General features: G+C 39.3%; 2 protein-coding genes across 4 annotated transcripts; one reads left to right on the forward strand and one right to left on the reverse strand.

Moving 5' to 3' along the window:
- Window positions 1-9,347: 9,347 nt before the first annotated feature.
- CCDC149 (coiled-coil domain containing 149) lies at window positions 9,348-61,167 on the forward strand. 3 transcript variants are annotated; one of them, XM_077177652.1, is made up of 14 exons: window positions 9,348-9,369; window positions 18,024-18,185; window positions 18,718-18,756; window positions 29,633-29,740; window positions 35,213-35,329; window positions 36,668-36,840; window positions 38,298-38,370; window positions 39,662-39,746; window positions 40,828-40,972; window positions 47,403-47,479; window positions 48,815-48,847; window positions 52,475-52,582; window positions 57,050-57,634; window positions 58,260-61,167. In XM_077177652.1, the coding sequence occupies exons 2-13, from the start codon at window positions 18,126-18,128 to the stop codon at window positions 57,631-57,633; spliced, it is 1,602 nt and encodes a 533-aa protein (XP_077033767.1). In that variant the 5' UTR covers window positions 9,348-9,369; window positions 18,024-18,125; the 3' UTR covers window position 57,634; window positions 58,260-61,167. The 3 variants fall into 3 exon arrangements, with proteins under 3 accessions (XP_077033767.1, XP_054489111.2, XP_077033766.1); XM_054633136.2 differs by lacking the exon at window positions 9,348-9,369 and adding an exon at window positions 9,526-9,813; XM_077177651.1 differs by lacking the exons at window positions 9,348-9,369; window positions 48,815-48,847 and adding an exon at window positions 9,526-9,813.
- Window positions 61,168-61,855: 688 nt separating this feature from the next.
- On the reverse strand, window positions 61,856-63,356 carry SOD3 (superoxide dismutase 3). The gene is made up of 2 exons (XM_054633537.2): window positions 63,207-63,356; window positions 61,856-62,772 (listed from the first exon to the last, which is right to left on the reverse strand). The coding sequence occupies exon 2, from the start codon at window positions 62,754-62,756 to the stop codon at window positions 62,031-62,033; it is 726 nt and encodes a 241-aa protein (XP_054489512.1). The 5' UTR covers window positions 62,757-62,772; window positions 63,207-63,356; the 3' UTR covers window positions 61,856-62,030.
- Between the last annotated feature and the right edge of the window lie 38,783 nt (window positions 63,357-102,139).

A 102,139-nucleotide genomic window follows, 5' to 3' on the forward strand; every position in this document is an offset into this window, starting at 1 on the left:
GGCAGGAGTTTCTCCCACTGCTCATAAAGCAGAGAGGCTGTTCCAGGGTTAGTAAAAAATAAGCTGCAATTCTTCTTACTTTGAAGAAGAATTTCTCAGTATAGTGTAGCAGGGTTAGGTTTCAAAAAGGTGATTAGAAAACAAGCATTTGTACACAGGACTTTCAATGAGGACGTTATCTCCTCTAATCCGAGAATTCTCTTTTTTCCTGGCTTGGGGGAGCAGCGCTTTACAGACAAACACAAAGGCAAAACAGCCATGTGCTCTGAATAACTTACATTCAAATTAGATTGACAACATAATGAGAGCTGAATAATGTTATATTTGGAAGTCATTGATAGAAATCATCCTCAGCTCATATCTGGAGAGGATAGTAGGATGAGTGGTTATCTATGCCTCTGCTACTCTGCTTCTTCTTTCACAGTCATTTTCTTTTCTCATCTTGCCTGGCACTCTTCAAAAATAGCCTCTTTAAGATATGCAATTTATCTTTATTCTTAAAAAAACCCCCAAACTTCCTAACTTTCTGGATGGACCCTTATAATGCCCTGATAATGTTTTAGAGTTGGTGTACTCAAATCCTCACTGATTTCCAGGATGGGTCTTAAATCACACATTATATACTCTTATCCACCAATACTCTGCTGAATTTACAGTTCCAGTTAAAGTTAGATCTGTGAAGGAAGATGACATCTCCTGCTCCCTATCTTTTTAAAATACCAAATCGATTTAAGGGTTTAACTTATTGTTATAGTTTATCCTGAACCTTCTGAATCAGTTCATTGAATTTTAGCTGTAGCTATATAAAATTCTATACACTGAAATTGTTTGGCCATACTGAGAATGTCTATGCCATGATCCATCACTGCCACTAACTGCCAGCAATAAAGAAATCCTCTTTTATTCTCCATTCATTTAAGTGAATCTCTAAAACTACTATTGAACACCAGGAGTACATCTTACTAGGTTTTAATTCTTTTCTTCTTCTTTTAAGGAGCACTTAATATTTACCTGAAAGGCATTTCATAGTTTAGTGTCTTCAGTAGCTGTCAAAAAGAGACACTGGGAAGACCCAATGAAATACAGACTTGTAAGACTGACTGTAGTAGTGAGCAAGATAATGGAAACATTTATAAGGCAGATTACAATTCATTTAGGAATGTGATTTAGTAAAGGGAAAGCTGCCTGGTTCTGCTAAAAGAGGATCATGTATGACAAATGTATTAGGGTCATTTCAAAGGACTGCTGAATTGATAAAGATGAAATCGTTGGCATAATTCATCCAGATTTCAGGAAAGTATTTGTTACAGACTGTACAGGAGATCAATTTACAAGGTCAGAAAGCAGAGCATAGGGGACAACTTTTGAAATGGAATACAAATTGGTTGAGGCTCAAGAAACAGATGGTGTCAGTAAAATGAAACAATTCAGGGTGCGATGAGGTCTGGATTTGCCTGAACACGAATGCCGAGTACCACACAATTCATGTCCCAAATCATTTGTTGTGCTACGAATGTGGGCATGGGCAGCTCTTCACTGCCTTGGAATGAAGAGACTTGCAAACCACTCTGGGGTGATTGATTGAAAACAGCCATGAAAATGCAAATCATGGTGGAGAAACCCATGCAGTAAACACACTTCTCAAGTCCTCTATGGACAGCAGAAAAATGCCTAAAATTCACAGGTGATTAACCACTTCTACCTGCTTTTTAACACCATCTGTGCACCTTGTTAAATACCAAATTGAAACAGATACATTTTCCTGGTGTGTCAGAATCTACCCAACCACTAAAGCTGAAAAAAATGACATTGTGCTGTTAGTGAAACCCATGCACAATGCAGAATTGAAAGTACAGAGCTCACTCTCCATAAGCAAAATATCCAAGCAGGTACCTTAACAACAGTCTTTGATTTCTTCTTACTGAGTGGATTTTTTTCTCCTTGTTTTAGGAATAGACTGAGGAACAGCCTAGAATTGAGTACAAATATGACTGAGAACAGCAAGCTCAAAGGTGGATCCTAAAATAGCAATATTCCAATAAAGACTCATTCTCTGTGTACAGAGATTGGCTCAAACATGAAATGAGGGACCATATAACTCAATACACTCTGTTAGATGCTATGTTATTGCTTCTTTTAAAGGAGAAAGGCTACACATCTTAAAGTTTTGATGGGAATTAGGCACCTCATAGCATTTAAAGTTCCACCATGGAACTTAGCTTCTAGCTTTGAAGTTGCTTGAACAGTTTGATGCTTTTGGACCACACCTCCAACAATCAAAGTGTTAATTAATTTTATTTATTCCACCCTTTAAATGTATTTCTAAAAACAAAGATACTTCTACTTAATGTGAATATTGATTTAAACCTTGAGGTCTGTGCCAAAACTTCACGCAGGAAACTCTTCATGCAGGAAATATTTTTGGCAAAAGCATGTAGAGTTTGACCTATTCAGCTGAGATCTCAGTGTCTTTTGTCTCATTTTTGGATACCACACCAAATTACTAGTACACACCCACAAAACTACTTCTTGTGCTCTGCTGGCAGGTTTCAGGAATCTCACTTTTAAAAGATAGTAGATGTAAACCAGTTGGCTAAAGAAAGTACCAGAGATATGCATGACACGTACAAATTGATTGAAATCCATTTTTTTCATTTACTTCAGTATGTTTGGCTTAAATTGTGATTCAGAAGATGTTTCATAATTTTTATTTGTCTCTACAAGTTGCCTCTGGAGAACAAGGCAAGGGCCAGGAGGAGACATTTCAGCCTGTGATTTCTGCCCACTGCTGAATACAAGTCAGAGCCACTACCTTATCCAGTTTTATGGAGTTCCTCTTGGTACCAACTGTTTGATGCCTCCACGATTTGTCAGAGTGAATAAGTAAACATAGCATCCACATAGGACCTCTCACTAGGAGCAGGAGATTATATTCTAAATTGATTCAGTTACCAACAAGCATGAGGAAAAAAAACCATTCTCAGTGAAAGTTAAGATAAACAGTAACAAACCAAGAACAAAAAGGAAAAAAAAGGTGTGGAGGAATAGAACGTAAGAAAATAAAGATAGTGCAGAAGGTAATCTTACACCTGAGGAGTTGCAGCTGTACCAATCACCAAAGATTAGGAACAGGCCTGCCCTTAATAGGCCACAGCTGTGTCCAATAAGATGAAGAGTGCTGCAAAAGAGTGGGTTAGGTGGGTGAAGAGAGAGTTGGAGTTTGTTGGCTGTACTGTGAAGAAGGTGTCAGTGTTGTGAGGAGCTGCTCGTGAGACATCACCAAGAAGGTATGGAACTTTGGCAATAAGATGTCAACAAAAAGCTGTGAAATTCCGAGGCAGATCAAGCAGTAATAAGCAAATTAAATTTATAGCTCTATTTTCACTGGAATAATAACTTAGTAAGCTCATAATCTAATCAGTTAAATGGATAAGTCAAGTGAAATTCTGGAGTAATGTTACCACTTTTATATATCTACATCTTGTCCAGAGCAGTTAAAGGGGAAGCATATACTTGCAAAATGCTCCTAAGCCACCTGGTAGTAGTAGGTAGAAGAGCACTTATCTGACATTGAATAATTAGAATTCATAAAGGAAAAGATGCAGAAAAGAGACTCTTCTCCCCATACAGGAGAGCAGCAGGGGCAAAGAAAAGAAGCAGTCATTTTAGAACAGTATCTACTCCAATGGTTCTTGTGGTAATTAGAAGGTTCTCTTTCTTTCTATTTGATTCAAAACTGGAGTATATAAACAGACCCCTTAATTACTTGTTAAATCTGTTGTACTTTTATAACTAAGTATTTATGTGAAGAGAGATAAGTTATGTCCTTTCTACTACAGGGTTTTCTGGGATGAGAAATAAGGCTTCAGCTTCTTGATTCAACTGCTTTTACTAACTGGACGAGTTTCTAGGGAGGTAAGAGAATGCTCAGCAAACTTCACTTAAGAAAGGTTGAGGCTGAAGTCCCAAAAGTCTGTGTAATTTGAACATAAACCAGGTGAACTTAGCTCAGTGCTCTTGTCACTCGAAAGCATCAAGTCAGGGTTTGATGGGAAATTTCTTCAGGAACCCAGAAAAATTTCACACCAAAGCTGAGAAATTTTGTTTTTTTTCAGACAGACATTTTCAAATGAAAAATGATTTTGCTATGATATTCTTAGTAAGTTCTGTTTCAATTCCATTTTTTGCTCTTTGCCAGTGGGCCTTCTTTCTTTATTTTCTCTAAATTGACTAGAAAGAACAGGATCAAGCTGGATGTACTTTATGTATCCCATCTTGTTCTTTGCTTACAGTCTGCTGAGTATTTACCACGTATGTAAAGTGATGGTCTTTGTGCTGAAGGGTGTGGTATGGTCAGCATACCACAGCAATAAACATCACTACAATGGTCTGACAGCTTTCAGGGATTTGTCACACCCCACCAGTTGAAAATTTAACCTACAGGTCTGAAAAATCACTCATATGTCAGATTTGATGGCAGTACTGGGTCACTCTCTAATTTCGTAGTAGCAGAAAGTAGCGTGAATTTACCACCTGGTTTTATAGTAAAGTGAACTATTTTTTATATTTTTGTAGTGCATTGAGAGGAAAATAAAATGCAGCACATGTTTGCTTAGTATCCATCAGTTGTGCCTGTCTGAGTCATTTGACAAAATATCTTCTCTGATCTTATACCCAATTTTTAGTTACATCAATAGCAAGAAAATTTTAAGGAAAATAATAATAATGCAGGAGGGCAGTGAGAGACTTTCAAGTCTCTCTTGAGAGACTGTCTTGACAGGAGGAATTTGATGCCTCTGGGAAAACAGAATTCATTTACACTAACTCTATTCAACTGTAATGACAAGCCTTAAAACAGGCTCTGAGATGTTGTATTTGTTTTCTTTACCACTATCTTTCAGTTCCTACTGACTTTTCCTTATTCTTATGGTGTGGCAAGAGCCACAAATTCTGCTGGTGAACATAACATGTTATTAAACCCTGTATTGGTTATTTGCTCTTATTAGGACAGACAACAGTGCCAAACTTTTCCAATACAGCCTGGATCAAACCTATTAATTGTATAGATGCTTTTAGAGAACTTAGAGCCTTCTTGCCCAAGTTGGGTTTGATGCAGAGCCTCATCCACAGCCTGGTGCTCCTGGGGGACTCCTCTGAAGACTTGGTGTCAGGCTAAGTATGTCCACAAAAAGAGAGTGTTTGAACTGAGCAGTTCCATGTAATGAGTGTTTGCTAGCAATTTTTAGGGGCTGGTTACCTGCTTTAACACCTGTGCCCACCATCCAACCCATTTTTTGAGCATTTCCACCCTAGGTAAGCTAGGAAGAACCTAATCAGATGTTTTCCAATGAAGACTTTGGTATTTGGAGGCCAGAGGTTTTAGACAGAAGTGTGCCTAGGAGTTAGACACTGCAATGTCACCGGGCTTTGGAGAAATCAGGCTTTAAAACAAAATTATTCAAAGCACTTGCATATGAACTTACATATAAAATATTACTACTAGAAAAATCTCTACAACAGAACACTCTTGACTTTAGATTTTCAATCATTCAGGAAATCTAAAAGTAAGGACAGTTCTTTTGTGTTTGTTCATTTCCAAAGTTTTGTTTCCAGATTTGCAGTCTCTCCTCTGCCCCACCCTTACAACTTCCCCTCAATTCTTTCCATGAGCATTCTGCCCACTACCTGCACTCCCTGCTCTTACCTACTGCTTTGCCTTGGTTTTCCTCACTTCTTTGGCCAGACCTCAACACCAAGTTTCATCCTAGAGTTGGTTTGTGCAGATCATTGTCTGTTCCTGTCTCTTCCCCAAAATTCTCTTTTCTCCACTCTCTCTAGAAGAGAGAGATACTCTACTCTGAATTCCTGTATTCAGTTACACCAACAGTCATAAGAAGCTTAAAATAAGCAAAAAATAATAAAGACTGCCTCCAATTTTAATGCTACAGGAAGCATTTAATTCACAAAAGAAAGCAATATATTGAACGTCTGAAACCATTGAAAAGGAAAAGAGAAACACCATCATTTTAGTGATCTTTGTTTGCCGAAGCTGTGTCCTTCACTGACTTGACTGGTCACAAAAGGATTCAAATTCAACACAAATTAATAACTGCTAAACTGCTTCTGATCTGCAGATCATATTGTCCTGCTGACAGATCATGCGTGGTGAAGTAGAAGAGCTGATGCAGGATAGTGAAACCAGCAATGAACCCAAGAAAATTGAGAGAGTGCAGCTGGAATATAAATGGACAAAAAGCAGCCTATAAAAAAAGGAAAGGCAAAAGTAAAGGAAAGAAAACAAATATGGGAACAGACAAAAGCTAAACTATAGTTTATATAACTATAATGGTAACCCAAACAAACACATTATATTTCCTCCAAAATGTGTGCATGAAGTTTTGAGCATGTGGTTATCAGATTAGCAAGAACATAAAAAAAAAAGCCAATATAAATAAGCAAGAGTACTAAAATGAATGTTTTATCTTTGATAGGTTATATGCTCATTTAGAGGTATTTAAACCCTGATTAAATGCAACCCTGAAACATCCATGGACAGTCAGATTGAATCATCCTTCAGGAGACAAGCACTACATGTTTTCATTGCGTTTCAATTATGTAGCCTGTCCAGATCAAAAGGATTTACACTGGTTTTTTACTCATATTTCCTTACAGTTGGACGTAGATATAATGATGGTGTTAGTGCAGCAGACAAACATTGACAAAAAGAGGCTGCAAAATTTGAAGCAATCCCTTCATTTGCTTACCCATGGATACAAACCCAGGCTATTCTCTTTCTTAATTTATAACAAAGATGCTGATTTCTGAAAGCTGTGTTTTAGAAATGTTGATTAAATCTCCTACAAATGAAAACTGTTGTTTAAATCTCCTACATATGTTTACCTGAGTATTTGCATCAATGAGATGTAGTAGCTTAGATCTGATTTTTGAATGTGTAATTTGTCCAGGCCAAAAAAAGTTTTTCAGGAAGTTTGGCGCTTTCTTAATGAAATGTAGAAGAAAATGCTTAGAGAAGTGGAGGGTAATCTGGTGAAAAGACAGATGAAATCAAGATACTAAGGGAAAGATTGATCACAAAGCAGAATTGCAGAGAAGGAAGATGAAACACTAGAAGCAGATAAACTTATCTAGTGAGTGTATAGAGGAAGAAAGCAGAGAAGATAACAGATCTAGAGACAAAGACAACGGGATGGTAGCTGAAGAGGAAGGTTGAGAGATGATTTTTTGTCTCGGGCGTTAACTGTGTTCTTCTAATACCAGCAAGGCAATGGTGCAAAAGCAGTTACTGCAGCAGGCAGGAAAAAAGCCAAGAGACCCTGTTAGTTTTGCAATTAAAGCAGCAGACTGGTACTCATGAAACCTGCAATTTTGCTTACTGGTTTTGTTTGAAACTTCAGTTTTCTTGGGCAAGGCAATACCTACTCTCTTCAGTTTCCTATTTATAAACTAGGGTGATAGTATTTATTTTCTGTCATCTTCTTAACTTGTTTGCCTGGATTACAACAGGACCCATATCTCAATCTGTTCCTGCCTAGAGGCTGCAGAAATAGCCAGCTTCCAACTGGGACCTACACTGGGGTTTTGCAGTAACCACGGCTAAGTAAGGCAGAGAGGAAAGAAACTGACAAAAGTTTTGATATCAGGAGCTGAAAGGGGCTACTAAAAAAATACATATTTGGGTTCTTTTATTTTCTTTCTGATCCTATCAAATGTACTCAAGGCACATTTCAGCTTATTTTTAATTTATTCCCTTGAATCTTGCTTTTACTTCAAAAGAAAGTGGTTATTCTCATACAAGAGCTTGGGCTCTTGTATGAGAATAACCACTCAAAACACCAGCTCTCATCAGCCTTTTGATAAAATCATGAGAGCTGAAAACATTGAGTTCCTTTTGTTTTAATAACCTTTCTTGAATATATACTTCTCATTTGAATACTTATCAATAAAAATTAAAACCTTATGTTTGCGAGGAGTGCGAGCATATTTGGGATTAAAATGAGTGACATACCTCAAAAATGAGGGCTTTTGAAGGGTTATCTTTCTTAAAGCAGAGCTCTTTCTGCAAGAGTATTGAGTCCAGCATGCTACACAACCAAGAAAACAAAGGAGAGAAATTCTGTAAATGAGAAGCAGAACTGGGGAAAAGATTCTGTTTGGTTCATCTGCACTAGCAGTTGTATGACTTTAACTATTAACAGCGCTAAGAAAATGTTTGAGTTTCTAATAAAATTAACAATTCTTTAAAGCAGTGGTTTAAATTATAGTTCTTGTTAATTTAATTTTCATTATTTGCCTGTGCAAATAAGGTGCTGTTTTCAGAAACAGTTTGCTGAGAAGCCTGCAAGGAGATCCAGGATTGGAATATATCACACATATGACAACGTAAACCGAAGAAAAATATGGACAAATAGCAAAGACAAATGTACCCTCTACAGCATTAAAGTTACCGGATGAGGAACCGCTAATAGAGGAGAAAATGGTTCATAATTTGAAGAAAATGACTAAGTTAACAATTTGCAGGTGAAATGTATGAACTTTGCAACTATCCAACTAAAGTTCCATACTAAAGCTAGCTGCTCTCCTGGATTTTTTTTCCTTTTTAAAACGGAGATAACCACAGGCATTTATTAAAATTGATAATCTTCCATTCAAAGTGATTTCCTATTGAGTTTCAATATGGCCTATATTTCTTGCTATATAAGCACCTGGAACAGAAATGTTCTCAGAGGCATCAAAAGGAGGGGAAGGGATGTGAAGTTGTCAAAGGGGTCTCTCCAAACCCTTTTAGAGAACAGAAGGACATTGTGCTTAGACACCAAACCCCAAACAAATCTTAACAATGGGTAAATTTTGGTAAGGAACAAGGCATCCATATTTTATTATGTTGTCTTGTGCTGCTTGTGGTGTTATTTAAAACAGAGTATTTGTGGGTTAAACTGCTCGAATGCTCCATGCAATTAGGCTTGGATTCTGCCTGGAAAATGTAAGTCCTGGGAGTACTCGCCGTGTTAGGAGCACAATGAACATCGCACAGGGTGTGCCTCACGGTAGCCCCGCTCTGTGGGGATGTTGTACCCGTGGGAGCTGCGGAGGGAGGGCACGGCTGGAGCAGAGGCACCGGGAAGGGTGAGCAGCGCTTTGTGTGTTGGGCTCCAGCGCTGATGGAGGAGCGGCTGTGCTAACCGGGAAATAAAGAAGCCAGATCACCCTGGGTCATGAGGTTATTTACACCTCCGTGAACTGAGCAACAACGGAGCTCTGTGCCCAAAGTGGGCAGTGTTCCACTATCATGCTTTGAGAAAGTGGTTGTCTTGTCCTCCTGCTGTGGTTTACAATACACACCCAACACAGGTGCGTACATAATTCTGTTACACACATATATAATACTAAAGCCTCCCTGATGCTGCTCCCCTCATGGACCAGTTCTCACGGAAGTCTGGCTGTCCAGGGCCTGCAGTGGCAGCAGCGCCGAGCTGTCATGCAGGAGGCGCACGTAAGGAGAGGAGGACCCTTCTCTGGGACACGCACCCCAGACGCTCCCGCAGAGCCCTCGGCAGGTGCCGCTCGGGCCCCGCCGCTCTGCCCCGCGGCCCGGCCCCGCCAGCAGCTCGGCCGTGCGGTCCCGGCGGCGCTGGGGGGGCAGGGCGGGCCGGCAGAGGTGGCCGCAGTCCCCGCCTCTCCCGCGGGTTGCTCGGCGAAGGCCGGGCCGGGAGGAGCCGCTCACCGCCGGCGCGGCCCGCCGGAGCCATGGGCTCCCACCGCAGCGAGAGCGACTGGCAGGGGCTGCTGAGCGAGGTGAGGCGGCGGGGGGCCGCGGGCCGGGGCGCCGGGCAGCGAGGCGGAGCGGCGGGCGGGCCCGGCTGCTCCCCGCGCCTCGAGGAAATGCCGGGGACAGGGGCACAGCCGCCGGCAGGGGACCCGGCTGAGCGGGCGGGGGGCGCCGAGCTGTGCCGGGCACGGCTGCGCCCTGTGGCCACGTCTGGCGCCGGCCCTGCCCTGCTCGGGCTGCCGCCGCGGCCCGGCGCTGCTGCGGAGCGCCGCAGGAAGGGCCTGTGAGGCGCTCCGTGTGTTAACCGCGCTGGGGCTGCGGAGAGCGGCTTCAGGGCACCGCTGCTGCTGTGGCTGCTTGGGAACCGCCGAGGATTCCCTGAACTGCGGGCACAGCCGAGGCCTCGGGCCCGGAGGAGCAGCCCAGCCCAGCTGCAGCACCGGCCTGGGTGACCGGGCTGTCCCTGTGCCTTGTGTGCTTACTTCAATCACATATGAAAGGGTTTTGAGACCCATGGTGACATTTATACTATGGGAGAAAAGAATGTAATAGCACCGTGACCATGAGCCTCAACAGGTGGAGGATTTTCCAGTTACATGATAGAAACTTGATTGTCCACTGCATCCCCATTAAAACATCCACAGCTTTTACAGGTACATATTTTCACCTAGGGTAAGTTAGCAAAGTCAAAGCAACTTGAGGTCAGTATAATTTAAAGGAGTATTATTGAAGACAAATCTGTTTATTAGCCAAACTCATGAAGCAGGCTGACATGTTGATTTCTACATTGCATTACTGTAAAACCAGTAATTTTATGCTTACAGCTAGTAGATAAAACTTCTGTGCAAATGGCATTGGCCTGGATAAACCTGACTGAGTACTGTCCTACAGTATGATCCACACAGGTGAATTCCCTTGTTTTCAGGAGGGCTTTGCCTCCATTATGTTAACTGAATGTAAGGCCTAAAGCCCTGACCTGTCAAAAAGATAAATATTTGAGTTTAGGGTGTTGAACCTGTCCCTGCTCTTAGTGCTTTCAGTGGGAGTTTGTATGGGCCCAGATCTGTGTAAGCACAGTACATCCAGAATTGGAGACTGTGAATGCAGGACTTCCAAGAACACAAAATGATCCAGGAGAAAGTGAAAAGTGCACTTTTTGGTAGTATTCTGGTTGTGCAGTGTTGAATCTGACATCTCATTTATCAAATGGAGTTTTATTTGGGATGGGGGTCATTTCAGATGGGAGGCAGATCACAAGGTGTGTTCAGAGGAAATGTTGCTGTTCCCTGCTTTAAAATGTCATTTAGAATTACTTTGGAACTTTTTTTACTTTTTATATAGTTAAACCTAAGAACTCTATCCTAAAATTGAACACCTACTTCAGTTTAGGGGCTTTTTGATTGTAATAAATTTTAATGACTGTGCTAAGCTGCATTCTTGTAGATACTTGAACATACATAAAATTTCTTTTTTTTTTTTCAGGAAAAATTAGAGGCATAGTGACTTATATTTCACCTTTCCTTACTTTCTGTTGCCACAGCAGGCTTACAGCCTGTTGTTCTGGGGTGCTGTCAAGATACAGGTTTTCTTCATTTGCCTTCTTCTTCCTTTGGCTGTTGTAATTTACTCCATGTGTTTTACCCATTAACTCCAAATCCTAATGGGTCTGTGAGAAAGTGGCTCAGACTTCTGAAGTAACTTGTAATAAGTTTTTGAATTCACCATATCCCTCAGTGGTACAGATTTTCTCAAGGCCTCCTAGCTTCAGTGTCTGCTGGGTAATTTTTTTCCCCTGGGCATTTCATAAAAATCTTGAAATGCTTTCAAAATACAAGGTAACACAGTCAAGAGAAGACATGGTAGCTCTAAACAAGCACTCTCCCATTGCAGGTGGTAGACAGTTAAAACATAAGATGGGGTTAAAAATCTTGGTGTAAAAGACCAGAAGCTGATGGGTTCAGACCTGTGGTCACATATGTTTTCATTTGCATAAGCCAAATCTTCTGCTTTGAAAGGTAGGAATAATTGAAATACTTGTCAAAGCAACTGTAACTTTTAAAACTGTGGTGCTACAGGTGTTAAGAAAAGTGGTGAGGATGCATATTTGGTCCTTATGCACCAACACTTGTACACACAGCATTTATTTTTGTAGGTTGCCTTTTCATTTTTTTATTAGAAAATAAGAAAAATTTCTGTCTGTTACAGTCTTTTTCTATATTTGCTCTTCTTTTTCCTTTTGACCATGGTTCTATTTCAGTGCCTTTTGCTCTCTTCCTTTTCACATATATTTCTCTGTTTTTATTGTGCTCACCACTAACTTCTTGCTTGTTCTTTTGCCCCAATATTTATGTATTTTTCCACTGACTTTACAGCCACATGTATTTCAGGCCTAGTGTGCACCTGGTACTCTGAACAATCTTTGCACCACATGTACCTTGAGCATTCTTTAAACTAACTGAATAGGGTGACGTGGGTAGGAATACTGGGACAAAGCCAAGTTAGCAAACACTGAAGGAACATAAAAGAGTTATTCTTTCCACTGGTAATCTCACAAACTGGATGCAGAAGAACTCACTTCAGGAGCGAGAATCCACATTTTACCTGTTCTCTAGCTTATTTCATGTATTGGTGATGGATGTATGGAGATATCTATACAAAAATATATACATATATGAAAGATTAATTACTCTGTTGAGTTACCATGTGATTTTTCTGCTTGGACTCTTGGTTTTCATCTAACATTTATGTCACTCAGTGACCCACATTTAGAGTATTTAAAAGTTGGTGTAAAGTTGTAGGGTGAAGACCTGATCAATAACTGCTGGTTTGACACAAGAGACTGAGCTGCAGCAAGAACTTTCTTGCTGGTGGCCCAAGTCCTCCACAAACCAGATCTTCATAAACATCAAAATACTATCCCAAGAGTACATTCCATTCATCATCCCCATCCCTGGAGTTGTTCAAGGCCAGTTTGGATGGGAGTCTGAGCAACCTGGACTAGCTGGAGGTATCCCTGCCCATGGCAGCAGACTTGGAACTAGATCATCAAGGTGCCTCAGATTTGCCAGCCTCTGGAATTAAATCCAGTGTCAAAATGCTTCTCTTTCATTTGTCACCTCCCACATGTTAGAGTGTTTGGTGTGTGCTGTTTACAGCTACTCATATGTGACTGTGCCTCCTACAGCTAGTTTGAAGAGATGTAATTTCTGTTTAATTTTTCATTCACAAGAAGCTATTTCTTGGTTATTGACTGTGTATGGTCTTCAGCAGCACAGAGGGAGGTGATATGCTTGTCTCTTGAGCTTCCTTGCCAAGTAATTTTGGATTTACCAAACTGTTGAGCAGTAGTTCTAGTTGAAATACCTAGAGTTCAACATGAGTTCTGAAGAGATACCTAGCCTGCTTGTAACTGGCAGAGCACACCTTTCCCATTGGTTCCACAACTTTTTATGTGGGCAAGAGAGAAGAGGAAGGAAAACTGGTGAGATTTTCATGTGTGCATTCTCTCTGTAACATTCTGTCATGTTTCCATCTCAAACAAAGCATGAAATGTAATTTGCCAAACCTCTATGAGGGGACCAACAGGCTTTGGAGCCACTAGTTTAACAGCTTTACTTAATGTGCCCAAACACAGGGGCTGTAGGGAAGAACAAAGTGGAGCAGATGATACTCTAAAGTCTCTGCTTGGTTGGGTTGGCATTGTAATGCCTTTGACATTTGGAAAATGAAATGAAAATGCTAAAAGAGCTGGCATTGTGATTTACTGTGCTCCAAAATTCTCTGGAGCTGTGGGTGGTGCTGTGAAGACCTGCATGATGGACTTTTGGGTAACAAAACAGGTGTTTGCTTTTCATGTGTCCACGTTTCAGGTTGGACTAAGAGACTCACAGGGATGTTGTGAAACAAACAGAGAAATTAATAATGTTGTCTGATGCACAGCATACAAAACTTCTGAGGGCTGGGCCACCTAGCACAGTAATGTTAACTACTAAATTGTGGTATTCCTAAATGGCTGGTGAAGATGGTGTGGGGTAGCATTGTCATCAAGACAAGACATGGTGTTCTGAGGAGCTGCTTGTATCACTTGTATCATCAGGGAATGAAACCAGCCTGCTTTGTGTTTCAGCTGCCGGGAGGCAGCCAGTCAAACAGGAGCTGGGCAGCAGAGTTGATACGGTGGGATAAAACCAAGGTCACTGCATTATTTCAGGTTTTATCAGAGATAAATCACATCAGGAAGTGAATGGCAAGCAAATAGCCAGTAATTTCTCTAGGTCTGAGTGCTTGACTCTTCCAGATAAGTTAACAGTTTTATCTGAAGTCAAAGGGAGCAACATTATAGAAACACAGTGACCAAACATCCCAAACAGTGAGATTGCAGTGCATTTTGGGACCCTTTGGTTTCTACAACAGAATTGTCTCCAAGACTGCAGTCAGGAGAAACTTGATAAAACTTAAGGCAGTTTGGTAGCAGTTGGATCTCTTGTTAAAGATGGTGAGTAGACTTCATGGTTTCTCAGAGAGCATGGTAGATTATAGGTTTCAAGGCCCAGTGTAATGTAGTAGCCCTTCAGTATTTGAGGACACAAGGCCCTCAAGTGACAAGAGAAGACAGAATATGATCCAAGGTGATTCCAAAGAACAGACTGGAGATAGTATCTCTGCTTCTACTCTCAGAAAATTAGATGTTTTCCATGACATTAATTGTCATTAAATACCAAAATATAGGCCAGTAATTTGTGCAATTTTTTAAAACAAACCCGATAGGAATTCAGTGTGTTTGTTGGTTTAAAAAAAGAAAGTCTAAAACCTTGACCGTGTTCCAGCTTCATCAGATTATTAGACCATGTCTACAGCGTCATTAATGAGATCTACCCAGATTTGTGACTAAAAATAGCGATGGACAAATAGTAAGTGTTCGATGTAGAGGGTCACCTTGGAGCAGTTACACTCTCCTGTAATGTCAGTCTCTTTTTACTCAATTTCACTAAAGTAGTCATCTGGCTGTAAAGCAGTTCAGGCAGTAATGTAGGATGTCATATATATTCCTTTAATTATTATGTTCTTCCTTGTAGCAATTATAATTTACTTTATTGCAGATAACGGCACATTGGTAGATAAAAGCCACTAGACAGATATAAAAAGTTGTACATTGTAACTTTTAGATTGAATGTATAGCAGCTGGTTCTCATTTAACTTTGTTTTTTGAATTCATGGATTATTTTGTACCAATAATTAAAAAGAAACAAAAGACAGTAAGAATATTTCATAGTAACTATAGTGCATAACAGAATTCACTTGTTTGTCTCACTGATAAACAACCCCTGAGATGTGGGCTTCCCTTCAGTTGCAGGGGAAGAAGTCTGTGCATGAGTGAATGCCAGAAGCATCTACTGAATATTTTTTTTTCAGACTGTTTGAGAAAATTTACCTTATTGCTTTCATTGCTCCACAACAACTTGTCACACTCCCGTGTTCTTTTTGACAGCATACCAATTTTGTTGCACTTATTTGTCTATATAAGGGAAATCACTGATGGGACTCAGTTATTTCCCTGACTAGAACCCATTTCTGGCATACAGCTGTTAGGTCATTTTATGGCCATTATTGCTACACTGTTTTTTAACATTCAGAAATAAACATATTGAATACCCTCTCTGAGGTCCGTCTTTGTGAAATTTGGTTTTCCTTCAGTAATGGTAATGGCAGCTGCAAACATAGCCCTGTTGAATAATCAGATTCTACAGAAATGCTCTGGCTTTGTTTCTTGTACCATAAGCCCATGGAAATAAATTATTATGTTATAACTGATTTTATTCTATTTATTTGGGAAAGTCAATATGTGTAAAAGGCAAAAATTACTTCAAAAAGTCTTTTATGTGGTCATTTTTGTAGTAAAATCCAAACAGTACATTGAGGAGAGATGCCAATATCATCAGTATATAGTTCATCTAGTTAAAACAGATTTTAAACAAGGAGGCCATCTTTATTCTTTTTCATTCAGACTTGAACATTACTGTCCCCACAATCTGTTTATGGTCCATTATCCTCAGGCTAATAGGTAGTGGAGAATTCCCCAGCTCCTGCCAGTGCTGCTGTAAAAGGTGAAGCCTTCTCATATGCTCTGAGTGTGTCCTTTGTAGAGGGCTGTGACTCATGGCAGAAGCAAGATTTGTTTGCTGCTAGGTCTGTATTTCCTGCTGGGTAAGCACTGGGTTTTACAGTGTAATCCACCTGCTCTGGTTCACTCCTGACTCTCAGACATGGTTTCATCCAGCAGCACTTGAGGCAAGGCTTGCAGGCACCTGTGTGTAAGGCATGTTTGGCTTCTTTCCACTCACATTGTGTGCATGGTGTAGGGTGCTCCACTCCACACAGGTGTTGGCTGGATGGGCCAGCTTCATTCTTCATGGGATTCTTCCTGGTAAAGGAACAGGACAGGCTTGGTTTAGGGATTTGGCTGTCAGGTTGGGTTTTTTAAGTGATTGCGATGTTTGCTTTTACTCATCTTTTACTCATTTTTATTTGCAACTACTCTATCAGATTGTTAATATTTAAAGACAATTTAGCAAAGGCTTGCTTTAGAATTACTTAGGGGATGAAACAGGGGAAAAAAAGAAGAGAGATTGACAAATATTTCACTGTAAGGCAAGGCATTATTTTATCAAGTTTGAAGCAGTTTACTATAATCACTTACTGACAATATTAAAGTTTAGCTTCTCATACCTTTCAGTCCTTTATCAGGGGATTTGACATTTGTGTAAGGTATCAGTAAGGACATAAGTACATAGGTACACTTGCCTTTGTTGATGCCAAGGCATCATAATCCAGCAAATTTATGGCAGGTTTTCAACTTCAGTATTGCCAGAAATAAAATTAATCCAAGGTGGAAGTGTCCTTTTTGAGAGTTCAAATCCTTCTTGGAACTGCTTTTCTCATTTCCTTCCCACTTTTTTGCAACTAAGCATTTACCATTTTTGGAAAAGGTTGTCTGAACTAGTATACCAAACTCACTTTTTCCTTTCTCGTTGACGTGAAATTGAGGTTAACAAAGTTAATTCCAAGCAAGGAATACATACAATACATACAAAGAATGATTTTTGTCCCAAAGAACAGCACTGACTTGAACAGTATGGAAGTGCTGATATTGTTGCTTTATGCAAGAGCCCATACTGATAAAGTATTCTTGATGGAGGATATAATGAAACTGTAAATTGTTTTCATGACTGCTATGGTATTTGGTCTCTTGCAGATCACATTCAGAAAGTAGAGCCAGGTCGTGTGTCAGTATCATCAGAAATGGAAATACATACTTTAGCATGGGCAGTGATAAGTGATGGGTAATAAGAATCTGCTGATCAAACATCATGTTAAGTGCAAAAAGTTACCTGAAAGTTCTGACAGGTAACATTGAGGATAACATCCATGTTACTCTTCTTTTCAATGTGGAAAGGCAATGAGGCAGATCAGACTAAAGCAGAACAGCTAAGATTTGTATGTTCTGCTTTGCTTAGTGCATGACCCCTTCACATGAGGAGTGATGGCTGCAGGGGAAGGCTCATCTCTGCCTTCCCTCCCCTTTTAGGTATTTTTGCATTCCTGCATTATTTCCCATTTTTTTTTGCCTCAAATGAGCATATGCCTGTAGTATCACAGCATAATTAAGTTTCTTTTATTTGTGGTGTTAGGGCATCACACTGTAATTGTTTCATAGTCAAGGCAAATTTTGGTTATCATTCCTGCTCCCCTTCTGCTATAACATAGCTCCATTTCAGTGTCCAGCTGGGAGGCTGAGTACACTGCTGGTAGTGGGGAGAAGGACAGCAGTGGAAGGTGAAGCAGGGATGAGTGGTTGCTGCCTGGGAGCTGGATATTGTGAACACATGTAGAAAAGGGATTTTTGCAAATGCTTCTTCCTTATAGCAGCCTTGCCAGGGCTGCTGGGCAAATGGCAAGGTTCCTCATGCTATTGCAGATACGAAAAAGAATGAGAAACTCAAATTGGTAAATATTTCTAAGTCACAGTGGTCTAACATGTAGCCTTACAGAGGGATTTCAAGCTTTCTATACGAGATATCTTCCCCATGATTGTCATTAATAAGTCAACACAACTTGTGGCAGACTTTGATGTTGTGCAATCTTCCAACTTTTCACAGAAGAACTTGAGCTTCTTGTATTCAGTACTGGCTTGGTTAGAAATGGCTTGTTACATGTATGGGTTTTTTCTCTTCTGCAGTATCTGGTGTGCAAAAGGAAACTTGAAAGTAAAAAGGAGGCATTGCTCATCCTTTCCAAAGAGCTGGACACCTGTCAGCAAGAAAGAGACCAGTACAAACTTATGGCCAACCAGCTGCGGGAGCGACACCAGTCTCTGAAAAAGAAGTATCGGGAGCTGATTGTAGGTTGTTCTTTATGAGGACTGTATAACTGGGGGACAAAGGTGAACCTCAAAAAAAATTGGAAAGAAGTCCATAATGGCTGCTGTAAAAATGTTTAGGTACTTGTTTGCAGTAGTCCTGCAGTTGCACAGCCCTGATCGTATTATTACTCATTTGTTCTGCAGAGATGAGGCAGTGCTTGTTATATAGGACACAGAAACACAGTGCATGCTCTGAGGAAATTCGTTTCAGTGATAATTCCATTTAAAAATTGACTGTGGTATTATTATTCCACAGCAACTTAATGTGCCAGTATGAAAATTAATGCAACACAAATTTGTAATGAACTGCTGTTCTAGAAATGTAAACAAATCTTCAACTTTAGAAATGTTTTTATGTTGAAGTTAGTATTGCTGGTATTAATCAGCAGTATTTAAAAAAAATTGATAACATTTTAGTTAAAATACATGTTCTACAATTAGATTTGCAGAATTAATAGAGTTTCTGATTTCAGAAATAACCTGGCAATAAAATATATCTGTTTATTTGTAGGATGGGGATCCATCGCTTCCACCTGAAAAGAGGAAACAGGTAGGAATTTTTTTTCAACTGATGTTATTTAGCTGCTACAAAAATATATTTGCAAAAGAATAAAAATATTAATTCAGAGATCTGGTTAAAAAGCAAGCATTTCTGAATATTGAAAAGCTCAGTCTTTAAATTGTGAAATTCTGCTTTGGTCTACACATTTCACTGTGAAATATCTGAACTATAGAATATATGGCTATTGCTTTTATGTGCACCTGAGACTGAAATTGGTCAGTGTACATAGACTTGAGGTTGTTCTCCTTTTTGTTTATTCCTCCATATTGAGTCCTAAAATGGATTTGTGACAGGACTTCTCATACTTAAAAGTAAGCTGGAAATGCATTGTCTGCTTTCCATAATTGTTAATTTATTGTTGTGAGGGCTGTTTTCCATTAAGTATTCTCCCAGGCCACTTGGCTCTATGAGTTAAAGTGGTAAAACAATGATAATTGCATTTTATGATTCCCCTGAAAACTTTTTGCCTGCTCGCATGCATTTTTTTTCCTGGATATCTACATAGTGTGTCCCTGTTGCAGAATGTTGGTTGTCATATCTTAAAATTATCTTAATTTTTAGAGAAAAATGGCACCCAAAACTCAATGTCTGGAGCAGGGAGATGAGGACAACCTAAAAGAGCGAAATTGTTGCTGTAATTGCTAGTTTTGGAAGTCTTTTAACTATGTTTAAAACATGGTTATTACATCCTGTTAATGGATCAGAAGTTTTACTCATAACCCTTTCCCTGAGAGTTTGCATATAGTTCTTGCTATTTGCTTAAAATTTTACGGCTTAGGGTTTTGGTTGCTTTAAACTAAACTTCCAGAGGCAATATAATTACTCCTTCAGGCACTTAAACAAATAGCTGCCAAGAAGTCAGTGGCTCAGTGTAGAATCATTTAACTTCCTCATTATTTAGCATAATTTATTTGCAATTCTGTTATTTCAACAGAATTCTAATAAAACTTTATGACCAGATACAAGTTTGTGTATTCTGAGTGTTGCTGAGAAATATCCAGTTAAAAGAAAAAAACCAAAGCAGTGTATGGATCATTACAGAAAGATAAGTAGGAAGGGAGATTTGCCGTCCCATAGCTCTTCTAATTCATCTTTCATCTTTCAAAACAAATAAAACTGACACTTGTTTCTAAAATACTAGCCAAATCCAGTCTAAATTCAGAAGCTGTGATTGTATTAAGTTTTGGCAATTTGTCTTACCAGGGTAAGTGCCTTGAAAACCTTTAATAATCTACCTAGGAGTAATTTTTTTTTTCATGGGGAAGTTAGGTATTCATGCTAGGTAGCAGTGAAAGAAAGAAAATGGGGTCATTGATAGATTCCCCCCAGAAGAATATATATGTTAGGTTGTGCAGTAGTAGACTGTTAGTGTATTTCTTGAGTTTTTATTTTCCTGAGAAATGTGTCTGTAGCATACAAGGTGGATAACCTAGAGTAGTTAGTGTAACCTTTCTGAAGAAGAGTATAGTTTTTGCTTTGAGAAATGCATCAGAGAATAATAAAAGAAAGTTATGAATATTTTTCCATTATCACCATACATACATTTCTTAGCATTTTCTCATCTAAGAAAGAGGGAAGTCCTCTCTTGCTTTTGTGCTTCTTCCATTCCCTTTTTTCCTGGAACCCTAGATGCCTGCTGGAAGAAGTTTGTGACCTCAGTCTCTTTATGAAAGGAAACACTGATCCTCCAATGAATTCTTGACAACACAAAAGTGCATACTGTTTTCATGGTCAGAAATAAGGTGAAAACACTATATGCTTAACAGTTTGCTATCTGTTGCATTGGTTTGCCACAACTGAGAAATTACTTCTTAGTATTGAAATTCCAGTCTAGAACCTTAAATGTAATAGGTGGGTTGGAATTGCTGCTGTCTTCTCCTTCTTGTCTTCATTTTTCCCCTTTATTATCAATTATGTTTGGTGACTGTTTAAAATGTTTTGTTTTCCACCATGCCTTCTCATCCTGTTTTCCAGCACAGAATTTTCATGGTTTTTATGGTAATATCATGTAACCAGGCATTTTCTGTCAGCAAGCAGCTAACTCAAAATCTGGTTTTGTGAAATTGTTATTTAAAGGTATCTTAACATGCAGAGCTCTGTAGTGTTTTCCTGCTCAAAGCTGTGTTTGCATCTCAGATCTATTCCAAACAAAACAATTCTATGATACTATGATGATTCTATCCAAAGATTGCTCTGTGTGTATCACATTATGCCAACCAGCAGAAGCAGAAAATGAGAAACAGTGCTAGGGAAATCTCTATTTCTACTGTAGATGTTTCACCATTAGTGTTGTTCACAGTTTGTGAGCTGTCAATATTTTCCTGGCCCCTCATGCCTATGTGGTTGAAGGTAGTTTTATAATGTCTTACGGTGTCAGGTGTAGAGTAATTTTTGGATAAGTAACAGAGGGGTGAAATGTTTCAGTACAATAGTAATTAGAAGAGTGTGTTTTATGTTAAAATTAGTTTAGACATGTTTGTAATGGTTTAATGCCCGCCAGCAGCCAAGGCCCACGCAGCCCCTCACTCACTGCCTCACCAGGGTGATCAAAAAGAGAATCAGAAGGGTAAAAGCTACAGAACTTGTGGGTCAAGATAAAGACAGTTTTATAGGAAAAGCTAAAAGCTGCTAACACAAGCAAAGCAAAACAAAACAAGGAATTCTTTCATGACTTCCATGGGCAGGCCTGGTATTCACCCATTCCTGGGAGAACAGGGCCCTTTCAAGCATAATGGTGACTTGGGAAGACAAATGCCATCACTCCAAACACCCCCCCCCCATCCCCTTTCCTCTTTCTTCCCCCCACTTTATACACTGAGCATGATGTTACATGGTCTGGTCATGGTCCCTTTGGTCAGTTTGGGTCACCTGTCCTGGCTGTGTCTCCTCCCAGCCTCCCATGTACCCCCAAATTCCTTGCCAGCACAGCAGTACAAAAAGCAGAAAAGGCCTTGGCTCTGTGTAAATCCTGCTCAGCAAGAACAAAAGCATCTCCATCTTATCAGCCTTATGTTCAGCTCAAATCTAAAGCATAGCCCCAAATCAGCCACTGTGAAGAAAATTAACTCTACTCCAGCTGAAGCCAGCACAATGGTAAACACTCCCTGTTTTGAAAGACATGTTAAAATATTTCTCTGTATACATAGTGTCTGCTGGGCATCCTATATAAATAGAAATTCTCTTCATTCTGCAGTTCTGCAGTGGTATGTATTTATATGCATTAACTGTGATACAGGACATTTTCATGGAAGTTTACTAGGTATCTGTTGGCCAGTGTTGCTGCACTCTTTTTACAACTTAAAGAAAAAAACATAGATTGGATTTATAGCTTAATATATACTGCTTCTTATTTTCAACTACATTGCTTAAATTTTCAGAATAGCTTCAGCTTGGGAGAAGCTTTGCCATTAAAATCACAAATCAGTGAATCCTTCAACCTTCTATATGAAATGGAAGTTCTTTTAATACAAATGATATCCTTTGAATAAACAAAGATAAAGTAAAATGCATGGTTAGGAAAAGAACTGTGTGGGGCCACAGTCCTAAATATGCTTTCCTTAATTTGGTCTCAGTGAGATCACTCCGTTGGATATAGTGGGTTTGCACTGGAGCTGTGTGTCAAGAGTAAAGTTGCAATGCGTATGTCACTGGGGAGGTCTTAGATTTGAATTTTAAGTGTATAAGGAATCAAATTCAATGGAACTGAACGCCACAAGAGCACAGAAGAGTTAAGGTGGGAAGACAGCTCTTGGGGGTCTACTAATCCAATCTTCTTGTTCAAACACAACCACCTAGAGCAGGTTGTCCGTTTTCAGTGTGGTTTTGATTCTCTGTGACTCCACAGCCTCTCTGGGCAACCTGTTCCAATGTTTGAGCCCTCTCACAGAAAATAGGGTGAGGGGGCAAGACCCTTCCTCACCTTCTTGCTGTCCTTTCTAAAGAGCCTGTATCCCTTCATCACAGCACTCCAGTTGTGTGAGCTATCCCACCGATTCTCCATGATCCCAGAGTTTGTAAGCCTGTAACTGCACACAGTCTTCAAACTCCTCTTCTTTATTCCCCCAGCTGCATGTGTTAGAGACCCTGGAGGGGCATCAGAGTGTCCTGGTTCTGTGGTACAGGCTTAGAGCTTTTCTACAAGGCTGTTCTATGGTAGTCTCCTTCTGTACATGCCTATGGTCAAAGGAATTACACTTCAGCTCAGTTGCTTTGTAAGTTGCTAAGTCCTTCCTCTTCCCATTATCCTAGTCTCTTGGCTTGCCCACCCTATCCTAAGCTTCCTTTTTCCCTCCCACATAATTTCAAGAGTAAAGCTCTCCTTTTGAAGTTCTCCAGCCTACTGGCAAAGGTACTTTTGCCTCCTGTGGATCAGGTGGATCCTGTGTCTCCCAAGCAGCTGCTGTGCCTTAGAGAGAATCCCATGGTCACAGAACCATATTTGAGGCTCCTAATACTGAGTCCCATAATGTAATGATGATGTATTCCTTGTACAGAACACAGCTTGATGGTTTATCTTCCTACCAGCCAAAAAGGCCCATCAGAGAACCTGAAGGTCATGGCCCTTAATGCTATTACAGTTATCCATGGATATCCCAAGGTGATTCATTCAAATCAGCATTCTGACTGCTTCAAGTGCTGTTGGTATCACAGCGGCATGGTACCCACTCACTGAGATGTTGGCCAGACAGCTTGTCTCCTGCTAATGACTGTCTGTGGGCATGACTTTTTTGGGCAGGCATAGCATCAGAAAGACCAGAGATTCCAGACAGGATTGTGCTGTGACATACCACAAATGGACCCATTTTAATCCATTTCATTTCCAGCTTCTAGCTCTAAATACATACCACTGCTATCACAATTCACTTCTGAAACAAACTTCAGGGATTACCTTATGACTGTTCATGACATGATCATGAATAATGACTAATGTGGCTATTTGTTTTAAATTAATGAATTCACTAAGTTTTGCTAGCCTTGTGTTAAGGTGCAAACGCTGCACTCAGAGTCCTATGAGATAAAATCTGTGGATAAAATACACTACAGGGTAAGGAATAATTTTGTATTTATCTCACAGTGGTGCTGTGAAGATTAATGTGATTTCTTCCTCTCTACAAGGTGTTTGAAGATGAAAAACATTATGCGTGTGCCGAATGCGGACCGGTGCACCTTGCTTTGGTTTGTAGGTGCATGTGTTTGACTCCCATAACATGAGGTAGCAGTTGGAAAATAATGACATTGTTTGTCTTTGCAACAAATAGAAAACAATATTCCCATGGATTTCAAAATGTGCCAGCTCCAAGAGCATAGCCAGTTGAGAGATTTTTGTTTCTGGACTCTGAGATCTTCATTCCATTGGTCAGAGCAGGTGGCAGTATGTAAAACCTAGAACTTGTTAGCTACACTAGGAGTCATGCTTTGTGAAGTGACAGTGTTGTTTCTTCAACAAATAAGTTTTGCACTAACACAGAATCATAGAATCATTTAGATTGCAAAAGATCTCTAAGATCATTGAGTCCAACCATTAACCCAATGTGCTGCCAAGGCCACCAGTGAAGTCTAGGAGAGAAGAAATGCTCATTCTAATAGATGTGGTAGTCCCTCAGGCCTGATGTGTACAACAACTTCTTCTCTGGTTGCTGTGTCTTACCTTAATGGAATAGAGAGACACTTCTGCACACCTCTGCACCTGAGTATTCTCAACTAAGATTCCGGCAATTAATTAAAACACCCAAATGTTTAAGGGATTTTGATTATTTTTGTGCATTATCTCAAAGTTTAAGATATCTTCAGAAGTTCAAAATATTTAGGAGAGGATTTTCTTCTCTTGTTCTGCTTGACAAAGCTTTGATTTTTGATGATGTTTTTCAGCATGAAAATATGACCCATATTAAGTGTATTCTGGTTTGTATACCCAGGATCTGTAATTTTAAAAGTCTTCTCTAGTTTTTCATCTTAAACAGAAAAATACGATAATTTTGGGATTTTATTGCAAGGAAGCTAGTGCTAAGGGCAGTCATCAGTTCCCATATCTTGGAGTGAATAGTGGTAGTTGTTAAGTAAAACAGGTTTTTCTGTATTAATTCAGCTATTGCAATCAGATTAATTCATTTGAGGAGAAACTGCACTTAAATTTGTGATCAGTCACACCCATCAAGTGTGCTGAATGTTTCATCAAACCTTTTTCTGTCAGACCTATAATTCAGTGTTCTTCTTTGTTTGAGGGTGTGGCTGGAACAAACATAAAAGACTGTAAATTGCAGTATAGGAATGCTTGTATTTAAATACTTCTAAACTGTAAAGGTATGTTGGAAGTTTCCCCCTCTTCCCCCTTCCCATATTACTTTTTCAGGGAGTACCCTAAAGGCAAAAAGTCAATTTTTTTTTTATTCCCTTTTTTAAGTGTTGGATAAGATTTATGTGCAAAAGAATTGAGAGCTGTATTAAAGACTGTTACTATCCATCATTTCTAAAGTGCAGTGAAGAAAACTAACTCTGTGTGTACGTGTAGCTAGATTTGCCAAATGATTAAAGGAGCCAAACTCCAGTGCAGTGCATAATGTCAGGGATGACTATTTGGAGTTACTGTTTTTTCTCATCAGGCCATTGGTCACTAGTGAGCAGAGATCAGTTGCTGCCTGACAGGTGTTTACTGGCTTATGTTAATAAGTGTTTGTAGATATTTTTGTCGGTATTTTTTGACGCTCATCTGTAGCTAAAGTTCTTTTCCACCTTGTGTCCCCAAAAAATCTTCTTGCAAATTTTAACAAAGCCTAAGTGGAAAATGAGGAGGTCTGTAATCCTATCCCACTGAAGCTTTGACATTCTGGTCGTTCTGATCTATCATGCTTTTTTTTTCCTTTATGTAATAAAGGTACACACTTCCCACTTGGCACTCAGAGCCATCTTATTCTCCTTTTTTTCTTAGCTTCTGATGGGATTGTTGACTGTGGTTGCATATGCATTTGGTCAGAGGGGTAAGGAATATGGGGACAGTGTAGCATGTCTAGCACTGCAGTGGGTGTTTAGACAGTGCTCACATCATGCTCCACTGAGAAGGTGGTTGGGCACTTGAACAGGCTTCCCTGGGAAGTGGCCACAGCACCAGCCTGTCAGAGTTCAGGCAGCATCTGGCTAACACTCAAAGGACGTGCCTTCCTTCTGGGGCAGTCCTGTGAGGTACAGGCAGTTGGACTTGGTGATCTTTATGAATATGAATCCCTTCCAGCTAGTCTTTGAGTCTATGATACATCCAAGCTTCCCATAACCAATGCATATGAAACAAATAGCTTGTTGTGCTGCAGAGGCTCCAGAGAACCTGCCAGAAATGGAATGTGGCTGGAGCCCTGGAAGCTTGTCTGATACTGGCCAGCTACAGAGAGGGGGCTGAAGCAATACTTGTTATTTTGTTATTAGAAACAGCTGCATTGCGAGTAGGGTAGGACAAACAGTTTCCACTCCTGCAGAGGGAAGACAAGATGAGGCAGCAGAAAGGTACCTCTGCATCTTTCCCTTCTTTATTCATGCCTCAGAAACCTCTCTTCATCAGTACTTTAGAGTTATTTTTGTGTAGTGTGAGTGAAAGAAGTAGTCTTTCACAGTTTCAGGAGTCTTTTAAAGATTTCACCTAAAATCAAAAGAAACTCTTGAAGAAATTGACTTTAGAGAAGCTGAATTTGGCTAATTTACAGGGAGTTGTTCTCTGTTACATGAGTAAATGATATGAACTTTATTGTCTGTTGAAGTAACTAATCTGGGATTTCTGAGCGAATTCTGTGTCTGTTCTATGAATATTGAAAAGAAGTTGCCAAATGGAAAAATGAATTGCCATTGCCTTTGCATAAATTTCTCTACTTTCCTCAAAAAATATGTGCTTGCAGGTACACTAAGGCAGTCCTCCATTGTTAGTTTTATCATCTTTCAAGCATATGGTATGTTTTTCTATTTATGCCAAAGAAATGGTACCAAGTCCAGGTATCCGTCAATATATCCTCTTGGCTGTCCTTAAGCCTAATAGAGCACTTTGAAAAATCAAATATTTCTCCATCTATCCATATTTAACCAAGAGCTTTAATAAGGTCTTGCCAAAACCTTTCAAAGTCGTAACAGTCTAAATTATACATTGTATGGAACCTCTAAGCCAGGGAAATGAGTAATTGCTGGAGACTACTTCTGTGACATAGCTTGGTTGTTTCAGTTTAATAGAAGTACAATACAAGGCTTGCAGGAAGGAGCAAATCTATAGTTAGCTCATTGTAATGCTCTTGGCATGGTCAAAAAAAGCTGGTTTATTTTGGTGTCTAAAAGTCTTTGTTTCAAGTTTCTTCCAAAACCTCTGTTGTGAGTATAAAGGTTTTTGTCACGTTAAGTCATTTATATGACTGACAAATAAAATTCAGCATAGAATTGCAACCCCAGAGAAATGGTTTTAAAGGAAATAAATCTGAGCAGGAAGATTTAGTATAGGCATGGTAATGCCTTTCCTGCCGTTACTGTGAGCCAGGTTTTAACTACAGACTGCTGAAATCCTGGTGTTGCGGTTGTAAACACTGATTAGTGAGATTGAGTTCTTTCCAGGTGTTGAAATTACATGTGCTATTGCAGTGTTAAGAGTTGTGCCAATTCATCATAAAAAGGAGCTTTATAAATAGAGGTGTTTCAGAGAGGTTTGTGCAAATCATATTCCTTTTAACTAACGCAGGCTTTATTGAAAGTCAACTTTGTTTAAAAAAATAAAAAATTGCATCTAAGCAGTAGCCATAGATACTTCAGTTTAAATACAATTTCCTGCAAACATGGGTTCTTTGTTTTCTTTCTTTTAAACGGCCATTAAGAAGTACTTTTCAAAGCCATTGATTGAATGTGTTCTGAAGCTCCTTGATTCATTCATCTTGTGAATGACTATTACACTGTTTAAGAGGTAGGAAAAAGATCAGTCCACCAAAGCATTCGTGAGGAATCTTTTGTATTGCTTGAATGGTTGTTGTCTTGAAAATAAAATTAGAAGCAGCTTAATTTTAGTCCTGTATTGGCTATAAATTGGCTATTTATAGGGATTCTTTTGCTATTACACTCTTTCCCCAAATTATTTATTGCAGTCCCGAGGTTTGTTAGTAGTTTAAAAATGCTTTCATCTCTTCCAAAATGGTGTGAAATTTTACTTTCTTCTGAACTTTTGGTCTCAAAGCATCAGAAGTACAGAAGCTGTAGCAGTGACTTAGGCTTCTTGTTCATCAGGTAGGATGTTGTCAGTTTCTTGAGTTATTTTTTCTGTTTAAAAGTTTGAAGCTATTACTAATTTAGACCAATTGGAATTTGGAGTTCTCTTCTTCAATAGTAATGTACAAAAGTTCTACTTGATGGTAGCTTAATAGTCTAATCCTGCAAATGGTCATATGCATGCACAGCTATGTCCATGTTACTATTCACATTCCTACATTCCTCTTAATATTTCTCTTAAATGTAAAGCAGGACATGTAGAAATAGCAGTTGTTAGTGAACAAGGAGCAAGATTGCAGTAATGGCTATCAGATACCTTGTTGATTTGACAGTGTATGAGTTGTAAAGATAAAATTCATGAAAACATCCTATGAGACTCAAGTGGTAGTAGAATCACTGGGTAAAAGAGTCAGATTGAAAAAAAGAGATGTCAGAATAGATAAATGGGGGAGTTGAAAGAAAAGCACAGCAGGTAGGGAATCTAAAACTAAACCTAAAATACCAAAAGAGAACTAGGAGCAGTCGCTGGATGAATTACAGTCAGTTAATGCATTGTCCTCAAATGCAGGGAGTATGTGTAAGGGTGGCTCAGAGATACTGACTGATACATGAGGCTTTACTAAGTCATACTTAGAAGATCCAAAAATTCTGTTTAAATTTCTTTTCATATTCTTGAGGTATATGGCAATGGATGACACACCTAGCTGTCCATAGTCAATGTCTTGAAATGTTGCACCTTAGCCACTATGATTCTAACTCTCTTAGAAAAGCTGTCATTGGTAGGCTTTTCCTGTGTCGAGTCAATGTTTGTGTATTTATGAGACGTTTTTAGGGTAAAAATGGAATAAATTTACCTGTACTATTTGCTCATTTTAAGGTAGCATATATAGGAAAAGAGCAGATTGCATTTATTTTTTGATTAGTGATCAAACTAATGTAATTGAATTGTAAGATCGTAAACCAGACAGCTTGCCCTGCTAACTTAGTAGGTTAATGTGAATGACTGCTTTTAACTTGGATTATTGGGTGGGGAGCAGTGGTTGGGTTTTAAACTCTAGCTTTCACTTCTCTTTTTCCAGAATCTAGGTGATACCTAACAACAAAAATCAGGTCATATTTGAAGTTTTGCAGTAGTAGGTATCCATGGTATAGCTCCATACAGGGTCAGGGACTTTGGCTGACAGCCTCTTTACTGGCTGGAAATCTGCTCTAGATGCTATTAAGGACTTTCATTGTATCATAATTCTTTCTCAGCTGTGCCTTTTGTCTAATTATATGCAAGTTTAAAACTATTATTTTGGCAGCTTTGTATAAATATTGTCAAAGTATTCTGAATTTAATTCTTCCCACCAGCCACGATACTGGAACCAGCATAGAGGTTTTCACTTTGTCTCATTTGGGGTTTGTGTGCTGTTCTGGGAGTCTGTATGCACTCATGTTGTATGTGTTTTCTGCTATATAGAAAGATAAAGGAACCCAGGTGACTTTTCTTGTTATCTCTCTAATGAAGCATGAAGTCTGGATACCACCAACAATAAAAGTAAAGATTGTTGGCGGATAAGGAGTAATTCAAGGGTTTATTTTCAAGCACTACTTACACTTCTCTCCACAGACACTGACTTTTGACTGATGTTTATTCCTTTTCTAGGCAAATCTTGTTCAACTACTGAGTGAGGCTCAAGATCGAAATAAACATCTTGGAGAAGAGATTGGAGAGCTTCAGCAGAGACTGGGAGAAGTACAAGGGGACAATAAGGTACTACAAACTGCCAGTGAATGGCATGGAATGTGTTAACTGGGCTAGAGTTTTGCATTTACTTCTTAGGAAAACAAATAAAATAATGGGTTACAGAACTTCTAGAATACTTTTATAATACAAGAGTGCTTAGATCAGTGTAACTACAGAAGCTGTAAAGGATACCAGTAAGTGCATCTTATTATGTATTTTTGTATGCTGATTTTGCTCTGTTGTCCTTAACACGATGTATTTTGTATTCAGCCTTGCTTTAATGCTTTCTATGTCTCTTTCTTTTTTGAAAAAAAAAAACCCACAAAACCTGTGTTTTATTATTGGTCTTTCCTCTTACAAATAAGTACAGATAAGCATGTGTTCTCCATGTGATGATTTCCAGGTTTTTGTACTGAACTGCAAAATTTTAGTAGATGCCAGAGAAGCATAATTTTTCCCTTAAAAAAATCTGGAGTAGTTGATCAGAAACACGTATAGTGAGCTTTCTATTAAGCCCTCATCCCATTACCCTTACATAACCAATTTATTTTGTTGCTAAATTTAGCAAGTTATATGGAACATTGCTCAAAATCTGCCATTTGGTATTAATCAAACTCCTGTTGTCTCCATTAATTGAAATATTTAAAGTCAAGCCAAATGCATGTAACATTCACAGCTGGAGCTTTATGCAAAAGTACATTCAGAGATCAAACTAGTGAGAGGTTGGATTGGAGAGTCGAGGTGGTTAACAAAGTAAAAAATTGAAACAAATAATCATAACTTCCCTCCCTTAACTACAGTTTTAAAATTATGGCATTTTAAAATTTGAATAAAAAAAGACATGGCTTTTAATTATTCAGATGGGATTTGTCTTTTTCCATTCAAGTTTATTTTATTTATTTTCTTTTAAACTTAAGTATACTGTAATAATGCAAGTTTTTTTCACTGTTTGTCACAAAGACTTCCCTTCAAGGTGTTCATAGAGCTGGGAAAGGTTCAAGTGAAACTTGAATTTGTAGTATGCATAGCATTCAGCATAACTTGCTCAACTCTTCAAAGACCAGATTTCTGACTGTTTATTTTCATTTGCATGTTACTGTTTGAACTGTATTACAGTGTAGAAGTTAGTGCCTTTCAGTTCTCCAGTACCAATATTATGCCACACAGCCTTTCCCAAGCTACTACTGAACAGATAGCAAGGGCTTGTAAGTACAAACAGAAAACAAAGGTAGGAAAACTGCAACACATTTAAATATCAAGGTTATGTACCTCTTGCAGTTCCTTATGACAATATATGATCTTGGTAACACAGAGCCTCCTTCTTTGTGTCTGAACTGGCACTGTTTAGATTCACCTTTGTGGGTTAACATGGTATTAGCTAGTTGTCTTCGTGACATCTGTATTCTCAGCTTGAATTTAAATTCATGATCCTCAAAATGAATGGAAAAGTACAAAAGGGGTTATTCTGCCTAGTGTGCCTTTCTCTGAAAGGTACAAAATAGTGCATCACTAAATACAGAGTGGGAGGAAAGAGCTGCATCAGACACAGATTAATTTAGACTAGGATTTTCATTTTTGGAACACATTCTTCGCTCTCCGAGTAAATGAGAAATAGAGCTTATTTTAGTGTCAGGTTGCTGGTTTTCAAAGTGCCTAAAAAAGCATTGCCATCTCTCTGAGGGATTTAACACTCTCCTCCTGTGTCAGATTTCTCTCCCTACAAGCTTCAGTGATAAAATTCTAGGCTTGTTCACAAAGCCATTCTCTTCTGCTCATCAGTTCTTCTGTACTGGCAGCTGGGCTACCTCAGGCACTGGAGTCCAGATAATGCATGGTATATACAAAAACAAAAAAACCATAATAATTTGCTTGTTCTTACATTTTTCCCCCTGCATTCTTCTCACTGCTTTTTCCAAAGTGAGGGAGGGCATCCTGCCCAGCTGGTCTACGTCAGCCTTACTTCTGGCAAGAGATGAACAAACAGCTGCTTTTGCAGCAAGTGAAGCTGCTTATGGATGAACAATTCTGCCTGTGTCTGAGCAGGGGTGACTCATGCAGGCTTTGTCACTGAGTGGCAAGAGCTTTGCAGGACCAAAAAAGAAAAAAAAACCTCTTTAAATATCACACATTAGTTCTATTGATAAAGAAATGTTTTGATGGCTTGGCTTTTTTTTCACCACTTTAATGTTTGCTACAAGTAGGATACAGTCACTTGGATTAGCAAGAAAACCTTGAACCGGAGGTATTTTACTTGTTGAAATCATGTTAAACACGTAATCAGGCAATAACAAATTACTTGCATTTGGTTTAACTGGAATAATTTTTTCCTCTCATTTCAAGTAGAATTTTGTTGGCACAAATAATAAAACTTACCCAGACAGTCTCTGGAAGGATTTGTTGCTGCAGTTTGAAAAATACAGCAATAGTTAGACTGCAGCATTCCAGTGAGAGTTATCTAAGGCTATTTATTTTTATGATTGATCACAATCTTGCAAGTTCTGACACATGAAAACTCTTCTATCTTTATGATAGTTATTTGTAAATATTTTTCCTTCCTAATGTTTTGGCAGCAATGCTTGGAAACAATTACTAAAACATAGAAGGAGATAGTTTAAAAATCTTATTCTCTCATGTGAAAGGTAAAAATGGAAAGCTAAGAGAAACTGGAGACTTCTGCAAGACAAGATGACTCAGTTGCCTTTACCTGAACACCTACCCACACAAAGAATTGCTTTTGTGAGCTGCCAGGAGCAGTGCTGAGCGAGAGGAAGGTGCATGGGAACAATGGCTGCGGTGTCAGTTCCTTATTGCCAGGCAGACAATCCTTCATGCAGCAACTGGGAGAAGTGTTAAATGGGGTGTGTGTGTTTGGGCACAACTGGGACTTCAGGTAGCACGTTTGCAAGTTCTGGTCCACATTTTAAGATTTTACAAGATAAGGTGGTGAAGACAATTGCTGTGACTGTGGCTGAACACGATGGTTTCTGCCTTCCATGAAGAATTGGTTGTGCTTGTTTCCCTTTTCTTTCTGCATGTTTTATTGATAATCAGGAGTGTCCAACTTTGGTGCAGGCATTGTCTATGGACTCCTACCCTGCACAGCACCTATCCCAGTTATTATATTTTTAGGCATTGTGGGGCTGATACAGTGTTGCTACTTTGTAAATAATTATCGTAGCTGAAAGTGATGTAAAGAGAAGCTGTGATATTAAAATAAAAAGACAGTGCTTGCAGCAGTGGATTGTTTTGGTTAACAATTTATAGGTTCTTGACAAACAGGAGTTTTCTCTGGGAAGGTGCCATTAATTTAAATCTGTTCAGCTGTGAATGCTTTTTGCTGAATCCTGAGGGTTAGTGTTAACCTAAATGAAGTTGAGTGGTCTTTTCCTCAGTGATTTCTGAATGACAGAAACAAAAATACTAGCAGCTAGAGGGCAGGTGTATAAAGTTTATAACAAAGCATTAATATATAAAATAAACCCTTAAACCTCTGGCATAACAGTGTCTCTTTGGGTCACAGCATTTTCAGGGAAGAATTTTATAGCAGGTGGTGCTGCCTCATGAGACATTCGCAATGCAGAATTAAACGACTTGGCCTGTTCTGCCCTGTCAACTCTCTGATTGGCCAACTGTCTGGAAGAAGCACTCTGTTGTTCTATGGATTTATATTTTACTGTATTTTGTGTATGTTAATAATGCTGCTTTTGGAATATTGGATCAGTTTGGAATTTTGAAGCATTCTTTTTATAAGACTTCATGGTTTTGGGTTTTTTTGCCTCAGAATTGCTAGTAAATAAAGAGTTCTCCTTTTATTGACAGAGTGTTTGACCTTGCAGGTTCTAATTGCTTGCAGTTTTATTTTATGCCTTACCCCCTCCTGGGCTGGAGGAGAGTTGGTCATAGTGCATGAGTGATAGCTTTGGTCCAGTTCCCAGCCTGGTGCCAAGTGTTAGGCAGAAGTTTTGCTCTGCTGCGGGCTTTAGACACATTAATAACGTGTGATTCCTCTTTTCATTTCCATTTTTTTTTGAACAAGATTGAAACCTCAAAATGTTATTACATTTGTTTTTTGTGGTCTTTATCACCAGAGAGAAATTCTAGAAATTAAATTAATTTATCTGAATTAAATTACATAACATGACCACACCTTTTGTGCATCAGCACTTCAGCTTTTAAAAAAATCCAATAGCTATGAAGCCATTCTAGGGTTTGCTAGTTGCCTTTTTGACTTGTTTTGATAAAGAAATTAATAGGAGTTATATCTCTTAGTATCCACTCAGCCTTACTATCTATGCAGTAGTTTGCACTTCACCTGTGGGGATAGTGAAATATAGTTTGCCAAAACCAGTTACTTTGCAGCCACAGCTTCCTCTGAACAAGTGAACTTCTTATCAGCACACATTGTACTAGCTTCAGTGACTTGCAGTGAACTGGAGCTGAAATAAGCAGGGAGGATGATTTTGGTAGTCTGTCTTGCATCAGCAGGATTTTAATTGGCACATTGTAGCTATGGTGACTGGCATCCCATAAATACCAAAGATAGATTTTAATGTACAATCTTCTACTTCAGAAGATTGATATTTTTTTCCTAACTCTGCAATATAATGGTGTGCATTAATTCCTTGGTGCAGTCAAAGATACAGGGAAAGTCAGACTGGTTATTGTGGTGGGTTTCCCTGGTCTCTGTGGAGCTCCTAAAGATGAGGCCTAGTTGTACTGAGTATAAACAACTGTAAATGCTGAATGCCTTATAGATTGGTATTTAATACCCCATGGTCCTTGAAAGGTCGTTGCTTTTTGCTTTGGATATTGAATGTAAATGTGTATTAATTCAAGTCAGATTCTTTTCAGCAGTCACAAGCTCAGAAGTTCATTAGCTGCTTGAGCATTTTGGCCAAGTCTCTTTGTTGTTGGCCCATTCTTTTGCTTTTGACATGAATTAGCTTTTGTGAGTAGACTAAAAAATAATGCATAAGCAAATGTATTAGCAGCTGTTAATACAAATTCTGCAGTGATGTAGCACAGGAGGGGTTTTAAGTAGTGTCTGTAAAATGAAGCTGGACAAGCCACTTTGTTCCTTTTTATTAACTAGAAAGACTTCTCTGCTGCAGAGAATTTTAATATGTACATATTTACTAAGAGGCTTTCTCAAAATTCTCTAGTTTTAGTCTGAGTGGAATCAGTTCCTGTCACTCCTAAAAAGCATTGACCCCATGTCTGTGTTTTCTTGGTGTTTCATAATTTGTATACTCTGATGACTGTTGTTGCAGGGTCCGATTGAATTCCTGTGGATGCTTTGATTGTTCAACTGGATTTTTTCATTAAAAACTGGATTTGACCCTCAGCTCAGAAGCCTCCCTCTGATTTAAATAATAGCAGCTCTTTGGCCTGGAAGAGCTGAAATCTAAAGCTGACAGCTTTACTCTTTCTAATAGAGATATATTCTGCTGCTACAGCCTATGTTTTCTTGCTTACCAGATTCTGTCTTTGTCCTGGCAGCTCCTTCGAATGACCATAGCAAAGCAAAGACTGGGAGATGATGAAGTTGGGGCTCGCCACTTTGCAGCACACGAACGGGAGGACCTCGTTCAGCAGCTGGAGAAGGCTCGAGAACAGGTAATAATTAAATGGGCATACAGTGTCATGTTCTACTTAGCTGTTGGAGGAGTACCTAAATCATTTCTGTTCTGTATGAAGGGCTGGTAGCTGATTGATGTTGGAAGTAGTGGTTAGAGTGAATTCCTAATCTCTGGAATTTTTTCTCCAGACTATTGATTCTCCTTTTTTTTTTTTTAAATGTCCAGCAACAATTTGTGACAATTGGATATTGTCAATGAATGTCAATAAAAGGTACCCTTTAGTGAAGGCTCTTACAAGTATTCAGCACAGTGTACAGTGGCTGATGTACCTCCTAAAGATACCCTCTGAATCAAATGTTCTGTAAAAGTGTTGTTAGTGAACTCTTCCTCCTGCCTCCAAGCTATTTCTTCTCCTCTTCTGAAGAAATCTCACATCAGATCCTCAGGTCTTTATGAATGCTCTTTAGCATGCAGCATCAGACTTTTTCCCTAACACTGATACATAAATTTCTGGATAGTTTTGCAGCTCTGCATTATCAGTTTTTTCCCACATTTATTCCTACCAGTGTCAGCTCCAACTTGAATTAGCCATTCTGTGATCCAGGAATTTCTAGTTTTTCAGTCTTCCCTCTATTGCAGCATGACTGTACCTTACTGGAAAGGCTGTTGATTTTCTTCCAGTGTGACCCTTCCTGCTAACTCTTTTATCAAGCTTGTGTTCTTTCTGTTCATCACCCAGCCTCTTTTAAATGGTGGTCTGTTGTCCTTCCTGGCTTATACATGTTTTCTAGGGTGTGGGTGGGAAACTTGTGTCCCTGCAGACTTTTCTCACACTCAGTTTTGTCTCCTTGTAAATTTGAAGCTCTTCGTCCATGAGTATCTTTCACACTGGACTTCTTCACTCTTTTGCTTAATAGCACAGCTCATCCTGTTGCTTCCATGATTGCTTATTTTTGTAATTTTTCAGTTCTTACTTTATGGAACCTCATTGCTCAAGTCCCATGATTAGTGCAAATTCCCATTTTCAGGCTTTTTGACAAGGCTTGTTGACTTAATTCCTGGAGTCCTAGAAATTATATGATAAGACCAGCTTAATATGTTTGTAGAGCAGAATTACAGTAGAGATTGAGATTTATTTTGGTGTTACATTTTAATTGTTTTATAGAATTTTTTTCAAACTAATCTTACTGGTAAGAGTTACTTAACTCAAAGTTAATAAAATTGAGTAAAAATGCCTGGGGTTATGAGCTTTGAAAAGACTTTCAACTGTCCAAAATCAATACTGTTCAAACATGTGCTCGTTGCTGTTTTCAAGCTGGGTCCTATGTTAGCTGTTGTTTAAACTCATACTGATACAGCTCTCCTTTCTTCTCAGATTGAGACCCTGAGATATGATCTTCAGGCTGCACTGGATGAGCTACAGGATGTGAAAGAGGAACGCTCTGTTTACCAAGACAAGTCTGACAGACTGAACCAAGAGTTGAATCATGTCTTAGGAGGGCATGAAAACCGGATCATTGACATAGATGCTCTCTGCATGGAGAACAGGTGAGTGCATTACTGTTTCCCTGGAAAAACAGTGTGCTGTTGTAATAGGAGTATCAGGAAGTCAGTCACAACAAAACTTTAAAGAAAATATATCCAAGTATCAAAGTTAAGAGATTTTGGAAATTTGTTTTGCCCGTTTTGTTTATACTGTAGCTAAGCATTAAATAATATTGAGAAATCTAGGCTACAGGAAATTACCAATGTTGTATTTGGCTACAGAGATGCTAGTGATGTTCCCAAATAAAGCTAAACAAAGAAAAAGAAGAGAAGACCTTTTTATTCCCATCACTGTATGGCACCAAAACCAAGAATATTAAAATTTGTGTATTCAGAACTCCCAGTGAGCTGTAGTGGACTAATCTTGAATTGGAAACAGGGACTTTGAGTACCCTCAATTACAGCTGCAGATATAATTTTGTCCACAGGGAGAGGTTGTCAGCATGAATGATTTGCCAACAAAAGTTGCTGGTGAAATCACCCATGTAGATATTCTTGCTGGTTTCTTGGAAAAAGAATGTTTTATGGTCTCTGTTAGGGATGACAGGGAGGAGTCACTGACAGAGCAATAGCAGGTATCTCCCTTAATGTCAACAATTACCTTAAAGTGAAATAGAACATGTAAGACAGCTTCCATTTACAAAACCTATGCTTCAGGCAAGAAAGTGTACTACCAAAGGCATTATTTCTTCCCTGCAACTTCAGGGGTTTTTTTTCTGTTTTGTGTGGCCTACAGAGTTCTGTATCAATTTAAGCCCCCAGCTCCCCTGACAGTGATGTGAGTTTTTTCCTGTGAAATAATTAAATTGTCATAAACCCTAATACAGCTGCAGTTGTACTACATGAAAGAAGATACCTTATAAAACCTTTATTCATAAAAAAGATATTTTCCTACTTGGAAATAATTGTCTCATCCAAGTGCATAAACTCTAATAGGAAGAACTGTTCCATTTAACTATGTACCATTTTTCAGCTATACTGTTAAATTTTCTACTTTGTGATTGCTAATGAGAAGTGCCTAGTAAGTGATGGATATTGCAATGCAAAAGTTCTGCATAGCTGAGTCTTGTGTTGACATATATACAAATCTTCATGTGTCCATCTCACAGACCTTCAAGTACAGAGGGCACACGTAAATGCTTCCTGACTATTTCCTCTAGACATAAATATATTCTTTTAGCTTTCTTCCCCAGAAACCTGACGACCAATACAAAATAGTTGTGCAGCATGCTTGACAAATCTAACAGGAGGGCAGCCTCCTGCTCTGATGCAATTTGTTTCCCTACTTTAAGTTTTATGGGGTCAAGAACAGTAAGATTTTGTTATTTCATCCCTCAGAGAACTGCAGAGGGAAAAGAACTCTCACTAGTTCAAAGAGAGGACATGACAAATAGTAAAGAAGACTGCTTGAGGCAGTATTTGAAGGTTCCATCAAGTAAAGGATTACATTTCTTTTTCAGGTATCTTCAAGAGAGATTAAAACAACTTCAAGAGGAAGTCAACCTTCTGAAGTCTAGTATTACTAAATATAAGGTAAGATCTTCTCAGTGTATCATCTAAACTGTGCTTCTTTGTTCATGGAAGTTACTCTTCATTTTCATGTTAAATGTGTTTGAAGAACAAATTTGTTCTTGAAAGAAAAGTCCACCATTGACATTCTGACAATATTACATGCTCATTCTTCCTTGTAGGCTTCTTAGCTGAGGGTAGTTCAAAGGGATACCTGTTGAGAGTATTTTGAAAAATTAATGAAATACCTGTTTAAACTTCTGTGGGGGAACCATCATTCTTCTGGGGGGCAGATGATCAGCCTTCCAGCCAGCCGCTAGGTGAAAAGTAGCAGATCATGCGGTGGTGAATAACTGCAGCTGTGTTGCTGTCACAAAAAGATCATGTCTGCCTGTTCTGTGGTAGTTGTGCTATTTCTTCATGTAACTTAATGGTAACTAAGCTTTCATTGTTTTTTCTTCTCCTGAGTTAAAGTATATGCTGTTTTACATAAAACCTTCAGGACTGATTTTTGCCCTTCCCAGAAGCTGTGCACTCTTCTTTCATTCTGCAAGTCATTTTGTGGAGTGGGAGGGGAGGGCTGCTTGTTAGGCCATGAGAAGGGAAATCTTAGGATTGTCAACAGGGCTTCTTTATTTAGGTCACTATAAAGTAGTCACAGGCCTGACTGTTTTTTGTGCATGAGCAAAGCTCCTCAAAGTACCAACTTCATTTCAGTGTCTGTTCCTGCTTGCAGCTTGGGTCTCTTGGAATGTGAGTTTATTGGTGAGAACTGGGCATCTTGGTGGTCCAGTAGGTTTCCCAGAACTGTAATTGAAAGATCTGGACTTCTGTAGCAGGACCATTCTGCTTCTAATTCCTCAAAGTCAGTATTTGGTACTAAAAGGCCTTATAGAAACTCTGATAGAGGAATTGGCACTTTCCCTTTGAAACCTATCCAAAGAAATGCTGGGAAAAGTTTGCTTTTGTTTCCAGTTGATGTTGTCTACAGCATACTGCAGTATCTTCACTGGCAGTCAGCAGATTATTAAAAAATAGGCAAGTCTTAACTATACATTGGGGGGAGTGGGTGGGAGAGACTGCAGTAAAGTGATTATGATGAGACAGATGAGTCTTTGTAACATTCCAATTCCATTCTTTAGGCTAGAGAATAATAATCTTAGAGAGTTACACCCCCATAGTTTATTATAGGTGTAAGGTCTAGGCCTTGCAGAGCTGCTCTGAGACCAAAACCCAAAGTTCCAGATCCTTTCCTCCTAATGACAGGATTTGTTGGCTACTGTTTCTCTAAATAAGATATTTGTTGTTTCCCTAGAATGCACTAGAGAGACGAAAAAATTCAAAGGCTCATGGTAGATCCAGTAGCAGTGCTCTGACTGGAGTCCTTTCTGCAAAGCAAGGTATTGCATAAATGCGGGGCATGGTGTTGCATATCTCACTGAACTCCTTTCATCTAACCTCTTAATTTTCTAACCCCTTCCTTACCAACCAAACCAAAAGCTCTCTTCCTATTCCCTGTTTATTACTATGTGCTAATTCTGTCCACTTTTCAGTTGACTTTACAATATAAAATTTGCCTCTGGATTACTGCTTCTTCTTTTGTTAATTCTTTTGCCATTCATTCTCTCCCCCATTAGTTTTATCAAATATTTCTTTACTCTCTAGACCCTGACAAATCACTTCTTTATTCATCTCTTTGCTCTGCTAACAATGGCAGTCACAATTCGCATTCCAATGAAAAGTAGACTGGGTGGTGGAGGAGGGGCACTAAGTCAGGTTTTCTGCTGCTGTTCTTGGAAGCTTTTACATTCAGATGTTTTACAAGAAATCTTTGTGTCCCATGTTTCTTCATGGGTAGCAAAATAATCTCTTTTCTGTGTTTCAAAGAAAATATCAAGATTAGGAAAGAAAGGGAATGAGAAAATTCTTTGAAGCAAACAGTGTATCTTGCCACCCTGTTTTTTAAATGTAGGTATATAGGTATATTCAACACACACATGAGATCAGTAGTAAGTGTCATGGTAAGTTGAAACTCATTTTTCTGGTTTTGACTTCTCTTTTCTCCTCTTCTCCATGTACTTGCATACATATATATATAATTGTTCTAAAAATTAGTATAAAATATTCTTTGGAGGTTTCAGTTTTAATGACCAGTTTTTACCAATTAGTAGGCCTGTAGAATAATTATTCTGTATCTTTCTGAACACAAAGAATTTTCCAAAAGCAGAATCAAGTTAATGTAAGATGTGTCTGCCTATACTTGTTCTGGCTATTGCTGTGAATAACAATCAACTTGGAAAGCCACCATACTTATGCCAGCTAGAAATTACAGTTCTGATCTTTTGGCTTTGTTTTTTAATTGAAAGAAAAATATATGTATTCACTTAAGTAGTCGGAATAGTTCCTTGATGCTAAGTAAATGTTTGTGTTGCATTTCTGTGCATGAGAAGCCAAAACTCATTTGTGTTTTTAACATTATAGTCCAAGAGTTGTTGTCGGAGGATCATGGATGTAGCCTACCAGCCACACCACAATCCATTTCAGATCTCAAATCACTGGCCACTGCATTACTGGAAACCATCCATGAAAAAAACATGGTCATACAACACCAAAGACAAACTAACAAGTAGGTGGCATGACTTCTAAGTAAAATATCAAGCTATGGGAAAGTTAGTTTGGAGAAATATTAAGGGAAATGGGAAGGAAGATTCATTTTCACAGAAAATTCATCGTCATGGTTGAGTGGTGGATTCTTTAGTTTTTAAGACCAGATTTGTGATTTGAGAAAAATTACATTTTCATCTTAAATTCTAGGGTTGACAGAGACCTGTCTGCCTCTGCTAGGCAATGATTGGTTTGCTGCTTTGAGTTATTACAAACTGTAATATCTCAAAGCAGACTTCTGGCAGGAAGTCTGTAAGAACAGCTAAAGAAAAGCTTCTGGGAGGAAGAACACCCTTGAGCTGGAGAGAAGATATGTGGTAATTGGTTGTCAATGTAGGAATTTTCTAATAAGCTCTGATGGGTTTATAAGTGTTGTTCCTACAAAAGAGTCTGAAAGGGTTAATGTAACATTTGACAAATGCTCAGTGGCCTAGGTCATACAGATGATACCTGTTGCTCCTATAGTTACTTTGCTAAAAGTTGAAGGAGATAAACACAGTTTGATTGCTACTATACGGGGTTTTTTTTAAATCTGAACTGAACTTTAAAGGAGAATTTGTTTACTCTTAGCTGTTCTGCTCATCAGTAGAATTCTTTGTGGCTTGTACAGTTCCTATCATGGCAGACTATAAAAAATTTTGACACATTTTGTGACATTCTGATATTATTGTCCTTATGCAGCGTATAAAAATCAGAGCTAGGAAGTGTTCCTTGATTCTGTGCTCAATTTCACCCCCTCTTTTTTTGTTGGTGAGTTTTTTGTTTTGTTATTTTTTTTAACCCTGAGTCACTGCTGGTAATCAGAGGTTTTATCAGGCTTCTCAACAGCACATCAGGACCAGATGCCAGCAACAGCCAGACATCTTTCCTGAAAAGAAGTAGTATTAAAGTAAACTGTATTACACTAGAATGGATGATTCACTTTGAAAATTGATAACTTAGATACTAGGCAGACTCCATTGCATAATTCTGAGTGATGTGGCAACAGAAGTGGAGGAGCAGTTAATAGCCACTTTTAATATTTTTGACACAGCAAATGGATAAGCAGCTAAGAGGAGACTAAAGTGGTGAAAATGTAGCCCAGATCTAACTGATGGCAGCTCAGTCAATTCCTGTCCTGTGATACAAGAGGAGTTGCTGCACAGAGCAGTGCTAAGGAAGGGCTAACAGCTGCTTGCTCCCTTCTTACTGCTAATGTAACATCAGAAGGAAGACATCCAGAGAGCAACTTTTGTTGTTCCAGGTGTAACCAACCCTTGCCTTTTACATCCTGATACTGTATCTTTACCCAGTGGTTTATTTTGCATAATTTTTCTTTTTTTGCAAAGTTGTTAGTTTTGTATTCCTCTTTGGTGATATGCAGTGTCTTGCATCTCTCAGATATTATTGCAATGATTGTTTTCTGATACTACTCTTTCTGCTTTCACCTCCTGAGTATGGGTTGAGATAACCCACACAAGGAGATATGATCCCTATGTCTGTGTGCCCCACTGGTCACGTAAAGCCATCAGGGTATAGATTGGATAAATGCCAACTACTATTCTATGTCCAACAGAAGATCAGGTCTTAGAGGGAAGTGACAGTCCATATCAGTCCAGGGTCAGGAGTGTTCTCAGAACTGTAGTGTTATATTCAGTTCAGGATGTTTCAGGAAAAAAAAATAGATAAATCCTGATCAAGTTGAGTGAAGAGCCTCAAAAACATTCCTTTGTGGTATTCTCATTCTTTTTGTCACTTTTGACTTTAGGCGGATTAAAGAAGCTATTAAGGAGCTAGGAGGAATGGGAACCACTACAAGTGGAAACACCTAAGACATAAAAATTTAATGTGAAAAAGGGAAATGCAGTAGGACATCAAGGAAGAACATCCTTTGTTTGAGATGCAGATAAATAAGGGCACTTATTTGCCATATAAAAAGTTAAAAGTCTGCTGACTTGTGAAAATGGGAAAGAAACTGCCCACCTGTTGGAGAAGGTTAGATGTGAGTGTATGATCAGTGCACAAGTTAAACAGACAGGGTCATAAACTGGTACTAGTAGAAGATGCATTCTTTTGTTGAAGACATTTCTCCATTCAAAATGGAGGAAGTTGAGAAGGATGTGAGGCTAGAGAGAATTGTAGCGATAAAAAGTTTTACATAAATCAAAAGGCAGCAGTCTTTCCCTGTGCAAAGAGCATATTTGGAGGACACATTTACCCTTTCAGATTGTTGTTTGAAGAAAATGAGATTTATTGGGTAAAGAACATGAGATTTTGGGATGGTTGTTTCTTTTCATGGAGAAAATTGTGCATTTGATATTTGATGGGTGAATGACCTAGTAGTGATTCTCTCACTATCAGTAAATGAGATTTTTCAGACCATATGACCTTACTTTCCCCCATATAGTTACCCTACTCTAAGGTCTAGACCTCTTTGGTAGCTTGCAGATTGAGAGTTGGCTATATAAGTTTACAATAGCAGAATGGTGGATTTGCTTTCTGAATAACTGAAGCCATAACAAGACAGTGGATTTTTTAGGGTAGATTGGAATTTGGATGTTCTGTTGAAGTTTACTTTCTGTTCTTCCACTGTTGTTAAAAAAATCCATTGCCACTTGTTCTTGGAGAAGACACACTACTGTTATTGCCACTCTTCTAAAGATGTGGCATGATAGAAGGAACTGTGGGAGTATGTGCCTAGGGACAAGCAGGCTAAATCTAGCCTTTATTTTTTATCCCCAGTTTTCAGAAAAAAAGAAGTTGTTGTGGAAAAAAAACAGATTGTTTTTCCAAGGTGGTTGGTAGCCACTAATGCTAAGTTCAAGTAACGTCCTGTGTTTTTCTTCACAAGCCCATTAGCTTAATTTGAAAAGGCAGTTGTAAATTAATTCTCTACGCAGTAGTGTGTTGCAAGATTAAACAGTTCCATAAATGCAAAACCAAATTGTCCTAACTCTGCTTAGCAAATGGATAAACATCCTTTTTTATTCTACCAGCAATAAACCATTTATTAGCTGTTCTTTTTAGTGCAATTTGTTCCTGAAATTGCCAGCACTTGTGCAAGCTGGATCAGCGTAAAAGCTGCTGTGGTGGTTAGATATATTGCACTAATTTTAACATTTCTAACTTGGGCAAGTTCAGTCATGTCCAAAATTACAAAAAGGATTGTGTCAGTCTGTAACTTGAGCACATGTTTCCATGCGAGGTGCAGAGCCAGATATGGGACTGTGACAGTCCTATTTACAGGCATTTAGCGATGGTGTCTGTATGAGGCTGTATGTCTTCTGCAGCAAGAGCTAAATTAAAGTCAGGTGAAGGGAGCTCAGGTGGGACCATTGCTACTGTTGCACAAACAACAGATTTCTGTAAAACCTTATCCTGGAGGGAGTTTATGCTAACTCCCTTGTTGCATTAGGCACAGGACCAGGGAAAAATGGAAATAGCTATCACCTGTGTCTGTGACATAATCCTTCTCTTTTCATTGAAGGATCTGGTTCACTGTGTCTAGAGATTAAAAAAAGAGATCAGGGAATTGAGTGCTACCAGCCCATGCAGTCCCTTTAAAAATACCCACCCAGGTAGGCTTACCCAGGCCACCACAGCTCTGTCTTCCCACAGCATGTATGGAGGTGGCAAATTATCTGGAGGTCCCAGGGGAAAGGAAGAAATGTGATAAACCACATTGTGTTCAGAATAGCTTACACATTTATCTTTCCAAAATTTATTGCTATAAGAATTTGCAGCTTTTTTTATGGGTTTTTTTTCTCCCATACCTGTATTAGGATAATGGGGTTTTTTAAGCAAGCTAGAATGATACTCATCACTGAATGCATTTTGCTCTCTCCCTGAATGAAAGGAGTGGGGTTAAATACTGTCCTCTACTGTTGCCAAGCATTGTTCTGAGAGACAAAATGATCCTTCTATATGAGAACCTGCAACAAAAGTTAAAAAAAAAAAACTCAGTGCCTCTTCAGAGGATTCGGTAGGTATTATCAGGATATATTCTCTCCAAAACCATTAGAACTAGTGTGGTACAGCTGATAAATAAATAAATTATAAATAAATTATAACTAATTATGATTATTTATATAATTATAAAAATAGCTATAATTAATTATAATTACATTTATAGTTATAAAATTAATGTTATAATGAATAATATATTAATTTTAATGTATAATATATAATATATTATATAATATATTATATAATATATAATATTATACAATATTAAATTATAACTGATATAATATAGGAAATATTTTAAAATATTATATAATGTATTTTATATTACATAATATATAATGTATTAATTGTAATATATAATATTTTATAATTAGAAAATAATTATAAATAATTATAAATAAATTATAAAATTTAAGAGAATCAAGCAAAAAGTGACTTTGCTGCTGTTACCTGAATAACAAGAGCAGTAGCAATAACTTCTTAGAGAGGGCTGAGATACAGGGGGTATGGCTAGCTGGCAGGGAGGGCAGCATCCTTCCCGTTTTCTGCCCTGGAACCAGGGGTGAACTACTTCTGAAAATAATAAGGATTAGATGTGTTAAACTTCTGACTCCTTTGTGGTGACAATCATTAGCCAAATCAACATTGTTTTGTCAGCTCCCTGCCAGAAATAACATGATGTGGAAGAAGTCTTACTTCAAGTCTCTCTGTTCCCCTGACAGCCTGGGGAATTCCATGTTCTTTAGCTGACCCTTGGTGAGGCCTTAGGCAGGAAGGTGGGAAGGGGCTCCCAGTGTGCAAGGCAGAATTTCCTGAAAGCTGCTCCCTGCCTTTTGCTGTCAGCTGGTGTGTTGTGCTGCAGAGCCCAACTGCTGCATGTCAGGGTTATGAAAATAGTGTTATTAAGGCTGAGTTTCTCATACCAGATGGAAGCATTCTGAAAGTGAAATCTAGACCTGAATAATTTTGCTTTTAATTGGAGAAGACAGTAGTAAATCCATCATAACCTTTTTAACCTACTGAAATACTGAGTTTCAATGGGGAAGTAAACATAACTGCTTTGTATTTTTTCCTCTGCTTTTGAATGTGATGGGCTGTTCTTTTTAGCTTACACACACCCCTGTACCTCTCAGTGCTTTCTTTGATGTTTATTATAAGCTTTCTTTTTCTGTTTTACATTCTGTCTCTCATCTTGATACTTTTGTAATCTTTAAAATGCTTATAGGTTTTTATTTTGTCATTGCAAAGCCCTCACAGTAGAGATTTCAAAAATGCTTAGGCTTTGTTAATCAATTTTTTTATCCCTTTGATATTTGCTGGGTGTGCCATTCTTCACGTCCTTCCCAGACCCTGCCATCTTGTCAGTAATGACATTCCCAGTGAGCTCAAATGTCTGCACATAAAGCCCTTGCTGAGGAGCTCTCAGTGCAGTGTCACACAGCTCTGGGATGCACAGTGAGATACTATTGCCTTGCTGGGGTGGGATATGCTGCTTCTCAGCATTCAGTTCAAATTTTACTGATTTATCCTGTTGCTGTAATTTGATGAGTAAAACTTGCTGTCCATAATCTCTGCTGTCATGTTTAGAATTGCTGCCTTGTCTATGTTTCTCAGTCTAGTGAGTATTGTTTGGGATTTGTTTAAAGATTTTGACTCTAGCAGACTTGCTGTGCCTGTGAAAGACTTGCAAAAATTCATTGGAGAAGCAAGCCTTCTTTTCAAGATAGAAATCTCTCATTTGATCTGGGGAGAGAATTAAGACTAAAAGTTAAATCCTGCAGGAGAGCTAACTGCAAATAGTATTTGTGTATGAAGTCAGATACAAAAGAAGACATGACCCGAGAAATACAGTGAATACTGAGTGGGTGATAAAGGCACTAAAGAGCTTGAAGCTTTTTAGTAACGTAGAAAGCAGTTCAATGCTAAAAAATAAAAATAAATAAAGTGTAATAGAAAAAATTTTCCTTACCATTTTAAGCAATCTTAGTGATAGAAAATATCCCCTGAATAAAGGACTATCAAAAATATATGTCTTGGAACTTCAGAGTCAGTCTGGATGCTCTGTCTTGAGTTTTCCATATTTTGTCTGTGTAGCTTTTACCTTCTGGTTTTAGCTATAAAGAAAATAAAGTGATATTTGCAGGCAAGAAGATAGAAATATTGTGAGTTGCTTTTCTTTTTCTTTATTGCAAAGATTGAATGTCCAGTACATCCTAGACCTTTTGCTTTTTTAAAAGCATGGTATAGATTAGACAAATATATTTGATATTCTTTTAACTCTGGGAGAGGTTGTCCATTGCTGTTAGTGAAAAGAGATGACTGTATGCAGGTTTACTGCGTACTATATACAGGTTTACTAGTTAAGTAGCAGTTTAAAAATTCAACTGTAGTCATATAAGTAATTGGGCTTTGGTTACCTTGGTATAACAACTATTCTTTTTCCAAAGAATTCTAGGTAATCGAGTGGCAGAACTAGAAAAGAAATTAAGAACTTTGGAAATTGCTGGCTTGTGGAGTCTTCCAGGTTAGTAAAATTTCAAGCAAATAGCTTGCATTATTTAGTTTTCAAGGGTATGTTTGCATTTAAGAGAAGTTTGGCTGTGATTTTTTTTATGACAGTTACCTGGTAAATGTTCTATTCAGCACATTTGCAAAATTAGAAATGTCTAATAAATGTTAAGTGGAAAGCAAAAATCACTAGACTTTGCAAACTCTTAAGTCAAATATGTATTGAAAATAACATGAAAAGTGCTAAAAAATCAGTTTAAATATTGAAGTAATCAAATTATTTCCATAGACAGCAGTCAAAAAAAAAAGTGAACTATTTTATTTAAACATTGCATAAAATGATGCACAGGTCATTGGTCATTATGTTTTTCAGCCAATTTTATTCATTAATTTTGTACTTCTTTTAACCATGGATTTTGTTATTTACTGTTGTTAAATGCTTTTCTGTAGAATAATAAAGTCCTAGAAATTGGAAATGTAAATGGTTCTAAATTTTCTAGTCCATCTCTCCAGAACAGGCTTATTCCCTATAGTCCCTTAAGTATTGTATTTGGTTTTAAATTACTCAAGTAATGGGAGATTAATCTGCTTCCTAATAGACATCGTTGTTAGGAAAATGTGCAATATTTAATTTACATTTACTTTCTTGCTTCTTTTCTTCCCATTGCACCTAATTGTGTCTTCTGTAACCACTGTAAATTATGCTACTTTGTAGGTGGTGTTTGCATCATTAGGCTTTGTTGTTTACAGATTCCTATCAGTGCTAGTAAGAGTGGGAAAGAGTGGTTTAGGCTTCTGTTTATTTGGCTCTGGTTTTTCCACCTAACCTGTACATCTAGAAGGAAACATTTGACAGAGCTGAAGAGCCCTTGTAACAAACCTATGCTATTCAGCTGTTTGGGCTGATGTGGTGTGTTTCTGCTTCAGCTTGCCTGTTTGGGCTTTCTCAGTCCTGCTTGACTGTTTCCAGAACTGGAGGTCCAAATGTGTTTTCATGGATTTCTCCACAGTTAGTCACTAACATGTGTGGTGTGCTTAGTGCAGTTGTGCCTCCCCACATTCTCCAAGAGATGAAGGTGAAATGTTTGTAGTACATTACTACAAACATGTCTTTCAAACTCACTGCTTCAAGGTACTGTAGGGCTTTGTTTGTTGAGTTTTGTTTTTCAAGACTAGTGTGCCATAAGATTTTACACTAATAAATGCAGCATTTCTCATGTTTGCAAAATGTATTTTAAAAAAATGGAAGTGGGAACTTCTTGCACCGTATTGATCTATGTAGGTAAAGCATCAAATTAATGTTTATACAATAACAACTGTCTCTTTCCTTCCTTTCTTTTGCTGCCTGAAGGCCTGAGCTACAATGTCTCAGTGGGATTTGGGAGTAGGTTCTGCTTAACGTATTTTTTTAGTAACTGATCCTAGCAGTACGTTAAATATTGTCATTGCATGTAAATAAATGGAAATGTTATCTGAACATTTTTATATCCAGCAGATTTAGATGTTCAGTCAATTGAGTTAGATGACCACAGGAGAAATAGAGGCTGCTCTACATGAAAGTTCATTTGCGTTACGGAAAATTATTAGAGGGGATGATCTTAAATATTTTTAAAGGAATTTTACACTGGATTGTGAGTTCTGTTGAGCCCTGACGTTTTCTTGATTTTTTGCTTGCCTTTTAAATCAGGAGTGCACTTTTGTTTCCAAGTGCACTCTAATCCTGGGGTGGTCCAAAAGAGCATTGCAACACCTGGTGGGTCACCAGTTTTCTTTTCAGAGTGTGTAAAGCTTCCGCTCCATAAAACAGCAGTGTGTAACAATTAGTGTGGGAATACCACAATGGATTCTGCAGCTGAATATTGGCTTGGGTGAGGAGCAGAACATGGAGAGTATCTCATCTAGTCAGTCTTAAATCCAGAGTGAAAAACTATTATTTGGTTGTGAGTGGAATTTTTTGTCACTGGAAAAAAAAAGCAAATAAAAACTGATGTTCATTCTAGCGCTGAAATAAATGCACATTACAAATTGCAGGATTTTAATCTGAAGTTAATGTTCCTACTTAGTCATTATTGTTTATATAACATTTATAACACACACTGTCACCATGATAATAATATCTTCCAAATGCTGTCTATATACTTGATCCTATTGAAGAAAGATATTGAATGCCTCTGTTTTTTTGTTAGGTGACATATATATTTGTCATCTGCTTTTTTGAGAAAGCCATGAATGAACTATGGGGAAGCTAATCAATAGGAAGTGCATATTTAGTTTTGAGAAGGTAAAATTTCATTCCCTCTGGAAGTTCTGCCTACCAGACCTTATATTGCCCTGCTTAAAAAATGGGCTTTAGTTAAGTGAATCTCTTGTGAGGTTTGTTTTCATTGCTGAAAAGAAAGCAAGTTTGCCTTTGATTTTCTTTTTATAATCCTGTTTCCCTTAAGAAGGAAGCAGAGAATGTGATGTTCACAGAAGCATTTAATTGTTTGCTTTGTCTTGGCTACATTGTGGTCAAAATGTGCACACAAATAAGTTAAATGTATTCAATGACAGTACATAATAAACTCCATTTAATTATTTTCGCAGTCTGATGTCACTAGACATTCAGATGGGTAATTCTGTATTTTTTTTTAAATCTATCATTTCCTGAAAATTCCAGATTTCCACTGAAAAAAAAATCTAAGAAAGAGCCAACCATGACTCAGCCTTCTTCTGTGTGGGATGATAAGAGAGTTTCAATGCTGCCTCTTGCCCTGCAGTAATCAGCACAGAGCAGAGGCAGGGTAGAATTAAAGGGCTCTGCAGCTGCTCTGGCTGTAGCCAGTTACCGTGGCATAGGGTGCAGCAGAGGTTGTAAGAAAATACCCAACCCTGGAGAAGAAAATGAAAAATTTACTATTACTGAAACTTATATGTATTTTGAGATCTATATACTTTTCACTATAGTCCTTGAAAAATTCATTAGAGGAACATGAAGCTATAGAAGTTATGAAATTGAGCTTACACAGCAGCTAGTTGAAATTCTTTGTGTGTAATCCAGCTTCAGATCATGATTCACAGAATGTAGTGTAGCAGTACCCCTATGTGGCTCCTTCATGAATGGATGTGAATCGCTGTTAATAAATAAATATTCATCAGACTCTTTGGGTCACATCTATTGTTAAGATGTGTGGATACTGAGCTTAGCTTTATTTTCTGTAACCAGGCTGGTTTTCAAAGAAAAATGGTAAAGTAAATGTGTTTACTCTGTAAATGCTGGCTGGAAAGTCAAGAAGTACTTTTTGTGAAGCTTGTCTTGCAATCTTCAGGGACTTCAGCTCAGGCTTTACTTTTTTTATTAAATAAATTTAAAAGTTTCTGCTTTCTACTTTCGTATTAAAACTGCCACCCATTTTTTTATTCATCATCTTTTTACTTCTTCCATTGGATTCTTTTGTATTTTTTTGGATATGTGGCTGCTTCTGACTGTGTGAATATCTGTTGAGTATTTTCATACCACAAGTCCCTGTATAATTTGTTTCTTCCAACACAAAATTCCTTCACTTTTACGGCAAGCACATTCATCTAGGAGCTTTTGCATTTTGAAATATTGGTTGGATTTGTTTTGCATTTTTTATGTTTTTAATTAATTATGCCTTACAGTGGGAGGGTTGTCCTCTTTGATGTTAGTTAATGCTGTTTTTTATTACTGAGTCTGGTGAAGGCAGAATTCTGATGCATACTTGACAGGGGATCAAATTTCCACAAGATCCATGCTTCAAAAGCATTAATTGCATTCATATTGCTGCAGTGTATTGCCTGACATGGCAAGGATATAAAAAGATCATTACTACCTTCAGGATCAAGGTATTTGCAGCCAGTGCTCTTAAAAGGAATGAGGGATTGGAGTGGTCCAGTTAGACTCCATGGGAACAGCTTGACTTTCATTATTCCTTAGTATGCACCAGAACTTTCCCAGAGCTGGATTTATTCCAGGTATCTCCTGACCTGGTGTTCTCTTGAAAGTCTTTGTCTTGGATGGGTGATTAGATTTAGGATGTTGCCTTAAGGTGAAACGTACTAACAGATTTAGAGGGGCAAAGTGGCTGTTACATAAATGTCGTTCTCATGGAGATAAATAGAGCAGTGTCTTGCTGCCTCCCCAGCCATTACTTATCAGTTGGCACTTGTTCTGGAGGCCACACAAACACCACGCTTAGCTGATCTTGCACATTTCCTGCCGTTTCCCCTCCAGGTTTAAGGTAGTGTCAGTCACTAAAAACATGAGCATCCTGAATAGTGGAGGACTTCCTAAAGGATCTGCAGGTGTTGCTTTCTGCATTGCTAAAATATGTAAACACTAAGCATCTACAGCAGAGTCCTCAGATGAAGGGTTTCTTGCATTATTTTGTCTGCAAAAGAGCTGGAAAATTGTCTTTTTCCATTTGGTTTAAAACTAAAATGCTCAGAAATGTTTTGGGAATTTTCAGAGTAAAATCCCTCCTGTTTCCCAGCAATGTGTACTTGTTTGCTCCCTCAGTTCTTAATTATGCAAAGTTTTTAGGGTTTTTTTAAGGAAGCATTGCAGGATAATATGTAAATCTGAAGCATAAAGCTACATAATGATGAACCTGGTTGTATCACATGAAACAGAATAATAGAGAGTAAAGAGTCAGTGCTGAACATTTGCTGGTAATAGCATGCAAGTGATCCATTACTTTGGTATGATCTGATTATTACTATTTTTAACTGAATTCTAATTGCTGATTCAATTTGCTACAGCACCTGGTCTTTCAAAATCTGGCCTTTACTCAGTACTGCAGATAAAAACATGCAGCTTTTCTGCCTTTGCCTTGCATATTGTGGCTCCAGTACAGAGTATTTTCTTTTTCCATGCTGTGAAAGGATCATTTGAGATGCTTTTCCTGTTCTGTACTTTTCAATATCATTGTTAAAAATTTGTGGGGAACATCACTGATGCACAGTGGTTGTAATGGGTGAGCCAGCAGCTCTAACAGTGTGGTTGTTGCAGGTGGGAAGGACACGATAACATTCAGTGACCCAGCCCTGCCTGTGATACAGCGCTCCAGGTCACCCTTGTCAGTGTTTGCTGATAAGCCTCAGAGAACTGAAGTACAAGGTGAGCACCTGGGACGTAAGAACATGATGAGAGCTGAGCACTCATTTCTTTCCAAATAAAATGTAATAAATTTTCATGCTGGGATAGCAGAAGGCAAAGTTTCAGTGATCACAGAGATTGAATACATCATCCACAAGTAAAACAGATAGATGGTCCCAGTACAAATAGCAAAGAAATGACTGAAAAGTTACTACTGAGTGGATTGCTAAGGCTAGGGATCAGGTCTTACACCGCAGAGAATTTTCCTGCCAGATAACATGACACTGTGTGAAGTTATTCATGCCATCTGTGTTGCAGTTAACTGATTCCTGCACTTTTCCCCTCAGTTAAAATGCACAGTAGGAAGCAGTCTGTGGAACTGGTTTAGCACTTTCCTGCATTATAGGTGATGTCTAGATGAATGGCTTCCTGATTGCACATGGTAAATTGAAATACCCAACTCATTTTCCCAGAGAAATTGACTGCTTTTTTCATAGTCTTAGATGTTTTGTTAAAAATCCTTCTCCAGCAGCAAGCTTTAACATCCCTCCAAAGTCAAGCTTAGCTGTATTTTACAGTTGCTGATAACCTTGATTTGTTTTTCCTTAGTTTTTCATAATGGATGGGAGATGGATTATTTTATTTGCTTATTGGCATTTGGATCAAGTCTTTAATGGGCATAACTTTATGATAGGCCCAGATCTTTCTCAGCTAACCATGAAGCATCATAAACTATTTATTTGTTCGTCCTGAAACTAAATAGATTCTGGCTTAATTTTGACTTTATAGTCCATGTCATTATCTGATAAAATGTGACAGCAAGGCTGATCTTTTTTTATAATCTTGATCAGCTGATATTTTTGCTAAAAATAAGAAGTGAAACTGTAATGAATGGTTCTCTGGTGAGTAATAATAACTCATAAATATTCATTCTTTTACCTACTTAAATGTTGATTTTTAATTAAATCTGCAGTTATTGAAAGTATTTACTTGGTGGCATTATGCTCTTTTCTTTCCATATTTGTCCTAGGTGAGGCTGGTATTACAGTTGTGATTACAGGCTGGTCAGATGGGGAGTCTGATCTGTCTGTCACATCTCATCAGACCCTCTTGCTGTTGCTTTGTGGCACTGCCAAACCTTAACTCTGGGCTGAAGCTTTCCATGTTGTGTTTTCTATGTCAGCTTTTTTTTTTTTTTTTAAGATAGCAAATTTTTTTTTTTTTTTGTGTTAAATACTGATGACCATGTGGGGTTTTTGCTGGGCTCTGTTTGTCTTTTGTATGTTTGAATTTGGGGTGGTTTTTTCCCAATATGCAGGTGTTTCCTGTATCTACAATTATAGGAATTGGAAATCTAGGGAAAAGGTTTCCAGCCTGAGGAAGCAGTCTGGAGTTTCTACCTCTTTCTACATGATTCACTTACAAATCTCGTCTGCTAAAAACAAACAAGTTATTCTGTTGAGCTTACTTTGTGCCACCAGTGCTGGTAAAACTCTGTATGCACCATTCCTTTGAGATAAAGTAAACTTAGAGGGGAAAAAAACCTGGAGCAGAGTGGGAAGAAAGGCCAAGATCAGGACTTGAGTAGATGGGGTTTGACAAAGTCCATGGAAATCTGAGTGAGGAGGGACTTGCATGTGGCTGAGCAGAGGTCAGAACACAAAAGTGAGAAATCAGAATATTGGCAGTGAAAGCAGGATGTGATTAAAAAATATTCAAAGGTGGATGAGAAATGGGCACAGTGAGTACAGGGACTGGATAAACAAGGGGATATGGAGCAGGAACAGAAAGATAAGCAGGGAAGAGAAGAGCAGAAGTAAACAGCCTTGGATAGGAAAGGACAGACCAGGATTAGACCTGTGGCAGTCATAGGGAGAATCAGCTCCCAGTAGATCATCTCCTTCTTTTCTCCTCTCTATCCCATGACCATCCCATAGAAATTCTGTCATTAAACTGGAGCAGGTTAAGAAATTACTGTTCTGCTACACTAACAGCTTGGGTTTCCCCTTACCTGTGTCCCCATATATCTGATAACCTGCAGTGAGAACTGAGACAAAAGTTACCTCTGTAATAATTAAATTGGGTCAACTTTTTGGTGGCATAAATAAACACAAATCTACAACCAGCTGTGCAGGGGACACCATAGTTTCTAGCAGTAGGTGACACAACACCTGCTGCTCCAGATGTTCCAGATGCTTTTTCTGAAGGATGTTTGGGGCTGCCATTTTCCCTTGAAAGCCTGAAAAGGAAGCAGTGTGTTTTCAGCTGTAGGGCATATCCCTGTGCTTGGAGTCACACAACTCCTCTGCAGTCAATATCTGTATGGGAATGGTACCCAGGTATGTTTTGTACCACTCTGCACAGAGAATGGCTGCTCTTGAGGTTTAGGAACTTGGTGCATATTGCAATTTTTCATCTCTATCATGTACCTCCAAAATCTGGGGTACCTTGACAACTGGGAAGAAAACAGGAGTGTGTTCATCCACCATCACTGATCAAACAAGTATGCTCTTGGTTAAAGTATTACTGAAATAAAAACAAAACCACTCTTATTTTCCTGTTAATTGAATGATCAGTTGAGTGAAAACAGTTGATAACCACAATAACAATGAAATTCTTACTTATTGTTATGTATTAGATCTCATGTCACATTGGTCAGTTGTGGCCTTTTAAAGAGTAGCATTTGGTGCCTGTTTGACTCAAGAAATCGTCTTAGCTTTTGAACAAACACTTACTCTTCATCAGAACTTTTTATAATGCATCAAGTGTTGCTCTGGCTAGATCTGTAGATAATCAGAGGGCTTTTGCAGGCTTTTTTTATCCAGTCTATCTGCTTACCCTGGTCTCATCAAAGCCTCCTTTAATCTGCACTTGTTATCATTGTTTCAGTTAAGCTGGATGGTGGATGTCTGTAGGATCTACTGTGCAGTTCCTGTGAGAACATGCATAATGACAGAGTACAATCATATGAATTAAAGCCTGTCTTGTGCCATGAAATCTGCCTTTATCCACTGCACAGGATGGATAGTGTCATGGGATGGATTGTACCTGAGCATCTCAGCTGCTAATGAACAGCTGCTCAGGGATTTTCCCCTCCATTGTTGAATGCCTTGTCCCTGCTGTACTGCCTGGGTGCTGTTTCAGGCATTCCCTGAAGAAAGCAGTGCTGTTCTTCTATGAACTTTTCTCTGGTGATTTAGTGCTTTGAGACAATTTATCTTCAGAAGAGTGCAGCAAGGTGATAGGTTGGTGGTTTTCTACTCTAAGAGGGAGGAAACTGAGGCATGCAAAGAGGAAGGTAGAGTCCCTGCTAATTTGGAGTGCTAGTTGGAGGTACGTACATTTTGGCTCATTTGGAGCACTTTGATGTACAGCACAAGCAGAGCAGTACTGCACATCAAGCTCCTAGTTTTCCAGCTGACTTCTCAGATAATGAGGCTTAGATCCAGTGAGTGATCACCTTTTGAAAGTTAATTTATCCCTGCTTTTTCCACAGACTTAAATTCCAGCCCTTCAGAGTTGCATTCCTAGCTTTGTTGATGGCAGAAAGAGTGTCTGTTCCCCTGGTGCCAGCCCTGGTCTCATTCACTCAGTAGCTCCCAAATTCTAAGTGAGGCAGGTATGATAGAGAGAGTAGGCTGGTCCTCTGCAGCCAGGCAGTCCCATTCTTGTGTGAAGCAGGATTCCTGTGAGAGAAATGGAGTAAATTCTTAAATACTAAAATGAAATGTGTCTGTACAACAAGAGTAATTTTAAGCTCTCGGGGACTTATTTTTGGCATTTCCTAATTTTTCTTACTTTACTTCGGAAGCTTTTTTTAAATGAGGCTTCCTGTCCTTTAATGGACACATTAAAGGACATTTTTCACGAGGGTGTTTGTTTGCACCTTGATTTTTTCTCTATTTTGATTCTTTTCTCAGTGTTTGCATTTTAGTATAATGTTATACTTAAAATTCTTGTGCTGCTGCTTTGTTTTACGATGTTACCCTAATCAAAATAATCTTTTATGTTTGGAGAAGTGTTGGAGGAACAATAACAAAACTCATTATTGGATGAAAACCTGTGAAAAGCTCCAGATAAATGGAGCTTGTATTAAGCCCTGAAACTGGTAGTGATGGGGGGATTGATGGTAAGCTATGCCAAAAATTTCCATAGCTAAGTGCCTTGCTTGGAGTTGATATTCCCCTAGAAAAGTTTTCCTGACCTTGCTGTTCTACAGTATGAGTATGGTACTGTCTGACTTTTAGAATTGTTGGTATTAGGAAAAGAGGAGTTCCAAAACAGGGCCAGGTCCAGCAAGAAACTTAGGGTTGATTGTTTATTGTCTAAGAAATAGGCCTGGGAGGGATGGGGAAGCACTCTTAAAAATTCCTTACTGAGATAAACATCTCTGTGATCCAGCACTGGTAGTAATATTCTTCAGATCAGATATATAACAAATATGCCTCCAAATTATTTGAGTGTCCTGCTGTTCCATTTCTCTTTCAGCAGAACAGAAGGGAGAACGTGATGAAACTTATGCTGTTGCAACTGAATCTGTGGCTCCAGAGGGAACAAACTTAAATAACAGAATCCAAAATAAACATTTTTACCCTTCATTACCCCAGCTACCTTCTGAGGAAGAAGACATAAACAAGCTTGGAAGTCAGATAATTAAACTGACAGTTGCAGAACTGGAAGGGAAAAGAGGAGGCGCTCCTGTGGGGGAGCAGAACGTGGGAGTTGAAGCAGAGCTTAATGATTCATCAGAGGCAGAGTTCCCACTTTCCAGCCCTGATCCATCTGACCCCACAGATCCCTCAAACTCTGAGAGTGAACGAACTGGTGAAACTGAGGCCCTGAAAGACAATGACAAAACCTTAGAGAGAGATTGTGAAATTCCAAATGAAAGAGAGGATCAAAACAGCAGCATCATGGATGTGGTGCATACTGAGGATGCTGGAAGGCATGGAGGGCTCAGTGTTCAAACTGCAGAAACAAATAACAGCTTTGAGGAGCTCTCTGAATCTGAAAACAAGAAACCATCTGATGCTGCTGAAAACCGTGAATATTTGGATAACAGTTTGGCTTGAGGTATGAAATCCAGGCCCTCGAGCATCTCACTGTAATCCTTGTGCAGTGTCTGTGCTGCTGCAGATATGATCAGTAAAATATTGTGCTGTAGGGTTGATTATTTTATACTGAACTGTTAATAATTCTTTTTAAAAGATGTTTTTCTGTTAGTTCTAGCTGTAGTGTAGCAAAACCATAAATTACCTATGGGAAAGAATTAGTGATGAGGTTTAGTCATGTTGGCTTTCTGTAATGATTTGAAGTTTCTATATAGATTGATGTCATTTACATTAGTGTAGGAAAGAGGCCAGTGATAATGATTTATCTTGTTATCACTAGGCTCCTGAAACATGTATGGTCCTAGTGCTGGACTGTATTTTAATGTTGAGAAATGTCTCTCAAGGATGAAAAATTTGGAGTGATAAATTGAGAAGCATCTTAAGGCTGCGAGCTTTTGCTTCTTTCTCAGACTGTGTTCTGCTTCTCTTTACATACAGTAACTGTCAGTACAGCCATAGCATAAGATCACTGTTCCCTTACAGGAAGTTTCTGAAAACCATCCCTGCATTTATATAGTTCTCTCATTACAAACCGTTATACCTTTGTATTTTGTCAACTGTACAAAATTTTTCCTTTCCTCTCCCAGCTCATCTCATGAAAATGAAGCAAGTTATTTCACCAGATACTGAGAGCCCAATTTAATGAAGCTCTGAAGGAAACATCATCAGAGAAGCCAGAAGTCGTACTGTAAGAAACAGCAATGCTGTTCTAAAGCAGAGAAAACAGCAAGAGGAGAACCAGTGATGTCCTGTCCAGCTTACTTGGCTGTCAGTTTCTGGAATTGCATTCCTCTACTCACAGGAGCTGGAATGGGCCCTTGGGCTTGGTTAATTAATGGGTGATAGGTTTCAGCCTAGTCCATCTGTGCTCTCCTTTCTAAAGGAATTTTATGTCTTTTTTATTTTCTTATTACTTGGAATTAAGGGTAACTCTTCCTTTCCTCCTCATTTCACCAGTCTGTGTTACAATAGGATTATTTGTATTGTTGCCACTTTTTTAAACTTCTTCTCTTGAAGAGGTTTAGTCATAGATAAACATTCCTATAATAACTGGGGGAAAAGGGAGCTGCTGTGTCATTCCCTAGCTTGGTCCTGATGCTGGAGCTGTGCCACTCTGCTTCTAGGAAGGCAGCAACAAGGGAATGCTTAACACTGAAGTTAGCAGCTGTTGGGGAAGGGGAGGCAGGTCTTTCCTCTCCTGTTTGTAGCATAAGGAATAGTCTCTGCAGCTGTGGAACTTCTGAGGGCCAGCAGCCGTCAAGGCAATTTTTCTGCTGGCTTGGGACCTAATTGTCTGTAAATGTTCATTTCTCACTCCTAGAGCTTGAAACCAATCAGAGAGAATTAAAGCAAATTTAATAAAATACTACTAATAAAAAGGGAAATCCCTCCCAGACTGGGTACTTCTTTGACAAATAACTGCCAGCTGCAAGTTTTTACAGCCCACTTGTCAGCTACTGCATAAAGAGAGTTTATATTAGCAGTACTGACAAACTCTTCTGTATGTGTAAGATGAGGTAGCAGGTGCTGCCATAATCAAGGTGTCAGAGCCCATGAACAGTTTGTATTCAGCAGGAGAAAGGCTGTATGTAAATTATTACATATAAATATAAGGAGTCATAGTCAGAAGGTGAAAAATGTGGCTTGTCTCCATTCTCATGTGTTTTCCCTAGCAGGTGCATTTGTGTAACCCTTTCAGTGTCTGTCTGCAGGATACAAAGCCATACTTAGAGTGCTCTTCAAATGTGTGTACTTTGTCTTTAAGGGTAATTGGACATTGCAGCATTCCACTGATGTTAAGCAGCAGTCCTTAGGAACAAAAGTTTTATAAATAGTTAAGCGCATTACGGACATGAAGCAGTAAAAAGTTTTTATTTTGTTATCTTGTGCCCCATTAAAATTCCTCATTACCTGAAAAAACCCCAAGAGTTTAAATATTTGAAAGAGTGTTAAGATGTTCCCAGTAATTGTAACTGACTGCATTACTGACTCATTTTCATGACAGTCAGAAGAAAAATAGCTGTAGAAACTAAAATCTCCAGGAGAATGTGCAGGATTTTTTCCTGTAATGCCTGAATGTCACATGAAGTAGCATTTTGTTTGAGATGTATTTTTTCCATCCTCCACAGACTGATCCTGCACATAGCTAAATAACAGTGCAGTCAGAACTGAGGCAAGCAAATAAGAAGGTCAAGATTTCATGTGTTGAGCTCAGAAACACTGAGGGTATTTTACTATTTCCCTGCCCTGTGTCTTTCCTGACCCAGAGATGTGAGAATGAGTATTTTGCTCACAGTCCCTTAACAGCCAGTTAATGCTATTAGTTAATGAAGAGCTTGGTGTAAGGTTGGTGCAGTGCTGGATCTACAGCTTGTTCATGCCTCATGTGCTGATTCTTTTCAGTATGTCTTTTCTGTGAGACCATACTGGTGTACAACCCAACAATTAGGGAATCTTGGTAAATGTCCTCACACCATTCCCCCTCTTAGATGTAATTTTTAAATCTTTGCAATCACTAAATTCCAGTAAGGTACATAGATCTCTGAAAACCTCATTTCCAGTGGGATGCCACTGCTGCAATACTGGCCCTCTCCTTTCTCTTCTAGCAAATGTGTATTCCAGCTACATTTTTAGCTTTCTCCCAGGAACACAAGACTTCAAAGCATGGGGACTTGTAAAAGTAAGACATTGTTGCTGCACTAGGTGATAAGTAATTAAATATTCCTGTCAGTATCTTCCTCAGATATTGCTTTAATTGATATTGTTGTGCTAATATAACGATTTTTTTTCCCCCTGTAAATTTGTGGTTTTTTGTGGACTCAACTCTACCTTAGATTTGGAGGGGTTGGTTTTGTTTTTTGTTTTTTAAGACCTGTGTTCCCTTTTTCTCCTACTTTAGAAGTGCAGAAATCACAACCAGACATGTAAGCCTTTTTGGTGTTGGGCTTTGGGGAAGCAAACTGGGAAGGGAATTTTATAGCACGAGTATGGGGAAGCTGCATTTCACAAACTCATTTTAAGGAGGTTGTTGTACCTAAAGGTCAAGTCATGAATTATGTGTGAGAAGGATTTCATTTGAAAGTATGATAATGTGGTTATTGGAAAAATAATGTTAACTGAATTTGTAAAATAAGTGTGTGAAAATGACAGATTAAGAAGCATCTTTTAGAATGCTGCTTCTTTTCTAAGTGAGACTATTTTTAAGCATATGGGAATTTGTATAATAAAGACAGTGGAATTTCTTTAATCCCTATGAGCTCAGGAATGTATTTCAAAATCTTAACTGAGATTAAGTTGAAAATCTGCTGCATTTCTAAAAGATAGCATTTTGTTTAAGCTATCTAAAAGATAGCTTCTGTTTTGTAGTTTGCTTTCTAAATTATGCAGTTTAATTTATTTGCAAACTAGTCTTTTGTTGCTGCTTGGATTAACAGCACAATGTGGTTAATATATTAATAAATTTTGTCATCTTTAATAAAACTATTTACTGATACACTTGTTCTACCTGCTTTTCTCTTCTGTTTCCTTTTCTCTTCTTAGTATTAGATGAATGATAGCCATGGGGTGGTGTTTTAATATTCTGAGTTGTATTAAATTTCAGAAGTAAAGCCTTTTTAAGTGAAAGTTTTAAATCTGAAAATTATCTTACTTAAATCTTTTCACTGTCACTTCTCCCAGCCCAAACTGACTTTGTTCCTACAGTTTTGTATGAAGTAAAATACTCAGTATTTTTTTGCTTTGAAAATAATATTTCTCCCTGATCTGCTAACTTTATCATCATTACCTAAGCAGCTTTATAACTTTTGTATATAACTTTGGTACTAACAGGAACAGACTGGAGACTTACAGAAGCAGAATAACATGATGGATTTCAAGTTCAACACAGAAATTTCTGTACTTTCCCTTATTTCTAGGGGAAGTCCACTACCAAGGTCTTGCAACACAACACCCAACACTGTTAACAGCATGGAGACCTTTCTGCTTTCAAGTTGGCACCTAACTACAGAAGAGAGGCAAATTTGTACTTTTTTCCTTTAGTATCTAACAATCCCTTAAAAGGCCCTTGCAGTGCACAGGTTCTTTAGCCCACGCACCCTATCCATCTGCACTCTTGCTTACATACATTCAACTTCCAAACTGCATCAAAGGGAATCTTTTCTCCTTCAAGAAAACATTCACAGTGTTGAGCTGATGCTGGTTTTATTGATGGCTTACATAAAGGAAGCTCTACAAAAGTGATATACATTTCATAGAGGAGCAAGCAAATAGGAATCCTTTAGCCATATATCTTGGTGGGCAACAGCACAGCCCGAGTTACTTTGTGCTGCCCAGGCTGTAGCTGGCACTTTGGACTTCACCTAAGCCTGGTTGTACATTCTTCTGTTGAGCCCTCTCTTCTTCTTGTCCATAACCTCAGGCAGCTTCTCTTCCCACAAGTTCTTGTTGCTTATCCCAATCACACAGCAAGCCAGACGTTTCCCAGCATTTCCATTTTCCAAACTGGCCTTATTATTGCCCTTGCCCATGTCATCTTCCTGCTCGTGGATCACCACAGATCTGCCCATGATGGAATACGGACCAAAGACTGTGGCAAAGAGGTTTGTTTTGTATTTTCTGATTTTGCCTTCTTTAGGAAGAAAGTTGCCAAAATCTCCTGGGTGCCGAGGGTGATTCACTCTGAAAGGGTTATAGTGTCCCCCTGTAGAATCACAGCCATTGCTGAGGTCTCCAAGCTCATGGATGTGTATAGCTCTGCTGGATTGGTTGTTATCCAATGGAAACCCATCCAAGTAAAATAAGGCTTCCAGTCTTCCATATGAGTAACTCTGCCTGAATAAGACTTGTCCAGTCACTTGTGGCTTGTCAGCATCTATTCTGGAGCTGGGCTTCATTTCACAAGTGGCGTAAATCATCCCGTCAGTGTCATTACCACGTGTTACTGGGTAGAGCAAATTCTGCCAGAGGTCGTTCACTTGTTTCTGTATTTCATGCAGTGACTCCTGGCCTGGGTCAGTTTCCTTGTCTGTCATGACACCAGAGGCAGACAGGGTGAGCCCAGTGACCAGAGAAAGAATCAGAAACATCTTGGCAATTTCGAGCCTGCAAAAGATACAGGAAGATACAAAGAATTCAGACACAGCCGGTGGGGAGCTGAGTGAAACAGCTGGAACAGGGTCCCAGGGGACTGCTGCTTGCTAAACCTGTCCAATGTGATCAACTGAAACTCAATCACAACGCATACGTGTGTTTAAACACATACAACTGGCACCCACGCCTAAAAGAAATTCTAGTGATTACATATTTGAAATTAGATCTTGATCTCAAAAACTACATCTGTTTCCCTGCAGGAAGCAAGCAAGCCAAAATGTTTTAAAATCTATTTCTGAGTTTGTATTTTTGTCTTGTAGAAAAGTAGGTTTTTCTACTTCAACAAATTCCAGCAAGGCAGTTTGCCAGGAGTTTTTCTTGGTCCATCTACTTAACCATTAGTTAGGCATTACAAACAAAAAGCAAAAATCCAACAAGTTGATTACCTTGCAGAACCCCTCAGTAGTAGCTCGTCACCTCTGCTCCCCTAAACCAAGATGTGACCGGACACAAGGCCAGAGCTGCGTGGAGGTGATGCTGACAGAAACTGCGTGTTTGTGTGGAAATTAGGTAACGCTGGCTGAGGGGAGGCGGGGGAGATGTGGGAGGGGAGGGAGGCGGGGACGGGGGAAAGAAGGAAGGGAGGGGAGAAAGTTCTAGGCATTTTTGCTTTGGGCAGGGTGAATGTTTTATCCTTTCCTGGTGAGTTTGTTAGTCTGACTCGGTCCTCACAGGCATTAAAAAAAAAAAGAAAAAGCCACGAAACTTTGAAATTAATCTGCCTTTTGGTGACTTCATGCACTTATCTAAAACAAGTGAATTTGAGCAGGCAGGGAGGGGAGAGGGAGAAGCTTTATTAAGGCACAATTGGGCGGTTTGCTCACTTGTGTGCTGGTTGTCTGGAGGTAGTTTGCATTTCTATTTCTTCATTAATCAAAAGGAAAACTGGTGCTTGAGCAACATAAACTGTTCTATATGGATGTATACAAAAGTTTTTGTGGATTTAGAAACAGTTTAAAGTGTAATTGTTGGGGTACATGTCAATGATGCCTCTGAAGTTTTGGGGTTAGTTAGAGCATCTGCTCTCCTATGTCTGCTCCACTGAAGCCCTTCTGCTTTTTTTCCGCTTTTTTTTTTAAGGAGCAGTGATTTCTTTCCCAAGAGAGAAGTAAGCGGTACTGAGGCAGTGCAACATCAGACTGAGGTGCAGAGAAATTGCTCAGAAGCACGGAGAGTTCACGTATGTTTCATCATCCCATGAACTAAGAAATGCTCTCCTCTCAGGGGCATTGCCCTGCCCACAGCACTTCCTACTGATGTAGCTGAAACGTGGATTTGGCTGTCACAAGATCAATTTAACAGGGTGAGATTTCTGTGGAGAGAAAAGAGTAGCTCTTACTAGTCTGGAGCAATTCTCAATGCAAGAAAATTGCAGAGAAAATCCCTTTTCCCAGTTCACGTCTTCTGCCAGCTGGGTAAGGAATGGGACTGTCAGCTTCTGCAATGGTAAAATTGTGTGTGTTAATCTTACCAGTATCATACACTACATCAGATCCAAGATACTCAGTCATGTGAGAGAAACAATTTTTTTTCTTTATGTATGAGGGAGAGTAGAGCTAAAGGAATGCCAACTGCTCGGATCATTAGCCAGGGAAATACAGAATTAACTAACTTCATTTTTGAATATTGGGATATTGAATGTGTTACTTTAGCTCTGGGCTTCAGTGAAACAGGACAACTGGTATTTCTTCAGGGTATTTACAAGTTTTTCAGATCTCTGTGCTCCCAGGCACTGTGCAGTGTTCAGAGGGAGCCAAACCCTCAGAGAAGCCAAGTGCCAGGATTGTCCATCACCCCAAGTCTAACACCACCTCCTTTGCAGCTCTTCCCTCCTTCCTTCACGGGCAGTCTCTGAGCTGGGAAAGGCCATACTTGCAGCGTAGAAACAAAGAAATTGCTTAGGTTTAAAGCATTTGAAAGTTTTATAATCAAGTTTTATAAATGGACACAAAAATGTTCAGCTAAGACGAGCCAAATGCAAAGGTTTAAGTTTGTAAAATACAGGAAGCAAACATCCAGTCTAGGTACTATTAGAAAAATTACTTCTTAGCAGCATAAACCATTTTTAAGGGGTCACAACAAATGGAAGGAGGAAAGGAGCATCATTCATTGTTTACTCTTCGAGTCACAAAGTAGTGAATTGCAATTGAGGTTAATACTTTCACAAGGGAATTCCTGAGGCAGCAGTCAGTACTCAAAAAAGAGAATTGTAAAGCTTTTATTGAATTTTAAGGCATTTTGAGATACATACTAGGGACAGAATTTTAGCTGGCTTAAATCCAGCAATGTTTCTGACTGCAGTGGCATTTGTGCTGTCTATGCCAGCTGGGATTCTGTCCCTGGAAAAACCTACTTGCTGCTCTCTTTTGATGTACTGCACATGAGAAATGCAGAAGGTGTAAAGGAGATGATCAAAGGGACAGAAAGGACTGCAGCAAAGCGAAATGATGTATTTGTAGTGCTCTGCACTTCAGAGAATGAAAAGGAAATAGTAGCTGTGGGCCGCTGTCAGAAAGATGTGTTCTGAAAAGGAGAAGGGATGATAACTGCAAGGAATGCAATAGGCAGGGTGATTTGGCATTCATTTTGAGCCTGAAAGATGGTCACTAAATACTAACCAGGTGTATCATTAAAGTCTGTTGTTACCCACTGCCTGTGTTTTAATTTTCTGGTTACAAAGAGGTGTGAATAATGGGCTTGACAGCCTTTAAAGCAGACAGCAGTTACTGGGAAGAAAGCCCACAGTGACCTGACCATGCACTTGTCTTACAATCACTGCTCAAAAAAAAATAGACCTCTGCTTTTGTTCCAGTTCTAGGAGATCTTTTGTATCCTGAGTTTCAAGCAATGTCCTAAAGATGCCTGGGCTATACAAGACAGACAAGTTGAAACAACTTCTGCAAGACTCTCTGGACTGCATAGGAAGAATTTTGTTCTACAGTGAGCTTTGTAGCAGACTCTGCTCACAAGCTCTCAGTCCATGCTGTGACCTTCAGGGTTGGTTGGTTGGTTGGTTGGTTGGCTTGTTTTGCAATGACACCATTCCTATTGCATTACTCTGCTGTTTGACATCCTATTGTTTGATTTGTCCAGCACAGAGTTAAACATGATGAGGAAAACACTGCATAGGGGAGAATCCTTTTATAGCAAGCTGTAGCCTCCTTTCTTGTGTCTCCAGCAGTCGGATCTGCTCTCACTGGTTTTTTCATAGAATGGTTTTCCATAAAAACAACACCCAGACAAGGAAACTTTTATGTCTTTGGGAGTAAGTGATGGAGCTGACTGCTTTTCTCCACATATGGCAGCAGCTGGAGCAGCTGAAAGAAAGGGGTCATTTGTAGTCTGAGGGAAACAGTCGAGATCCTTGGGCACCTGATGTGCCCCTTTGGTTTTGGGCACTTTCTGCCATTTCTGAGTCACAGGAGCCAGCTGTGCTGGTGGCTCATCAGGCAGCAGCAGGAGCAGGCAGCATTTGTGTGAAGTTGGAGACTGCAAGGCAGCCAAACTTCCACGTCCTGAGTTTGGTGAGGTGTGGTGTGTGCCGTGTGCCCCTGCCCGAGTGACATCCAGAGGGTCCTGGTACCTGCACCAGGGTCTGCAGCCAAAGCCTGTGGGGCTGCTCACATCTGTGGTAGTGCTGGCAGGGCAGGGTAAGGACACAGAGAGCAGCAGTGCAGCCAGGACAGGCAGGACACAGAGAGCAGCAGTGCAGGCAGGGTGGGGTAAGGACACAGAGAGCAGCAGTGCAGGCAGGGTGGGGTAAGGACACAGAGAGCAGCAGTGCAGCCAGGACAGGCAGGACACAGAGAGCAGCAGTGCAGCCAGGACAGGCAGGACACAGAGAGCAGCCGTGCAGGCAGGGCAGGGTAAGGACACAGAGAGCAGCAGTGCAGACAGGGCAGGGTAAGGACACAGAGAGCAGCAGTGCAGGCAGGACAGGCAGGACACAGAGAGCAGCAGTGCAGCCAGGACAGGCAGGACACAGAGAGCAGAAGTGCAGACAGGGCAGGGTAAGGACACAGAGAGCAGCAGTGCTGGCAGGGCAGGGTAAGGACACAGAGAGCAGCAGTGCAGCTGGGGTGGCCATGAAGGCCTTGGCCATTCACGGCCTGTGACCTCTCTCTCTCTCTGGCAGGGCTCTGGTGCTGCCCAGGGTGGCTCTGCCAAGGGCTGAGCTGTTTTCCCCTTTGCACCTGCGTGGGGAAGGAAGGCAGGGCTGGCACTGGGCTGTGGGCAGCACCACATCCCGCAGGAATTATGATGGAGCAACTGGTTTGCAGTTCCTATGAAGAAAAATAAGAAAATAAAATCAAATGAAACATTTTTCTGTAGCAAATGGAAGATCCGTTGCTGGTCATGAGTTATTCTTCCTGTTTAATCTTGTTCCTTGACTTGGTATTTCTATTTAAAGAAATAAAAATATTTACTGCCTGAGATAAGCATCCATTTATAATATTCTTACAAAAGAGCTATAAGCATTTCCAACTATTCAGGGCATTACCCATAACAAAACTCAAATAAATAAACAAAAGGGAAACAGCACTGTTCTCTCTGGGGAATAATTTCTCTTGCAAATAGAAGCTCATGCAACTGTCAAACTACTCTGCGTCAGCCAATTTGAAAAATTTTTGAAATTCTTCCTCTTTAATAGCTTGTGAAGAAATCATTTCATGAGATGATGTGTAAGTAAGCTTTCAGAACAAGCTGCATTCAGAAACTCATTCTAAGTCTGTCAGCCTAATTTAACAGAATTTCATCTTCACATGCAAATATAAAATATAAATATATAATGTAAAAAGTAGGGATGGAGCCCAGCTATCAGATAATTCAGGTTATTATTTGTGTTTGCATTTATTCCCTGTTCTTTTATAAAATGTTTATCCTTTCCTCTTTGTAGCATTAATCTGATGAGGGATTTGCTCTTTGAGATGAGACAAGAAATAAACACAAGACTTTTTTCAAGCTCAGTGCCCAATGGCCACAAATGGAAATATCTTGGGGTTTTTCAATTTCAAAGTGCACATTGCATACACGGTGCATATTTGCACAACTTCAGCTCTCCGTGTAGCTTCAAGTTGCAGCTCAGGAGCCATAGGAATGCTGGACCATTAGGTCACATTTATGAGCAGTGGTTACCTACAAATAACTAAATACAAAGAAATTTCTCTTTTTGTGACACTTAATAGCAGCTGTCTCAGTAATCTAATGATCATCACAGATTAACTGAGAATAATTTTCAGATATTTCTACCCTTAGGGTACTAAAAAGACACAGCCATTGATAACAGGCCACACCCTGCCTTCTCTTTGTGTGTGTCAGCAGCCTTGGTTTGTATCTGGGCTATGGTCTGAAAGGGATTTAGAGACACCAGACCAACCTTACCAATCAAGGCTTAGTAAATCCAGACTTAGGCTTCTGTATCCTGTTTTTAAAAGACATCATTGCTGAAGAATCTGCCATCAACTGCAGCTTGACTGTCCTTTCTCTTACAAGTTTTCCAGCTCTGTAGCCTCGTTCTCACTGCAGATTGGAACCCCTGTTTTGATTGTACTACAGACACAGGGACAGATTCTCTTCTTTCCAACAGCCTCAGTCAGACCTGAGAGTTTAACTCTGTACCAATGGCTCTTCCATCTTTCAGCTAAACATTTCCCATTCTTTTAACCTTTCCTCCTAAATTGTGTAGGCTCCTGTGTTAAGTAGATCACCTTTTCCTATGGACTGTGCACCTCTTCCTGGCAGAGAAGTCACAAACACCCCAGTGTGCCAGACAAACAGCCACAACTACCACCATGCTTGTCATGCAGACTATATTATTCCCTACATCATAATGTGATCTTTGACTGACCCTTTCCTGCAGATCTGCTGCTTATGCAATTATTTCCATTTTATATTTCAGTAGCTGCTATTTCTGCCATGTATGGGATTTTACGATTGTCTTAATAGAGTTACCTCCTATATGTTTACTTTCCCCACCTCTTATTTCTCCAGCTTGTCAGGAACATTTTGAATTCTAATCCTTCCTCACAGTGTATTTACAGCTCCTCCAGATTAGTGTCAGCTGTGAGTTTAATCAGTTTACTTTTTGTCCCATCATTCACATCACTAACAGGAGGGCTGATAAAGCTGAATAGACAAACTCCTGCACCCAAGGCAGGTTGCTCTCCCTGTTGGGAACTGACTGGTTTCTAAACTGGTACCAATTTCCCACCATCCCTATACCTGCTTTATAAGAGTGTGATCAAGACTGGTATTTTCCCCAGCTTGTGTGTAAGAATGTCATGTGAGATAGTTAAGATATTTAGCAAAGTTCGTTCAGATAATCACCTACTTCTTCTCTATATGCAAGACAGATTATTCTGCTGTAGAAAGGAAATAAAAAGTTCCTGATGTCTTTTATCCCTTTCCCTTTCTGACATTCTATCCATTCCATTTCAGGTGAATGCAAGAAGTTTGCCTCTTTTAGAGGTTTTTCCGTGTCTGTGACTCCTGGATTAAGCCACACTTATCATTACAGAATTTTCAGTCCTCATAGGAACCAAAATAATTTACTGACCCTATCTCAAAGAATCTTCATTAATGTTATTACCCTGGGAGAAGCAAAATGTCTTTGAAGAGCTGCCTGGCACTAAGTGGTGTCTGAAACCTTAAGCATACAAAAACCTTAAGCATACAAAAACTAACAAAAATGCCACTATTTAAGTGCACATCCCCACATTGCTTTCTCCCTTCTGACTAAATAGCCAATAGAAGCAAGGATTAGGTTAATTCATTCCAATAGTTAGACCAAATAAATTTTCAGAACTTCCCATTTCTGACCCTCTTATTTCTTGCAAGCAGCACTGGTTTGTGCAAGTCTCCCAGTTCACCCATGTTCCCCACCACTACATTACAATTGCCAGTACTGAAGGCACACCTTACCAAAACCAGGAAAATTAAACCCCTTCTTAAGTTTGCATTTAAATGTAGAATCATTGGTGCTTGTCAAGTCACTAAATAAAGTGAAATACCTTAATGCTTTATTTACAAATTCTTGGTGCTCCCCTATCAGAGACCCCATTAGTGCTTAAATCCTCGGTGGCACCTGCAGGCTCTGGGGGCTCTGCTCTGCACTGGGGCTCAGCAGGAGCTGAGGGCAGTTGTGTTCCAGGAGGACAAAAGCTCCCCAGCTTTCACAGCAGGAGCAGCTCCTGCTCTGGTGAGAGCCCAGCAAAGGGCACCGTGTGTGCAGGCAGGGGCTGTTCACTGCAGCCCTGGACTCCTGCTGGAGTCAGCACTCAGAATCCAGGAGGATCCTCATCCCTGAACACAGCAAGGGGCAGCAGAGCCCTTGGACTCCTGGAAGCTTTCTCAGAGCAGCTATTTCACCTCAGATGGTGTGGGATGCTACTACAGAATAAAATAATTTCAAAAGGGTATGGCTTATCTGTGTTGGGTACCCACCTCCATTGAAAATTGTGTGCAGTTCAGGACCTGAGCCTCTGAGTACTTTTCAAAGCAGTTTGTTGTAAATCTTTTGAATTTGCATCTTTCAGAACTGCAGAAATTATAAAATTTGAAAAATGCAACCTTTTACAGGGTAAAAATAGTTTTTATGGTAAAGTGGCTCCCCACCTTTTTAGTCATATTTATCCCAGTGGTTGACTTTTGTAAGAGTAACTGAAACCCTGAGAGACTGATGAAGTTTAACAATGTGTGTTCATTATATCCAATTTTGTTCTCTCAGTGAAAACACAGACTCCTAAATCCTATTTAGACTCTGAAATTTCAGAGGTTCCAGCCCTCATCTGACCTTAACACCTCTTAGTTTTGTGCAGCTTTTGTAAGCCTGTGCACATGTTTAAATTCTCCCATGGCAAATGGTTTTGGAGATCAGATGTTCAGGATTAAGAGCACAACCAGTTTTTGCCTTGTTTAAAATAATTTTGACATTTTAGTGGAAGTCATTAAGATTGTTTTCTTGTACTCTCAAATGGGCCACAGTGTGAGTGAGCCATTTTTATGAAAATTACATAAAAAGATTTGAATTGCTAAATTACTCACCTTGAGAATGTTAGCACAAATATTTTGAAAACTCTGAAGGTTTTATCTGGAGTAAATATTTGTATCTGAATTCCTCCCCTGGGAAGATTAATTCACAAATAAATAAATTATTAAAGTCAGGGGCCCTTCTGAGTAAATCATGTAGGAATAGTCACTTCTAGCTGAAGATGCTCTTAGTATTGTTTATATTTACATCTTTCTTTCTTTCTTTCTTTCTTTCTTTCTTTCTTTCTTTCTTTCTTTCTTTCTTTCTTTCTTTCTTTCTTTCTTTCTTTCTTTCTTTCTTTCTTTCTTTCTTTCTTTCTTTCTTTCTTTCTTTCTTTCTTTCTTTCTTTCTTTCTTTTTCTTTCTTTCTTTCTTTCTTTCTTTCTTTCACTGTGGAGTGGAATAAAAACCTCCCCAAATGGTGCCAGGTGTAAGGATCTCCAAGCAGGTGCAGCATGGTTCTGTGGGTTCTGATTTCCAGCCAGGAGAATCTCACTAGTTCCAGCCCAGCAGCACAAAAGGTTTGAGCATCTCTGAAACTGGGTGTTTGGCTCTAGAAAAACAGAGGCTAGACAGGAGGCAGACACATGAAGGCATTCTGTTTTTATCAGCTCCAATGTCTGCATCAACAGGCAAGGCTGAGAATGCCACCTGCTTACAGAAAGGCTTTCAACTCATAGGGCATGGAGTTCCTAATAGTATTCCATTAGATATAATGAGGTATGCTGGTGCAGATTTCCCCCCTGAAGTTTGCACGCATTTGTACAAAATAAGGCTCCTGCTGGGGTGTTTTATGAATGTGGAGTCTTTCAGTTCCAGTTAAATAGGATAACCAGCTGTTTTCCAGGGCACATGAAGAAATCCTTGGATTGGTTGTTGTTGCTACTCTCAGCATTAGCATGCCTGCAAAAAATGAACAAAAACACAGAAATATTTTACTGTAACCTTCTTGAAAGGAAGGCAAGCCTTTGAATGCATCAGAAATTGTTCTCATAGATGCAGGGGGGAAAAAAAGGATAAAAATCCATTTTCTTTGTCTCTTCATTTTGTTACAAACCTTCTTTGCATCTTCAGCCTCCAGGTCTCCCTCCCATGAGTTGTCATCTGTGTTGTCACTCGCAAGACTTTATTCCCCAAACCTGCAGATGTTATTAAATTTGAGGATTATAAGGTTATGTAGGACATGGTAGAAGCCAGATATGGATTGGGTGTTTTTATTAGAGGATTACCAAATTTTGTTAACAGGAGTACGCCTGAGTAATTCTACTGGAATCTCTGCTGTGCTTGTTATGAAACATCTGATCCTGAAGCAGATACAGAGTGCACTGTGGCAAGGCCCAGGTTTCTTACCATGCCAAGGATAGGTCATGTTCATGATGTGTAAAGCTGGATCAGTGCAAAGGATATATAATGATTTCACTGAAAAAAGTGTAATGGTCATAGCAGAGGTATCTCACCATAAAATCCCCAATATCCCAATGACTTGTTCACTTCAGAATCCTTTTCCACTGCTGGTACATGTTGTAGGCAACAAAATAAAATCAGTATACGAAGTGTGTACTTCAATGTTAGTTTCAAATACAGTGAAAATATTTAATGCTTTTGGTAGGTTTTTATAACCTGAACATTCCTAGTATATGACACCAAGATCACAAGCAAACTTGTTGCTCCTAAGGCATGAGATTATGATGACATTAATTTTATAAATGTCACTATACTGGTGTATTTGTGAGTGCATTTGTATTTGGCTAACTCAAGCTAGTGAGCTTAGAGCAAGAAATCAGATGAGAATGTTGATGAAGAATAAATAAATAATCTGACCCTGGAGACCTGACCATTTTCTCACAGTGATGAACTTGCCCAACTAAGGTCACCCAAAGGCTACTGAGGAAACTTCTCTTCTTCCAAGAGGAAGGTGAGTCAGGAAATTTCCAGAAGCTATGAACAGTTTGCATAACAACTTGTGCCCTGCTGTGGGGTGTACTCGTAGGAAGCTCCCACCCATGTGGCCATTTGCTCCCTTCCAGCAGGAGGGGAGAGATAATTGGAAGGGCAAAAGCAGGAAACCCATGGGATGAGATAAAGCCAGTTTAAGTGGAGGTAGGAAACAGGGGCAAAGACAACCTGTGATGGAGAAGCAGTCACTGCTCACCAGCAGCCACTGCTCGCCCAGCAATGCCTGGAACAGCATCTTTGGAAGTGCTTTGGTCCCTCCCTTTACTGCTGAGCATGATGCCACAGGGTGTGGAATATCCCTTGAGGTGCCTGTGGCAGCTGTGTCCCCCCAGCTCCTTGGGCACCCCCAGCCTCCTTTTGCTGGTAGGGTGGGATGAGGCAGAGAAGATCTTAACCCTGTTGTAAGCACTGCTGAGCAGTGGCTAAAACATCTCTGTGTTATCAGCAGTGTTTTGGCCATAAATCCAAGCAAAAGCACCATACAAGCTACTTTAAGGAAAATTGGCTCCATCCAGCCCTGGCAAGGCTGCATGCTGGCAAAGCCCTGTCCATGGAAGGAAAAGAGAAAACAGTATTTGAGTCACAGCTAATGTGGTTTGCAATTCCAAGAGAAAAGTGAAGAGAATTGAGGAAGGAATTTGTGTTGTACTTTCAGGTACACCTTTCCTTCTGCTACAGGGCTGAATTGCTGGGATAATAAAGTCCACTTGATTTATATGAACAGACTCCTAATCACTTAATAAACCACTTGAAAAGTTATTTGGTAGAGTGGAAAATTATTAACTGGCTGAAGATCCAGCAAGCAGCAGCTGTTTCATAGTAAAAACTTGACTGTGAGGACTGGCCCAAGAATGCCCATGGTCAGTGCCAGAAAAATTACTTTTTCTAATTTTAAAGTTATTCCCCACTTGGATCTACAAGGAAAGGAAAATTTAAGTCCATGTATATAATTTGAAATTGTAATTAGTAGCATAAATGAACATTTGCTGTTTATACTGTATTTATGTATTTCCTAGCTGTGAATTAGTCTAAACCCTGTTCCACTCTGAATTCCATCATCCATTTGAGCTTCTCATAGACTCATAGAATAACCTGTGTTGGAAGGGAGTCACAAGGATTGCCAAAGTCCAGCTCCTAGCCCTGCTGCACAGGACACTCCAAGAATCCCACCATGTGCCTGAGAGCATTGCCCAAATGCCCCTGGAACCCTGTCAGCCTTGGTGCTGTGGCCACTGCCCTGGGGAGCCTGTTCCAGTGCCCAGCCATGCTCAGGGTGAAGAACCTTTCCCTGATATCAACCTAAACCTCCTGTGAGACAGCTGTGAAGTCTCCCCTGAGTGTGGCTATTCAGTTTATTAAAATCCACTTGTCTGTTTCTGCAGGAAGGATGAATATCTTTTGCCTTGGCTATGGATATTTACTCATGTTTTTGATTGGATCCAAGATGTCACAGTAGGATTTTTAAGGTTTTTTTTTTTTTTTATTTAATGGGTAATTGTTAACATCAAGATTGCTCTCACAATATCCAGCTGGGTGAGGATTTTAAAATCAGCTTTGGGAGAGTTCAACTAGAATTCTACTATGAAATTTAGATTTTAAGAAACTTCACATTAAAAGGTGAATCTCTCTACAAGGTAGAATAGAGTTACACAGTTCCTCATTACAGCCCCACAGTCTCATTTTTCAGCCAGCAGAACAGAATCTCTGTGTTCTGAACACTTCTGGTGTGGTGTGACTACATAGTTTGGTAATTGCTGTATGTAGCTTCATCAAAGAATATTGTCACATCACAAAAGGAAATATGGTCCTAAAATGAAAAGACAGTTTCAGATTCTGGAAGCATTTTAGTCTCTTTCTCTTGACATGGAATAAGGAGTCTAGCCTCCTCCTACCTCCAATTTGCCCTTCTCCAAAATGTTGATAATGATGACTCACTTCCTCATGGGGGTACTTTGAAGCTTAGATGAAGTCTGAGTTGTTTCTGACACTGAGAAAATTGATGTCAGAAACTGCAATATTGGAATACTAATCTTTCAAGGCTAAAATAAATAATTGTCCCCAAATGAAAAGCTATTTTCTCTGCAATTTTTTTTGCCCTCTCTATAATATTCTTTGAGTTAATAGAGTCCACACTTAATACAGACAACAGAGGAGACAGTGGACACTGCTTGCTTAAGTAAACAGCAGGCAGAGCCCAAATTATTAGTAAATACCAAGTCTTCATTTAGGTTGAATAACGCTGCAATCCAACAAATAAATGAGCCATCAAGTTTGAATTTATGTAGCATAAGAAACACATTAAAGCCATCTGACCATGACAAAGGCCTTTTCTGCTGTGAATAATGAGGCCAACACATTAGAATATCCTTTAGATGAAACATTAAACCCAAGGTCCTTTCTGTTTGTCTTTGGTGGCTCTTCAGGTGGAAGTTAAAGACTCCATGGCATTTCACTAAAACCATAGAAAACCTCTGGCCCCCAGAGGTATTGCTTTCCTAGTAAAGAAATAAATTAAAAAATTAGAATAGCCAAGGCTGTGTATGAGTTGAATATCATCAAGGAAAATACCAGCTTTCCTCTCTATGAGGACAGTAAAGGAATTTCTCTTGTTTCATGAGAGGAAGGTGAGTGTGCCTGGTATAAATACGTCTTCAAAAGTCCTTTGGGATTTTGGGAGTGTAAAACACAGAAAAATGGTTTGTACTCATCATTAACAAAAAGTGTGGTAAAGGAGAACAAATCCAAGTCATAGATGATATCTTTGCATGTGTCTATGCTTACATAACTAGACATGCACTTTTACATGTGTCATTTCCGAGAAGTGGCGAGGAGACAAACAGAAAATATGCCAGGAATAATTCTTTACTCCAGCCTGTACACATGTGATTCATTTTATGAACTCCATCTCGATTTTCAGCTTCTTTTGTGTAATTGCAATGATTTTGTATCACTTGAGATGGTTTAGCTGTGTCTTTAGTCTGGGTTTCAGTGAATGTTTATCTACTTACTGAAAACCAGGCCCTTGTTCCCTGAGCCTGCATCTTAGTTGTGTAGTTTCACACCAGTTTCTAAGCATTAGACATTAGAGGCATAAGAGGCCATGTAAAAGGTAAATTTCAGACTCCTCCCATAGATGCAGATGTACTATTTTATTGTTATCAAGCTGACTGGAGTCACCCATTTGAATTTAAAAGAATTATAGAGAGAACAATCCTCTTGAAAGAAACACAAGAATTAGGTTAAAGCTTAACCCCCTTAGCAGCAGAGATAATGAAGCCTTTCATGAAGAACTGACTGATGAATCTGGGCATCATTCAATATTCTGAATAATGAGCCACATCTTCTGTCTTGCTGAGAAACATATGGGATGTGAGGAAACCAGCTATAAACCCAGCCATGTCTGTCCCATCCAGCATCCTTCCTGCTGGAGGCAGGGAAGTGCTGCCTTATGAGCAAAGGTGGTTTAAGGGAAACCTTGGTATTCAGAAAAACCTTGGTATTCAGTGAAAGCAAGCTCAGTCTTGGTGAGTCTTACCTGGCTTGAAGCCCCTGTTCTATCAACAGGAATGCCACAGAGAGCTGTGGTGCTTGTCCAACAGGGATTAATGCTGGCTGGTTTAGGGAATCCATTGTGTTTTTACTGTGTGACTACTTGAAACTTCTGACACAATGGAAATGTCCCACAGGTTGTGCTTTACAGCAGAAGAGAGAGTGATAATAGGAGAGCAATGTAAATATCTAACACTGACACTTCTTCACATTGATTTTACTGACTTTCATTTCATTCATCCCCACATTAGGGATAGGAAGTCTAATAATGAGGACTGAAAGCACATGCTGCCTTTTCTGACTAGTCTGACATGAGGGGATACATGCACCCTGTGAATATAGCAAATGGATTTTTAAGCCATGCCATTTCTTTCATGACAATAATTAAAGACATCATTTTAATCTAAAGGCCCAGATCCAGCCTGTGCTTTGTGATGGCCACTTTGGATGAGGTAGCTACAAATCTTGTAAGTAGCTTGTGTGGTGTTCAAAGCAACACATGGAGTTTTCTTTTTCTGAGGATTTCTTCTAGACCTAGATGAACACTGAAAAAAATTTTCAAATTTAGCTCACTAACTTCTAATAAAAATTATTTTAGCGAGCTCAACATTTTGTATAGCCTTCCATTTTATCTGCTTTGGTATGATTATGAACCCTTCCAGGCATTACCTATAGAGCTTTACTCAATGCCTGAAAATATTTAATATTTTCAACACGTGGTATCCAACCTAAAAGGTTTATTTTAAAAGTTGCTGATTCCTAACCTTCATTTTCTTTGTCTCTGTAACTGTTGTCCAAAAAACAGGAGGCAGGGTGCTTCCAACATAGAGTCTGTGATATATGAATGGATTGTTTGGACTCCATTCAGAGGAAAGCGATGATAGACATCTGCCCAAGAAGCAATTAACTGCAATGTATTTAGAGAGACAAAATAATTCAGTGGGGATTTACCACCTCCAGAAAGGGTTTGTCTTAGAAACAGTGTTGTTATTTGTTGTGGATTTTTTCAGATGTTTTACTCCCAATTTTCAAGAACTAAGAAAAAGAAAAGTCGCAAATTATTTTACCATATAACACAGACAACAATATGTAGAAATAATTAATAGGGACATTTGAAGGGAAAACAGGGTCGCGCCATTAGCCCCTAATAAAATGCATCAGAGTTGATGAATTATTTTAATGGGACAGAATGACAAAAAAGGGACTGTTTCACCTAAGCAGGGACAGCTGGTCCCTCTGACAAGGATACATTGCTGTCTTGTGGAGTCTGCCAGCCAGCAAGGCTGAAATAATAGCACTGAGAGAGGTGTGAATGCTCCTCGTTCACCTAAGTGGAGAGGTAATACCGAGTCTAATTAGGAGCACTCGGTATTAACTGCTTCGTGTCTGAAGGCAGACAGCAGATCAGCTGCTCTCCATCATGGCCAGGGAAGGTCTGCTTGGATTTTACAGATGGCTGCTCATCCCAGTGCCACCACGCCAGATGTGCCAAACGACATCCAGCTGACAACTGGCCCTAACAGAGGGGTTTGATCCCTGTTTCTGTTCCTAGGTGAGAGGAATGGCGGATTTGTCTTTACAAACAAGCTGTGGGTCTGCTGGTAGATAAAACTAGCTCTGGAAGATAAAAGAAACAATGGGAAGGATTCCACTGATTGATGAAGGGAAAAAGATATTTGCTTTTACAAATAAACTTTAGGATTGCTGATAAATGAAATTAGACATTGAGAGATGAAAGAAACAATGGGGAAGGAAAACCCCTAAATTGCGTAAGAATTAAAAATTAAAAGGGAGGGTTATACATTAAAGGGAAATCTTTGGGAAATCTTCGGTATCAGGCATATCAGGGAGTCTGTACCTCCCAAGTACCTCAGCCAATGGGGAAAGAGAGAAGGGAAATGTGGCCGGGAAATTAAGATTAAAAGGAGGCTGTGTCCTCCAAAAATTCAAGAGATCCCAGGGGAATGCCCCATGGCCTCTCCCTTTATTCGAATAAAGCCAGAAAGGACTCCTCTGTCTCCTTTTTGGACATAAACCTCTGGTGTTGCTGGATGAATTTTCCTAAGATAGGCAGTGGGGGCTTGGGACAAGGTTTCCACCTGGGGACCAAAGTGGGTGTTTCTCAAAAGCAGAATTGTTCCCTTACCGCAGCTGGCAGTGCCAGGCAGCAGCTCTGGGGGGCTTAGGGGCTGTACCTGCACAGACGATTTCTGTGCCTGCAGAAATCCGCCCTTGCTGCCAAGCCCGCGGTGCAGGGCAGCCCTAGGGCTCATCCTGCTGCCCATGGTGCCCTTGCCCTGCTGCCAGGGGCAGGGACAGGGCCAGGGCCAGGGCCAGCCCTGGGAGCAGGGCTGGAGGGGCAGGCACAGCCCGCAGCCAGAACCATCTCCCAGCAGGCCAAGCACCACAGGTGCAGTCCAGCATCTCGGTGACTAACTGCAGAATTCACTTTCATACACTGTGTTTGTGTGAGGGGGAGAGAGGTGGATTAACTTAACTGACAGACATTGCTCCAATTATTTGAAAGGTGGTTGTAAAATGGCTATTTTATCTTGCATCTCATTGCATCTGAGAACAGTTATCTAGATGGGGATGGGATGGCCCAGGGGACTGAGACTGTCTCAGTTAGGCTTCATTTGTAAGTTACACAACCAAGGCTGGTGAGGAATGCAAGGCACTGACCCCTTGCTGGCTTTTGGGAACTGGAAACCAGAGTTCAGTTCCAAAAGAATTAAGGACCTGATCCTACTTTCACTTAAACTGTGGTCCAAGCATGAGTCTTTGTCCGGTCGGCTGTCTGTCTCTGCCCCGACACAGGTAGGGTGGTTCTTGGGTGGCACGCGATGCAAAGGACGAGTCTGGACTCTTCAGCTTTTCGATCTTCTGATTGTTTATTGTTTCTTATCTACAAAATTTTCTGTCTGCCCAACAGAGGTCTGATCTGCAAGACAGCCAAAGGCACTCTGACCACCCACGGGGCGGTCATGTCTTTTTATACTAAAATCTACGTACATGATATTTACCTTTATTTTCCAATACTTTTCACCCATGTTAGCAAGTGCACCTTCACCATAAACCAATCCCCAAGTGCCAACATCACCACAGAAGATGGAAGACAAGAAGAAGAAAGAAGAAGGATGAGACATGCCCTGATCCCTCCATCTTGTCTCCATAACCCCCCTGTACCAAAAACCTTAAAGTTTATATTTCACCCTATAAATGTGTCCCTTTTACACCCTTCACTCTAAAGTGATTCTCATGTCCTCAAACTGCTGTCACTTCTGTGGATGGATCAAAATCAAGCCACCAAACACTCCTGGCAACATTCCAGGATTTCCAAGACCCCCAAGGGTTTTCTCAGTAACTCTGGACATCCGGAGTGATGTGCTGAGTTCCCACAAGTCTTTAGCACCACGTTGCAAATCCCTGGTGCTGCTTTTAGCAAGTGTCCTGGCACCTAGGAGATGAAGGCAGGCAGGGTTGGAGAGCCAGTGTGTGGTGCTGCCTGCAGAGCCAGGCTGACCCACACTGTCACAGCACCACCAGCTCCTCCTGATGCTCATTTTCAAAAGGAAAAAGGGGGGAGCATCTGTTATGTGCAACAGTAAGGAAAAAACAACCCAACACTCAAACCAAAACACAAACAAAAACAGCATGTGGGAGGGAGGGAAAGGAAAAGAAGGATGGAAAACAAGCTAAGGAAAAACCAAAAGAACAAACATAAATAGAAAACCCATGCAAAATCAAAGCCTTTGGTCCCCTGATCAAAATAACTTTGACCAATGTATCTATTCTCAGAAGAGCCCTATTTCAAAAAGCAGCCAGCTTTCTAACAAATAAAGAATTGCTCTCTGGTTTCCTTCCAAAGCTGAAATCCAGCTTTCTAGAGTAAGATGAAAAGCTAATTTTCTAGAAGTTTAACGTGTTTGTGTAAGCATGTCAGGTGAAATAAATGACATTGATATTCAGTGTGTGTATAGGTGGCACCAGCTCCCAGAACTCGCTCTCTTTTTCATCTTACTGGAACATTAACTTATGCTCCTGAGGGCTATGTAGAATGCAGAGTGAGAGTGTGAACTTAAAAGATAATTTATCATAGCTTTCTCCTTGTATCATTCTCTTTTCCTAAACTTTTCCATATCAGAATACAGAGCAGAAGGAATTTACTTTTGCCTCAGCTGCTTCTAACTGCACCCATGCAGGCTCTTACTCAAATCAAACCTTTGCATCCTGCAGATTGACTTCTCAGCATATTCCCTTTGTAAGCAGAGGAGTGGAAGTTGTACCATTGTAACTGGGTCACAGGAACCTTAAAATTTGATCTTTTGAATAACTATAGTAACTGCAAAACATATCAAGGTCTATAGTAAGAGCAGAGAAGGTGTTTCATAGGAAAGTATCTCATCCAGTCCAGCAAGAGCTGGTGACAAAGAGGATCAAGGAACACCATTTTTTCCTCCTTGTTCTAAACAACAGCTCTGGAAAGACTTGGACTCTCTTTCTATTATGCATTTATATACTACTGAGAGTGACAGAGATGTTCTGCTAAATGTGCTACAAAACAAATGTAATGTTAGTGAAAATGTAGATAAAAAAATGGCAAAAACTGGAAACTGGCACCCAGTTTCCCTCTTCTATATCAATATTCATAAATTAATCTGCATGAATTACTTAAACTTATAATTTGACTTTCTAGTAGAGCTCAGTTTTTCAATTCACATTTTGCAGAATGGAAAACTGAGATGTACACAGGTCACGTGACTTTTTTCTTCCTGATCTACTGTTGAGTTAAAAAAATAATAAATTGCTGATTACTGCACCACAATACTGAGCTGCTTTTCCTTTTTTTTTCTTGGTGCTTTTTTGTTTGGTTTTTTGTTTGGTTGTTTGGAGTTTTGGTTGATTGTTTGGTTGGTTTGGGTAGGGGTTTTTTTTTTTGTTGTTTGGTTGGTTTTGGTTGGTTGGTTTTGGGCTTGGTTGGTTTGAGTTGTTTGTTTATTTTTATTATGGGAATAGCAATGTTTTAATGTCTAATGTTGCTGATAGGCATCAGCATTGGAGATGTCTGGAGATGGCAGATTACATAGCTTTATTTAAAAAATAAAGTATTCTTAAGTGTGATGTATCTTCCTGTATTTTAGTTTTCTGTTCTTTATTTGTACATGATGTTAAAGGTGGAAGTAGGATTAGCTGAAGAACAGGTAGCAATCAATGAGCAGGAGGATGTCTGGCCCTGCAAGAGCTGTGATTCTGGGTGCTGCAATGCCCCTGAAGTACTGAGATCCAAAGTTATTGTATATTTGTCTTTAGCTCTCTCTTTATAAGAGAATGAGGCAGAACTTGGCATAGGAGCACACCTTACAAATTTGCTTCTAAGGCCTTTACTTCTGTCCATCAGAGAGCCAAACCATGGAAATTGTCTTTCACAGTCTTATTGGACAATCTTTAACCCATATAAGCATGCAATATTTGGGCAAAACCAAGCACAACAAAGGGAAATCTTTGAAACATAAACTGATTATGCAAGGGACTAAATGATTATATGCAGACTGAGGGCACCCACAGTGCTAAGCACTGCTCTTCCACCCATGGCTCTACCTCTAAGGAAAAAGCCATTTCACAAAAGCCCCCCCCTCAAGGGGACTGAGACAGTAGGAGGACAAATCAGTGTGGCCTGGGGAGTGTGTGCTGCACAGAGTGACTGTGCTGGCTGTGTGAGATTGTATCACATCATGTAGTGAACAAAGGTGTGTGAGAAAATAACATGTGCAGGATGCAAGCTCTATGGTTGTCTCAGGAAACAGGCTGCAGAAGGCTTTGAGAATATTCTCAGGAATGTTTGATGACATATTTGTTCTGTTCTTGCATTTTCTCCTTACTCATATGCTACTGGCCATCATCATCAGACTTGCAGTCCATACAGGTAGTCTCTGCCAAGCTGTTGTACTAAGAACACCTTGGTTCAGTACAAACAACTAGGGAAGGAACTGTTTGTCTTTGTATCTCCCTCTTCCAAAGGGAAAGGACTGTGAGACACTGATATTCTCAGCCTGTGAGTCAGTTTGCCTAGTCTTTGCATTGTTTTCAGCCTGCCCTTCTAAAGATGACATGCTTTCAGTGACCTTCAGATTCTGGGAAGTTTATGATAATAGGAACACACAAATATCAGTCTGTGAAGGTTTACGAGGCAGGAGGAGGGTGAAAGGGAGGATTCTAGACAATCCATCAGATTGTGCAGTTTTTTGTGGGGACAGAGTTAAATTGTCTTTATTGTAGGTGATGTGGGACTAGGTTTTGGATTTGTGGTGAGAACAGGTGGATGACATGGAGATGTTTTAGTTACTGCTGAGCAGTGTTTCCACAGTGCCAAAGAACCTTCCTGTTTCTCACCTTATCCCAGTGAGCAGACTGGTGGAGATCACAAGGTATTGGAAGGAGACATGGCTGTGACAGCTGACAACTGCCCAGAAGGATATTCCATACCAGACAGCATCAGGCTCAGCATATAAAAATGGGAGAGGAGGAAGTTTGGTGGGTGGGCTGCTGCTTGGGGTTTGGCTGGGTACCAGTGGGTTGGTGGTGAGTGTTTTCATTGGCATCATGAGTCTTTCTAGGGTTTTATCTTCCTTGGTCTTTGATATCTTTTTCCCATATTTTCCTTACCTTTCACAAATTTTTATTTTTATATAATTTTGATTATTAAACTGTTCCTATCTCAACCCACAAGTTTCTTTTTCACTTTTACCCCTTCTCATTCTCATCCTATAGGGGGATACAATATAAGTAAATAAAGATAGTATAAAAAGTAATCTTACCCCTTAAGGAGTTGCAGCTGAGCCAATTATTAGAGATTGGGAACAGGTGTGACTTTAACAGGCCACAGCTGTAGCCAATCAGAAGAGTGTTATAAAAGAGTGGATTGGTTGGTTGAGGGGAAACTGGAGTCAGTTGGCTGCTGTGAGAAGAGGAAAGAGTCAGTGCCTAGAGGAGCTGCCTATGAGAAACATCAAGGAGGTACGAAACTCTGGCAGTATGGAACCCTTGCAATGTAATACCAACATCGTCCCAGTGGTGGATGGAGTGGGTGAGTGGCTGTGTGGTGTTTAGTTAAACCATGACACGTGGACAATGGCTCTCACATAATTTCATTTGTCATAACAAAGGGTGCTTGTTTATAGCCAGGGATCTGAATTGAATAGACCTTTTATAATGTGATCACCTTAGTGTGCTTTAACTATCCTATGTAAAAGTTGATTTCCAAGGCAAAACTGGTGCCTGCAAGTAAGGAGAGCCTAAGAAAGAAAGAGGCCTCACACCATGGTCTCACCCAAGTTTTTAGCTGGTTTTTCAGCCCTATTGTCTGGCTTACCAGGCATCATTATGCCACCCAAACTCAGCAAGAACCAGGTGTGTAATTTGTCTATCTGTGTCCAGAAGGCAACCACCACTCAGCTCTGTGGTTGCTCTGAGCTGGCAGATGAGGCCATTGCCAGTCTAACAAGAATCCATTAGAGTTGTTGGCTTGCCAGCTCTATCAGTATTATCTATTTACTTATCTATCATTATGATGGAAATTACACAGGAATTATAAGAGGAATCTTCATGCAAGCACTTTTTTTTTCCATCTTTGTTCCCCACTATACTTCTTATAGCATTGACACCTTGTTAACTAGAATGAGGCTGGGGCTTTTATAGATTGATCTCTGAGGAACAGTATGCTCAATGCCATAAAAATATGCCAGAATAATAACCAGCAACCTTAGAAAGTAAAGTCCAAGGCTTGGAATCTGAATGTGTTCATCAGTACACTTTCTTGTCATAGAGGTAACAAGTGATTTATAAACCTACATATATAAAGCTTGATTTGAGAACTGTCTTGGGACATGTTAAGTTCACTTCAGCTAAATATAGTGCCCAATCTATTATCAAGGTGCACCTGATGTATGCATACAGCTTTACAGCATCCTTGCTATGGATGCTCCTCTGTTCCAGGTGTTTGACCTGCAGGGTGACAACATTCCCCAGCATTTGAAATCTGACTTAGATTTTTGAAGTGCAGGTGACAATTTAAAACTCCATGGGGGTTGCTTAGATGAAGATGGAGTATTGGATACTATGGCCAGCTGGCTCCAGAGGCAGTTCCTATGCAAAGGAAGAGATCAAGTGCAATCTTTTTTCCTTTCAAAGCAATGCAGGTTTTCTCTGAGGCTTCCAACCTCTATGGTTATCACACTAAAACTGAAAACTTTTCACCCTTGCCTGTACATAGTAAGAGATCTTGTGGGCTTCAGCTAAGTTGCTCCCTGACTGGAAGGTCCATAAAGAAGAGCAAAGGAGACAGCATGAATCCAATGGCGAGCTGACCAAAGAGGCACTCACTCATTGCCTCTTATGTCCAAGGATTCCTATCTCCCAGTCCTTCTCCATTTTCCTGTGGTAATTGGAAGACCATTGTCACTGCCTGCAATGCCTTCTGCTGCATGGATATGACAGAACAGGCAGTGCATTTCCTCCTTAGCTCCCATAGCATGGACTAAAGCAGCAGCTTATGGACTGATGCATTAATTTCAGCCTCCACTGCACACATCCGAGGGAGGGATGCCAGATATTTTCCATAGACCACAAAGTGAAGCTGATACTTGGTCACTCTCTTGAGTTCACTGACACCTCGAGAGAGGACAGAAGCACAGCTGCCACTAGAAGAGATCCTTGTCTCTAGTAGAGGACAGCAAGATAATTGCTCCAAAGTATCCTCCAGAGTGATGCTGTGTTTGAGTCTTGGTAATGTTCTTGGATTTTCAGTGTTACAGAAACTTGCCTCCATGTGTCTCTTTTCCTTCTGCAGGACTTCCACCCGCAGGTCAGCCCGGATACTGCAGCTGAGGTGTGACCTGCACTTCGTGGCAAAACTAGCCAGAGCAGCAGGTAAATCCTATATTTCCAGCAGAAGGCAAGAAGAACTCTGGCTTTGCTTTGGCAAGGTCCCCCAGAGTCAGGGACAGCCCATATCTGAGACACAGCCATTTCAGCATAGGAGAAAAGTGCAGTTCCTGGCTCTGGACCCCTCACACCTGGATTCATCTTCTCATAGGCATAACATGAAGTATTCATAGTTATTGTAGCCAGGTGGGTTTAGAAGACAGCAAAAAGCTGGAGGAGCTCACCATTAACAGATGGGAAAACCATTTCTGTAAGTGTCAATGTGCTTTGGCCTTTTCTTATTAAGTCTTTTGATAACCTCCTTCAGAAATCAAACAGGCTGGGTAAGGACAGAGACTGTGTAGACAAGGAACATCATTTGCAGCAAGATTCCACTGTGCTCCTTCCTAGGCTTCAGAGAGGCTTATTCATTAATTGGAAGGGGGTAGGAGAGGCTCTCTTTGCTGAACTACACTGTATAAAACAAAACACAGTTAGTAAAGTGGGATGGCTAGCTTCACTGTAAAGGTCCAAGTTTCTCTTCTCCCTTGTTTGATAAATGACTGTCATCAGAATTACTGCGCTTCCCTAAAGTAATTAGTCATTATTGGATGATCAAAGTATTTATCAAAACTTCAGGTGCAGTGCTATTGATCTTCATTTGGGTTGGAAGGGTTTCCTTGCTGGATTTTGGAGAAGGAATCCATCAGTGGCACAGCCATCAAACAGAAGGCAGCAGGTACATCCTTGTCAGAGAGATACATGTCTATGCAGAAATTCCAAAAGGTGCCAAGAAGTGCAGCTCAGTAGCAGAGGTAGCTACTGTCACCTGGCAAAGCTTTTGGGTTTTAGGAGATAGAAAGAAGATTTAACCCACCCACCTACATCAAGACTGTCATATCCTTCCTTAGAGGAATTTTAATTTAAGGATTTACACAGCTGTGGAATCCTGAAATCCTCTGAGTAATGTGCAGTGGTCTGAGACATTCCTGGTAACAAATGGCACTTCAGTGTTTGCCACATTAAGAACCTACAGAGGAGTTGTTCCAACACAATAACTCTGCTACGCATTTTACAGCAAACTTAGCTTTAAGATAAGCAACCTGGATCAAAAGTAATCTAAAATGTCATTGTATCTGTCACAGCATTGTGTTCATGAGCAATAGGTGCACTTGAGAAGACTTCTCCATGGCAGCTCTTGATCTTAGAAAATGCCTTTAGCACCAGTGAAAGGTTATTTAGCTTTAAAGTATTTACTTTCAAGGTTTTCTGGTGACCTGAATGGTTTGTGACTAGACATAGTGCAGAAACCCCCTTTATATGTTAACTGTTCTTTCCATATGTGTAAGAAGTAAATGCTTCCTCAGGAAAGGCAGCTTTGCTTGTCAAGACACCAGTTTCCTCTTGGTGTCCAGTAATTCAAGTAAAAATAAATTAAATCCCCATCTGAACTGGAAATACAAATCTATAAATGTGAATTGCATTTGCAATTTGCCTTCCTTCCTGGGGCAAGTATTGCAATCAAAGCACCACTCATTTTGGCATTCAATGAGCAGCCAATTTTTTTCCCAATTAATCTGGTTCTCTTCCTTCCATTTCTTTTTACCTACCCATTATTTATTTAAGCTAAAAGGGGCCAGTTTTGGACCATTTTTATAAAAATGGGTACAAATTCAGACTAATCTACTGAATACAGTTGAGTCACTCTGGACTAACAGTAGTATAAATAACAAGTAGAACTTGTCATGGTGTTTCCAAATTAATAAACCTAAATGTTTTCCTACTAATGAAATGGCTTGAATATGATCAAGCAGATTTTGCTTTTAATCTGTGAAAGAAAAATGTGTTTGGTTGACCTGTAAAGCAAGCTATGCCAAATTTGATCATGAAACAGTGTTTATGACTAATTTTTAATGCACTGAAAACAACTGAAGTGGGAAATGCTGATACACTGGTGTAACTATGACTGTGGAAATTGAACTAATGTGATAACTAAAACAAATGGGTGTAATGAAAGAATAAACCCATGGAGGTTGGTAATGCTTTAAAATGTTGTGATTTTGAGACTAATGTTTATGGAGCAAATGAAGAAAAAAGTCAGCAGCTACAGCATGTGGCAGGAGCCTTTGCTGACATTTGCAGAGCATCGTGTTGTGCCAGCACTGTTATAAGGAGTGTCTAAGAGCAAGAGCATCACAGAGTAATGAACTCTGAAGCATAGTGAAAAACAATTTCATATGTGGGCATAAAGCATATTTCTATTGGAATTTGCACCACAGCTGATTTAAATAATAGGTTCAGAGTTTTTTCTTGGTGACACGCTGTATCTTCCCATGTGCTATATTTAAAAAATAACAAAATTCTGTTGGGGACATATATTTCTGACAGACAGCACAAGTGATGGAGTGCTGACTCTGCATATCTCTGAAAATTGAAGTAATTGTACTGCAAAGTAATACTGGATAAATGCAGAGAAATTACTTCCACTGAGGATGGTATTTTATTCTGTTTTGAAAGTATCTTTTGAATGCTGTTAATAGATCTTCTTAAAAATCAAATATTGAAGGAGGCTTATCTTTAAAATAGTACTAGAATTATGATTAGAAAACATATGAATCATTGCTACTCTGTAGCACAATTAATTTTCATTGCTATGTTTGTGACCTACTTACAGACAACACAAACGCTAATCTCACTGGATAATTAAGAGTGTAAATATCATTTGTCCAGTCCCTAATGCCTGGTCTTAGAAATCCAATGAGGTCTCTACATTAAACTTGCAGATAAGAAATGCTCATACATATAGACTTTAATTATCACATACCACTAATGATTCTTAATGCTTGATTTCATATTTTACACTTAGAATAATACAAACTGTATTTAACATGCAATTAAATATTTTCACCCATAAATTTATTTTTCTAGATGTAGCATTCTGATGAAACAGGATGTAGATACATTTTACACAACAGGAAAATACATTTTTCTTCTATTTAGTCTTGGATAAAATTTTTGTAATATTTTTGTTTGCGTAAATGAGGTTTTCTTTAAAATTTACTGCTGGCCTTCTAAATATTGATGTATATTTCAGGATTAGACCAAAGAAATTACTTTCATTATCAGGAAAATATTTGCTAAAACCCATCCTAACTGAGTGATAAAATAAATGTAGTAATTAAAAATCACACATACTGGTTGCATGTATAATAAGTTATATTGGGAGCCATAACAAATGGGAAGTGGTGATACAAATAGACTGAATGTTACAAGCACACAAATTAACAAGAGAAGCAAGACACAAGGAAAAAATCCATTACAGTGAATGATAATTTTATAAGGTATAAGAGGACTAGAAGTTCCAGAAATGCTATAAGCTTGTAACTACCTAAAGATAGTAATATTGTGAATAATTATGGGGAAAGACAAAAAATTATTTAATTTTGAGGGGCTTCTGTTGGAAAGAAATTGGATTACATACTTGTTTAACATGAATTGCTTTCAAAATTACCAGTAAACTGTGAGTACTGTAGTCATGCATACTTGATATGTCTATATTACATGGATAGGTAAATATGCATTCTGTCCTTAAAAATACCTCTAAAAGTATTCCAAAAACAGTCGAGTCCTGCTGAACATTGGTTATTAAATTACTTAAATAAAAGATAACTCAATCTTTGTTAAATATGTTATAGATAGTTCCAAAGATCAAAGATCCATGGTAGTGCTAAAATTGTAGGAACCCCAGTAAATTCCAGGAAACAAAGTTGGGGTGAATCATGCACCAGTACAATATTGTATTTTCAGGCAGCCCTGATGAGGGGGAGAGGGAATGATTGATGCATCTGACTCCATTGATATCAGAAGGCAAATTAATTACTTTATTATACTATATTATCCTATACTATATTACATTACATCTAAACTGAATCTGCCAAGCACTCAACTCTGCACACATCCTGCTCTGAACCTTGTGACTGTCAGCCAACAGTCAGTCCCAACACACCCTGATAGGCCAAGGAAAGAAAACACTATCACTTTGGGTAGACAATCCCCATATTGCATTCTACTCTGGCACAAACACAGGCACAGCAAATGAGATAAGAATATTCTTGGGAAGAGTTGTGCCTTGGTTTTCTCTGTGAAGAGAAATGTGGAGCTACAGCACGAGACCTCAACAGGGGGTGTAAAGACAGTTGTTTTTGTGGTACCTTACTGTGCTGTTACCAGAAGTGTTTCCTTAATGCTTCCTTAACCTACCTGTAATTAGAGTCCAGGTACCAAGCAATCCCCATGTGAGTAACATGTTCTTTACCAGTTTTTCTTTTTTTCTTTAAATATCTGGAATCCAGAACATATGAGTTTCAAGACCAACTTTATAATTTGGTGCAATTGAAAAACATGCAAATTTTCAATAGAAAAACCACTGAGGGCTGCTACTTGCACCTCCTTCTCCACTGAATACCATTTTCTCCCTCAGTTTATCCCAGTTTTCTGCTCCTCCCTGCTCTCTTTACCCCTGGACTAACTATACATGTTTGAAAGCAATGCCAGGCAGGTCTGGTGACATATACTGAGACAGGTGTGACGTTTTGTACATGGATTTTTCCACCTATAAGGTCACCAGCTAAAACCAGATCAACTGAACAATAATTAAAAATTAATCTCCAAGTGCTTCTGTGTGAAGGGACCAATGCAGGTATTGTTACACTAAACGTTCTGGAAGCACTTCAAGAATTGGAAAAGGAATTGCTTCAGCTAAGGGGATGTTTTTACACTAGGAATTATTATACAAGAACTGTTCTCTATTTAAGCCTGTGCCTTACTTTGTCCTGGAGTAATGTTTGTGTGTACACAAGCCATTAGACCCATCCATGAAACCCTTATTTGAAACATTCCTGCCCCTAAATCATGCTATTATTATACTGTGGAATAATTTGCAACCTCATCAAGAAGGCTGCAAATTGCATCAGTCCTGGAGGCCAATCAGTTGTCCCCAGGAGGCACATCCTTCTTAGACTGGGGAGGAGCAGTATAGACATAGTTGTATCTGTTGAAAACTTTTCTTGTAGATAAACAAAGGATTAAATTCAAAAGAACTATTAGCTAATACTTATAATTGATACTAATTTATTTTTAAACTGATGTCTGTAATTATTCTTATATATGCAAAACAGTCTATTTGCATAACATACACAGAGCTACACAAAACACAGCAGCCTGAGGTTCTACATCTTCTTTCCCTGACCCACTTTGTTATCTTTAATGTTTCTTTTTACTCTTTTTAGAGCTTTCTCCATTCTCTTTTTTCCTTGACAGAAACATCCTTATCCTTTATCATGCTTTCCTTATTTTTTTTTTCCCCTTTGTTTCTGACTCTCTTTCTTGATCTTCACCTGCCTTCTTGCTTCTTCATTTTTCCAACTCCATCCTCTTCCATGAGGTACAGATATTGAACAGTTGTCTTATAATCTGTCTGCCCAATCCACTGGTGGTCCCTTGCTTTCATGGAGAGAGTGAATGAAACTGCTATTGCACCTGATCCCAGAGAAGAGTGTTTCTCCTGTAATGATTGTACACCACTCCCCAGACACTCAGTACTGTGATAAGGAATAACACTTTAGAAGTAAATAAGTCTTGCCATAGTAGGCTTTTCAGGCCCTAGGCTTTTGTTTTATAAGACTGATGAAAACAGCCTAGAAACTATTAATAATTATTGCAGATAAAAATAAGGTAACTGATTAGGTTTTATCTTGACTCCACAGTGCATCACCCTCAGGGTTCTTTTTCTCCAGGGCATCTGTTACCAGCCACCCCACTCCTATAAATTTCTCTGTCATTCTTGGCATTCAGTCCATCAGTAGAGGTGATGGAGGCTCCTGTTCAAACCATCAGGAGCTACTGCTCCATGTCCTCTATCTGCCTTTTAGTCCTTCACCCCAAGTGTCCAGCTGGCCACACCTTGTGGCACTGCAGAATCAGTTTCTTCCCAGTCCCATTTTCCCTTCTGGTTTGCCACCTTTGCAGGCAATAGTGCTTCTGCTGGCTAAATGCACAAACCTGTATCAGTACCCTATTGACACCTGCCAGAAAAATGCTATAAAAAGGGTCTGAACCCTTTCTTTTACTTGACCAGTGATAAAAGTCAAAGCATTGTTATGTGCATTACTAGTTTCCTGCATGACTGTCTTGATCTAGCTTTTAAAGGGGAGTTTACTAAGCACTGAAATGTCATCTTTTTCTACACAAAAAACTTAAGCCAGCTGTCTAATAAGAACAAACAGGCTGACCCTGCAAAGATATTGACATTCTTCCCCACTCTAAGCTGAAGTGAATGCTATTCACTGTAAGAATGCTATTTGGCCACCACTTGCTTTGTGATAGCTCTAGCAAGAGTAGGTTGCAGACACTAGCTTGAGACAGTAAGAGCAAACGTGGAAATTACCATCAGAGTCTGTTCTGAGAGAAAACTGACTGCAAGCGACACAGGGAAATCTGAAAAAGGGTTGCATGAAATGAGATTACCCTTCAGCATGTGGCAGGCCTAAAGTGAAAAAAAAAATTATTTTTGTACAATTTCCCCCTGCATTTGAAGAATTATTTTAGCAATTAAAATATACTTCTTTACCATGTAGATGACTTAACATTTGGTAAACAGGTTTTCTTCTAAACTGCCTAATTAAATTTGTCTTGGGTATAATGCAAGCATAATAAATTTCAGCTCTAAAGGTCACATTTTGGAAACTTTATAAGCCACTTAACATCAGAAGCTTGGAAGGAGAATGCTTTCTCAGCCTTTATGACTGCCTTGCAGTGCTGTAATAGCACTGGGACAGCAGTATCACTGTAATTAAATACCCCTGGCAGCAGCCTAGGGAAGCAGAAACACTCTGGTCACCCAAGATGTGGAGCTGAGCAGCACCCTTGGGACACAGATGTTTATAAGGGTTAACTCTTGCTTTTTGTAATGTGACAGCATACAGTCAGCTAATAAGCTTGTATTGATATAATGGCTGAATTAATACATTTTATTGGTCCAAATTTTTGGATTTATGGAGGATGGAATCCTTAAAGCTGTCTGCTAGGGGATTCAGGATCCCTAGCTTTAGTCAGGATACCTAGCTGAGCCTGTTCCCCTCCTTACACTGCTGTAGTTACACTCCAAGGGCAGAGAGAGCAGGGTGGGAGGTGCCATAGTCAGAACAGCAGCTACAATCCACCTGGGGCAGATGGTGGCAGAGGCATACAGGGGGTTCCCATGGGATATAAGCAGCCTCCTAGATGGGATGGAAAGGAACATCCAAAATTGTCCCAAATGAATCCTCTTGAGCCCATCTGTCAGGATCTCACCATCACAGACACTTCATGTTAGAGAAATCTGCTACTCAGCTGCTCCTCTCTGTCTTATTAGCTACAGGTTTTTAAGCACAAATTTGAGAACAACAGGTACACATCCATATGCAGTATGAGCTTCTGTGCTCTCTAAGAATTCCTTGGTGACTAAAGGCCAGGACAAACTTTGGGAACTGCTCACTCTGATAACTGACATTCTATTATTTGGGAATAAACTTGCACACAGTCACAAAATCATTATAATTAAAAATATACCAATAACATTGTTTCTACAGTGTAAAAAAATAGCTGATGGATAAATTGTATACTTTTGTCAAACAGCCATCATTTTGGCTGAAAGCAGTTTGGTCCTTACTCAAAACTAGAAAAAACTACCCAGCCTGCACAGCAAACTATGAAAGTAAAATGTATGAGAATAGTATGCTCTCTGGAGTGACAATGTAGAAACACATTTAGGAAAGTGGCTTTCATATTTCCTTCCTGTGTGTTCATTCTACATATCTCTATCCCACAGCAGCTTCAATCTACCAGCAGTATTTTCTTCTGTGGTGTCTCCTTGAGCCACACAGAAGGTTTTTGCTGTTGCAAGCAGAAGTTTTTAAAATCTGAGCTTAAAAGTGAAGCTAAGAGGTTTAGCCGAGAGCTACAACAGTCATCCTCTCTGGATTGGGCATAGATGACACTGTACAATTCATACTGACCTCTGAGTAATACTTGTACTGACTTGCTTCATTGCATTTCATGGTTTGTGCTATATTCTGAGCCTAAATAGCTACAAAGAGTGGTACTATACTACTGTAGTAAGTTTGTTTCTAAGTCTTTTAAAAATGAGGATTTGTTGGATTGTTTACAGTTTACCTGTGTGTTTAATGTATTGAACATAAGTTGCAAACCTCAGTACAGTATTTCTACAAGCTACTGAAATGCAGAAAATTTCCTCATGCCCTTCCCTCACTATATATTCACACTTCTTATGTCTGCCAGATGGTGTGGAGCAAATTATTCTAGAACTCAGACCATGTGAATTTTAAGCAGATGAATCTAGCAGTCTGCACAGCACTTTGCCTTCTTTTATCACTGACTAGTGCTGGCCTGTTTGATCATACCCTAGAACAAGCAAATCTCATTAATCAGTGTTTTCCTTTTTTTTTCCTTGGCTGCTTTTTCCTTTCTGTTCACTTATGGAGAATTTCTTTGGAAAGCCTTGTTTTTTAGAGGACATAAATTTTTCAGTCTGCTCGGTGCTTTTGTTTAAAAATAAATTTAGCTCTAAGGAACAGTGCTGGGATGATAAAACTGATATAGAATGCAGTTCCTGTAAAAGTGAAACTTGGCCTGGACATCTCTGATGTAAGTTATCCACTAGTACTCCTCAGCAATTTACATCTCTAGAGTTGAAAGGGTAATGTGATTTAAAATCCATGTACTTTACATTACTAGAACTCTTACTGAAACTGCCATTGAAGATTCTGAATTATGCAATTCAAATATAGTTACTTCCCCACAAATGTCAGTGACACCAGCCAAGCAATAATTCGATGATGCTGCTTAATTTACTTTGCCATGACTGAACTGATCTTGAAGCACTCCTGACTTTTTGTTTTATTTTTAGTTCACAGAGTCATAAAAATATTGGTCAGAAGGGACCTTTGGAGATCATCTGGTCTAACCTCCTGTGTGACTTGGGACTCTTGCCAGTGCTAGATTAGGTTAGCTGTGCCTTTATCCATGTAAGTCTTGAAAAGCCTGAGGATGGATTTCACTGTGTCCCTGGGGAAATAATGGTATGAACCTGCTCCATGCTGCAGTGTCCTCCTAGCCAAGTCCAAACCTCCCTAGCTGAGATCCTTGTTACACTGGCTGTTAATATAGAGGAGAGTTTTGCTTCATCACCTTTGTGACTCGCCTTCAAGTGTTGTAGGCTGCTAACAGATTACTGCTTAGCTCTTCCTTGGCAAGGTGAACAAGCCCTCCTCCCTCATTCCTGATGGCTGACCACTCCTTGATGCCACAACTGTCTTGGTGACCCTCAGATGGATCCTCTCTACTTTGTCCACTTGCCCTTCAGAGCTGGACACAGACTGCAGATATGCCCTGGCCAGTGTTCTTCACTGACAGTGTCTGAATGAATCACATTTTCACTTTTCACAGCTGGCTTAGGAAAACTGGTACTATTTAATACTGTTACCTAATGAGTTCCTGCAGTAGGTTTCCTGCATTAGGACTTTGAAATGTAAAAACCTTTAGTTCTTGGAGAACTATTGTGGAATGCATAACTTTTATTACTGTGTTGGTTTGCTTCTTGACTGTACTTGGGCTGCTTACACTTTCAGGAAGATCTTTCCTGTAGGAAGTTTATCTGGTAGCATGAATGTATTGTCCACAGTTCTCCTCCAAGCTAAGAAAATAAGATAACAAAGTCAATTTGCAGGCCAAGGCACTACCAGTTGAGCATATTTAAAATAACTATTGAGCAAATAAAAATCTGGTTTTTGTTTTCCTTAATAACTTCTTTGATGGGGATGAGAAAGACCTGAAGGTTTGAGTAGTTTTGGTGGTTTTTTTGTAAGAAGGGCAGTTTGTAATGTTGGTTGCAAGACCTAAATTTAATTATGTGGCAATTTTTAAAATATATTTCTCTCACTCAAGACATACCCAGAAATACAGAATGCGTGCTGGGAGGGAGCCTTAATCTCAAAGGTACAAAACCAGTGTAACAAGTGATAAAGAAACCCCTACTTATCTCCTTTTCATAATTAGAAGTGCTTGTAATATTCCAGCACAGAGCTGGTTTATGGAGCTGCTGACAACAGCAGCAGATCTGTTTGAATTGAGATGAAAGCTGATGGAAGAAATAAAAAATCCAGTGCAGCAGCTCAGTGTGGCACACCACACTGAGAAATGGGCAGGAAGGAAGGAGCACCAAGAGCAGCATTACTGCAGCCTGGGATCTATTGCATCAAAGGCACCTCAAAAGAAAATATGATGAAACTCAGAAAGCTGCATTCACTGAAGAGCAAGGTCAGAGCTTAGGCTAACACACTCTGATCTTGCCTCAGTTTAGGGTAATTAGATTTAGGTGGCATTTAAGACTAGGAATTTTTCTTTTCCTGTTTCTTTCTTTCATATTCTCACTTGCCTCAATGACAAAGTCAGAGCTGCATTCCAAATAGCATTTGGGCTCATCTCCTGGGAGATCTGTGCTACTGTACCTAGAACATATGGCCACTTTGCTCTTTCCCTGACCAAAGTTTCATCTGAAACCTTCTTTCTAAATTTGTTCTATATTCTTCTTTTCCCTCCAATGAAATATTAACTCTGCTCCTCCCTCCTTTGTCATTTAGAGTTGGTAGCTTGCAAATTACTTGTAATTGAAAGTAAATGTTGGTTTGTGGGTGTACCTATGCAGCCTGTGCAAGCCTTTGCATTCAGCAGACAGGAGGACTGCTGAGGACAGGCAGCATGTAGCCATCAGCTATATGCATTTTAGAACACCAGAAAAACAGAGGAACAATGGAAAGGAAATGGGTCTGAGGTTTGCAATTTCATACCAGTGTGCTGGTGAAGACACACAAGCTTCCACATTAAATGCTTGATAGGGGGCCTTAAGCCAAAGAAAGGTGATAGTTTTCCTTTTCCTTAAGTGGTTTGTCTTTCAGTATTACTTCTTGTGACTCTTTGTCTTCACTTTAAATCTTTATCCCTGTAGAATGTCTGAGAAGAGGCTGAGAAGGCTGCATTTTTCTTCTTTCTCCTGTTTCTGCTGCTCTTTCTCTTGTCCCTGTCAGCTCTTCTGTTCTTCTCTCTCTTTGCCCCTGCTGTTTTTTCCCTTGGCATTCTCATCTTTTATACACTCTACTCTTTTCCTTCCCCATGGGGGAACAAAATGTTGGAACTGAGATAGGCCTAGAGAAGTGGTGTTTCTCCAGGGAGCATCCAGATGATAGTCATGAGCAGAACTGGATGATTTTGTGAATGCAAGTGTGCATAGGACAAACTACAACTTCCTGCTGAACTAAATTAGGATTTCACATACTGACCCTATGAAATAGCACAATTTTTGGATCAAGTCAGCAGAAGTTTTTGAAAGCAGTGACACCAGTCTCAGTCTTAACTATTGTGGAATTAGCACAGGAATGTGATTTCTTTTTAAGATATGAAAGAGCAGATTATGGACATGTCTCTTAGCTATTTTTTGTATTTGCTACTGAGAACATTTTAATTCAAAAGTATTAATCATCATGGCATTAAACCAGAGCGACATTTACTCTCAATCACAATAGAGACAGTAGATGCTGTGGTTACAAATAAAGCTACAGCAGACCACCTGCAGAATCCATACTGGTTATTGTGCAGTGTTATTCATAAATCACAAAGCAGCAAACCTCTCCTAGATCCATCCTGGGGATTAGAAGACATTATTACCATCATCTTCCTAGCAATGTCCCTCTGCAGGACTGTTAATACTTTCCTGCTACCATAATCTTCCAAGAAAGCAATTTATGTAAGTATTCCCTAAGTCATTTCTGTCCAGATTAGAAAGGTTAACTTAAACCAATGCAAAAAGCAGGTCTTTGTTAATGCAGTTCATTTGACAAAAGTAGATCAAAAAGCTTATAAAAACTACACCTATGGGAGAACTTTAGAGATAAAGGATGTGTAGGAGGGATATTAGAGCTTTCTTCTGTATGAAAATCTATCAATAGACACTCTTGTTCTGTTTATTTTAGGGGTTTTTTGAGTGTCCAAATAGATACACTGTTAAAAGGATGAGTACATATAGTCCCATTTGTTTTAAAATTCTCTACAAGGTCCACAGTGTTTTAGCTATGTCTTGGAGGATTTGAAATGTTTTTTTCTACTTTGCTGTTCCCAGATCAGTGTGTTTCACTGTGTGCTTGTCATAGAATATGAATGCTTTTCAGAGGGCATTTGTACTGAAGATTCAGTCCTTACCCCATTACTCTCCCACACAAGGTGCTAAGCAGCACTGCCTTCTTTTAAAGGAAATTGAATTCTCTAGGATTCTCCAGCATAAATTTGCTTCCATTTATTAATCCACTTTCCACTGGAATCTATGAAAAATTAAGTTAATGTCAAATATATGAATATTTCTGCAAAAAATGCTGAATGAGAAGAGCTAATCTGATTCATGTAAATGTATCCAAATCAATGAAGATGTCACTTTAATGTAGGATCAGTCATCTGGTATGTAAAAATGTATATTAAAAAACTGCTTTTATAAAAAAAATTGTAAATACAATTCTTTGGTCCTGATTCTCCAAAGACATATTCAAGTGAACGTTATTCACTACGAGCACTCTCAGACTGCTATGTCATGGATTTTTTTTTAGGTGTTCTGGCAGTTGACAGTGTCCTGTCTCCAGTTGCTTGTCTCCATGCTACTCCATCTGTTTGGGAAACCAAACAAGCTAAGAAACTTCCTTTGTTGTTGCTAGGATGTTTTTTAGCCATATCAGGTTTCACAGCCTGATGCACTGCACCAAACAACTATGCCATGGTGAGGGAGAGGGTCTGCAGAGCAGTCAGCATCAGGAAGGCCAGGGACTGCTTAGGTCATGCTACAGGACAATCTTGAAAAGCCTCATTTATTCAGGGAGCTACCTGCTGCATGTTAAACATAATACAAGAATCGTCTGTGTGTTAGATATTGCATGTACAGTTGCATAGACAAAAGGTACCATAAAGAAAATGTTTAAGTTGCAGAAGAAATCACTTCTTTACCTGTGATACCCTTAATTCTGCCTTTCTTCTGATTACAGTAGGATTACAGTAATAGTAAAGTGCTGCTATCATAGTGGAATTTCACATTCATATAGTACATGAAAATACTACACAGAGTGCTATAGGAGGCCATACACAACAGAGTGATATTTCACATTCATGGAATGCAAAACCAAGTTTGAGTCAGCGTTACTTTATTTTGGCCATGTACTCTGAATAACATCCAAGAAGCACAGATGAGTCCCAGCCTCTCTCTTTTCTGGAGAATCTCCTACAATATGGAAATATTCACTGATGATCAAGATGGGACCCAAGAAAATGAAGTCTGGAAGCAAGGTGCTGCATTCAGAACAAATTATCTGCTCTGCAGTCCAGGCCCAAAGAGTCTGAGCAGGACTTTGTTCCCCACCATCCTCTTTCCTGGTACTTTCCAGATCTGGGCAGGGAGCAGCACTTACATAATAAATCCAACCTGCATATGTATAAATCAGCTGTCCTGTGTGCCTATGTCAGGCCCAGTTACAAGACAAGAAAGAGGCCAAACACATAGCTCACCTTTGCAAAGGCAGAATATGTAGAAGACAAGGTCACCACTACTCTAATTACAAAAATAAGCCTAAGGGCACATAAGGCAGTTCTTGTTTCAACCTAGATATGGCTGTCATAATTTTAATAAATGCTGCAGGTATAGCATTCTCTGTTTTTGCAGCTGAGAGACCAAGTTGCTCTATCTACAAAGATCACTCACCAGGGCATTGTGTTGGTTCTTTCATGTTTACAAGGAGCAGCTCTAGCAGAACCTTCTCCTTTGCCTTTGGGAACAGCCTTGCTCATTAGAGACAACATCATTACACTCACAGGGTGATAGTTTATTAATCCCCATGCTCCCCCCAAAACCTCAGTGTCTTCTTTCAGCTTCTTTAGGAGTCTTACACTGGTTTTCAGATGATACTAATGCTGTTACTCCAGATGGGAGCTGGCAGTAGAAAAATGATGCACGCTAATAAAATAACCTTGCTTCTGCAAGGCTGGGGGTTCATGATAAGAAGCTGTAAAAAGGAAGGTTACGCAGCTGCAGAAGTTTAAGTGCACTTTTAGTGTTTTCATCCACTGCTGAGGATTTTTCTGCAAGTGGACTTTTGGAAGAAAAAGACTTCATCATATGGGGAAAGAATAAGTAAGGTCATTTGTTAAAAATTGCACCCAGCTGGGCTAAGGTATGACCGTTAATGTTTAGGGTTTCTTACAGACCCGTTCCAGGATATGATGGATTTTTAGTGTGCTTAATTTTTTATGGCTATTATTTTGCAATTTAGTGTGGAACTAATTGTGAAAATAAGGATTAGTATTTACCACTTTAGATGTTAGTAGCCCATGAGGTACATGTTGTGAGATCATCTGTCTCACTGCTCATTAGCTTTTTTGTAATCTTAGCTTGTTGAAACTGTGAAAGCTCTATACAGATAGCAGGAACTTAGCAAATAAATTTCCTAATAATTTAGCACATGCTCAGAGTGAACAGGTACCACTGGCAGTTCCAGCATGGCTAATCTTAGGCATGAATATGAATGTTTTACATATTGTATTTAAGACAGAACTTTTTTTAAAAATAGTGTTAAGGAGCTAATGCAATAATGAATAAGAAAGAGATCATTGTACTCAACACAAATTGAATGAAAAATGTATACTAATGTAGACATTTTCCCTTCTGCTGATATTTGTAAAAATTTGTAAAGAAAATACAAGAAAGAATCAGATCTTTGCAAAAGAAGTGCCAGCTGAAAAACTTGCATTGGTTTTTCTTTTAATATTCTAGCACAAGTTTAAGCAACATGCTTGAAATGGTGATCTTGTCTGGCTTTAAACAGTTCTTTGTGAAATAGCTACTACTTCCTAAAAACACATTCTATTTAGGGATCTTCTCACAAGATTTCAGACTTGGCATAGATTTTAAGGAATTTAAAAGATAAACTGCCTTCACATGCAACATATTAACCTTTAGTTTCAGATGTTTCCAAATGCAGAAGGCATTAAACAATGCCACTTTAACCATGAAGACCTGGAGGTTATGAGAACAATGTGTGAATTCTGTGTAAATATAAATTAGACATGTAATTTAATTTACTTGGGGGTGATGGTTTGCTTTTACACTATTTCTTTGATTTCTATTCAAAGCACATAATGAATACCTGCTCTTGCAGGGTTTCTCTGAGGGGATTAAAGATGATCATAAGGCCTCAACAGGTGACTGAGGGGCTTAGAACAGCAGCTGGTTGTCTACAATGTTTCCTTCTACAGAATGGAGCTTGTTTTAAAAAGTGATTTTTTACTCTAGTTAATGTTCTAGTAGATACAAAAGCTGCAATCTTTCTCTTCCTCTCTCTTTTTCTTCTTCTTTATGAAACTTTACTGAAGTCATTCAGACCTTTCTGACCTGCAGATTCAGTCACAGTGGTGTGTTCTATATGGGATAATGTTTAATATCACTCACAAAATTCAGAAGCGTGTCTGTATGGCTGATAAGGTTTGCTGTCACTGCAATAGTGCTGTTGCCATGCTGTCTTCCTACAGCACACTTCCCAGAGCAATTCAAAGTCCTGATTTATATATACTTGAAGTGTTGCAAAGTTTAGCTTCTGTAATTATAGAGAAGCTGCCTCTTTTCTTCACTGCAGAAATTGAGATCAGTTGATGCATTCATCTTCATATTTTTAATTTGAACGATGTGGAAGTCTGACTTTTTAAACATGCTCTGATTGTGGGTTCTTGTCTCAAGGATTCTTTCCCTGATGATATGACAGAACATGAGGATAATATCCATTTATTCACATGGGCTTGGTGGGGGAGAATAGAATGAGAGCTTGTCACATTTGCATTTAAGAGTCCTGGATAATTTTCTAAGGGTATTACCCATTTTTATACATATACATAAATTTTTAAACAGCGATTGCAATTATAATTATAATAAGAATTTAATTTTAATATTTTAATTTATTTTCAGGAAATTTTTAAATATAATGTTTTGTATATCTATTAAAAATAGGACTTACATGTGTTTTTAGAAAGGAAATGATTAAAAATAAAAAAAAAATGGCAGCACAAGTGTGTCCATGGCATTGGGAGCATACATAGGCTGTAGCTTAGGGTCCTCTACTAGCCATACCATAAAAGAAATACATAATACACAGGTTTTAGGGCTCTAACACACAACTTTTAGAAGATTTAACCTTTCTTAGCTGTCTGTCTTAACACTCTACTCAGTATTATGGCTTCCATTGCAACAGAGGTTTGTGGTTTCTCTTCACCATCCCCTGTTGGAGCTTAAGCCAGTGAAGAAGGTGAGTTTTCCCTAAGAAGCTAGACTGGATAGATCTTATGTGCTTTACAGACTCTGTAATCTCTAGAAAGGGGTGGAGCAATTAGCCTCAGGCAATAATAACCTAAACTGTAACACTGTGACATCAGACTTCTTTGTCAGAAACCTCACACCACACAGGTGAGGGTTCCAGGGTCACTGAATCACAGCTGGTCTGAGACCCATGCTTATTCTTTAAGAGAGAAGGCAATGCACAATCAGGAAAAAAATATACATGATGTTATTCCCCTAAGCCATTGTTTCAGTTTTAAGTGTTAATTCTCCTTTCAACCCCAATAGCATAATAAATACGCCTGTGCCAAATGTAAAGAAATATTCACCGTAAGTTGGCTAACAGGATTCTGATAGCAGTGATTTTAAAACTAGGGCAAGATGTAGCATTACAGTCCCTGG

Source organism: Agelaius phoeniceus, chromosome 4, assembly GCF_051311805.1.
Source record: "Agelaius phoeniceus isolate bAgePho1 chromosome 4, bAgePho1.hap1, whole genome shotgun sequence".
Taxonomy (NCBI): domain Eukaryota; kingdom Metazoa; phylum Chordata; class Aves; order Passeriformes; family Icteridae; genus Agelaius; species Agelaius phoeniceus.

Bases quoted from the DNA above. Each gene is read 5' to 3' on its own strand.
- CCDC149 (XM_054633136.2), top strand. From the start codon at position 9,766: ATGGGCTCCCACCGCAGCGAGAGCGACTGGCAGGGGCTGCTGAGCGAG. The intron at 9,814-18,023 runs GTGAGGCGGCGG...TCTCTTCTGCAG, and splicing joins GGCAGGGGCTGCTGAGCGAG to TATCTGGTGTGCAAAAGGAA. The intron at 18,186-18,717 runs GTAGGTTGTTCT...GTTTATTTGTAG, and splicing joins AGAAGTATCGGGAGCTGATT to GATGGGGATCCATCGCTTCC.
- SOD3 (XM_054633537.2), bottom strand. From the start codon at position 62,756: ATGTTTCTGATTCTTTCTCTGGTCACTGGGCTCACCCTGTCTGCCTCT.